This window comes from Ovis aries, chromosome 3 (assembly GCF_016772045.2).
Source record: "Ovis aries strain OAR_USU_Benz2616 breed Rambouillet chromosome 3, ARS-UI_Ramb_v3.0, whole genome shotgun sequence".
In the NCBI taxonomy this organism is placed as follows: domain Eukaryota; kingdom Metazoa; phylum Chordata; class Mammalia; order Artiodactyla; family Bovidae; genus Ovis; species Ovis aries.
In genome coordinates, this window is record NC_056056.1 from 171,476,194 (window position 1) to 171,620,372 (window position 144,179).

The 144,179-nt window shown below is 36.5% G+C and overlaps 3 protein-coding genes and 1 pseudogene across 5 annotated transcripts; 1 reads left to right on the plus strand and 3 right to left on the minus strand.

Moving 5' to 3' along the window:
- Positions 1-1,142: 1,142 nt before the first annotated feature.
- Positions 1,143-50,065, minus strand: NUP37 (nucleoporin 37). 2 transcript variants are annotated; one of them, XM_004006672.5, is made up of 10 exons: positions 49,995-50,065; positions 48,570-48,785; positions 38,162-38,286; positions 35,428-35,500; positions 33,052-33,146; positions 10,133-10,223; positions 4,765-4,946; positions 3,983-4,033; positions 1,890-1,983; positions 1,143-1,405 (listed from the first exon to the last, which is right to left on the minus strand). In XM_004006672.5, the coding sequence occupies exons 2-10, from the start codon at positions 48,723-48,725 to the stop codon at positions 1,292-1,294; spliced, it is 981 nt and encodes a 326-aa protein (XP_004006721.1). In that variant the 5' UTR covers positions 48,726-48,785; positions 49,995-50,065; the 3' UTR covers positions 1,143-1,291. The 2 variants fall into 2 exon arrangements, with proteins under 2 accessions (XP_004006721.1, XP_060269116.1); XM_060413133.1 differs by having other exon boundaries at positions 1,143-4,946.
- Positions 13,382-20,588, minus strand: LOC105612560 (protein farnesyltransferase/geranylgeranyltransferase type-1 subunit alpha-like; annotated as a pseudogene).
- An 84-nt stretch (positions 50,066-50,149) lies between the features above and the next one.
- On the plus strand, positions 50,150-111,698 carry PARPBP (PARP1 binding protein). Of its 2 annotated transcripts, XM_004006674.5 has the most exons (11): positions 50,150-50,220; positions 53,614-53,769; positions 62,340-62,573; positions 65,905-66,012; positions 76,549-76,719; positions 78,017-78,171; positions 89,301-89,484; positions 93,597-93,775; positions 95,881-95,962; positions 109,480-109,615; positions 110,084-111,698. In XM_004006674.5, exons 2-11 carry the CDS (start codon positions 53,617-53,619, stop codon positions 110,422-110,424), a joined length of 1,743 nt encoding a protein of 580 aa, XP_004006723.2. In that variant the 5' UTR covers positions 50,150-50,220; positions 53,614-53,616; the 3' UTR covers positions 110,425-111,698. The 2 variants fall into 2 exon arrangements, with proteins under 2 accessions (XP_004006723.2, XP_042103079.1); XM_042247145.1 differs by lacking the exons at positions 89,301-89,484; positions 95,881-95,962; positions 109,480-109,615; positions 110,084-111,698 and having other exon boundaries at positions 93,597-93,724.
- Positions 111,148-111,948, minus strand: PMCH (pro-melanin concentrating hormone). The gene is made up of 2 exons (XM_004006673.6): positions 111,700-111,948; positions 111,148-111,354 (listed from the first exon to the last, which is right to left on the minus strand). The coding sequence occupies exons 1-2, from the start codon at positions 111,946-111,948 to the stop codon at positions 111,148-111,150; spliced, it is 456 nt and encodes a 151-aa protein (XP_004006722.2).
- Positions 111,949-144,179: the final 32,231 nt, after the last annotated feature.

Consider the following 144,179-nt stretch of genomic DNA (forward strand, 5'->3'; position numbering starts at 1 on the left):
AATAAATCTCTAGTTCTTCAAAAATAAGAATTATTCATCTCTGAAATAAATTAATATTACCTACAAATCTGTGCTGGACATGTTAGGTATCTTCATTCACCTCACAGTGAATCCATGAGACAGTAACTCCTCCCAGTAACTCCATGAGACAGTAAGCCTCCCAGTAACTCCACGAGACAGTGATTCCCATCTCCATTTTATAGGTGGAAATGCAGTTTCAGGGAGGGCATTAACTTGTAGGAATGCAGAGTTTGTAGAAATTTATTTAGCTGTATTATACTCTTCTGACTAGATCACATGACATGGCTGCCTTAAACAATGTTTACTTCAATGACTGTGAAGAGGGTGCATGTAGTTCTATTGCCACCAGGTGCCATTTCAAAAACTTTGATAAGAATGGTGAAGATTTATAAAAGGTGGAGATTGTTAAAGTTATTAAATCATAAGTTATTTTCTAAGGTAAGCTTTACCCCATATACCAAATGTTCTGAGAATGATGAGATGCCCAATCAAAAGGAATTCGTATATAGTAAATAAACAGATTGATAACATAGTGATATAAGAAAATAATTTCTTATATCAAATTGAGTACTAATCCTTTATAATTACTGAGAAAGTTGTAATAAGACTCCTATATTTATGAGGTGAAAGTCGCTCAGCTGTGTCTGACTCTTTGTGACTCTATGGACTGTAGCCTGCCAGACTTCTCTGCCCATGGAATTTTCCAGACAAGAATACTGGAGTGGTTGTTATTTCCTCCTACAGGGGATTTTCCCTATCCAGGGACTGAACACACGTCTCTTATGTCTCCGGTTATATGTATATACTGCTAACAGAAAATGCATATGCATTTACCCACACATACATTTAATATGTTCAACCAATTTCCAGAATAATGGTGAAAGGAGAGGCCTTTTTTCCCTTTTGTAAATGACTGTGTCTTTGAGAATTAGGAAAATAATATATATTTAAGGTATAGAACATAAGATACCCTTTGGAAAATCCTGTGATAAAATCAAAAGCATTAAGCTTCCCTAATCATCTCTTTCCTAGAGCTGCTGAGTTAGTCATAGTCTTAAAACTTGACTTAGGAAAAAAAAAAAAAGGAAAACCACACACATACAGAGAATAGAACAGGGAAATGATTCAAACCATCAATATTTTATTTAACAAAAGCAACAACTGGAACATTTCTAGATCTTACAGTATATATTTGATATAAAAATAAGAAATTCTCCAAAATATGTACTAAGGTCCAGTTTTATGGATCTAAGTACACAGAAAATTTACTCTACATTTCAGTCACCCAAAACAACAGCTTGTGGTCACTTCCGATTGCACACAGTGGAAGAGTTCTATGCCAGGAAAGGCCAGATCCAACAGCTACAGAGCCAATGAGGATGGGCTATAAAACATGTGAAGGATTAAAGAAGTTCAATACATCACCAACATTAATAAATAAAAACTACCTTTCAAAAACAAGAAGTACATTGAAAAACTGTCTTTGTTTATAGTGGAAACAGAATTAAAAAATGTGCTCCCTCATAAGTGAAATACATAGTATTTGTTTGTAACTGACTGGAATGAAGTGTACAAATCAACTATGGATAACTGGTGCAGCCTAGACACAAACATTTTCACAGTCTAAACCAACCGGGCAAGCACAATTATATTTAAATGAAGAAGGAAATAGAAGAAATAAAATACTTCGTATGTGAATACTAGCAAAAAGTCTGTTACCACTGGTGATTTAAACATCAAAAAATGCTTTCTCTTTCATAAATCCTTTAGTTACTCACGTATTACAAATCTGGGGAGCTATAAGTGGAAAAGTAGAAAACACAAATTTAAAAACACATATGCCACGTTACCAAACATCACCACATTACCTGAGGATGTCCTAAATGATGAATCTGAAACTGACTCGTCATTTTGCCAGGATAACCAGTGGTTGCAAATAAGTTTTCATTAATCGTGGACCATCTAAGAAAGGACAAAGGATGAAAATAAGTACAGAATCCTACAGACAAACACAAGCTTTTCTAAAATTGGTTATTTCTCTTTGTACCAAAATGCTAATTTTATAAGTCTAAATTTGATAATATGGATTTACAATCAGACTGGGAATTTCAGGGAAGTTAGCTATAAATATTTTCTCATTTTGTGAATGTTTATTAATTGCTTATCATGGGCCACTTCATTAAATTTCAAAGTTACACAAAGCCAGCAGTTCCCAAAAGTCTGACAATATGGCAGGAGATACAAACAAGGAATCAGACAAAAAATATTTCACAGCACAATACATTAAAAACCCCAATACATTTAAAATTCTATTGACATTTGTTTTAAAATTAATGATAAACTCATGAGTTTAAACTCTTTTGTATAAACACCTAGAATACAGAAATGTTTAAGTATTCAAGTATTAAGGCAACATAGACATTGGAATACATTGAATCAATGAACCACCAAGTGTTAATGGACCTCCAGCAACAAGTGTGCCACAATAATAAGTGCAGTGGGGGAGCTATGAGGGGAAGAAAAAAAGATTCCTTGACCAAAAAAAGAAAAAAAGGCTATAAGTCTAGTTAATACTTTAATGTGTGGTAGATATGATTAGTTGCTGTCCAACAGGCATTCTGCCCTGTTTCTGAGCTAACTGAACCCCAGCTGGGGCCTGACACAGGGTGTCTGACCCCAAGGGGTAAGACAATTGGTATAAGGCAAAGATAGCAATCCCCAATAAAAGGGGAGTGGCTTCTTCCTCTCCTCTTATTTTGGACAACATGGTATGAGGCTATGGTGTCTGGAACACTGGAAGTCATCTTGCAGCTGGGAAGCACGAAGTCAAAGCCTTGCCAGTGAGCATAGCAGATGGAAAGACATGAATTCTTAATGATATAAACCAATCCTGAGATGACCTCCTTTAGACTTAAGTACCATAGTTTGCTGGTTTTATTTTTAGTAACTGGGAAAAAAAAATTAAAACTGAAGTATAGTTGATCTATAATATTATATTAGTTTCAGGTGTACAGCATGGTTATTCAGTTATATATATATTTTATATATACATATATATGTATTTCTTTTCAAATTCTTTTCCTTTATAGGTGATTACAAAATATCCCCTGTGCTATACAGCAAATCCTTTTTGGTAATCTATTTTATATATAATAGTGTGTATGTGTTAATCTCAAACTCCAAGTTTATCCCCTCCTCTCCCCCTCTTTCCCCTTTTGTAACCAAAATTTTTCTATGTCTGTGAGTCTATAGTTTGTTGATTTTAAAATGTGAATTTGCTCCATCTCTGAAATCAAGATTCACCTTATAATCTACGGCATGCTTACATTTAGTTGAATACATTTTTTTTCTTAGAATACATAAAATAATAGTGTCCTTAGGTTCTACAGTTTAATTGGGGGTATTTTAGATTTGATGAAATACAACATATAATAAATGTCCTACTGATTTTAGTCTCTGTTAGTAAATTTTCCAAGACTACACTATACAGTGCAATATTATGTAAAAATGAATGAAATGAAAAACAAGCACATTAATTTAAGTGGAAAAAAGGCCACACACAGATCTATAATATCCAGTGTGTTCTCACTTGAGGACAACAATGTATGTAGTTTTTACATGCATAGACATGGGCCCACGTACATTTCACATCTTTATCAGCAGAAAAATTATGAAAGCAAATGCTCTAAATTGTTGAGGTGGTATTAGTGGAGTAGTAACATTCTGTATTTTATAAACATTTTCAAAGAAAATATTGGAAAACAATCTCTCACCGAGACCAAAAAAAAAAAAAAAAAAACCAAAGCAAAACATCCATTTATAAAACAACCAGAAAAAAAGAAAAAAGTCAGTGCAAAGGAGAGGACTGGAAACATATTCTAGAAGTTGGCACAGCATGAACAAAGTAATCAAATACAAAAAATCAAACTATAACCACCCTCCCCCCAAAATGGTACATTACCTGAATAAGCAGGCTCGATCCATGTGGACAGGTCTCTTATCTTGAGGGTAACTAAAAGATATTATTTTGCATCTTATGAATTATGTGTTGGTCTCAGGTAGATGAACTTAAATTAAGGATTACAGTGTTATTTTCTCTTTAAAGGACACAATGCCCAAGGTACTTAAATTGTGACAGAATTCCAAATAAGCACTGAGTTAAAATGGCTGAAATATGATAAAGATATGAACATGATTTAGAACCATTATAGAACAACATCATTTAACAGGGTCAGTGTTCTTTTTTTAAACGTAAGTAAACGTTGCTTAATGGTTTCCCAGGTAGCTCAGTGGTAAAAGAATCCACCTGCCAATGCAGGAGATGCAAGTTGGATCCCTGGGTCAGGAAGATTCCCTGGAGTAGGAAATGGCAACTTGCTCCAGTATTCTTGCTTGGAAAATTCCATGGACAGGGGAGCCTGTTGGGCTACAGTCTCATGGGGTCACAAAGAGTCAGACATGACTGAGTGCACACACACACGTGCACATGCACGCACACACACACACACACACACACACCCCTCAATGAAAGATCTCCTCTGCATTATTCTTTCTGTTACTCTCAAAGTAAATCTGTAAAACCCATATCTGTTATGTAAAAGCCCATTAACTCTGGCCCTTTTGTAGGAGAGTCTTAATTTTGCTTTACAATGTGGCCCAGGTATACAAGAATAGGTCAATGGATCATTTAGCAATAGTGACTGATTCTTTGGTACATAATAGATAAATATACTAAGGAAGTACCTGGATCGAGTAATATCCCAAATTAACCAATCATTCCCTGCAACAGCTCCAACTTTGAAGGTGTTTTTTAAGCACCAATGTGCTGACATTAATGGCATCTGTTCTGATTCAAGGGATAAAATAGCCTGTTGAGCCAAAAGATCATAAAACCGAATTGTTCCATTCTTCTCTGCAACCATCAGCTGTAAGACAGAAAAACAAAGAGAATTCAACAGCCTAATTTACTAGTCAAATCTGAGGAGGAGACAGAGATTCAATGTCATATATACAGTAATACGTAAACATGTGCGTATATTACAAAAGGGAGGTAAAAATGCAAAGGAAATAAGGTAAGCCTAAGTAAAAAAAAAAATCAAATATTAAAAAACTTCACAAGAAACTGGCAAAAAGAAAGACACAAGGAAACTGGGTAGCATTTTAAATGACTACACATGGTCCCCAGGAAGAAGAGCGTAAGGATTCACTCCAAGTATATACATATATATACACATACACAGTTGAGTTATTCACAGTAGTTAAGGTTTTATAAAGTTGCTGCAAACACTGAGTTACTGAATATCAAACCACTGATCCTAAAGGAAATTAAAGGGCTGTGTTCCTGTGAGTCTCTGACCACAACATTTTTGTCAACTGATCAATACACAAGCTTATTTCTGTTTATAGACATCTTATTTAATACATATTGATTCATTAACATAGAAGTCACAGGCAACAGCACTACAACTCATGCCTGAACAAAGATTATCTAACACATATTTTCTCTGTAAGGCGTCTCACAGCCTTCCTGCGTTTAGGAATACTAAGTAGCTCTTCAGCAGTGTGCTTGGGGGTCATTTTACACATTAAAGAAACTGCCAACAAAAAGCATAAAAATGTGGCACTAAACAGACCACGAATAGGGTACTTGTTTACAGTATGAGGGCTTACACAAGAAGGCAGAGTACTGCCTCATTCAGCCCTAGCTGGGAATGTGCATATTAGTCAACTCAAAGTTTGTGTTGCTCCATGCATGTCTGTGACAGTCAGAGTGATGAGTAATAATTTTCGGGTTACAAATAAGTTTTAGTGAGTAGGTACACTTGCAAATGTAGGATCTGTGAATAATGAAGATCAACCACATAAACATTTGTATGTAAAACACCATGCTACGTTCAGTAAAGGTAAAAGACATGATCCTTGATCTTTAGAAACTTTCCATTGAGAGAGAATTATGAAAAAAAAAAAACAAACAAAAAACTGACTATAATTTAAGGGGAAATACAGTGGGATGCAAAGGAGGAGTAATTATTTAGGACACAGTCAGTCTTTAAAATTAGGGGATTCTTAATAGAAAAGGTGGAATTTAAAACTATTCTCAATAACATGAGGTCAGTGACAAATACACAACAAAAATAATTTGTTGTATATATACAATACATTATTAATATAATTTGTAATATATAAAAATATTTAGTCCTCATGACCACTATCTGAGGAAACTGCTATCATCAATCCCATTTTTCAGAAAGGAGACTGAGGTGCAGAGTGATTAAAGTAACTTGTGGAAGATCTCATCACTAAGCCTGTGGCAGAGCCTGGGTTTGAACCCAGGTCTAACTACAGCACCATATGTGTTCCTTACTACAAGACTAGGTTATGAAGATTGGTGAGTGATCTGGTGGGCTGTGTAAAGTCATGGGTCGGGAAGGATTGGAAATGGGAGAAGACCAAGGAAGATTTATTTTGGACCTAGTAAAAACACTTGAGATTTTGAACCTATCTCCAAAAGTCTTGAGAATTTCAGGTTTAACTTATGAGCTATGGAAGGGCCAAGTCTGTCTGGACCTCAGTTAGGACAGGCAATAAAGCATGGTGGGTTAATAGCACAGCTTCTTTAGTCATGTGGATTCTTATTCACTGTACCACCAGGGAAATCCTACTACTATCAACGGCTGTGCCATGTGGCCTGTGGGATCTCAGTTACTAGACCAGGGATCAAATTTGGGCGCTGAGAGGGAAAGCACTGAGTCCTAACCGTTGGACTGACAAGGAATTCCCTGTAACTTTATTATTAATTGCTGGCATTTGCTTGGTGCTTTCTAGATTACATGGCTCTCTTGTGTAATTTGTAACTGACTCATTCGAAAAGACCCTGATGCTGGGAATGATTGAAGGCAGGAGGAGAAGGAGATGACAGAGGATGAGATGGTTGGATGGCATCACCAACTCAATGGACATGAGTTTGGGTAAGCTCCGGGAGTTGGTGATGGACAGAGAGGGCTGGTGTGCTGCAGTCTATGGGGTCACAAAGAGGCGGACATGACTGAGCGACTGAACTGAACTGAAGACTTTCATAAGAATTTTAAGAGATAGGTGATCACAGACTTACCTTTCTTCTCTGGGTGCCTCATTTTTATCAAGATCAAGCAAAACAGAACAAAAATTTTGGGTTTGATCTGACAGACCAATGAGAACCACCACCTACCACATTTAGTAGTAACGATAGTATCAACAATGACAAGCAGCTGAAATTGACTGAGTGCTTATGATGCATCAGGTTTTCTTTTAAGGACTTTATAAGTGTTCACTCTTTTAATCTTTGTAAGCTTCCTTTTTATAAGATGAAGAAGTGATTGAGAAGAGATTTTGTGACTTGCCAAAGATCATTTAGCTAGTAAGTGGTAGAACTGGGCACTGACTCTAGGCAGTTAACTCAAGAGCCCATACTTTTAACTGCTATTGTACTGCCTTTCTATAATTATAGGTTTCTGAGTTAAGTAGTGACACAGTTAAATTGATATTTAAAGGTCAGTCTTAACTAAAGTAGGCAAGAAGAACCAGACTGAAAAGCCAAAGATTTTATAAACAAGCTAAGGATTGGCAGGGATTACTTGTGGGAATAGAAAGGTGAAGAATACACATTAATGACTAAGAGGAATGTATTCTAGAGACAGTGAAGAAAAACTTTAAAGATCTGGAAAAACTTGCATATAGGAAAGGAAGATATCAAAGATGATTTTAGGATATCGTTCAGTTCAATCGCTCGGTTGTGTCCGACTCTTTGCGATCCCATGAACGGCAGCACGCCAGGCCTCCCTGTCCATCACCAACTCCCGGAGTTCACCCAAACCCATGTCCATTGAGTCGGTGATGCTATCCAACTATCTCATCCTGTCATCCCCTTCTCCTCCTGCCCTCAATCGTTCCCAGCATCAGGGTCTTTTCAAATCAGTCAGCTCTTCGCATCAGGTAGCCAAAGTATTGGAGTTTCAGCTTCAATATCAGTCCTTCCACTGAACACCCTGGACTTATCTCCTTTAGGATACTGAGTTGATGCAATTTAGAGCAGGGACTCATGGAAACAAGAAAAACAAGGAGATGGGTAAGGTGAAATTTCAAAGACATAGAGAAGATTAATAGAAACTAACTTAAAGCATATGGAAGAAAGGAATCTTAAATAACCATGAATTAAGTATTAAGATATAAATTTTGGGATAGAGATTATGATAAACATCCTTATTTCTCACCTAGGTCACAGGTTTTTGTTTTTTTGGGTCACAGTTTTTAAAAAGTAGCCTATTACATTTATACATGGTAATATTAACATTCTGGTAGACTCTTTGATTATGCTTCATGTAAACTCACTGCTGCAAAGGAGAAATCTAGATGTAAAATAAAATTTAGAATCTGGATTCAGAAATAATATACACATGGAAATAATATACACATGGAAATAATATACACATGTAATATAAATAAATGATAAAATTTCACTGATCTTCACAAACAGAATATAATTCTACTGATAAAATATCCAATAGGCCTGAAACAAGATTTCATGGTATCCCAGGGTTCAGAGAACACACTAATGTAGTCTGGAGCATCTCAGCTCAGGATTACTTTGAAGGCTGTGAGCATATATGGTTGATCTTTCTTTATGTCATCAGTTTACTTAACTAGATGTTTGATTCTAACACTTAAAGTCTGTGTAACTGTATTTACATGTTTTTCTTACTTATAAGTCAGTGTGTAACTCAATGACAAGGACTTCATTCTTTCTTTTATCCTCTATTATAATAAAGGGTACAGCGTAGGTGAGAAATACTCTTTACAACAATTTATAAATACATAATGAAAGAATAGTTAGCAGAGGAGAAAGAGAAAGGAAATATACATGCATAGATGCTCAAGATGGCTAGAATAATGCAGCTTTAAAGATCAAGTGAGCAGGGTTTCGAGGCGGAAATGATCAACAGTATAAAAAGCTGCCTTGAGATTAAGAATGGAAGAAAAGCCCACTGGATTTGTTAAAAATAACACTCATGATTTTTGAGAGAGTAGAGGAGATTTAGATCATAGATAAAAAGATGGGTAAAAAGGTACTTAAGTTCAAAGATGTGATGGGTTCAAACATTCAGAAATAAAGATGCGAAGGTGATAGACTAAAATGGGGAAACAAGAATGCTAGGGTTAAGAGCGAGGCCTATGGATTACGCTGCTGGGGTACAAATGTCCATTTTTCCAGTTAGTAGCTATGTGAACCTGGGCAAGTAACTTTTCTGAGCTTTGGTTTCCCTATGTGTAAAATGAGATCATCACAGTACCCATCTCATAAGGCTGCCATGTGGATTAAATGAGCTAACTACATGAAATGCTGACCATGAGCCAAACATAAGTAGGTATTATTAATCTGCTGTGATAAGTCAAATTTATCTTTTTGTGGAAGTGTGAAGACAGAAAAGTCATGGGGAAGTATGAAGACCTTAGAGGGCTATGAAAAGCAGGGTGCCTACAAACTAACAGGAACTCTGGACAGCGTAAGAACTCACTTTAAGAAGATGAATGTGGCAACATTTTAGATTCAGGAATGTAGAGTAATGCCCAGGAGAAGATACTGGCAAATGACAGAACTCTTGTTGAATGGCTCCTATCTTCTCAATGGAATTTAGGTCAACTGATAATAACTCAGTGTATTTTTAGAATTTTAGAAAGCTTTAGTCTGAATAGAAATTGAATACCACTGCAGCTAGGTCAAATTTGTCTTATGCCACTGATGTTTTCTGTTTACACACTATGGCTCACAAGCATGGATGTAACATATATTTTTTAAAACAAATACTGCTTACTAGATAGTCCAGGCATTAGTGTAGATTATAACCTATCAAAAGGCATGAAAAGTATACTCTGAGTAAATAGATGATGGTTGTCAAATAAAAACTTGATTACAGAGAACTTATAAGGTTCTAGACTAACCTAAATGCATTTGTGACAATTAAGAGTCTCTGAGGTGAAAAACAAATCATTGATTTTTTTTTCTTCTCTGTGCAGGTATTTCACATCTGTATGTCTTTTCCGCTTGATAAAAGAAAGCTAAGTTATAAATAATAACCTTAAAAGTTTCTTCAGGATGCCAGCACACACTCATTCCAGGGGAATGAAGAACAAAATGAGCTGTCTGTATTCCTTCCAAGTTCCAAATCCTGAAATAACAGGAGTATAATGTTAAAAATTTTTGATATACTGCTAAAAAAAAAGAAATTCCCTACATTTATTCAAGGCTATCAACTAGAGATTATAGGGTAGATATCTGTATTTAAAGCATCTTTTATAGAAAATTATAACAATTATACTTATTTTAGAAAATGTAAAATCAGTATGAAGAATTTAAGTTTTACCACATTCAATAATGGAAAAATAGTCACATACATTTTCTAATTAATCTAATACAGCAATACCATAACACAGTAACTAAATTAAATTATTCATGAACTCTTTATTTTGTGGACAGAATCTTGAAGTTTCTAGGTCACTAATCAGGTTGTATTGCTACTTCAGTGAGTCAAAGTGAAGTTGCTCAGTTGTGTCTGACTCTTTGCAACCCCATGGACTGTATGTAGCCTACCAGGCTCCTCTGTCCATGGGATTTTCCAGGCAAGAGTACTGGAGTGGGTTGCCACTTCCTTCTCTAGGGGATCTGCCCAACCCAGGGATTGAACCCAGGTCTCCTGCATTGTAGGCATACCATCTGAATCACCAGGGAAGCCCCTTCAGTAGTCACTTCAATTAACAATAATTTCTACCAGGGGTACTTAAAACATACACCTGCACCCCTCTCTTCCACCCCAGTGCTCCCATTTTAAACATAAAGAAGCTAGTATGAGGTGATGTGAATTTAGGGAGATAGGAGTTGTTCACTCCTTCTGCCTTTGGGTTCCCAGGTCAAGGGCTATTTCCTATCATTTACCTTTTCTGATATGGCTCACTTCCTCAATTCTTCTCAAAAGGAGCCTTGACTAATAAAAAATTAAAGGATAGAATGGCTGAAGGAACAAGCATCTGGTTCCCTGTACTTTCCCTCTCTTCAACACTTACAACGAACCTACTCAATTTCCATCTCAATTTTCTTCCCATCCCCAGAGAAGAGATCAAGATTCAGAAGTCTCAATAATGACTCTTTTGTGAGAAGTCCTATTCTTCATCTAGACTAATGGTTTTTGAGCTCATTCTTCACATTCAATCATTGTTATATCTCACTGGTACAGAGTGTGGCATAGAATTAGGATGGCAAGAGACAGAAGGTAAAGGGTAGCTGGCAAAGTGTCCACAGAATCTGGTCCTTAAGAACTGACTGCATTTATTAGAATGCCTTGGACTTTTTCGTCTATATTATAGTTCATATCTCATTAGGGACCATAAAACAGTTTCAAGAAACTTAGGGAATGTTTTTAAAGTTGAGGCAAAATTTTATTTCAAAGAAAGCAGACATATTTAGTTTACAATGCCTCTACTATTCTGGGTCAAACCACAGGATTTAAATATTTTTCCTTTCTAGAGAAATTATAGGACCTCCAATCTTTAAATATCTTAGTTACATATAAACTAACATAAATATGCTTTAAAATGATTATCTACTTGATTAAATAGAAGAAGCACACACTTTTTTTTCCTCTCGCTAAATTAACACTTCATCTGTGTTTACATAGGGAGACAACTACAATTTAACTGAGGAGGTTGGAATCACATTTCCTATGGGTTTATTCAATTGTGTTTCCATTTTCCACAGTAAATAAGATTATTAGTCAAGGCAACTGAATATTTCTTTCTTCTTTATTACTGTTTATACAATAAAGTAGTGGGCTAGCATATATTTTACCACTATTGAAGTAGCAGAAATTTGTCTTGCATATTCAGTGAATCCCATGAGAGAATGGTTTAAAGGCTCCATTCTTTTGATTTTATTCTAACACATATTTGACTTTTGTTTGCTATTATATTGAATGAATACAGACCAGGATATTTTCATGACTTTTTAATTTCAAATGAAGGAAACCAAAGAGATTTAAAAAATGGATATTCTATAAAAACAAACCAACTAATGAAGTTTATTCTTGTCCACTGAACCAAATTTTAATCTCATTTTTAGACAGTATTTAGCCTGAACAGAATCTGATACATTTTGGGAAAAAACAAAACAAACAAAAAAACCAAACTGATTTAAAAAATGAGCAGAGTGATCCAGATTACTTTATGGGATTAGGGTAAAATGATTTATAGCTTATAATTATATGCTTATTAAATAATTCTCAGCAGTTGCATAATCCAAGTACTAAGCATGCAAAATACAACCAACTGGGCTGAAATGAGTTATCACAGCTAAATTAGCTACAGATGGTACACTTTAACTTGTTAGGTTTTATTTCCCATTTTGATAGATTCTATAATTAAGCTTCTCTTTGTGGAGCTCAACTTATTTTCCTGTGTCTTTACAACATATCTCATCTAGTTAACTTAGTCCCATCAGATGAAATCACATTTCTTTTTTTGCAGTATACCATAAATAATAAAAATACATAAATCTTAAGCATGCAGCTCAAAGAGAACACACCTGAAGCATCCAGATTAAGATAGCATTTCCAGAACTTCAAATGTCATCTGTGCTTCCTTATAGTCCCTATTTCCTTTGTTGTTGTTGTTGCTGTTCAGTTGCTAAGTCATGTCCAACTCTTTCTGACCCCATGGACTGTAGCCCGGCAGGCTCCTTTGTTCTTCACTATCTCCTGGAGTTTGCTCAGATTCACATCCATTGAGTCGGTGATGCTATCTAACCATTTCATTCTCTGCCACCCTCTTCTCCTGTTTTCTTGCCTTCTCACAAAAAGTACCCACCATCCTGACTTCTGCTGGTTTGGGATATCATAAAGATGGAATCCTATGGAAAATACTATCCAGTGTATTTTCTTGGTCTGGCATCTTTTATTCATTATTAAATCTTGTGAAAGTTCCAACATTGCTGCATGTTGTCCTTTGTTCATTCTCATTGCTGTACATAGTATTCCATTAATTAAGTACACTGCCAAGTATTTACCCATTCTACTGCTGACAAACATTTAGGTTGTTTCTAATTTATGGTCATTACTAATAATCCTTCTACAGATTTTCCTGTACATGTCTTTTAGTGAATATAGACATCCACACACCCATTCCTTTCTTACACAGACACATGCCCACATCTTTCCACCTCTACTTTCTGGATACTCACTGGATCATAGCTTACAAATACATTCAACTTTAGCAAGTATACTGTCAAATAGGTTTCAAGACTGGCTGTAACTCATTTATCTTTTTTCCCCCTTTCATCTTTCTTTGTAATCACCAACTGAAAATGCCTAAATTTTCTCTGACAAATTTTCTGACAAAACCATCTTAAAAGAATTATTTGTCTCAATAGCAAAAGGCACAACTTTTCAGTTGAGCTTATCTGTAAGGTTGATTTCTCAAATCATTCCCTTTCCACTTGCATTTTATGTTATTTTCATGTATTTGTAAATGAATAAATTTCCATCAGTTTTAAAATGTAGTGAACACAATATATAGTAAAAACTCTCTTAACTGACCTCCTTCTGAAAGATTACTTTTTCTCTCTCCAGAACTGACAAGAGTAAGATTATTTTCTAATAGCTCACATGTGCATCTATTGTAGGCTTACCTCACAGAAAAATGGGCATAGTGAACTGCTGCTTGTAAGTCATGTAAACCCATGCTTATTAGTCTATTGTAATTACATAATTATATAAGCTGGCAAAATATGAATGTGAAAGAACTGTTTCAATGGAACTAAGTTGATGGTAACTAAATGAAGGTAAGTTTCTAAATGAAAAAAATGCTCTTAAATTAGGCATGCATGACAGTTACAAAAGATTAAACAACTAAAACAAAAACCTAGCTATATTTGAATTATGACTGCTTGACAAATTTTGTTTTCATTGTAGTCACTGGATTATGGGTGTGTTTTAAGCAAAAAAGAAGTCCAAAGCAAATCAATGGGCACATAATTTAAGAAAAACAAAATCCTTGGTCTATACCAAAAAATTGGCAAATTTTCATATATACATTATTTATTAAAATAAGGTAAGACTTTCCTGGTGGTGCCCTGGATAAGAACCCACCTGCCCATGCATGGGATATGAGTTCAATTCCTGGTCCAAGAAGATTCCACATGCCGCAGAACAATTAAGCCTCTGGTGCTGTAACTATCGAGCCCGTGCTCTAGAGCCTGTGAGCTGCAACTACTGAGCCCATGTGCTGCAACTACTGAAACCAGCCGGCTTACAGCCTGTGCTCAGCACAAGAGTAGCCACAGCAATGGCAAGTCCACATACCACAACTGGACAGCAGCCCTGTTCTCTGCAACTAGCCCACGTGCAGCAACAAAGATCAAGTGCAAACAAAAATAAAAAAAAGTGAATTAAATAAGTTAGGTAGACATTGCTTTAAAATGATTTCCTAAGTTTGCTGACGTTTTGGTTATGTAAGGAACTGCAAGTTCAACCATGTTAGATAAGAGTTTCTACTATAACTGGAAAAAAAACCCCCATAAATTCATATTTTAATATTTCCAAATTTATTGCTGGTATATTTGTTTATAATATGTAAAATAACCTAAAAGTTCATTATAACTGAAGAAGCATACTTTTCAGGCAAGCGGTATAGCAAGAAAAAGAAAAGCTATAAGGGTTTATAACTTTCTTAATACACATAATAAAACATATTGAAAGATAATAGACTCTTTGTAAAAGTATAAAAATATAACATTATCAAGTTAAACTATTATGGTCAAAAATCAGGAGCTATATAAAACATAAATGTATACCTATTCAAATGTTTGCAAGGGAAATTTCAAAACAAAAGCTTTTAAGGTAACGCTGACATATTAAGAAATCAATACTATAGACTGAACCTAAGAGCACTGGATACAGACAGCATTACTCTTGAGGTAAATAAAATGACAGTTTTGATGCAATTTGACTATGACTATAACTTCCCCACCCCTCTCAACTCTGTGGTCTTAAGTAGAACTCTCAGATTTAGTTCTTTGATGTACAGGTGAAGAGGTATCCTGATCTAAGATTAGGAACTTATCTTACTTTTGGTAGTTCATTGTCAAAATTATTGCTTCATTTCAGGCTGAGTGCTTTTCAGTAGAATATTAAGTTTGGAAAACTCAGCAGTGGCCACAGGACTGGAAAAGGTCAGTTTTCATTCCAATCTCAAAGAAAGGCAATGCCAAAGAATGCTCAAACTACTGCACAATTGCACTCATCTCACATGCTAGTAAAGTAATGCTCAAAAATCTCCAAGCCAGGCTTCAGCAATACATGAACCGTGAACTTCCAGATATTCAAGCTGGTTTTAGAAAAGGCAGAGGAACCAGAGATCAAACTGCCAACATCCGCTGGATCATGGGAAAAGCAAGAGAGTTCCAGAAAAACACCTACTTCTGCTTTTTTGATTATGCCAAAGCCTTTGACTGTGTGGATCACAATAAACTGTGGAAAATTCTGAAAGAGATGGGAATACCAGACCACATGACCTCCCTCTTGAGAAACCTATGTGCAGGTCAGGAAGCAACAGAACTGAACATGGAACAACAGATTGGTTCCAAATCGGAAAAGGAGTACCTCAAGGCTGTATATTGTCACCCTGCTTATTTAACTTCTATGCAGAGTACATCATGAGAAACACTGGGCTGGAAGAAGCACAAGCACAAGCTGGAATCAAGATTGCCGGGAGAAATATCAATAACCTCAGATATGCAGATGACACCACCCTTATAACAGAAAGTGGAGAGGAACTAAAAAGCCTCTTGATGAAAGTGAAAAGTGGAGAGTGAAAAAGTTGGCTTAAAGCTCAACATTCAGAACACGAAGATGAAGTACTTTTATATTTCATTTCCAAGAGCACATGAGAGATCAAAGGGCTGAACACCACAGTGGTATTACCAGTACACGATCGTATGAAATTTCAGAAAATTCTTTCATCATTTTATAACTTTTCACTCTATTACATTCTTTTATTAACACACTATTTCATGGCCTTAACAGAGATCTGCAAAGGTGATCAAAAGATTTTACTATAATTTTTGGATGGTTCTTATAAAGACATTAAATCCTTACGTTTCACTTACTAGAGGTAAATTCAATACAAGCTGTCTCTTTTATCTCATTCTTAAAGCTCTTATTAGAACTATGAAATAATTAATCTTGATTCAAAATGTTATAAAAAACTAGAGGAAATTTTAGAAGACAAGCAGAAAACTTTATTTCTATAATTATTTAACCATACATTATAATGAATAGTATACATTCTCCTGATTTCACTTTGTATCTGTAATTATCAGGCATCATTTAACTGCTCCTAAATGCAGATTGATCTTCCAAGCAACGCTCTCTTGGCCTGTCTTCAGAAGGCTCAGTCTCCATTCTTCTCTGTTTCCCATAAGGACTAATTTTAAGTAAATCACTTATTTTGTGATCTTAGCTGGGGTGGGGTTCGGGGAGGAACACTGTCTTAACTGTGGATCTTAAAGATGCAAATATACATGAGCAGAAGTATTATGGGAAGAATTTAGCTAACATGGGATATATGGAAGACAGTTGATAAACATTCTATTTCTCTCATAATAATTTTCAAAAAACAGCATTATTGGCTTAGTGGATATCTAAGGTAATTCAGTATTCCCTTATCTAGCAATTTGGTTATATTTCTTAAAAAATCATTATTTTTTATGTCCCACCCTTCCTCCCATTCTAGTTAAATTGATGACCGCGAGAACATGACAACTACTATTCCATGTTTTATAGACAAAGTGAATGGGACATTGCACGCCTCTATTATTTTAGTCTTGAACTAAGAATTCCTTGGTTTTTGGAAGCTAATTTTCCTTCACCATAAATTTTATCTAATATTTTAAAAGATTACTGGGGAGGAGGAGGAAATGGATTTAGTTCTGACATCTTCTGTAGTTACAGTGAGTACTGCATCTTCTATTTCTTTTGTATCCCCCAAAGTACTAAATGTTGGCTATACTAAACATGTTTAATAAATACTTGTTGATCTGACTTGTTCTTACAGAACGGTACTGTTTTTAATATACAAGAACATCTGTTATTTGGCACTGACTAGGGATGAGATGTTCTGTATTAGTGAGTTTTTAAAATAATAAGCTTAACCCATTAAACACTTAAACACCATTTTTACCTTCTTTGAGAAGGAAGGGGATAATAAATCTTTCTAAATATGCATTTACTTACCTCTCAAAAATAATTTTAACTTTCTTCAGATGATGCTAGGTCATAATTTCAAGTACTAGTACTTATATTTTCCTGTACATAAATGTATGTATATGATAGATCTATAAATGGAGGACATGAAGAGGGACCATAAAAGAATGGTGTTCTAACATGAGGCCGAATGACTAGCAATCCTGTGATTTACTTGGGAATTCTTTTCTTAAACACATCTCTTGTCAGATGTTTGTTTGGTAATGGCATTTTTTTTTTTTTATAAAGACGTGGTGACAGATACAGGATTGTACTCATTCCTTCACTTACTCACTAAATACTTAAGAGCATACTCTTCTAGGGCTGGGATGACTCTAAGGTAGCCAAGCATGGCTGACCCTGCAAAATCCCTTAGTGAAAAGGGCAGTCTACTCTAGGGTCATTTTCCTTGTCCTCTGCCAAACTCCATTTCTCCTTTCTTGCTCCTCATCTGAAAGTTGGCCTAATGACACATGAATGAATATGACATCTTCGTTACAAGAATTGGCACTAGAATGTTTTAGCAAAAGTATCTTTCAAAAATGATAAATTCTTCCCAAGCAGAAGATGAAAACATGTCTGTAGATATTACACTAAGTATAATTCTATCAATTTTATTAAACCCTACATAATGCTTGACTTTGATCAGGGCATAGAAATAATATGAACATTTGCTTTTTCAATAATATAAAAAGATAAAAACTTCAATTGGAGAATCTACCAAACAGTATTTTTGAGGAGTAAATGAATTAATTTATATAGAACACTTAGTGTGGTCACTTACTATTAACTGAATCAAAATTTCTCGACAGGGTATGGTTCCAACACCTAGTTACAACATTTCTGATTGTCCTAATGAGTGGGGTGCTACAAGCATTTAGTGAAAGGGAACCAGGGATGCTAGCCATTCTACATGCCTTTTGAATGTCACAGTAAAATCGAGAAATACTAGATGGGGCTTAGTATTAGGTGGAGCCTAATAGGTGGGGCCATTTCAAGAGAGGAAATATGTTTTTTCAATCTTTGTTAGTGTTCCATCCTATGTTGTAACAGTGAATTACTCTGACACCATCCATATAAAAATTGGCTAATTTGCAAGATTATTATCCTTCCCTATTTTTTCAACTTGACATCCTATAATCTGTCTTGTCAGGTTATTTCTGTTTTGATTAGCCTTTATTTCCATACACTTTCACTTCCCATAGTATTAATTTTTTTTTTAAATTACTACTGACTTCAGTTTTTAGTCTAATACCAAGTTCTGCTCAAGGTTATGACATTGCAGAACTCCAGATGGCACTATTTACATTGTACTCTGTAAGCCATAGCCCTGGAATTGTGCAGCTTGGCAGCTTTGCCTCTGCCTTACATTTTCCTGTTATCTTATTTTTCCAATACGCAAATTTATTCCTTGTAAAGAGTGAAAAGACTACATTTTACTATATCTTCTTATGTGGTCATGTCTGAACATATATACACTGTACTGCTATTCTATAACTACTTGCTTTTTTATGGATATGTGTAATATAATTAAAACATTTTATTATATAATATTAAAATATTAATATTTTATAGAAATGTGGTACAATCAAAATATTTTTATCATTATATATTTTGATAGGTTATGTTTTCTATGAGGTTCATTCAAAATCGTACACTTTTTTCTCATTCTTTTTTCTTTTCTTTACAATATTGTATTGGTTTTGCCATACACTGACATGAATCCGCCACTGGTGTACATGCGTTCCCCATCCTGAACCCCCCTCCCACCTCCCTCCCTATACCATCCCTCTGGGTCATCCCAGTGCACCAGCCCTGAGCATCCTGTATCATGCATCGAACCTGGACTGGCGATTCATTTCACATATGATAATACAGAATGTATATTATGTTAGAATAATATAGAATGTATAGAATGTATAACATGTTTCAATGCCATCTTCCCAAATCATCCCACTCTCACCCTCTCCCCAGAGTCCAAAAGACTGTTCTATATATCTGTGTCTTTTTGCTGTCTCGCATACAGGGTTATCATTACTACCTTTCTAAATTCCATACATATGTGTTAGTATACTGTATTGGCGTTTCTCTTTCTGGCTTACTTCACTCTGTATAATAGGCTCCAGTTTCATCTACCTCATTAGAAGTGATTCAAATGTATTGTTTTAAATGGTTGAGTAATACTCCATTGTGTATATGTACCACAGCTTTTTTTTTTTTAACCTCAAATGCTTTATTAAGAATGTCGTCCTTGTTGTCACACTGGTTTTCTAGCATGTCTTCATAGATATCCACGAGAAAGACAATTAGGTAGGGAGAGCTGTGACTTGGTTGTAAATCAAGTAATTGATTTAACAGATTGGGATATTTGGAAAGACCACGATCCTGCAAAATCCCTTTCAAATAATTCCATGCACTTTCATTATGTGGGACTAGTTTGATCATTTCCAGAGTGTACTGGACTTCTCGCTCCAATATAGCACGATCATTATAGCCTGTAGTGTTAGAAATTACAAAATATCTTTGGTTCCAGACAGAGTTATTTCTCACATCCTCTTTAAGAAGTTGGTCTACATATTGCAGTTCATTATCTCAAAGTTTAAATTCCTGAATAACCCATTGTCGGTGTTGCCAGGCATGATAATTCTTTGCATCCTGAGTAAGAATATCTGCAATAAACAAGCTCCTGTGACGGGTCTCTCAGCCATTCCACCAGCACTCGCCTATGATGCCAAACTTGATTGTTTTTGGGCTGCTCCTCGATTATTGAGAAGATGTAGTTCATTTCCTCATGTAGATCCTTCTGAAGTGACTTTAGGAGTACTCTCCGGAAATGCCACACTGTGTAATTGGCTGCATTTAACTCAATAGCATCTCTGGTTAATTTAAAAGCCTGCTCACTTCTCTTGTCACGCTGCAGGACAGCCTGGAAATAATCATAGATGTCCTGAAATTTCTCACTATAAGTGATCGTGACCACTGGATTGGGGCCATCATTCTGCAGCACTGATCTATTTCAGCCCATTCTGCTCTGAACCTGTACAGGACATAGGTGGGCAAGTCCAGACTCAGGAACCAGTTGTCCATAGGGGACGTTGCTGCCACCACCTCTTCCTGCAGCGGCTGGGGAGGCGGCGGAGGAGGATGGGGCTGAGGAGGCTGCAGCAGCTCCAACTGACTGGGCTCCTTGCCCTGCTCAACCTCCCAACCCAGCTGGCAGCCGCCATCACTGCTCTGCCCCGAGCTGAGGAGGTGGAGGAGGCCCCGCCACCGGGGCTACCACAGCTTTCTTATCCATTCATCTGCTGATGGACATCTAGGTTGCTTCCATGTCCTGGCTATTATAAACAGTGCTGCGATGAACATTGGGGTACACGTGTCTCTTTCAATTCTAGTTTCCTCCGTGTGTATGCCCAGCAGTGGGATTACTGGGTAGTATGGCAGTTCTATTCCCAGTTTTTTAAGGAATCTCCACATCGTTCTCCATAGTGGCTATACTAGTTTGCATTCCCACCAACAGTGTAAGAGGGTTCCCTTTTCTCCACACCCTCTCCAGCATTTACTGCTTGTAGACTTTTGGATAGCAGCCATTCTGACTGGGGTGAAATGGTACCTCATTGTGGTTTTGATTTGCATTTCTGATAATGAGTGATGTTGAGCATCTTTTCATGTGTTTGTTAGCCATCTGTATGTCTTCTTTGGAGAAATGTCTGCTTAGTTCTTTGGCCCATTTTTTGATTGGGCTGTTTACTTTTCTGGAATTGAGCTGCAGGAATTGCTTGTATATTTCTGAGATTAATTTTTTGTCAGTTGCTTCATTGGCTATTATTTTCTCCCATTCTGAAGGCTGTCTTTTCACCTTGCTTATAGTTTCCTTTGGTGTGCAGAAGCTTTTAATTTTAATTAGGTCCTATTTATTTTTGCTTTTATTTCCAATATTCTGGGAGGTGTGTCATAGAGGATCCTGCTGTGATTTATGTCTGAGAGTGTTTTGCCTATGTTCTCCTCTAGGAGTTTTATAGTTTCTGGTCTTATGTTTAGAGCTTTAATCCATTTTGAGTTTATTTTTGTGTATGGCGTTAGAAAGTGTTCTCATTTCATTCTTTTGCAAGTGCTTGACCAGTTTTCCTAGCACCACTTGTTAAGGAGATTGACTTTTCTCCATTGTATATTCTTGCCTCCTTTGTCAAAGATAAGGTGTCCATAGGTGCGTGGATTTGTCTCTGGGCTTTCTATTTTGTTCCACTGATCTAGATTTCTGTCTTTGTGCCAGTATCATACTGTCTTGATGACTGTGGCTTTGTAGTAGAGCCAGAAGTCAGGCAGGTTGATTCCTCCAGTTCTATTCTTCCTTCTCAAGATTGCTTTGGCTATTTGAGGTTTTTTGTATTTCCATACAAATTGTGAAATTATTTGTTCTAGCTCTGTGAAAAATACCGTTGGTAGCTTGATAGGGATTGCACTGAATCTATAGATTGCTTTGGGTAGTATACTCATTTTTATTATATTGATTCTTCTGATCCATGAACATGGTATATTTCTCCAATTATTAGTATCCTCTTTGATTTCTTTCACCAGTGTTTTATAGTTTTCTATATATAGGTACTTTGTTTCTTTAAGTAGATATATTCCCAAGTATTTTATTCTTTTTGTTGCAATGGTGAATGGAATTGTCCTTAATTTCTCTATTTTCTCATTATTAGTGTACAGGAATGCAAGGGATTTCTGGGTGTTGATTTTATATCCTGCAACTTTACTATATTCATTGATTAGCTCTAGTAATTTTCTGGTGGAGTCTTTAGGGTATTCTACGTAGAGGATCATGTCATCTGCAAACAGTGAGAGTTTTACTTCTTCTTTTCAAATCTGGATTCCTTTTATCTCTTTTTCTGCTCTGATTGCTGTGGCCAAACTTCCATAAGTATGTTGAATAGTAGTGGTGAGAGTGGGCACCCCTGTCTTGTTCCTGACTTTAGGGGAAATGCTTTCAATTTTTCACCATTGAGGATAATGTTTGCTGTGGGTTTCTCATATATAGCTTTTATTATGTTGAGGTATGTTCCTTCTATTCCTGCTTTCTGGAGGGTTTTTTTTTTTTTTTTTACCATAAATGGATATTGAATTTTGTCAAGGGCTTTCTCTGCATCTATTGAGATAATCATATGGTTTTTATCTTTCAATTTGTTAATGCGGTGTATTACATTGATTGATTTACGGATACTGAAGAATCCTTGCATCCCTGGGATAAAGCCTACTTGGTCATGATGTAATATCTTTTTAATGTGTTGTTGGATTCTGATTGCTAGAATTTTGTTAAGGATTTTTGCATCTATGTTCATCAGTGATATTGGCCTGTAGTTTTCTTTTTTTTGTGGCATCTTTGTCAGATTTTGGTATGAGGGTGATGGTGGCCTCATGGAGTGAGTTTGGAAGTTTATCTTCCTCTGCAATTTTCTGGAAGTTAGAGTAGGATAGGTGTTAGCTCTTCTCTAAATTTCTGGTAGAATTCAGCTGTGAAGCCGTCTGGACCTGGGCTTTTGTTTGCTGGACGATTTCTGACTACAATTTCAATTTCTGTGCTTGTGATGGGTCGAAGATTTTCTATTTCTTCCTGGTTCAGTTTTGGAAAGTTATACTTTTCTAAGAATTTGTCCATTTCTTCCACATTGTCCATTTTATTGGCATACAACTGCTGATAGTAGTCTCTTATGATCCTTTGTATTTCTGTGTCATCTGTTGTGATCTCTCCATTTTCATTTCTAATTTTATTGATTCAGCTTTTCTCCCTTTGTTTTTTGATGAGTCTGGCTAATGGTTTGCCAATTTTACTTATCTTCTCAAAGAACCAGCTTTTGGCTTTGTTGATTTTTGCTATGGTCTCTTTTGTTTCTTTTGCATTTATTTCTGCCCTAATTTTCGGAGAAGGCGATGGCACCCCACTCCAGTACTCTTGCCTGGAGAATCCCAGGGATGAGGGGAGTCTGGTGGGCTGCAGTCTATGGGGTTGCACAGAGTTGGACACAACTGAAGCTACTCAGCAGCAGCAGCAGCAGCTGCCCTAATTTTTAAGATTTCTTTCCTTCTACTAACCCTGGGGTCCTTCATTTCTTCCTTTTCTAGTTGCTTTAGGTGTAGTTAGGTTATTTATTTTTTTCTTGTTTCTTGAGGTAAGCCTGCATTGCTATGAATCTTGCTCTTAGTACTGCTTTTACAGTGTCCCACAGGTTGTGGGTTGTTGTGTTTTCATTTTCATTCATTTCTATGCAGATTTTGATTTCTTCTGTGATTTGTTGGTTATCCAGCAGTGTGTTGTTCAGCCTCCATATGTTGGAATTTTTAATAGTTTTTCTCCTGTAATTGACATCTAATCTTATTGCACTGTGGTCAGAAAAGATGCTTGGAATGATTTTAATTTTTTTGAATTTACCAAGGCTGTATTTATAGCCCAGGATGTGATCTATTCTGGAGAAGGTTCTGTGTGTGCTGGAGAAAAAGGTGAAATTCATTGTTTTGGGGTGAAATGTCCTATAGATATGAATTAGGTCTAACTGGTCTATTGTATCATTTAAAGTTTGTGTTTCTTTAATTTTCTGTTTAGCTGATCTATCCATAGGTGTGAGTGCGGTATTAACGTCTCTCACTATTATTGTGTTATTGTTAATTTCCCCTTTCATAATTGTTAGCATTTGTCTTAAATATTGTGGTGCTCCTATGTTGGCTGCATATATATTTATAGTTGTTATATCTTATTGAATTGATCCTTTGATCATTATGTAGTGTCCTCCTTTGTCTCTTTTCACAGGCTTTGTTTTAAAGTCTATTTTATCTGAGTATTGCTACTCTGCTTTCTTTTGGTCTCTGTTTGCATGGAATATCTTTTTCCAGCCCTTCACTTTCAGTCAGTATGTGTCCCTTGTTTTGAGGTGGGTCTCTTGTAGACAATATATACATGGGTCTTGTTTTTGTATCCATTCAGCCAGTCTTTGTCTTTTGGTTGGGGCATTCAATACATTTACATTTAAGGTAATTATTGATGAGTTCGATCCCGGTGCCATTTACTTTGTTGTTTTGGGTTCGACTTTATACACCCTTTCTGTGTTTCCTGTCTAGAGAAGATCCTTTAGCATTTGTTGGAGAGCTGTTTTGGTGGTGCTGAATTCTCTCAGCTTTTGCTTGTCTGTAAAGCTTTTGATTTCTCCTTCATATTTGAGTGAGATCCTTGCTGGGTACAGTAATCTGGGCTGTAGGTTATTTTCATCACTTTAAGTATGTTCTGCCATTCCCTCCTGGCCTGAAGAGATTTTCTGTTGAAAGATCAGCTGTTATCCTTATGGGAATCCCCTTGTGTGTTATTTGTTGTTTTCCCTTGCTGCTTTTAATATTTGTTCTTTGTGTTTGATCTTTGTTAATTTGATTAATATGTGTCTTGGGGTGAATCGCCTTGGGTTTATCCTGTTTGAGACTCTCTGGGTTTCTTGGACTTGGGTGGCTATTTCCTTCCCTATTGTAGGGAAGTTTTCAACTATTATCTCCTCAAGTGTTGTCTCATGGTCTTTCTTTTGTCTTCTTCTTCTGGCACTCCTATGATTCGAATGTTGGGGTGTTTGACATATTGTCCCAGAGGTCTCTGAGATTGTCCTCATTTGTTTTAATTCGTTTTTCTTTTTTCCTCTCTGTTTCATTTATTTCTACCATTCTATCTTCTACCTCACTTATCCTATCTTCTGCCTCCATTATTCTGTTGGTTCCCTCCAGAGTGTTTTTGATCTCATTTATTGCATTATTCATTATTGATTGACTCTTTTTTATTTCTTTTAGGTCCTTGTTAAACCTTTCTTGCATCTTCTGAATCCTTGTCTCCAGGCTATTTATCTGTAACTCCATTTTGTTTTCAAGATTTTGGATCATTTTCACTATCATTATTTGGAGTTCTTTATCAGGTAGTTTCCCTATCTCTTTTCTCTTTTGTTTGGTTTGGTGGGCATTTATCCTGTTCCTTTACCTGCTGGGTATTTCTCTGCTTCTTCATCTTGTTTATATTGCTGTGTTTGGGGTGGCCTTTCCGTATTCTGGCAGTTTGTGGAATTCTCTTTATTGTGGAGTTTCCTCGCTGTGGGCGGGGTTGGACAGGTGGCTTGTCAAGGTTTCCTGGTTAGAGAAGCTTGTGTTGGTGTTCTGGTGGGTGGAGCTGGATTTCTTCTCTCTGGAGCGCAATGAAGTTTCCAGTACTGAGTTATGAAATGTCAGTGGATTTTGAGTGACTTTGGAAAGCCTGTAAATTGAAGCTCAGGGCTATGTTCCTGCGTTGCTGGAGTATTTGTGTGGTATGTCTTGCTCTGGAGCTTGTTGGCCCTTCGGTGGAGCTTGGTTTCAATGTAGGTATGGAGGCTTTTTGATGAGCTCTTGTGGATTAATGTTCCCTGGAGTCAGGAGTTCTCTGGTGTTCTCAGGATTTGGACTTAGGCTTCTGCCTCTGGTTTTCAGTATTATTCTTACAGTAGCCTCAAGACTTCTCCAACTGTCACTTCCAAGGCGGTTCCTTCTGTTTTAGTTTCTTCTGTTTGCTGGTCTCTTCAGTGTCTAAAGGGGGTGGTGGTGGACACTTTTTAGGCTCACTTGTTCAGTCATGCTGTGGGGAGGGAGGAACACTGCAAACAAATAACACTGGCGTCTGTGGGGAGTGCTCCCAGTGTCTCGGCTACACTGGGTTTGCCCCTGCTCACAGCATGTGTGTTTTCCTGTCTACACTGCTTAGGTTCTAGGTTTCTCTGCCGGGAACTGTCTGAGGCTGGTCCTGGGTTGTATGCATTTCCCAGGCCTAAGTCGCTTAGGTTCAGGCACTCGGGTACTCCACAAGGGCGCAGACTTGGTTGGGCCTGCGTTTTGTCCCCTTCCCAGGTCCAAGCAGCTCAGGTGACCAGGTGTTTGGTGAGTGCAGTCACTGTGACTTATCGCCTCCCCCATCTCTGCCGCTCGGTTTTCTGGGTGTATAGCTGGCGCACCTTCTCAGGCAGATGTCGACTGTCCAGAATCCAAGAAATCTTGGTTAGCAACGAAGCCTGCTTGCAGTTTGGTAGATGATGCCTCTCTGAGGCACGACTAACCCCTTCCGGCTCTGGCTGCCCTTGCCTGCCTGTCTCCAGTGGCGGATGGGTCTGTCTGCAGCCAGCTAACTCTAATCAGTCCTTGGTTTGGTGAGCGGGCCTGGCAGTGTTTTAGGTTAGGGCTTTTCACAGGGTAGCTATCCAGAAGTCTGGTCTGGTATCTCAAGTTAGTTCCTTCAGATTGCCCTTGGGGCATTCAGGCCAGGTCCTTCCTCTAAGCAATGCAGCCCGCACCTCTCTGCCCAGCCCCCGCTTGCTAGTGGAGGATGCAGGCATCTGCACTGCTTCTCTGCTGGGAGTTACTGTTGGGCACTTAATCTGTGGGTTTTTAAATTATTTATTTATTTTTTCTCCCCAGTTATGTTGCCCTCTGAGGTTCCAAGGCTCGCCACAGACTTGCCAGTGAGAGTGTTTCCTGGTGTTTGGAAACCTCTCTTTTTTAAGACTCCCTTCCCGGGATGGATCTCTGTCCCTACCTTTTTTGTCTCTCTATCTTTTATACTTTTTCCTACCTCCTTTCGAAGACAATGGGCTGCTTTTCTGCTGCCATTCAGAAGTTGTTTGTGGAATTTACTCAGCATTCAAATGTTCTTTTGATGAATTTGTGCGGGAGAAAGTGGTCTCCCTGTCCTATTCCTCTGCCATCTTAGGACCGCCCCCCCAAAATTGTATAGCACACTTTAGAAAATGTTTACAAAAAAGGTAGTATTGGGACAGATAAAGAACTGTTAAATGAGAACTCAATTTTCTTAAGAACTTGCAGATATTACAGAATATTAAAACTAGATGAAATCTTAAATAAAAAGTCATATTACAGAATGTACATTAGTAAGAAATATCTAAAATATTATATACAAATACTATCTTCTCACAGGATGAATCTGAAAATTGCCACTGAGAAGGGTGAATGAATTAAGAGTGCAGGTACTAGAGTCAGACTGCCTGATATTTGAGTTCCTCTCCTTAATAGTTATGTCCTTTTCCACAAATTATTAGCCTCTCTATGCCCTGTATCCCCATCTTATAAAAGGAGGGTAAAAACAGAACCTATCTCAGATGTGTTGTAAAAATTAAAATTACATAGGTAATTAAAAAAATAGTATTTAAAAAATTAAACTTACATAGGTAAGGCACTCAGTGTGGTTAGTATGCAGTAAAGTACTCCATAAAATATTTAGCAATATTATTTTTATTATAATTCATTTACAGGAAATAAAACACCTGTGTGAGGCTTAGAGAAGCTTAAAATGGTTCTGAAATGATTATTTACAGGTTTAAAAATATATCGGTCATTACCAAGAACCTAGCACAGTGCCTGGCACATAGTAGATACCTGACATTTGCTGTCTGGATGAACTAGTCTACAAACTTATTCTCTATACATTCATTCTCTGTATTAAGAGACAAACAAGTCAAAACTTTTAATGGATAGACTGAGACATTAGTACAAGTGAGACTATCTTCATTCTGAATCAGAATTGGGGAATTTTCAATAAAATAGGTTAAATTTTATGAACTTCTTGAAGGGATAGTGTGTTCTGAAATGGTGTCCCTAGGGACACAAATCTCTTACCTGATTATAATGTTGTGTCTCCTTGAAAACGCCAAAGTCAAACATCTGAAGATATGCATAGATCAACAGTGTATGTAAAAGAATTTTTTTTGAGTTGCAGAGAGAAACATTCTTTCTGCTCTTTATAGTACGAAATAAGAAGAATCTATCTTGTAGCACTGTTTCATACTGTAGGATTACATAATAAAGCTTAGTATTTAAAAATTTTTATTCACCATTTAAATCGTTTTAAAGTGTATAGTTCAGGAGCACTTTGCACATTCACAATGTTGTGCAACCACCACCACTATCTAGTTCTAGAACATTTTTATAATCCCAAAAGGAAACACTGTACCCATTAAGCAGTCACTCCTATGTCTGGTCCTCCAACTCCCGGCAACCACTAATCTGTTTTGTCTATCCATCTGCTGCTTCTGGAGAATTTACCTAATGGAAACACAGAGTATTTTATCTCTGGCTACTTTCACTTAACATAGTGTTTTCAAGTTTCATCTATGATGTACCATATATCTATATTCATTTTTGTTTACAGGTGAATAGTATTTCATTGTGTGGATATCTGTGCTTAGTCACTCAGTCGTGTCCAACTCTTTGTGACCCCATGGACTGTAGCCTGCCAGGCTCCTCTGTCCATGGGGATTCTCCAGACAAGAATATTGGAGTGGGTTGCCATACTCTCCTCCATGGGATCTTCCCAACCCAGGGGATCGAACCCAAGTCTCTTGCGTTACAGGTGGATTCTTTACCATCTGTGTCACCAGGGAAGCCCATGTATGGATATACATTTATTTGTCCATTCATTTACTGATGGACATCTGGGTTGCCTCCATCTTTTAGCTATTGTGAATAGTGCTGCTAGGAACATTCCTTTGTAAGTTTTCATTTGAATGAACACCTATTTTTAATTCTCTTGGGTCTATACCAAGGATTGGAAATGCTGGGTTAAATGTTTAACATTTTGAGGAACTGCCAAACTCTATTCCATGATGGCTACACCACTTTACATTCCTACCAGCAAAGTATGAGGGTTTCAGTTTCTTCACATTCTTGCCAACACTTGCTTTTTCCTTTGTGTTTACAGTTATCTTAGTGCTCAGTGGTAGTTTATTTTGATTTTCATTTCCCTAATAACATTTAGCATCTTTTCATGTGCTTGTCAGCAATTTATATATCTTCTCAGGAGAATCATCTATTCATGTATTTCGCATATATTTTTTTCTAAATTGGGTTGTTTATCTCTTTATAATTGAATTAGAAGAGTTTCTTGTATATCTTGGATGACACTCTTATCAGATATATAATTTGCACATACATTTTCCCATTCAGTGGAATATCTTTTCACTCCCTTAACAGGGTCCTCTGGTATTCAAAAGTTATAAATTCTGATGAAGCCCAATTTATTTATTTTTAATAGATGTGTTTTTTTGTGTCATAATTAAGAAACCATTACCAAATCCAAGACCCTAAAGCTTTGTCCCTGTTTTCTTCTTCTAAGAGTTTTCTAGTTTTAGCTGGATATTATTGAGGATTTTGCATCTATATTTGTAAGAAATACTGGTGTGCAGTTTTCTTTTTTGTGAAGTCTTTGTCTGGTTTTGGTTATCAGGATAATGATGGCCTCACAGAATGAGTCATAAAGTGTTTCCTCCTATTCTACTTTCTGTAAGCATTTGAGAGACAGGTGTTAATTCTTCCTTAAATGTTTGGCAGAATTTACCAGTGAAGAATCTTGTCCTGAGTTTTCTTAGTTGAGAAATTTTTGATTATTGATTCAGTTTCTTTATTTTTTATAGGTCTATTCAGATTTTCTATTTTTTTTCTTGAGTTTTGGCAGTTTTGTGTTTCTAAGAATTTGTCCATGACACCTAGGTTATCTGATTTGTTGGCATATAACTATTCATAGTATTCTCTTATAATCCTTTTTATTTCTGTAAGGTTAGTAGTAATGTTCCCACTTTTTCTGATTTTTACCACTTGTAGTATTCTCCCTTTGTCTAGCTAAAGGTTTGCTAATTTTGTTATATCTTTTCAAAGAACCTCTTTTGATGTCACTGATTCTATTATTTTCCATTCCCTATTTTGTTAATCTTTGTTCTAATCTTTCTTATTTCCTTACTTCTGTTAGTTTTGGGTTTCTTCTTTTTAAGCTTTGTAAGGTATCAATTTAGGTTATTTGAGTTCTTCTTTTTAATGTTAGTGTTCACAGCTATAAATTTCCCTCTGAGCACTGCTTTTACTTCATCCTATAAATTCTGGATGCTATGTTTTCATCTTCACTCATCTCAAAGTGAAATCTAATTTCCTTTGTGATTTCCTTTTTTACTTATTGGCTGTTTAACGAGAGTGTGTTGTTTACTTTCCATGTACCTGTAGCTTTTCCTTCTGTTAAAGGCTTTTAGTTCATTACACTGTGATTAAAGAAGATACTTTGTGTGATTAAAAAACTAACTTTGAGGACTAATAGATGGTTTATTTTAATGTGTTCCAGGTGCATTTGAGAAGAATGTACATTTGGCTGATGTTGGGAGTGTATAGATGTTTTATATAGGTCTGTTAGGTACAGCTGGTTTAAAATGTTAAAATCCTCTACTTCTTTATTGACCTAGTTATTCTATTTAGCATGTTCTTTAAAAGCATAGTATCACCGGCATACAATTCTAAATCCAAGAAGACACAGGTTTTGAATATGATTGCACAAGATTTCACTAAGGTACCTATATCACCAACATACACAGATCCAGACTCCAGTAGACATCACTTTAGTACAATGATAGGAATGATTCCTGGGATATATTTGGCTATATCTTCTACCCAAATTGCAGAGCTGTCATTTGGCTGGTGTCTTTATTTGTAACTCGGTAATTGTATACTTTGAGTTAATGAAGACAGTTGTACTGAAACATTTTCTGATTGCAGTTTGTCCCCTCAGAATTCCTAATTTCTCTGTTACTTTGAGAGTGTATGTTACTACTCTTTCTTAAACTTGATTTAGCTACATCTTCTGTTTCTTTTAAAGATCTTATCTGTATTGTTTAGCTTTTAGTCCAAGAGGTTTGACTTTGAAAGCCAATCAGAATTGTCCCTCTGGTTGGCAAATTAAGCTGATAAATACTAAAGTTAGCTCCCTAGCCACTGCTGCAATGATATTATCAACCTCAAGTATCTCAGACCTAAAAAAATAGGCATGTATTTCTTGCTTACGGGTCTGGGGACGCTCTATTTCATAATGCCAGATGGGTCCATCTCTGCTTAATGTATTTCTCACTTTGGGGCCAGTAGCTATCCAGGACATGTTTATCTTAGAGTAGAAGACAGAGGACAGCAGGTCAAGACAAACTAGGTAAAACGTTTAAAGTGTCCGCTTGAGTCACATCTGCTAACATTACACTGGCTTCAACAAATCTCATGGCTAAGGTCAACAGAGCAAGCAAAGTCTCTGTCCACAGGAGTATGGACGGGAGAGTATTTACTGAACAGTAACACCATCAACCACAGGCTAGCAAAGTAAGACAATTAGGAGCAACATAATAAATTTTAAATTAAATTGATTTAAATTACAGGACTGATTTTGAAGTAAAGTCCTTTCTCCTATTTAGAGTAATAATGATTTTTTTTAAAATAAAATGATAATAATAGAAGGCAGTAGACTTTTAAAAAATTCTTATCACTTGACAAAATAAAAAAGCGGCAACCCTCTGCTACTCCCCCAAATTTTAGGACAATTTTACAATTCTACAAAAATCCCAAAGTCGCCTATAAGAAATAAAAAAATCACAGACCTCTGAATGTCATCCGAGGTCTCTGGGGGGTATTCACTATTCACAGGATATTCCTTGGCCTGCAAAGACACTCATTTTCCCCCTCAAAGATTTGATTATTCCAAAAGCTGTGATTAGGAAACTCCATGTGTTAGAGAACTAAAGTGTCATTATTTCTTTCTAGTGATTTAAGTTTTATATTAAAAAATGGTCCCACTAACTCTTCAGTCTCTATACAAACTCGGTTTTTTAACACTTGGGACTCTACTATCTTAATGTCATGTAAATCTTTTATGTCTCTAACATGAAAATCTTAACAGGCAGTACATAAAAAATAATGGCTTATGACTATAACTTTAAAAAGAGCTACTGAGAAGATTAAAATTGAAAAAGAAGTTAGTGGCTTTACTTCCAATGTGAAAGGTCACATACTTAGTAGTTTTATATTTGTACAACTATTTATAAATACTAGCAATTTTGTCATAGCTTTATCAAACATTAAAACTATGCAAAATAGCAGAGCAGTGGTTTTTGGTGTGTGTGTGTGTGTGTGTGTGGGGGGGGGTTCAGTTTGCTCACAGCACTGTTAAAGCAAACGAGGCAACTGGCATTCCTCTAATGACTGCTTTACTTCTGATTCCTTAGCTTATCTCTACCTCCTACACTTGGTCTTCATCTTGTTCTTTACTTGTGATATTCTCCAGCTTTAGGTACTAGTAAAATGTTATAGCTACCTCATCTGTTCAATCTAGGCGGGGTTGAGGGGTGGGGGTGGTAAGGTGGAAGAATATAATATTGAAATGTACTATATTGAGTATCTACAGAAAAGCTTTAGAAAGACTTTTGACTTTGTCGAAACACTAATTTCTCCCTGAGTCTTGCTTTAGCAAATGAGATTCTCAGTTCATTATTAAACATTAACTTACCAGATAGAATCTGTGAAATAACTTCACAGAATGGCAAATGCCTTTTATTATCCTACTGATTCTGTTCAATGTTTGACCTGATATATACTTAGATTTCATAAACGCGCAAACCTAAAATAAGACGGAGAGAGGCACCCAAGAGCTAGTTAGGGAATTTTTCATTAACTGAGATGAGAATTCAACTTACTGGTTTTGAAACTCCTGTTGGTGCCATACTTACACTTTAAATAAAGTATGCTTCTTTTATAACATTTTGTGGAATATATGTAGAAATTTACATTTTCTAATGTAATTCTCATTAACATAAGATGAAAATTCAAAACTTTTATTGTAACGTAAGCAACATACCTGCATGTATGATCATCACTCACACTTGCAATTTCTTGGCCTTCTCTGGGATCAAATACCAAACCATTAATGAAATCTGAATGGCCCTCTAAAACCTGACATCAGGGGAAAAGTTAGTAAGAACACAATAATCTACAATATTCCGACCTAATATTTTTACTTCACTGCATGCTTCTCTTTTCTATAAATATTTCCTAAGTAATCTGCAATTTTTACAGCATGACTTATACACCCATTTTTTTGGAAGGTTTATTTTGGAAAGAAGCTGATCATTCAACACACTGTTATTAGCTTGATCTTTCTTTTCTAGTATGCATTTCTTGCAAAAACACACTTTGTTTTTATTTTTTTAACTGTACCTGTCCTCAAATCACCTCATTTCTCACTTATTACATAAAGCTTATACAAAAGTTAAAGCCAGGAGAACTTCCTAGGAGCCCTGAAATAAAAGTCCCCTTTTGATTTTCTATCTCATACCTGCTGCTCTGTACACTGGCTGCTACCTAATAAACATACAGCAGGGACTTCACCTTCTACTGTTTTTATTTATTTGTTCAATGTGACTGCCAGCACTTTAGACAGCTAGAATTATAAGTCCATTATAACAAGAACCCAGAAACCCTCTTTTGGCCACAGAAGGAGCAAACGGGAAGTTGTAAGTTAGAGGACTATGCATGCAGGTTAAGGTCCAATTAGTCTAAATCTTTAAAACTGAAATCCTGAACAGGCCTGTCAGATAGCAGATATTTAAATAATTTAATGGATATTGTTTTTGCTTCCTACTTACCTTCTAGACACTTGAATTTGATCTCAGTTCTAAGATTAATACAGTAATTCTATTTGGTACTACTTACTATTTGGAAATGAGGGAGGAAAAAAAAGGCTTTCATTCAAACATTCTGGTGTAAGTTTAACAAGTCCAGGTCCTTCTTCAGACCTTATGTCACAGTTTTTATAAGCCACATCACATTAACTATTTAATGTCTTTTTTAACTGGCAATAATAGTTAGTAACTATTGACTCTTGATGGGTCAAAATTCTATGTGTCACTGTACACTCAGATGTTCATTGATATGGCTTTAAATAAACTAATATATACAGTGCATTTATTATGGTAAAATTGTATATAGCCCATTGTATATAACTTAGAGCATAACTTTTACTGTTTTCTAAATGATTAGGTTTATAGTTTACCTTTGTTTTATAATATTATTCATAGGTTTTATTTACTAGAAAATCAGGAAGGCAATACTATTCTTATAAAAAAACATGACTCAATTTCAATCCAAACTGAGAGGTATTTAATGAATTTCTCCTCACTTTATTGAGAAATGTAACACTATGTAAGTTTAAGGTGTATAACATGATGATTAGTACACAATGATACACATATACATTGTGAAATGATTACCATAACAGGGTTAGTTAAATGACTACCATGATAGGGTTAGTTAATACTTCTATCACCTCACAAAACTATCGTTTTTGTTTTGTGGTGAGAATACTTAAAATCTAGTCTTTTAGCAACTAGCAAGATATAATACAGTATTGTTAACTATAATCATCATGACATACAGGAGGCCCCCCCCCCCCCCCCCCCCCGCTGAACTTACTCCTCTTAAAACTGGAGGTCGGTACCCTTCCATCATCGTCTCCCCATTTCCTACACCCTCCAAGCCATTGACAACCACCATTCTATTTTCTGTTTCTATGAGTTCAGCTTTAATAAGAGCTCCTCACATAAGTGCAATCATATAGTATTTGTCTTTCTCTATCTGACTTATCTTACAGGGTTATTTATCATACCAACAGAAGACTCACATACAGGGCTTACTATGTAAAAAGCACTGTTCTAAGTGTTTTACATGAATTAGCTCAGCCAATGCTCATAATCCCATGAAGCAGATGCTATGATCATCCCATTTTACAGGTAAGGAAAGAGAACAAGAGATTGGGAATTTGACCAAACTCATACTGTAACTAAGGTGGCACAGCTGGGCTTCAAACCAGATGTTCTGGCTCCTGTGTCTGTGCCTTTAATCACTTTGTAGTCCTGCCTTGCACTGCGTTGTACTGAGCTTGTTCCCTTCAAGTTCACCTCTATGTGTGTTCATGTCTATTATACCAAGTTTCTAATTCCCTCTCATTTCTGTGCTTACCTACTGTTTTAATTTAATAAGTGATATTAGATTTATAATTCGCAGTCCTTACTATGATCCTAGTTCCTTACTATAGCCTAAAATAGAGTAAATGAGACTCTAAACTACATATTTCAAAGACAACCATAAAGTCATTTTAAATTGGGATAAATTCAATAAAAAAGCAAAAATAATAAGTGTTTTGAAATAGATTTACAAATTAAACCTGTCAACATACCTTGTATTCATTTTTATCTTGAAGATCTGAAGTAAATAATCTAATTTTCATATCAGCAGCAGAAGTACAAAATCTGGAAGTAAGAAAACAAAAATAAGGCCATTTTTAGTCTAGGTAAGTGAAAGTTCTTCCCATCTTTACCCACCAAAGCCATCTTCATAACTCATACTCATGCTGTTGTTTGGGCAGAAGGGGAATGCTATTGCTCCGTTGTAAAATCTGTTATACAACTATGGGTGAAAGTAGGGGACACAAATTTTTATTGGAAAACATACAAATATTAGTATATTGGATTTGTCTCTTTAATTATAAAACCATACAATTTTATTATAAATCACCACATGAATTTAACACTTAACTTTTCTTAAAGGCTTAAAATGATGGGTTTAAAAAAGTATCTTCTTTTAGCCAGGTCAATATAAGGTATAAAAATATAGTTATACATCTATCTTAGCCTTTGCCTCCTTCAGTTATCTATAAACTTTCTTACTTTAAGATACATTAAATTCACTAAATTAGATGAAATATAATAATCTTTTTATACCTATAAATGCTGGTGTATTTATTACTAAAAGTTGGAGTATTATCATACTGACCCTATTATTTAAGGTTCTTGTTTAGATGTACATCAATGTATACTACAAAACAAACTAGTAATAACTATTTTTTAACTAGTTTGCCTTTAATCCTAAAATTCTTAGATTCTTAGCATGTCAGATTATGGCTGAGGAAGAAAGAACTTATATATCTGTATGTACGCATATGCGCTCAGTCTCTCAGTCGTGTCCGACTCTTTGCGACCCCATGGATTATAGCCTGCCAGGCAGCTCTGTTTATGGGATTTTTCAGGCAAGAACACTGGCTGCTGCTGCTAAGTCACTTCAGTTGTGTCCGATTCTATGCGACCCCATAGATGGCAGCCCACCAGGCTCCTCCGTCCCTGGGATTCTCCAGGCAAGAATACTGGAGTGGGTTGCCATTTCCTTCTCCAATGCATGCATGCATGCTAAGTCGCTTCAGTCATGTCCAACTCTATGTGACCCTATGGACAGCAGCCCACCAGGCTCCTCTGTCCACAGGATTCTCTAGGCAAGAATACTGGAGTGAGTTGCCATTTCCACCAGAGCAGTTGCCATTTCCTCCTCCAGGAGATCTTCCCCCTAGGTATCAAACCCATGTCTCCTGCATTGGAAGGTGGATTCTTTACCACTGAGCCAGGTGGGAACCCTTTGTATGCCTGAATTAAAAAATAGAGCTTATTTCCAATTGTCTTTAAGTAAATGAGTATCATATAGATCTAAACTTCTCAAGTTTTGACTGCATTAAAGCTAATATTTTTTTCTCACCTAAAACATTTAGTTTATTTAATTTAAATAAAGCTTAATTTAAAACAAGTCTCCTAATCTAGAGATCCAGATATGTTGATAAGTCTCTGGTACCATGCCTTTTCAATGATTTAATTAAGAGTCATTGGAAGAAATAGGTTAATTAGGCAAAACTAATTTCTGATAACAGAAATTGATCAATAGTTGCTTAGACAGAGGATGGGGTACAGGGATTAACCACAAGGAGCACAAAAAATCTTTTGGGGGTCACAGAAATGCTATGTATTACTAGCATCTAGGTTATAAAAGTACATGCATTTGTCAACACTGATTAAACTGTTCCGTTAAGAGTTGAGTTCACTGTATATAAATTATCCCTTAATTAAAAAAAATTAGGTTAGCTCAGTAAGAGCTAAATTATGATTGTTAAATACTGTTTACTAAACGAAGACATACATTTTAGAATTGACATTTATGGAAATAAGGTTAGTGTTTTGTAACAGACCTTAAATAACCTGACATATCATTGCCTTTGTGAAGAAGGCCTCAGCAAGTATGTTAATTTTTTTTCTCAAAAAGTAGTCATTCTTTTCAAACGTTTTCAACAAAACTGAAGCCCAAAGATTAGAAGTACAGTTGGTGGCTCAGATGGTAAAGCATCTGCCTATAATGCAGGAGTGAAAGTGAAAGTGAAGTCACTCAGTCGTGTCTGACTCTTTGCGACCTTGTGGATTGTAGCCTACCAGGCTTCTCTATCCATGGGATTCTCCAGGCAAGAATACTGGAGTGGGTTACCATTTCCTTCTTCAGGGGATCTTCCTGACCCAGGGATCGAACCCAGGTCTCCCTCATTGTAGGCAGTCGCTTTAACCTCTGAGCCATCAGGGAAACCTGGGTTCAATCCCTGGGTTGGGAAGATCTTCTGGAGAAGGAAATGGCAACCCACTCCAGGATTCTTGCCTGGAAAATCCCATGAATGGAGGAGCCTGGTAAGTTACAGTCCATGGGGTCGCAAAGAGTTGGACATGACTGAGAGACTTCACTTTCCTTTCCTCACTTTATGTATGGGGCAGTAAGGCTGATTAACGACTCAACCACATTTAGTTATTTTAACAAAGTTGCACTTTCAATAAGTGGTAAATTCAGTGAAGAATTTATGATTCATAGGAATCTCACATAAACAGCTTTGTAGTCAGGCTCAAACACATGCTTCAAGGCATCTCTGCTATATTTGCATATAAGTCACAAATTTAAACAATAAGCCTAAATTATGAAATAATAGCAAATATTAAAATACCTAGTACCTGAAGTTGGGGAAATGGAGGAAAAATGTCCCCATGATCAGAGGCTTCAGATCACTTAACACAAAGGATATTAATAAACGCTGCATTTAATAATTTTCAACTTACTTGATTACTGGAGGCAATGAATCAAGTCTAGTCTCTGGGCTCCAAGCTATGCCATCAACTCTGACTCCATGGTGGAATGTTCGTAGTGTTTTATACTGAATTCCTTCAACGTCTGCTTCTTCCTCCTAAGCATACACAGTACATGTTTAAATAAGTCATGAGAACAAACAATATAAAACTGAGTATTTTATTATAAGGAAGAATTTATCAGGGGGCCATGAATATTCTTTTGGGAAGTTCAAAAAGCAGATCAGATATTAGGCTATAATCCATAGGGTTGCAAAGAGTGAGACACGGCTTCACTTTCACTTTCTTTCAACCAGTTTACTGAACGACAACAAAAATATTCAAAGTTGTCTGTTACAAAATAACTCTCTAAGATAATTAAAAACAATATACTTGTTATACTTTATCTCAAGAGACATTTTCTTCCTAATAGTAAATATATTTCACATCAAACACAACGAAAATACAATGCTCTAAGAATCAGAATGTTCTAGTAAATGAAGTAACATGCATGGATTATCAAATAACAGTATCAAAAATATATACTGAACGCAGTTTTGATTATGTATAAGATACCTTGTACCTTATGATGCCTCAAAGTAATTATAAAGAGTATCAGTGATTTACATGGAAATAGTTGGACATAACTCAGCAACTCACACTTTCACTTTCATACATGTGTGGGATTGAACAAACTGTTGTTCACCTATACCATTACTATGAGCAGTGGATGTGCAAATTAGTGATCAGTCTTTTAGATATTTGATTCTGGGTAAGATGTTTAATAAAGTCAGCTTATCTATTTAATTCAGTACTACTAAAATGATTTCAGTTTATTCTCATAGGAAGACAAGAATGAATTTTGAAAAGTCAAGTCATCTTTGTCTGGCAATATGGACAATAACCTGAAAAGCTTTCTGACTACAAAAATAATGCAAAAATCCAAATCCAGAGAAGCAACTTAGCACAGAAGCACAAAGCTATCTTAAGGACATCTGCCCATATCCAATAATTAGTAATGTTTGTTGGTAGGAGACAGAAGACAAAACTTAGTGCCTACACAAAGAAGGATGCAGATCAGGGACCTTTGAATAGATCCAGGACCTTTAAAGTGTAAGTAGGGAAAACAAAAACCCCAAATCAAAAGTGCCATGCAAAATATATACCCTGGCTCAAGGTCAAGAAAAAGAAAAAAGTAACTTGTGAGAAATCTCAACCACTGGCTGGCCTTAACATAAGTTTGGGGCTTGAATTCACATTAACTATGTGCCCCAGAAAATGAAAACTTATTTCAAAATGTCCATATGTTGTTAGTGGCCCTAAGCACTTGACGACTAAAGGCAAATTCATTTTGGATTAACTTCCTCTACCCAGGTCTCAAAATTCTCACAGATATAGTTCAATCAGATATGATCTTACATGCATGCACTGCTACATATGAAAACAAAATACCACAAACACAAACAGAAGAATCAACCTGGAGACATTAAAAAAATCAGATTAAAAAAATGTATTTTTGAGGATGTAGACAAAAGAATCAAAAAATTTGACTAAGCAACATGAGATTACCCAAAATGACCAGACAGGTATTAAAGAACTAAATGAAAAAGTATAGATGAAAATACTATCATAAGAAAAAAATAAACAAGGCTCAGAGAAGCTGGAAGACAGATTTGAAAAACTTATTCAGAATGTAGTTAAGACAAAAAGCCTGGCTTGGAGAATTTTGAGCATTACTTTACTAGCATGTGAGATGAGTGCAACTGTGCGGTAGTTTGAGCATTCTTTGGCATTGCCTTTCTTTGGGATTGGAATGAAAACTGACCTTTTCTAGTCCCGTGGCCATTGCTGAGTTTTCCAAATTTGCTGGCATATTGAATGCAGCACTTTCACAGCATCATCTTTCAGAATTGAAATAGCTCCACTGGAATTCCATTACCTCCACTAGCTTTGTTTGTAGTGATGCTTTCTAAGGCCCACTTGACTTGGTTTTAGAAAAGGCAGAGGAACCAGAGATCAAATTGCCAACATCTGCTGGATCATCGAAAAAGCAAGAGAGTTCCAGAAAAACATCTACTTCTGCTTTACTGACTATGCTAAAGCCTCTGACTGTGTGGATCACAATAAACTGTGGAAAATTCTGAAAGAGATGGGAATACAGACCACCTGACCTGCCTCTTGAGAAACCTATATGCAGGTCAGGAAGCAACAGAACTGGACATGGAACAACAGACTGGTTCCAAATAGGAAAAGGAGTACGTCAAGGCTGTGTATTGTCACCCTGCTTATTTAACTTCTATGCAGAGTACCTCATGAGAAACGCTGGGCTGGAAGAAGCACAAGCTGGAATCAAGATTGCCGGGAGAAATATCAATAGCCTCAGATATGCAGATGACACCACCCTTATGGCAGAAAGTGAAGAGGAACTAAAAAGCCTCTTGATGAGAGTGAAATAGAGTGAAAAAGTTGGCTTAAAGCTCAACATTCAGAAAACGAAGATCATGGCATCTGGTCCCATCACTTCATGGCAAATAGATGGGGAAACAGTGTCAGACTTTATTTTTTGGGCTCCAAAATCACTGCAGATGGTGACTGTAGCCATGAAATTAAAAGACGTTTACTCCTTGGAAGGAAAGTTATGACCAACCTAGATAGCATATTCAAAAGCAGAGACATTACTTTGCCAACAAAGTTCCGTCTAGTCAAGTCTATGGTTTTTCCAGTGGTCATGTATGGATGTGAGAGTTGGACTGTGAAGAAAGCTGAGCGCCGAAGAATTGATGCTTTTGAACTGTGGTGTTGGAGAAGACTCTTGAGAGTCCCTTGGACTGCAAGGAGATCCAACCAGTCCATCCTAAAGGAGACCAGCCCTGGGTGTTCTTTGGAAGGACTGATGTTGATGCTGAAACTCCAATACTTTGGCCACCTGATGCAAAGAGCCGACTCATTTGAAAAGATCCTGATGCTGGGAAAGATTGAGGACAGGAGAAGGGGACGACAGAGGATGAGATGGCTGGATGGCATCACTGACTCGATGGACGTGAGTCTGAGTGAACTCCGGGAGTTGGTGATGGACAGGGAGGCCTGGCGTGCTGCGATTCATGGGGTCACAAAGAGTCGGACATGACTGAGTGACTGAACTGAACTGAACTGAAGACAAAAAGAGATGTTAAGAGGGATTCAGTGAGCAGTTCCACCATATAGCTAATTTGGGTTGTAGGAGAAAGCGGTCAAGGGAATGGGGGAAGAGGCAAGATTTGAAGAGATAACAGCAAAGGATTCTTCATACTTGATTACAAGCACCAATCTGTATATTCAGAAAGAACAATAAATCCCAGGCAGCTTAAAAAGAAATCTGCAGCTAGACACTATACAGTAAAACTCCAGAACACACAAACTCTCACATATGTGTGTGCATATATGTGAGAAGAGGGGAATGAGGGAGAAGGAGCAAGAGTGAGATAAGAGTCTTAGCAATAGCAATCAGAAAGAAAAGATAGGTATCCTATAAAAGAGTAATAATTAGAACAACCATCAGCTTCATAGCAGAAACACATGCAGGAAGTCAGTGAAATATCTTCAAAATGATACGAAAAACTGTTGAACTATAGCCACAACAAACTAGTGTGTCAAGAATGAAGCTGTTTTAAAGGTATTTTCATAAAAACCAAAACCAACGATTGGCATCAATAAAGCAGGGGCTGGCAAACTATGACCAAAGAGCCAGATCTGGCCTATGGTCTGCTTTGGTATGGCTCACAAGCTGAGAATCATTTTTATATTTTTAAGGAGTTGTTAAAAAACAAATAATAACTTGCAACAGACACCTTAAATGGCTGGTAAAGCTTAAAATATTTACTATTCCACAGAAGAAGTTTAAGCTTTTTCTTATAATAAAGAATATCTTTCAGGGAAAAAAATGACCCCAGAAAGCAGACCTGAGATGTAAGGAACAGTGAATGAAAAATCAAAGGCAAACATGTGGGTTAAACAAATACTAGACACATAAAACAATGCTGAATTTGTGGGTTGCAATGAAAAGAAAAATGATAGAGAACTAAAATATAATAATAATATAAGTCTGCCGTGGGTGATAACAGTTCAAGTGTCAAAGGTTCTTGCTCTATTCATGAAGTAAAGATATGAATTTTAGCTTTGTCTAATTAAGAATACGTATTAAATACCTTTGGTAACCATTAAAAGAGAAATAACATGTAAACTTCCAAACTATCAAGGAGGAAAAAGATGAAAGGAGAAGGTAACAAAACACATGGAATATGCATACTACACTTTCAATAGCAAAATACTTCCTAATGAGGAATAGATTAATTGTGGTATTTTCATATTATAAAATATCATACTACAATGAAGATATATGAACTTTGACAAGGGAGAATCTAATAGTTAATTTGGTGGTGGTGGTGCTCAGTTGTGTCTGACTCTTCACAACCCTATGGACTGTAGCCCACCAAGATCCTCTGTCCATGGAATTTTTCAGGCAAGAATATAAGTGGGTTGCCATTTCCTACTCCAGGGGATCTTCCCGTCCCAAGGATCAAGCCCATGTCTCTTGTGTCTCCTGCACTGGCAAGTGGATTCTTTACCACTGGGCCACTTGGGAAGCCCTTTAATAACAAAGAGAAAAATACAGAATGATTTCACTGATACAAAGTTTAAAACATGAAAAACAATATATTGATTTGCAACACCAAGACATGGAAACTGAAGAAAAACGAAATTTCACACATGGTTACGTCCTGGGGCTGAGAAGAAAAGGGGGTAAGGAAAGAAAACCCAGGGGGCTTCAAAAGAGTTGCTGTTCCCTTTCTGAAGCTAGGTAGTAAGTATACAGGGATCTACTATTATTATTCTTTATACTTTTTATCAGTAATATATATTTTAAAACGCACTGTATAAGCTTAAAATATTGTCATTTAAAAAATAAATCATCTTCTTGTTATTTAAATCAAAACCCTACACGGATCTAGAGACTAAAGCAAAAATTTTCATGACAAAGTTGCCCAAGGGATCTTCTGTGTTAAGTGACTACAGTTATCCTTTATAAAAGTTTTTTAGATTATAAAATAGGATCTGGAGGAAAATTCAGGTGAAACTTGATATTTAATTGAATATATATGTCTACATAGATAGAAGTTATGTGAAGGATTGTTCTAAGAATTCCATTCATCCTGAATCTAAATCCAAAGATTTACAATGTGTACTTTAATTGAATCCTAGTGGATGTGTTGATTTTTCCAGGATAGCCTTTGGAATCCTAGCACAATCATTTCACAAACATTACACATACCTTTCTCTACATAATTCAGAAACCCCTTGAAAATAACTTTACATTTCAGGTGAACTTAACAGAAAAAACATAAAAAGGGAAACAAATGTATTTATCAAGGAAAAAAAACCAGTCAAATTTTATTACTTCATAATTTGTCTGTATAATAACTGTATAATGAACAGTTAGATATGCTGAGGCAGCAATCACTAAGGAACTTAAAAATAAGTTAGGAGCCTAATCACAGCTGACTTTATAGACTGGGTTATAACTATTTTTCCACATTGACAAACTAATCTTTAAAAATGAACTTTTTACCATCAAAACACACTATTTTTGCTAATGTTAACAACAGTATTGACAATTAGGTCCTATAGTTTGTTATTAAAGTAAATACGGAGTTATTGGGTGGTCATGGGGATAAAGACATCCCAGTGACTATATAGTCTGCATTTTATGTATCACCAGTGAAATCTTTTTTCCTGGCAGCAACGTCTACCACTGAGCCAACTAAAAGGCCAGGGTGTGTGCATGTGGTATAGGCAGAGATGAATGCTATTTTGGGTTTAGCTTGAGGTGTAGGCAGTATTGTATGGGCAGGAAATTAAGATACTTTGGAAAACTTGCTATAATGCACATCATTATACAAGTCTCCAGCATATTTGAGGTTGGGGCAAAGCCAGGTTGATGAAAGGGCTATTCTAAGGGTTTGAAATTGGCTGTTCTTCCCACCACACCCATTTAAGGCCAAATACAGAATTTTAGTTGGATGAGACTGTAAAGTTTACCTAGTCTACTTCTTTCATCTAATGCTTAAATCTCTATTAGAACATTTGAAAAAAAGTTTACATAACCCTTCCCTGAACATTTCCAAGTGAGAGAGAACTAGCTACTTTTGTGGCGAATTTATTCAGTTTGGGGGTAGTTTTAACTATTACAACAGTTCTCTTTAACATTAAACCAAAATCTGTTTCCATGTAAATTCTATTCATTGCTCCAAATTCTGCTCTCTGGAACCATCACTGAGGTAGTTTAACTCAGTGACAACACATGTCTGGTCATTAACTGATCTCCACTAGGTGAACACACTCAAAGAGGCAGTTTCAGCCTTAGTCCTAAAGCACCGTAAGTAACAACTCCACTCAAACAGAACTGATGACATAAAAGTTACCATTCTGAGTCTAATCCCTCTTTCACATGATGGTTTTAAACTTTTTAATGCCACTTTGAAATCTGTCTTCAAATACATTATCTCCTTTGAATCATAATACACTGCTAAGAACTGAAGTAAACACTAGATATTACTGTCAATTTACAGCACAGGATATAGAGCTGTGGTGCCAAATCTGGTGGCCATTAGCCCCATGGGGCTATTTAGCACTGGAAAAACGTGGCTGGTCCAAGATGCACACTTTATAAAGTGCAAAATCCACACCAGATTTCACAGACTTAGTATAAAAGGAATATGTAAGGATCTCATTAATAATTTTTATGTTCGTTACACACATAAAATATATTGGATATGCTGGGTAAAAATACATTATTAAAATTCATTTCACCTGCTTTTTACTTTTCATAATGTGGTTACTACGACATTGAAATTTATATTTGTGGCTTACATTCTATTTCTATTGGACAGCACTGAATTAAGTTCCTTTGGCAGCTTAATCCAATTTTGGATTGGATCTATTAAAACAATATTCGGATTCTGAGCAGAGTTTCTGGCATATAACAGGTGCTCAATAAAAATTTGCTAAATTAAGTCTGTCACCCAAAGCATTAGGTAGCCTTTTCAACTTCATGTTCTATATAAATTCAATGTGCTTGTCCTAGTCTTCTCATCCAAGTCCCAGCAGAGGTTGCAATTCATTATTTTTTTTTTAAATTTTTATTAGAGTCTAGCTGATTTACAACAGATTTACAACGTTGTATTAGTTTCAGGTGTATGCAATTTATTACTGACCACCCTTTAAACAGAATTAGAAACCTTCATGCTCCCTCTCCTCTTTACTTTTTTAGTGTTATCTTATTGCATTGCATTACATTTAAACATCTCCTTGAGGGCAGGGTCCTTGCTTTTTTAAAATATGTATTGTTAGTTCCCAGCACCTGATCTGCAATTAATGAGTATTTGACAAATATATGACACCAACCAATAGTACTGTCACTTGGCTCAAATTTCCAACATAGTCAAAACAATATCATGAAATTCTGAAAAATGCTTTGTTGAAATTCAAATTTACTGTACCAGCAGTGTTTTCCTAATAGTCTTAGAGTGAGGATTGCCTTTCTGACAGAAATGTGAACTCTTTCAATTCAGTTTTTCCTAGTTTTTTCCTCAAGATAAGAAACTGAGTGCTAGAGAACTTGAAAGTTCTAACATGAGAGACTAAGAACAATGTTCAACAGTGCTTAATTAAATAAGAAAATAATTTCAGAAGCAGCAATCTGAATCCCTGCTGGCAAATTACTGGAACTCATTCTCTAGAACTGTTTGAACTATGGCTTCAACCTCTCTGAACAGCAGCACAGGAGGAAAAGAACAGGGACTTAAAAATCTGGTATAGAGTTTGTTTTTTCAGTTATTAGTCAGATAAATCCTTGCATTCCTTTAAAGTAGAATGGAAACTCCATGAGGACAGAGACAGTTGTTTAACTGTATCCCCAATACCTGGCACAGAAGATAATTTGTGTTCACTGCTTGAAAAATTAATAGAAATCTAATTCTTTCCTTAGGTTATTTGGGGTTAAGACCCACATTGCCAGCCTCACAGTCTAAGGGTCCACAGGGATAATGCCTATGACCGCAAACAGTAACAGAGCAATACAAATGTTTTTGCTTTTTTTCTTTCTCATTTTGTCACTTTCCACCTTTTGCTCCCTTTTTCTCTCTGCTACCCATCACTTCTTTGCCTTCTTTTTCCTCTCTTTCTTGACTTTCTCCCTCAGAATTTCTTAGGTGAACATAAAGCAAAGCTTATTTTTTCAGTACTTTTGAATACAATTGGCTATTAATTTCAAAAGCACTGAAACAAAATTCAATTTCATCTGTAGGGGGCTGCTTTTTTCTTTTGCAGATTAGTAGTGTGCTTTAGGAAACTAGTTTCCCTTCGGTTTTTTTCAAGAGTGTATTGTATTATTTCTCCAAACTATGTGACTTTTTATGATCCTAACCTGATGAGATCTTAACCTGGTCCAGCTGAGATCAGGCTGAAGGTCATATTCAGCATAAAAGCTAGAAACTCCTACCCCAACCCTAAGAGGCAATGTGGGATAATGTAAGAACCCCTGTGTTCTACTCAGACACCAACCAACAGAAGCTTTTAATTCATACTTTCTCTTTAGGATAAACATACATGCAGTCTAGTTGTGTATAACCTAATACATTTATGCCACTGTAAAATGTCAAATTGCATTTATGATGTTAAAATACTGTAAGATACTGAACTGCCTCCTCAGTAAAAGAGGAAATAATGTTTACAATGTTTATAATATCACTTTGGTGATAAAGTTATTTAAAATCTTTGAAAATTTGTCACTGCCAAATTACCTCACTGATTAACCTTAATCTACGAAACAGTGTTACATAGATAACATTCTGATAAACAAAGGATTAACCAGAGATTCCTGAGGGTTTACCTCTTATTGTTCAAATTCTGACACATAGAACTAGCTTTCCTGTGAGAAAATGTGATGTGTGCCACACCATTAAATATGGGGCTGTGCTGGAGTGTGCCTGACCAAATCGATGAGTCATATGTATTAAATGTTTCAGACACTATGTAGGAACTCTACACGCTAACTTATGACATTCAGTACAGTTAAGTACAGTTCACTCTTGAAAATCATGATTTTGAACTGTGTTGACTTATATACAGATTTTTTTTCAAAACATATCTACTAGAGGACTATATGATTTGCTGTTGATTGAATCCATGGATGAGGAATCAGGGAACTATAGCTACACCTGGATGTTGACTGCATCCATTGTCCCTTACCTCCACAATGTCCAAGAGTCAAGTGTATAATTGTTCTCATTTTTATAGCAGAGAGGTTAAGTACCTGCTCAAGGTCACCTAGCTATTAAGAGGTAAAGCCGGGCAGGAACAAAAACCCAGGCATTTTGGCTCGAGAGTTCACGGTCTTAATGACTATGCTGAATTGCCTGTTCAATTCATAGAGCTCATACTCTGTATACTCTAGATATATAAAAAGCATGAAAGTGACTAGGAAAGCTGATATCATCACAGCTATAAAATCTCCTGGAAGATCATTTTTAAGCTCTCAATACTACTAGCTTGTTTTTTTTTTTCCTATGTCAAAGTGGAATACAGAAAAGCTGGATTTAGTAATTAACCAGATCTAATTGGTATTTTTCCTGCACATAACAAGGTATAGTTAATCATAACCTTCAATTACTAGAATATTCCATTTCTAATCATAAAGCATAAAGCATACATAGGCCTTATATACGTATATATGTATATAGCCTTGCCCCTGAATAGTGGGGTTTAGGGGAATGACTCCACACAGTTGAAAATCCTGGTTTAACTTGCAGTAAGTCTCCCTGGTGGCTCAGATAGTAAAAAATCTGCCGACAATGCGAGAGATTCAGTTCGATCCCTGGGTCAGGAAGATCTTCTGGAGAAGGGAATGGCAACCTACTCCAGTACCCTTGCCTGGAGAATTCCATGGACAGAGGAAGAGCTTGGCAGGCTATAGTCCATGGTGTTGCAAAGAGTCTGACAGCCCTAAGAGACTAATACTCTCATTTTTCTCCCTGTGGGCAATTCCTCGGCATCTGCAGATTCAACTAACTGTAGATTCTACAGTATCCTAGTATTTACTACTGAAAAAAAAATCCATGTATAAGTGAACTACACAGTTCAAATCTGTGTTGTTTAAGGGTCAACTGTATTCTTCCTTTTCAATACTTATTCAATGTTTGCACAAATATTAGGCATATATTCCTAGGAATGTCTTTCTCAGTAGTTCTTCATCTCATGCTTTCAAAGTTTAGTGAAAATTACCAAAGTTTGTGTAAGTTTTCTTTTCAGTGAAACATCTTCACTGTCACTCAGTGCACTAACCTGAAATGTTCAGGTTCACACTAACCTGAAATGTACAGGTGCCAATGAACACAAAATTATTGCCACCATATGCAATTAGGTTTCCTGAATCCCCACTCTCAAAGGGATTGAATTCTACCACGTGCACATAATCTTCACAATCCACAGTGTAGGCAGCATTTCTTGTGGCATCTTGCTTCATCTTGTATGGCAAAACTTGTGCAGCTGCAAAAACAGCCTTCTATTGGACAAGGTCACAGAACTGTGGATTACAGCACAGAAACAGAAACCATCAAAGTGTTAGGATGTGATGACAGGCAGCTCAAAAAAAAATTATTCAACTACTTTGTGAACGGTACTTGCAGAGAAAGTCACTACAAAATTCTGTCTAGATTATTTTAAGGACAGGGAGTACTTATAGATGGAATTACACTACTAGGAAATATACTCATAAAAAATTAATGATCATTAACATTATGGAGCTGTACCTGCAAGCGCCACCATTAAGTATTTTACTAACATTACCATGCCTGATACTTGCACAAACCTAAGAGGGAGGTACTATGGTCCCCTTTTTACAGATGAAGAAATCGGGACTTCAGATTAACTTGCTTGCCAATCTCATAAGAGGAGCCAGAATGTGAGACTTTCTAAATGTTGGACACCAGTACAAGAAAGAGAAACACAAAAGCCTGTTTTGAAAAAGCTCACAATCCAGGGTTATTTATGATTCAGTGTGAACAATACTATAAAATAAGCAGATACAAAATATACAATCTGGAGGAAGGAATGCCAAAATGGGATACAAAATAGTATTCATAAAACCAGGAACAAAACTTCAGCTAACGTTTCATGGCCTGGTGTGCATTCTGAAAGTAGCATTCCCAGATGAGACATAGATTCTGAAGAGGTCACTTTTTTGTTTTTGTTTTTAATAGGACGGTAGGGGTTGTCCTGAAAACAGCTGGGTTTGATAGCAAACACATCAAATATCTTGTGAGTATCTACTAAGAAATCATATGAGTTCCACCTCGGGAAGTCTATAACCTAGTAACCTTAAGAGTGGGCATCTGGGACTAAACAGTTGTAAAAAGTGACCAACAGGTAAGGCAGCAGTGTGGAAGTGCAAAAGATTCCAGATTAGGAAACTCCGTTTCTAACTGTTCATTAAAGCAGTGTCCAGTCTAATTACAGTCTCAGGGTCTCACTGTACAAAGCGGGCTGGACTTGCCCCTCTAAAATTGCGAAAACAGCGGAGAGAGGGAACAAGAAAAGTCCCCGCATAGCCCTGACACCTCTTCCAGAGCCACGCAAATACCGCGATACCCCGCCACTACCTCCCGGAGCCCGAGGTCGAAAGGAAGAGGGGTGGGGAACGGCCCGAGGAGAGGAGGAACTCCCAGGGATAGATTGAAGGCGCGTGGCGACCGGCAGCCGAGCCATGCCCCTTGGGCTGACGCGCGATACGCACCGGAGGGCGCCTGGAAGCAGATAGAGCCGAGCTGCTGTTCACCTTGGGCTGCTGCGGCGCGCGCCGGCTCTGCTTCCGGGTCAGAGGGCGGGAGCTGCGATTGGCTGGCGGGCCCTCCCGCGAGATTTAAAATGTAAACCTGCGCTCTCTCGAACAGTCACCCTTGTGCAGCCGGCTGGAGTTTTCTTCAGGCGAGTCTGCACCTCCTGGGTTCTCCCCGAGCCAGGTGAGTGTCATCTTTTTCTCTCCCGTCTGCAGGCTTTAAGCTGCGACTTGTGAGGGTTTTTCGGTAACAGTAGAGCGCCATGTGATTGCCTAGAGTAATATTTGTGGAGTGTTTTTGTTTTGGTCTGGGGATATTGAACAGAGTTCTTATGTTCCATTGATGGAGCTGGAAGGTGCTGAGGGATCATCTGCTGACTGGAAGAATAAGGCACAGAGCCCTACTTAGATGAGTTAATTAGGCAGGAAACCAGGATTAGGTAGACTCCACTTTCGCCCTCACCGTTTTACTTCCGCCCAAGGACCTGCATACCATGAGCAGCAACGGTGCCCTTTTTTATTGAGCACCTCCATTTACTGTCTCACTAACGTGTCCTAATTTTATGAACTAGGAGATAATCATTTCCGTTTTACAGATGAAGAAATTTATGCTCATCCGAGGTTTTAAATACTGAAGGACATACAGCCAGTAAATGAGGACCCTAGTATGTCTCTTATCCATCTCATACTGGCTCCCCAGTGACATTTTCCTGCCTTACAATTTTTGCTGCAGTGCAGCTTGGAATCCAAATGCTAAAAACAAGTGTTTAATATCGCTGCTATCTTCTACTACTCTTTGTATGTTGCAGCCTGACGTTCAGAATACTTGTATAATCATTGTCTCCTTGATTTCTGGAAGTATTCTACCTCTTCCTAGGCAGTCAGGGCTTATTCCTTGGGCTCACGCAGCCAGCTAGCTACTGAAAGAGTCAAGGCTAGAGGCTTGGTGAACTCGTGGTACTGCCTGTTTTTGTGCAGCCAGTTCGTGAGCTAAGAATGGATTTTACATGTTTGGTTGGTTGAAAAAAAAAAAAAAGTCCAGCAGAATAATATTTTATAATATGTGAAAATTTTATGATCTTTAAATTTCTGTAAAATTTTGCTAAAGCCGAGCTGTGCTCATTTGTTTATGTATTGTCTGTGGCTAGTTTCACCCACCAAGATGAAGTTTGAATAGTTGTAAGAGACCTTATGTGCTGCATGCCTCAATGTTTACTGTTGGAACCTTCCCGAAAGTGTTCTAACTCCTGAATGAGATGGACTTTTATATGTGCCAGGCGTTGTTCTAAAAACTTATCTTGTACTTACATCATTTACTTTTCACAAAACCCTCTGAGATAGTACTATTATTATTTTTGTTTTCAGTACAAGGAAGCTGAGGCAGAGAGAGGTGACATAACTTGGAATTCTCAGTTTGTAAGTGGTGGAGCCAGAATTCAGAACAGTCTAATTCCAGATTAGTTTTCATTCTTAGCAATCCGAACTCATAGTATGTTTAAATAATGCCAGTAAATAATTTACTACTAAATATTGATTCTAGACAAACTGATCATGTTACTGAAACTTTATTTCTTTACTTTATATTTTTTTCTTATAAGAGATTAAGGTGATATTTTGAAGACAATTTTACTGTTTACTTGGATTTGTATTTTTGTAGGTACTTTGTAGTCTTCTACCTGTATCTTTAAATTGCATCCCTGATTATGTCTGCAAATTATTGTTTTGTAAATGGCACATACCCATTTTTTTTTTTTTTAATCATTCAAACCCAAGATACCTAGTAAACATCCTGGATTCTGTTTATGTCATATAAAAAAAAGAAGAAAAAGATAACAGGAGTAAATTGATTGAATGTGAATAGTAAAATACCCCAAATTAAATAATGGCATGTGACTATGTTGGAGACTAGGGTACTTAAAAGAAAGTATGGAAAAAATGTTGTAGTGGTATAAAAGCGCACCACTTTTGGAGTTAGGCATCTTGAATTTAGGTTTGTTTGGCCATTTGCTAGCTCAGCAGTATAGGGTATCACTTTCTTTAGGTGTGAAATGAGGATAATAACAGACCTTCCTCAGGACTCTTGTGAAGATTAAATGAGGTAATAAATATTAAGCTTTTGAAAAGTACCTGGCACCAAGAAACCTTCTATGTATTAGCTATTATTGTTTTGATTGTCTATTGCTGTGTAACAAACCACTCTGAAGTTTTAAGTGGTGTTAAACAACAGCCATTTTAAATGTTTATGATTCTGAGGATCAACGATTTGGGCTGTACTCAGATATGTGGTTCTGCTGGTCTTGTCTAGGATTACTTAGGGTGCTGTATGTCGTCTCACAGGTTGATTGGGTCTAGATAATCTGTGATAGCCTCACTCACATGTCTGTTCATAGTATTGGTTATCAGCTGGAGTGCCTATCAGCTGGTTTTCCGCCACGCAGCCTTTCCAGCAGGCTAATTTGCAGTTCTTCATATGGCATTCTGAGAATAGCGAGAGAGTAAGAGCTAAAACTGTAGGCTTATGTCAGGAGGCCCCTAAGATTACCCCAGGTTAGATAATTTGCTAAGAGGACTCATAGGACTCAGCATATAGTTGTACTCTTGCAGTAATATGTTACAGCAAAAAGATGCCAAGCAAAATCAGCAAAGGGAGAAGTTACATGGGGGTGAACTCCAGGAGAAATCAAGCACAAACTTCCAAAAGTCTTCTCTTAGGGGAGTCACATAGGATATAGTTACTTCTCCCAGCAACAAGTTATGACAGCACATGAAATGTTGTCTGTCAGGGTAGCTCTTTAGAGATTCAGTGCCCAGGCTTTTTACTGGGGTTTGAACGTGTAGATATCTTCTATGTTCCCAAATTCTAGACTAAAAAGAAAAGCCTATCAGCATAAGCTATATTGTTTGTACAAATAGTTTAAGTGCAGTGAACCATTCTTACTGAAAATCTTCCTGAAATCTGAAGTTTCCAGATGCCAACCAATGGCCAACCCTGTAAACATGCTTTTTAAAAGATAGTAGTCGGGTCTGCCATATTAACTGTTTCTGTATGGGCCTTTGGGAACTAGGTCTAGGCTTGGAACTCCTGTGATGTCATTCTTGTCACATTCTATTGATCAAATCAAGTTACAAGGCTAACCCAGATTCAAAGGGGTGGAAAATAGACCACCTCTTTTGGGATAATACAGGGATGAGAGGAAATTGACTTTCTTTGTTTTGTCTTCTGCCATAGATGTTACCATCTATTTCAAAATAAATATTTTTAAAAATACAGCTCACTATGTTTGTGTCTATAATCATGTTTGCAGAATTTGCCTTTATCTGTTTCGTATTAATTTTCAGATCAATGGTTGGATTTCATTATTTTACAAGATTTACAAGAAAACTAACGGAGAGGGAAATATGATTGGGTGGAAACTGTATTACTCTGTTTTTCTAAATTTAATTAAAAACAGTCATAGTAAATATGAAATGACCTCTTGTTCACTATTTTTCTCTTACTCTGCTTCCTTACACATGTTAAATATTAATTCCCAATTAAAATGTGGCTTTTTAACATTGCATTCTGTCCTACATTAAGAGAATGGCTGGGCTTAATCAGAAGTCTATCTTGGATATGATTAAAGAGTTCAGAAGGAACTGGCACACTCTTTGTAACTCTGAGAGAACTACTGTGTGTGGTGCAGACTCCATGCTCTTGGCATTGCAGCTTTCCATGGCAGAGAACAACAAACAGGTTAGTAGACTGTATTTAGGTTAACTTTTTTTTAAAAGTGAATTTTGGTTGGTGCCCATTTGAATAAGCTTAATTGCATTAATTTCTGGGCAATATGTGCCCTTCTATGATAATGTCATTAAACTATATTCACAAATGCCTCTGCATGTCTGTGTCAAAATATTGCAATTGGATTTGAAATGATTGGTTAATTTGTCAAAAGTGAAGCTTTTATATGTATAATTTAATGTGTAACATGCACATTTGATGTTTATAATTTTAAGGTAAACATACAACTATTATGATTATTATGGTTAAAAATTATTTTTATAAGACTTCTGCAAAAAGTTCTAGAAGCCACACAGAAATACTGTTTATTTAAATGTAATCAAGTATTGTATGACTAATTTCAGACTCTGTGGTATAGATTAATTATTCCTAAGCCAGGCTGTGAAGCAGAATCACTTGGGAGGGCTTTTAAAAAGTACTGGCTCCTGTGCCCTAATCTTGGACACTGATTTTCCTTATCTTCACTGAGACTCTGGAAATTATCTTATTTTTAAAGCAGACTTAATCTTTATAACCTGAAGTGATTTTTGCACAGTTGGCTTGGGATAAGAGTGTTTGGAATGAGTTCTACTTAAGGGTTGAGAGATGTTCAGATGAAAGAAGGATGAACCTAGGCTGAAGTGGTAAGGAAAGTCTTCTTGGACTTTACATAATATACTTAAAAGAAGGAAGTCTTCAGATGGGAAGAATTTGAAGTGGTGAAGGACGAGATAATCAGTTCAGAGGAAGCAATCCAGGGGGATTAAAATCATGATGGTCTGAAAATGGTCAGGAGACGACATTATCTTGACTAGAGAAGAAAATTTTTGAAGGGTAAAATGTTTTCAATGAGTCTGTTGGGCTAGATAGTGAAATGACATTCTGATGAATTATTTTAATTCTATATGTCAGTAGTTCCCAGACTTTTAAATTTCATATACTAGTGAAATTTCCCTCTCAAATTAGACATTGACAGATTTGAACATTTCTCATGTTAGCACATAAAGCCATTGAGAAAAAATAGTGACTAGAACCATCATTTTGAAATAGAAAGAATAATTTAACACCTAAAAATCAGGAATTTTAAATGGTGCTTAAGTACACCTTTAAAAGGATATCTTTTGAGGTATCTTTTTCCTAAACTGTCTATTCGTATCCTATGCTTATTTTGTTGTTGAATCGCTAAGTTGTGTCCATCTCTTTGGGACCCTGTGCCAGGCTTCCTTGCTTACTTTACTGTTGACTTATTTTTGCCTCTTTCTTACTCTTTGAAAGAGTTCTGCATGTATTTTAGATGCCCTCTTGTACACTTTGTCAGTATCTTTCAGTGTGCTCCATTTACCCATGTTCACTGGATATACTTCCCTTATACTTCAGTTCAGTTCAGTTGCTCAGTCATGTCCGACTCTTTGGGACCCATGGACTGCAGCACGCCGGGCCTCCCTGTCCATCACCAAATCCTGGAGTTTACTCAAACCCATGTCCATTGAGTCGGTGATGCCATCCAACCATTTCATCTTCTGTCGTCCCCTTTTCCTCCTGCCTTCAATCTTTCCCAGCATCAGGGTCTTTTGAAATGAGTCAATTCTTTGAATCAGGTGGCCAAAGTATTGCAGTTTTAGCTTCAAAATCAGTCCGTCCAATGAATATTCAGGACTGATTTCCTTTAGGATAGACTGGTTGGATATCCTTACAATCCAAGGGACTCTTAAGAGTCTTCTCCAAAACCATAGTTCAAAAGCATAAATTCTTTGGTGCTCAGCTTTCTTTACAGTCCAACTCTCAAATCCGTACATGACTACTGGAAAACCATAGCCTTGACTAGACGGACCTTTGTTGGCAAAGTAATGTCTCTGCTTTTTGATATACCATCTAGATTGGTCATAACTTTTCTTCCAAGGAGAAAGTGTCTTTTTATTTCATGGATGCAGTCGCTATCTGCAGTGATTTTGTAGTCCAAAAATATAAAGTCTGTCACTGTTTCCACTGTTTCCCTTTCTATTTGCCATGAAGTGATGGGCCCGGATGCCATGATCTTCGTTTTCTGAATGTTGAGCTTTAAGCCAACTTTTTCACTCTCCTCTTTCACTTTCATCAGGAGGCTCTTTAGTTCTTCACTTTCTGCCATAAGGGTGGTGCCATCTCTCTGTATATCTGAGGTTATTGATGTTTCTCCCAGCAATCTTGATTCCAGCTTGTGTTTCATCCAACCCAGCATTTCTCACGATGTACTCTTGTCAGACCTCTCTACTGAGTCTTACTCTGATATGGTCAGATACTCGCTGAACATTTCTGTCCACATCAGTTTTTAAAAGTAGATTACATTGTTTGCTCCCTGAACTTCTCAACCTAACCTTCCATTGTTTACTCAGTCACTGAAGCTGGACACCCAAGGAATATCATAGGGTCTCTTTCCTTTGTTCCCCTTTGCAGTTGATTTCCAAATCTTACCAAATTTACTGCCTGAGTATTTAAAAAGGAATATGTCCTTCTTTAGTAATCTGGAGAAATGGTGCTAAGGTAAATAACAGAGTATGAGGATATTGTAATATTGTAATGGAATGGGCTAGCTGAAGGTTAAACCTTGGTCACCATGCACTAGAAAATAAGAGAGAGAAAATGAAATTATTAAGAATCACTATTGTATAGTGATTGAGGAGGGGTGTTCTGGAATCAAACAGATCATATTCAAATTACCTCTTTTGCTGGTTTATGAATAATTTAAAAATATATCCACAAGCTAAGTGATATATACCCTGAAGAAAATTTAGTTCTCATTGTGAAAATTTTGACATATTAAAATATTCAATCCAAGTCATTTTTTCTTTAGGATTTGCCTGTGTAGAGTTCACTCAAGATCTCTTTCTCTTTGTTAATTTTCTACTTGCTAATTCTCTTAATTTACTGAAAATGCAGGCTCTGGGTGGGAAAGAAGAGGAAAGATGAAATATAACTGAACTTTTCGCAGTTCGTGTGTATATATGCACGTTTGCAGTGGAGATGGTGGGTTGTGGATGAGTTTTGCTTTACTCTTCATGGGCAGTTTCAGCTCAAGCATTCCATCTGTGCCTAGACTTTCTCACTTGGCAATGTGCAGCATACACCTGCCTGCAGCTGTGTTCACAAGTAGCGGGTAGTAAGGTGGACTTGGTTGTACATATCCTTCATCTATATTTTCCATCCTGTGCTTTGAGCTTTAGGTTTTTAATTCTCTGAAGTTTAAGAATAGAAGTCCCTAAAGTATAGTCTTTACAACTGAATTTGACGACAGTAAAGCCTTTGAATACCTGGTTGTTAGTCTGTTTATTGGTGTGTTTGCATTCTTAACCGCTTTGGTGGGGAGAAATAAAATAACCTTTGAGTTTCAGGGTTTTGGCATATTTTCTGAGGAGGAGAAATATTTTAGCTTAAATAATGTAACATATCTCTAGCAGTTTTATACCACTAAAGATTTAACCTATAATAGATTCACTGAGGAGTTTTGACTTCATTATATGGCAGACATATATAACTTCATTGTTGTTGTTTAGTCCCTCAGTTGTGTCCAGCTCTTTGCGACCCCATGGACGGTAGCCTGCCAGGCTTCTCTGTCCATGGGATTCTCCAGACAAGAATGCTGGAGTGGATTGCCTTTCCTTCTCAATAACTTCATTCAGTTCAGTTCAGTCACTCAGTCATGTCCGACTCTTTGTTACCCCATGAACCACAGCACGCCAGGCCTCCCTGTCCATCACCAACTCCCAGAGTTCACCTAAACCCATGTCCATCGAGTCGGTTATGTCATCCAGCCATCTCATCCTGTGTTGTCCCCTTCTCCTACCCTCAATCTTTCCCAGCATCAGGATCTTTTCAAATGAGTTAGCTCTTTGTATCAGGTGGCCAAAGTATTGGAGTTTCAGCTTCAACATCAGTCCTTCCAATGAATACCCAGGACTGATCTCCTTTAGGATGAACTGGTTGGATCTCCTTGCAGTCCAAAGGACTCTCAAGAGTCTTCTCCAACACCACAGTTCAAAAGCATCAATTCACATCCATACATGACCACGGGAAAACCATAGCCTTGACTAGACGGATCTTTGTTGGCAAAGTAACGTCTCTGCTTTTGAATATGCTGTCTCAGTTGGTCATAACTTTCCTTCCAAGGAGTAAGCATCCTTTAATTTCATGGCTGCAGTCACCATCTGCAGTAATTTTGGAGCCCAGAACAATAAAGTCAGCCACTGTTTCAATGTTTCCCATCTATTAGCCATGAAGTGATGGGACCAGATGCCATGATCTTAGTTTTCTGAACGTTGAGCTTTAAGCCAAATTTTTCACTCTCTCTTTCACTTTCATCAAGAGGTTTTTTAGTTCCTCTTCACTTTCTGCCATAAGGGTGGTGTCATCTGCATATCTGAGGTTATTGATATTTCTCCCGGCAATCTTGATTCTAGCATGTGCTTCTTCCAGCCCAGCGTTTCTCATGATGTACTCCGCGTAGAAGTTAAATAAGCAGGGTGACAATATACAGCCTTGACGGACTCCTTTTCCTATTTGGAACCAGTTTGTTGTTCCATGTCCAGTTCTAACTGTTGCTTCCTGACCTGCATATAGGTTTTGCAAGAGGGAGGTCAGGTGCTCTGGTATTCCCATCTCTTTCAGACCTTTCCACAGTTTATTGTGATCTTCATAGTCAAAGGCTTTGACATAGTCAATAAAGCAGAAATAGATGTTTTTCTGGAACTCTCTTGCTTTTTCCATGATCCAGCGGATATTGGCAGTTTGATCTCTGGTTCCTCTGCCTTTTCCAAATCCAGCTTGAACATCTGAAAGTTCATGGTTCACGTACTGCTGAAGCTTGGCTTAGAAAATTTTGAGCATTACTTTAGTAGCATGTGAGATGAGTGCAATTGTGTGGTAGTTTGAGCATTCTTTGGCATTGCCTTTCTTTGGGATTGGAATGAAAACTGACCTTTTCCAGTCCTGTGGCCATTGCTGAGTTTTCCAAATTTGCTGGCATAGTGAGTGCAGCACTTTTACAGCATCATCTTCCAGGATTTGAAACAGCTCAACTGGAATTCCGTCACCTCCACTAGCTTTGTTCTTAGTGATGCTTTCTAAGACCCGCTTGACTTCACATTCTGGCTCTAGGATATCTGGCTCTAGGTGAGTGATCACACCATCGTAATTATCTGGGTTATGTAGATCTTTTTTGTACAGTTCTTCTGTGTATTCTTGCCACGTCTTAATATCTTTTGCTTCTGTTAGGTCCATGCCATTTCTGTCCTTTATCGAATCCATCTTTGCATGAAATGTTCCCTTGGTATCTCTGATTTTCATGAAGAGATCTCTAGTCTTTCCCATTCTGTTGTTTTCCTCTATTTCTTTGCACCGGTTATCAGATTCGAAAATGATCCAATAGTGACATAACAAATAAGAAACAGTTTTAAAAATTGTATTCTATTTATCTACCACCCTTCCCGCAACAAACTGTTATTTTACATTGAATGAGAAAAGAGAAAGGAAACTGACAGTTTTGGTTGGTTACAGTTTATCAGGTGTTATTTAATATGTACAGTCTTACTTTATAACCGAGGAAGCTGACTCAGGGATTTCAGTATCTTATTCAAGGTCATACATCCAATTAATGCTCTTAAGTAAACTTACTATCTTTTCTCTTTCAATAACAAGAATTCCAGTTAGTGAAAAAATAAAATTTATTTAAAATTTTGAATAATTATACAAGTATACATTCGGTAAAATGTAAAAAGTACAAGTACTCTGATAAGTGTAACTCATTTTTTCTCATTTTATTCTTGTGAAATGCAATCCTTCTTATGTCCATCAGAGAACTAAAGGATTGAACGTTTTGAACTTCCTTCAGATATTTGCCAGCTGGCATGTTTTCTTAGCAAAACATTTTCTGATTTGACTGCAAACTCTCTCAATCAGTTGTTACTGGTTTGAATAATAGAATATGCTGTCATGATGGACACCTGATCATGAAAACTGATATTTGGAGTGCATTTTTATTTGGATTTAAAATGTTTTTACAATCCCAGTATAAACACTGTTAATGTAGTCAAAACCTTTTCTCACAAGATTAAGAACTTGTATAGTTTCCTTTAGTTATAGTCATTCGGATAGGACTTCCCAGGTGGTGCAGTGGTAAAGATTCCGCCTGCCAATGCAGGAGACACAAGAGATGTGGGTTCAGTCCCTGCGTTGTGAAGATCCCCTGGAGTTGGAAACGGCAACCTTCTCTAGCATTCTTGCCTGGAAAATTCCATGGACAGAGGAGCCTGGCAGGCTACAGTCCATGGGGTTGCAAAGAGTCGGACATGACTGAGAACAGCACAGAGTCATTAGGATGAAATCTGTACATTTATATTAGGCAAAATCTTAAGTTATTTTTAACATGAAGGTTGTTATTCCAAAATGGTTTTTAGGAATTTTTGAGATATAACAGTGTAGTTTTGAAACTCTAAATAATTGAATTAGTTTAACTAACTAATTAATTAATTAAATTAGTTAAACTTACATACCATTTGGAAATTCTTTGGTGTGTAAGTAACCTTTGTGGTATTGGGAAGTAAAGTATACAATTTTGATGCAATGCTGAGAAATTACAAATCTGTCTTACATCTGGGTTATGGGTCCAGTGTTTGAGAGTTACTGATTTTTTTTTTTGATTGTGCATTGAACTAATTTCATGAATTCAAATTAATTTTAATAATTTTTATATAACGGATCCTTACTTTAAAGACAATAAAGATAATTTTCTTAGTTGCTGCCATATGGATAAATAAAAAGTTACTTACTTTAAGGCAGTTTGGGCATCTTGTCTTAAATTTGGATATTAGTTAGAAAATATGGCTACTTTTTATAAAAGATACAGAGATTTGAAAGAATCAGATATGTAGAAAATAACATTATTTGGCTTCCTTTTATTTCTTTCTATTAATCTTCATTGGCTTCAGATGGTGTTATAATTTAGTTCTAATGAATAGTGCTATGTAAATACCCACCCATTTTTAAATGCTATTAATGGAAAGATATTAGTGTTAGCAAAAATGCTAACATATTAAACTTAACTGTGGAAGAGGGCAGCAAAATATATTTCTCAAAACCACATACAGATACTTAAAAATATTTGTTACTCATCCTGCACTGGAAAGCAGTACTTAGATTTTTTTTTTTTTAACTAAATAAGGTCTAGCATGTTTTGGAGGGCATCATTGTTAATATCTTGGATACTTAAATGGAACAGAATACAATCAATTAAAAAAAAATCTTCCACATGACCACTGAGATAATTTATCATGAAGATATTGAATAAGAGGGAAAAATGAACAATTTTGCCTAGTTAGTAACATCTGACACTTATAGGAGAAACCTGAACTGTTGCTTTTTAGCATTTGTTTGTGATAGTTAAGTGTGATGGTAAGCAGGGAAGGTTCAAAATTCTTCACTGACCCTAAATTTTAGCAGATATTTTAGCTTCCCTGGAAATAGTAATAAAACATAATTTTTTAAAATTTAAGTTTTATGATCATGTTTTAAGACTAACATTTGGGATAATGTAGTGTGTAGGATGACATACTGGATGGCATCACAGACTCGATGGACGTGAGTCTGAGTGAACTCCAGGAGATGGTGATGAACAGGGAGGCCTGGCGTGCTGCGATTCATGGGGTCGCAAAGAGTCGGACACGACTGAGCGACTGAACTGAACTGAGTATGTGGGAATCCAGTGTGGCATTGAATTTTTAAATAAGAGACTAAAAATACCTTAGCAAAAAGAACTAAAAGGAATTAATGTTTCCTTAATCAATGGCACTTAAGTACAACTCACTACTCACCCATCCTCTCCCATTTTTGGTAGAGTAAATATAGTAAAGTTCAGGAAATAAGATGACTATATATGTTAAGGGTTTCCTTTGTGGCTTTGATGTTAAAGAATCTGCCTGCAATGCAGGAGACCTGGGTTCGATCCCTTGGTGGGGAAGATCCCCTGGAGAAGGGAATGGCAACCCACTCCAGTATTCCTGCCTGGGAAACTCCATGAACAGAGGAACTTAATGGGCTACAGACCATGGAGTTTCAAAGGACTGGACATGATTAAGCGACTAACACTTTGACTTTCTTTCGTATTTGTTAACTTTATCAAGTGCAAACTTTTTATAGTTGATAGTATTTTTAAAAATCGTCAAAATCTTTTTCTTTTATATCAGGTATTAATATTATTCTTTAGTTCAACTTGGCTGTTCTTTTAAAATCCGGTGGAATTCAATGTAGAGTTTTCTATGACAAAACTCAATTTGTAACATTCAGAAAACAAAGATCATGGCTCACCGACTCAATAGACATGAGTTTGAGTAAACTCCGGGAGTTGGTGATGGACAGGGAGGCCTGGCATGCTGCAATTCATGGGGTTGCAGAGAGTTGGACATGACTGAGTGACTGAACTGAACTGAACTGATCTTAATTGTAAGTTAATGAGTAACTAGCATCCAACTTAATCATTTTATTTTGGGTAATTTTTAATTTTTATTCTCTTTCAGCATAGTGGAGACTTTACAGTCTCTCTCAGTGATATCATATTGACCTGGAAATACTTTCTACATGAGAAATTAAACTTACCAGTTGAAAATATAAAAATGATTGACCATTATGAAGACATCAGGAAGATTTATGATGATTTCTTAAAGAATAGTAACATGTTAGATCTGATTGATGTTTATAAAAAATATAGTGATTTGACTTCTAATTGTGAAAATTATGCGAACATATCCCCGGTAAGCATTTTTTTAAATAATTCTGTCTTAGTTGAATTAAAATTTGGCTAGATTTATTTTTATTTTAAGTGATGGTATTAGCATTTATAGTAACTTGATGATGCTTTTGCTTTTTGGATCATGTTAAGAGTGGAAAATTTTGCTACCTGAAAGCTAGTCGTTACTTGAGAGAAATATTTTGGTGGTAAATTTTGTTGAACTTGTGTTATTAATATTTTGTTAAATTATAAGGACAGCTAATTATTAGATTAAAACATTGTTAGTAAATCAATACCAAATGTGTGATTTCTTTTTGAATAATGTCAAGGATTGCTTTTGTATTTTACTTTCTTGGTTTAGGGTGCATCTGTTCATTTGGCATATATAGTATAAATAATTGCTATGACTATGGATTAATAGTTTTTTACTAAGGTGGAGTATGATTTAATGAGAATGTTCAGTATGATACACTCTGTATGAGGTAATATTCTATTCCTTTTTTGCAGACATATTCATTGCTTTATTTTTTTTTATAGAGTATGAATTTTAAAGTTAATGGAGTATCATCCTTCATAGCTTGGTTGATATACTATTCTAGAATATATTTGAATATATCTAGTATGTTTTAACATATTGAAATATATTTCTTTATCTTAATATTTACCAAGTGCCACTAAAGTAGTAATTAAACAGTGGTAAAAAATAATAATAATTGTAGCCATAATTAGAAGAAAATGTTTCCTGGAATTTCTAAGATAATAAAATATTTTACAAATATTTCTTTTCAATAACTTGGCAGTAATGTTTTGGCTTCTTAGAATAGAAAACTCCACAATAACAGTTATTTAAGATAATGGAAGTTTGTTTCATTCCTTTGTAAAAGATGTCTAAAGGTGAGTAAGCATCTAGGACTTGTATGATTGGTTCATGGTTATCAGATACGTAGGGGTTTTCGGTCATTCTGCCCTCTCTCCCATCTTAGTTCTTCACTTCTACTCTCAAGATCACTTGTGGTTCAAGGTAGTTGTTGGAGCTCCAGATGTTGTATCAGCATTTCTTGCAGCAGGAAGTGGTAAGAGAGGACAGTCTCTTTTCCTTTCAAGTGGTGTACCTCTTTGGCTTCCATCTCACTAACCAAAGCTTAGTCACATGGCCACACCAAGATGCTAGCCAGGATGGAGAATATAGTTTTTATTCTGTGTAGTAACATGCCAGAAACAAAAAGAAAGCTCAGATACTAAGGAAGAAGGGGAGAATGGATACTGGCAGCTGGTTTGTTGTCCTTGCCTCATTGGGCCATCATGAAAATCCTTGCCCATTTGTAACTTCTCAAAATACATTCAGGTACATGCATACCCTGGCATACACACCCCCACCATAATAAGGATACTTGTGATTGAAGACAGTTTTTTTTAATAATTCCCCTCTAGTTATATTTTATGTGCTTACTTTTAGAGATGATTTTTAACTATTTTTCACAAAGCTAATTTAGAGAGACTAATGAAACACAAGTTTTTAAAAGCCAGTGAGAGTATTATCTGCCTGAGGTCTTTGTTTTCATTTTATCCTTTGCCTCTAAGTTCTCTAACAAGTTTCTTCATTTAAGTGAATTAACTAATAGTGTGCGATATATAAGGTTCTACATTTGAAGATGTTCTGCCTCCAGATATCAGTATGTCTCCTCTGCAGAACATCAGGAAAGAAGCGGGAACTGCTGAGATAGTAATATATGAAGTAGAACATTTTCTGCGTTTAAATCTTAGAAGACTAACAACTTGGTCGATACTTACATTACTCAAAGGAAACTTGGAGTGAGGAAAAAATGAGCAGGAAAATATCCTTAGATTGATTTTTTAAAAAATATGCTAAATATCTTAAAGTATCTTTAAAGATATGTATCAGAAAGTTTTAAAGATTTCTGAATTTAAAGATCCTGAAATTTCATGATCCTGATAAGCATTCTTTGTTTTTGATTTATTGTAGCCTAAATAAGGTAAGAATTATAAGGAGTTAAGATAAAGGTAATGCAGGGAAGTTCTGGGAACATAATTTGAATGATACCCCTCTCCCTTTTATTTCCTACTTTTATAATTCTGCTGCTGAGGGATATGGATGCAGGGCCCCATGGGCATATAGGAGCATAAAGTGAAGTTGCTCAGTTGTGTCTGACTCTGTGGCCCCATGGACTATAGCCTACCAGGCTTTTCTGACCATGGGATTTTCCAGGCAGGAGTACTGGAGTGGGTTGCCATTTCCTTCTCCATGGGATCTTTCTGACCCAGGGGTTGATCCCTGGTCTTCTGCACTGCAGGCAGACGCTTTACCCTCTGAGCTATAAGGGAAGCCCCATCTAGGAGCATAGAAGTCTTTCTTCTAACTCAACTCTAGGGAGAACTGGTACAGTGATTGCTTTCATAAACTGAACAATTATCTGGAGGACAAAATCCTCCAGGAGACCTAGGCTGAGGAGCAAATATGGTGAATCTTGAGAAGAGCTTGGTGGTGGTAGTGGTGGTTTAGGCACTAAGTCATGTCCAACTTTTATGATGCCATGGACTGTAGCCCTCCAGGCTTCTCTGTCCATGGGATTTCCCAGGTAAGAATGCTGGAGTGGGTTGCCATTTCCTTTTCCAGGGGATCTTCCCAACCCAGGAATTGAACCCCAGTCTCTTGCATTGCAGGCAAACTCCTTCACTGCAGGCAGACTCCTGCGCTGCAGGCCGATTCTTTACCAGCTGAGCTACGAGAAAAGTCCTGAGAAGAGCTTAGCAGTCCTTAGAGATCTCGGGAACGTCAATACATGCCTTCTATGAGTGTGCCAGGGTTCCCTGACTCTCAGGAAGCCATTAAGTAGCCCAACAGATGGTTTTACTGTTGGTGAGGCTTGAGAGACCACAAGAAGACTTTCTCAGCCTAAGCAGGTGACTGGCAGCCTGTTTATTTCTCTACAGTCAGCTGAGCCTCAAAGAACTAGTGAAAAAAAGGTCTTTGGGATTCAGTTGACTGTTTAGGTATATTAAATGATGACAGTACTATGAATAATGGAAGTTGAAACGATCTCTACTCCTTATGGGGGCTTCCCAGGTGATGCTAGTGATAAAGAACCTGCCTGCCAATGCAGGAGATGCAGATTCCATCCCTGGGTCAGGAAGATCCCTGGAGGAGGGCATGGCAACCTACTCCAGTATTCTTGCCAGGAGAATCCCATGGACAGAGGAGCCTGGCAGGCTACAGTCCATGGGGTTGCACAGAGTCAAACACAACTGAAGTGACTTAGCACACATGTACTACTCCTTATGGAGCAGCAGTGGAATTCTCAGCTGATTGTAGTAATATTGTGTAATTCTTACAGAGTCGCCTATTGGATTTTCTGTCTGGCAGAGAGTATGCAGTAGATGATGAGACTGATTTTTCTGAACCAGCATCACCAATGAGTAAACACAACCAGGAAAATGAAAAGGTATGGGTAAACTGAGTAAATTAAAGCTGGATATGATCCTCTTCAAATCGCTATGAATTTGATTGTATATTACAGTTTTTTTTTTGTTACTTTTTACAAGTTTTTAATTTGTTGAGTAAAAATATATTTGCAAAGAGCAGTACATTAGAGACTGGCAAGAGCATGATATCAGTAATAATCAGTTTATTGTTTTGTACATGGTAACAGGCACTGTGCAAAATAGGTATCTCTCTAAGTATCTAAAGATACTTAGAAAAGTAGCTAAAGATACGGGTGGCCAGAGTTCTTTGAATTTTTGTATTTGGTATACTTCCCAGTTAGCCTTTTAAATGGTTGATTCTTAGGAGGATATGTACAATTGAAAAATCTATTCTCTACTCTTGGCAGCAGAATAAATGATGTATCATGAGTTCTGATAACAGGATTTGTTGTGCAAACAAACCATAGAAAAGTAATACAGGCTTGGTCTACTGTAATTTGCCTTCAGTTGAACAGTTTGCTGGATTCCTAATAACAGTAGTAATCCCTCAACTTTTTTTTTTTTAACTGCTCCTCAAAGCTTGTGGAATCTTAGTTCTCAGACTAGGGATTGAACCCTGGCCCTCAGCAGTGAAAGTACAGAGTCTTAACCACTGGACTACCAGGATATTTTCCAGATTGCAGTTTCAAAAATATATTTTATCACTATGGGATTCCCTGGTAGCTCAGATAGTAAAAAACTTTACTGTAATATGGAAGACCTGGGTTTGATCCCTGGTTTTGGAAGTTACTCTGAAGAAGGGAATGGAACCCCACTCCAGTATTCTTGCCTGGAGAATCCCATGGACAGAGGAGCCTGGTGGGCAACAGTCCATGTGGTCGCTAAGAGTTGGACATGTCTGAGTGACTAAGCCTCAGGTAAATACCTGTATGCCTACTTTTTAAACTGAATAATGTACTTTATGGTCTTCCCAGGTGGCTCAGTGGTAATGAATCCGCCTGCCAAGCAGGAGATGTGAGTTTGATCCCTGGGTGGGGAGTATCCCTGGAGGAGGAAATGGCAACCCACTCCAGTATTCTTGCCTGGGAAATCCCATGGACAGAGGAGCCTGGTGGGCTACAGTCCATGTGGTTGCAAAAGAGTTGAACACAGCATGGTGACTAAACAGTAGCAACAATGTGGTGTATATCTGCATCTAATATTTTTTCTGTCCTATTTGAAAGTTAAATTGCTGACATCATGACGATTAAGCCCTAAAATTTTTCAGCATATTATTTCCTGAAAATGAGGGCAGAACTACAATACCATTATCATATACAAGAAAACTGAAGTAGTCCCTAATATCATCCATTTACTAAATTTCCAGTTCAAATTTCTCCGTTTGTCCCCATAATGAGTTTTATGTCTCCGTAGATTCTTAGCATTCCATTCTTTTTTTTTTTTCCCTTGTTAATTTTTCTGTTGAGTTCCTCCTGGTATTATTTAACTTGTTCCTCTATTTCCAATAAACTGGAAACACCTAACTGCTTGCTTAGGTTGAGGTTTAACATTTCCTGATAAATACTTCATAACCAATGCTGAGTATTTCATTTGGTATCATACCAGTAGACTTCCCTGATAGTTCAAAAGGTAAATAATTCACCTGCCAATGCAGCAGACCTGGGTTTGATCCCTGGTTTGGGACGATCCCCTGGAGAAGGGAATGGCAACCCACTCCAGTATTCTTGCCTGGAGAATTCCATGGACAGAGGAGCCTGGTGCACTCCAGTCCACGGGGTCTCAAAGAGTCTGACACAACTAAGCAACCAATACACAAGAGACACAAACTCAAGTTGTCCTGAATTTGTGAGTTCTTCCCAATATAAAGATGTAGTTTTTCTTTTGCTGTCAAAAAAGGTCTAGTGATAGTCTGACACTATAAATATCCTGTTTCCCAGTAACCTTTCACCAAATGGTTTTGAGCATGCATTGATAATCCTGGTATGAATCAGTTATTTTTTTAGAACTTGCAGAATGGTTAGTTTCCAAGTCTGTCATGTCTTTGCACTAATTTTCTGTCATTTCTCAGTGAAGAAGAGCTTTATCTCATTAACTGGGATGAAGTACAGTTCCCTAAAAATGGCAGGATCACTATTCCCTTTAATTACCAGTTTAGGAGTTAGCGTAATAGTTACTTATAGGAAGCAAATTAGATTTTTTTTTCTGTTTTCTTTCTCTTTTTATGTGTGTTTATATTACTATGTACTTACAAATTTTTATTTATTCAGAATTTTAAAATCAATTAGTCATTAATCTTTGGTGCTAAAATGTAGGGGTCCACTTCAATTTGGGTCCTCTTAGACTTTTGAGTACTTCCTTCTTTTCTGGTACAAGAAAATATCCAAGCCTACCTTTGACTGTTTCCTGCTTAGGCATAGGTTCTTTCAGTGATTCTAACTGTTTTCTCTTGCTTGCTTGTTTTTTCCTCCTACCTTGACAAAATGCTTACCAAGTTGCCTCATCTTTTCTTGTGATACTTAAGGAGTACTTTCATACCTCAAGAGGGTAGATCACTTATAGGTCTTTTTGATCTATCTTAAAGACTACAGGGAGGAAGCAATAATTGTTATTGTGCCTTTTATTTAGAAGGAGTGAACTAATTTATACATGTAAAATGACCTAAATGACCAGCAATGAGGTCCAGCCTATTCCAATGGAATATCCTAATAAGGAGCCTCTTAAAAAATTATATCTTCTGTGGAAAATGGGTAGATTATAAGAATGTACAGCTTTTATCCCAGTTTATTTCTCTATTTACTAGATGAATTTATGGAAGGGATATAATAGGTCTTTGTTAGAAGAAACAAAAAGAAATTATAAAAATGATTAAGAGAGCCCAAATAATGGGGTTTATGCCAGCTGCATATAAGGATCCAGCATAACTCAAAGATCCTAATATTTGTAGCTTCAAATACTAGGTGTGAATTATATAAAGTTATCACCACTAAACTTATTTTACAATAAAAAATTATCTTAAAGGGATAACCATGAAAAAGGATTTTATTAACAGCCCACAGGATAACTGGAATGAACTTTTTATGTACTTGGTACATAGAAACTGAAGGCCTTCATTGTAAGCCTTTAGTTTTTTATTTAAAACAATGGGAACCCTCTTACACTGTTGGTGGGAATGCAAACTAGTACAGCTACTATGGAGAACAGTGTGGAGATTTCTTAAAAAACTGGAAATAGAACTGCCATACAACCCAGCAATCCCACTGCTGGGTATACACACCGAGGAAACCAGAATTGAAAGAGACAGGTGTACCCCAATGTTCATCACAGCACTGTTTACAATAGCCAGGACGTGGAACAACCTAGATGTCCATTGGCAGATGAATGGCTAAGAAAGCTGTGGTACATATACACAATGGAGTATTACTCAGCTATTAAAAAGAATGCATTTGAATCAGTTCTAATGAGGTGGATGAAACTCGAGCCTATTATACAAAGTGAAGTAAGTCAAAGAAAAACACCAATACAGTATATTAACGCATATATGGAATTTAGAAAGATGGTAACGATGACCCTATATGCGAGACAGCAAAGTAGACACAGATGTAAGGAATAGACTTTTGGGCTCTGTGGGAGAAGGCGAAGAGAATAGCATTGAGAGAATAGCATTGAAACATGTATATTACCATATGTGAAATAGATCGCCAGTCCAGGTTCGATGCATGAGACAGGGCGCTCAGGGCTGGTGCACTGGCATGACCCAGAGGGATGGGATGGGGAGAGGGTGGGAGAGAGGTTCAGGATGGGGAACACATGTACACCCATGGCTGATTCATGTCAATTTATGGCAAAAACCACTACAATATTGTAAAGTAATTAGCCTCCAGTTAAAATAAATTTTAAAAAACAACAATGGTAGTTTCTTAGTTTCAATCTTTTACTTTTTATCTTTTGCCTTCTTGGATTATATTTTCTGAGAGATTTTTATCCACCAGTTAGCTGATGGATTTGATTTTATGAGGACTATTAAAGTAACAGCCATCCTCTCAACCATTTTTCTGTTACTTGCAGAACTCTAATTTTTCTTTTGCAGAGTATTTTTGGAAGGCAATATATTTCTATTAAAATTCCAAAATAAGTTTTTGGGCTGTAGTCTTGCGAAGATATATTTTGATCACCAAGTGTGCCTACTAATGCCATACCAGTTCCTCAAGTAGATGAATGGAATGAGTTGGAGAAACAATGTTTTTGTTGCCTTATTTTATTTTACTTCATTTTGTTTTTCCCTGAAGTATTAAACTATTGCTTTAGAAATTCTGAAGTAATGAAGGGAAAAATAGAATAAAGGCCACACACAAAAAAAATCAGCTAAATAAAAAATTCTATGAGTATATTAGTTCTGGTCTAATTTTTTTGTTCATTAAGTGTAAGAATTTATGTATTGACAAAGAAATAAAAAAATACTTGTATAAATTTTAATCTCAAGTTAGAAAAACTGACTTTCTTCAAATTAAGATTGAGTATATATGCATTTCAATAATAGTTAAGGGATAGGAAAAGAAACTTGAAGTTCTCAGAAAGTTTAAATAAAATTGTTCAACTCCTAAACAAACATTGCAAGTATTTTGTGGTATGGATAGAATCAGTTTATTAAACAAATAAATGGAACAGTATCTTTATTTTTGGTATCTTGGTAAAAGCTTCAATCTTGTGGATTTTTTCAATTTAGGCCCTTGCTTCTGGATAGCATAACTGTATTTATGTGGAATGCTTTTCCAGAGAGCCACTTTAAAACCTACTTGCAAATACAAGAGCAGGGAAACCATAACTGCCATGTTATCTGACCATAATGATAGGGATAGATTTCCAATTGTAGCCATGAGTTAAAAGAAACACTCTGTGAGGACTCCAAGATGTTTTTGCCTGATGTTTTCCTAACATCACAAAAGGACAGAATTTTCTAACCCTAAAGAAAATCTCCTATAGCTGGAGACGTGGGAGTTTAAGCCCTGATTTTATACCCAGTGAGGATCACAATTATACATATTGGTAAACTCTCATTGTTTTTGGACAGGAGAAGCACAGTGAAATAGAGATTGCATGAAATTAAATGTAGAAAGAGTAAAAAAGTTTCTGACTACAACGTCTCTTTTCTCTGCTTTGATTTTTGGGAATTTGTGTCACCCTTTCTGTGTGTTTTAGACTGTGCACTGTGAGGTTAAAATGGAAACTTTTGCGTTATAGATTCACATGATGTATTATGATTTACTGTGAAAGTAGAGATGAAAGACTTTTGAAATAAAGCAGAGAACTATGTTATACCTTTTATTACAATAAAATTTTAGATCTTAATGACAATTTTAGTTCAGTTTTACCTCAGTACTTTTCTTTGTAAGCCAATGTAATAAAAAATATGTAATCACTAATTTGATCCCAGATAAGGGCTTCCCAGGTGATGGTAGTGGTAAAGAACCCACCTGCCAATGCAGGAGACATAAGAGACATGGGTTTGATCCCTGGGTCCGGAAGATCCCTTGGAAGAGTGCATTGCAAACCATTCCAGTATTCTTGCCTGGAGAATCCCATAGACAGAGAAGCCTGGTGAGCTATGGTGCATTGGGTCACAAAGAGTCAGACACAACTGAAGTGACTTAGCACACAAGTTTTTGTTAATAATTTCAATTTTGAAATAATCTAAAAGGGCCAGCTACATGTATTAGTTTTTCCTTCATTTACCATTGAATAAAAGCAGATTGAGAACCTATTAATAAAAATGGATTAATTACCTGCTATAATGCCAGTCATTCTTTTAAGCCCTGAGGATACATCATTTGCTCTCACAGAACCCATAAAGTAGTAGAAAGACTTAAGAAAACAAAGTATTAGAAAGTATTGATACTTATGTAGAGAATTATAATTGACTGATATGCAGAGTTATAACAGGTGATAAGAAGGAAAATATGTGAATTGCTACTTTATACTGGAAAATCAGAGATCCTCTCTGCAAAGGTAACGTTTAGTATCTTTATTACTTAAGAAAAATAATTTCATAGAGTTAATATTCAAACTGTTTGTTTTAATCAGGTTTGCTTAAATTATATTTTGAGTCCATATTTAAGGTAACCTTTTCCTGTCCGTTGAGATTTTTTTAATTGACCTTGACTGCCTCCCATGTTTCAAGAATTGTTTTTTTTTTTAACGTGAAATTTAAGTAATCCTAAAGCATGTTATCTTTAAAATTGCTTTTAAGATATATATGAACTTGAAGCTTCCTTAATAATTGTCTAAGAAACTTTCTATTGATTTGTAAGTTTTAATTTCTACCTTTTAACTCTTTTATGCTTCTTAATTTTAATGAGATTAGACAGAATATGAAGAAATCTTAATTTTAATAAGGAAAATATTTTCTTAGAGTTTACAGATGATAAATTATTGTGTCTTTAGCTAAGTTATCAGTCACTGCATAGTTTATGAATTTTATAAGTTTTGAACATAAGTTGAGGTTAGCCTTTCTGAATCTATTTTCTTAAGATAATAGCCAAGGGGAAGATTTCAAGTGAAGATTCTAAGAGAAACATCTAAGAATTTAAAAAAAGAAAGTAAAAACAGGATTCTAGAGCAGGGTGAAAGTAGTTGAAAGGGAGAGAATAAGAAGAGAGTGCATACAGGTAATTTAATTTTGATGAAATCCAATTTATCAATTTTTTTTCATATTATGGATTGTACCTTTGGTCTCATATGTAATAACTTCCTAATTCAAATTCATGAAGATATTCTCCTGTTTTCTTCTGGTACATTTAGGTCTGTGGTCTATTTTGAGTTAATTTTTATAAAAGATGTGAGGTATAGGTGAAGTTCATTTGTTTTATATGTAGATGACCAATTGCCCCCACTCTCTGAGATAAATGAAACAGAATAGTCCAGAAAGACACCCAACTCAGAGAGTGTAAATACTGTGCTATCTTTTTTTTTTTTAACAATTTTTATTTACTTATTAAAAAGAAATATTTATAATCTCAAGGTTGAGAAGGCTTCTTAAGACCCAGAAAACAAAAAAGATTAGGGAAAAGATTAATGAATTTAATCATTATAAAGCGTAAAATTTCTTGACCTGTTCTGTTAACAGTAGTAAAAAGTAAGCAACAGACTGAGAGGAGATCTTTGCTGGGGTATAAAAAGAACTACTGTTAATAATAAGAAAGCAAACAAATTACACAATAGAAAGTTATGCAAAAGAATGAGCAGTCAATTAATAAAAAAAAAAAAAGATGGCCACCACAATTTTAAAAAGATGCCTAGTCTTTCAGGTAATCAGAGGAAATCATTAAAAATTTTAGTTTTATAACACTAAGCATTGTCCAGGGTATAGGAAAATGGGAACTCTCCTACACTATTGGTGAGGGTATAAGTAGGTACAAGTGAACGACACTTGGCAGTATGTATTAAAATAATAAAGTAGTACAGTAAAAACACAACATGTATACTGGGAGATCAATATCAGAATATACAGGCAGCAATGTTTATAATAAAACTTTGGAGGAATCTAAATGATCCTCGTTAGGGGAATGACTAAATTGTAATGTTTTTATATTAGAAGGCTTATATTAGTGTTTATATGAAGACAGGTTAAGTCCATCTTTATAGGCCTGAAAACTTCCTGATATTCATTATGTAATATTTTTTCCTTTTTTTCACAGTAGGTGGAATTAAATTGTAACATATTAGCAATTTGCAATAAAATTTGTATATTTTCCAGGAATATATATACTCCTGTGAGAAGTCTTTTCATTAAAACATATTTTCTACTCTATTTAAAGTATCTGTTAAAAAATAAGAGGGGGAGCACCCCTTAGTGCCTCAAAGGAAATAGGAAAATTAAGACTGAGTATCTCTTGGGTTCCAAAGTTTCTGCCATGGGAAGGAAATCAATACTATGCCATCTTGACTACTGTAATTATGAAGTAATTTTTAAGATCATGTCTCAGCATATTTAATATGTTGTTTCTGTTTCTTCTCGCTTACTTTTTTTGATGATCTGTTCACCTTATCTTGCATACTTAATGTGTCATTTTGCTCTGGCTGCTCTTAAGATTTTTCATCTTTGGATGTCAGAGTTCAATTGTAAGTTACAGGAGTGAGTTTCTTTGTGTTTTCCTACTTGAGTAGCTTCTTAGGTCAATAAATTAATGTTTTCCACCAAATCGGGGTTGCTTTTGTCTATAATTTCAGCAAATATATTTTCTCTTTAACTCCTCCACAGAGATTTCAGTTATAGATATGTTGGTTTTTTCTTCTTTTTTTTTTTTTTTCCTTCTCTTTTGTTTTTCAGATTTGGTAATTTCTATTGATACATCTGTATGTTTGCATAGTTTCTTTTACTTTCTCCAAATTGCTGTTGAGCACACCTAGCAAATATTGTGTATCAGTTACTGTACTTTTTGTCTGTAGAATTTTCTTCCATTAGAGTGTCCACTTTTCTGTTGTCATTTCCTCTAAGTCACCAATAACATACTTTCCTTTAATTCACTGAACACATTTTATTTTAGTTCTTTGACTCCAGCAGTTTCTTTGATCTCTGTCAGCTAAATTCTAATAACTCTAATAACTCTAAGGTCCACTTGGTGACATTTTCTATTGACTGCTTTTTATCTTGAAAAGAAGTCACACTTTCCTTTTTCTTGGACTGTCTAGTAATTTTTGGATGAAACCAAGACATTTCAGGTAATATTTTATAGCAACTCTAGTTTTTTCTTGTGTTCAGAACATTGGTTTTTTGTTCTGGTATGCAGGTGACTTGCCTGGATTCCAACTTTATATTTTGTCTCCTTGGTGGCGTGCAGCTTTTTGGATATCTCTCTTATGATTTCCCTTTACTGTTTTTTTTTTTTTTTAAGCTTGGCTTTTGTAGCCCTTCCCTCTGCCTGCCAAATTTGGCAGGTAGCCAAGTATTTGGGGACGATATGGAGCTTATTCTTTCCATGGATTCCTTTTTCCTAGGGATTTTCCTGAATTTTCCAGTTGTTCTGACAGGTGTTGGCTTTGTATATTGAATATTTCAAGCCTGTCCAGCTTCAGCTTTCTGTCACTTAAGCTATCCACAGTTGTGGAGTGCACTTGGTTTAAGAAACCTTCAGACCCATAGCTCCAGTTCTTTATAACTCAATCTTTCTAGTATATATTTCTTTCTGATTGCTGTCTGTGTTTTAGATGGAGCCTTTGAAATCTTCCCTATGCTTGCATAATTTCGCTGTCAGCTAGGGATTTTGGCTATTTATGATCTCAGTTGTTTCCAGAATTTCCTCTTTTAAATTTCTAGCTGTTTTCCCAGCTCTGAATTCTAATCTCTGGCACCTTCAGTCACGTCTATTTTCCACAGCCATAGTCATGAAACTTGGGCCAGTAAACCTCAAACTTAATTCATACCCTTCTTATTGGAATTCTTTTAAAACTAAATGTTTCTCCAGCTTCTATTTTTTGGATACTTCCCAGTATCTTTTAGTAGTATTTAAATTTTTTAATTTACTATTTAATGTTTGTTATTTAAAGGGTTCACATGATCAGTCACTGTTACTGGAAATCACAATTCCCTAGTATTGAATAACCACAAACTTGAAATTCTTACCCTTTTTGTTGCAGTTCTTCTAAAATTAAGTTCTTCTCCAGCTTGTATCTGCTCCTGGATGCCATCCAGTGTCTTTACATAGTTAAGTTTTAAAAAATTTACCTAATATTTTGTAGTTGTTACCTGTGGGAATTAATATTATTAATTCTGTAGTAGTAGAAGTTGCAAGGCCTTGAAAAGCTATAGTTAACTAATTTGAAGAAAAAGATCATTGAATGCCCCAGTTTATCATTTGACTGTGAAGGATTATTCATATATGAAAGAACTGATGTCAGGTTATTCATATATGAAAGGTTATATATATCAGGTTATGCATATATGAAAGAACCTGATATCAGGTTCTCCCAAATATTATTTTTATCTTGTGCTTCAACAGTCTCTAGTTCTGTGTTTTAGGGTAGTTAATGTCAGCAACAACTACTTTTATTTGCTAACATTTGGTTGAATCTCTTTTAATACTCAGTTGGTTTCTTGGTATTAAGTCAGTATCTTGTAATACTTAAGAAATTTAGCAATTTAACTTCAGCCCTTATATCTTGCCCTGTAAAGAGACATGGGTATAGTACCAAATAGTGCCCATAGGCCCATCCCTTATGCTTCAGGGGAGTTCATTATTGGCTATTATTTAGTGGCAAATATATGTAGGGGAATGAGATCAGGTCTCATCAGAAACGCAGCTGTACCTTTTATATAATTTCTTAGAAGACATTTTCCAGCAATTATGATAGTTGTTATTTACAGATTTTCATTGATGGCAGGTTAGTTTCATGAGCAAGGATATGTTCTTTGTTCAAACCAAATTTTTCGTTTATACGGCAATTCTCATTTCCCAAAGAGCTGAGTGAGCATTTGTCATTGAATGATCATAAGTATTTTACTGTATATTTAAAAGATTTGTGAATTTAGAAATATTCAATAAAGGAAATATTTTATTGTACAGGTACGGTTACTAGCAAAGAAAATTATCTACTCATATTTAAACCTGCTAGTGAATTCGAAGAATGACTTGGCTCTGGCTCATATTCTCAATATTCCTGATAGAGGACTTGGAAGAGAAGCCTTCACTGATTTGAAACATGCTGCTCGAGAGAAACAGATGTCTATCTTTTTGGTATGGACATGTTACATTTTCAAGATTTTCTAGAGATTCTGAACTGTGGATCCATGTACCTTAATGTAGAATTCTTGTAGCTATGATAGTACAACTTTTAAATTGTGAATATGTGTTCTACCTCATGTATTTGAAAGTCTTCGGTATTTTTTTTCTTACTATATCCTTCAAAGTTAATAAGGGAATATTTTCTAAAGCAGTGTTTGCCTGCATGTGTTCTGTAGAATGCTAGTGCAGTTAAATTTTCCTGAAATAAATAATTTCAAGAGGCAGAAGTTCCTATTCAGGGCTCCTTGAATAAATATTTCCAAGGGCAAAAAGTTGGAAATCATGTATACCCTTTTTGGATATACAGAATTCATGAGTTTATATCAAAAGCTCTGAGAAGTCCTGCCATAAGGAACTCTGCTTAAGTTAACTTTGCTATTTAATTTGTTGTTTCCTAAATAATTTAACTATGGAACTTTTTTCAGATTATTTAAATTTCAGAGATTTTTCTTTTTCTTTCTTTGGATATACTTTGGAAAATGCAGCTTTAGAACATTCTGTTTTTGATGGAGATGGTCTAATGTATAACCATCAAGCGTGTATTTTTTATCATGGTAAAAGCAAGGCCTTTTGAACTACACGTGGTCAAATAATCCTAAAATGTGAAAGCTAGATGGGGCTTAGTAATTATCTCATCTAAATCTTTATTTTACAAATAAAGAAGCTAAGATTTAGAAGAGTTGAATTAATTGTCCAACCTTGAAGAACTCAACACAGTTAGCACTGAAAATTCCCTTTGTTCCATATAACAATTCCAGTAGCCAGTAGTTAATCTATTGAAGAATATATTTATTCTTTATAGAATATCACTGTCTAATTCTTTATAGACAGGGATATACTTTCTTTTATTTTTTTGCTGCTGCTGCACTGTAAAGCTCCCAGACCAGGGACTGAACCTGTCCCTTCTATAGTACAAGTATGGAGTCCTACCACTGGACCACCAGGGAATTCTCAACAGTGATTTACTCTTGGGAACATATTCTTATGCCCTTAATTTGTCCCTAACTCAACTCTTCAGTCTCAGTTTCCATCTGTATGTTGCCATCACTCTGGCTGGCACACCTTCTGCAGGACACCTGTTTGTTTGTTTGTTTGTTTTTGCTTCTGAATGAAAATGTAGCATGAATCATAAAAAAATGCATCACCTTACCTATATACATAGAAATATGTAAATGTGCTTAATTCATAAAATAAGATGTAGTTTTAACTTACTAAGTCATTAAACATAACCGTCTGTTTTAATTCATAGGTGGCCACATCGTTTATTAGAACAATAGAGCTTGGAGGGAAAGGATATGCACCATCACCATCTGATCCTTTAAGGGCACATATAAAAGGATTGTCTAATTTTATTAATTTCATTGACAAATTAGATGAAATTCTTGGAGAAATATCAAATCCAAGGTATGACAAATATGTGTTATTAGTCTGTCTTTAAAATTCACAGAATCAAGCGGATAGAAAAATAGGAGCTATTGAGATGATCAAACATCAAACCAAACTAGGAATGAGAAACAAAATATCCAGATAAGGAGGGCGGCAGAATTTAGGAAGGAGAGATAATTTGGGAGTTTTGGATTAGCAGATACAAACTATTGAATACTATATATGAAACAGGTAAACTACAAGGTCCTCTTGTTTAGTACAGGGAACTATATATCCTGTGACAAACTGTATTGGAAAAGAATATGAAAAAGAATATGTATATTATAACTGAATCCCTTTACTGTACACCAGAAATGAATACATTATAAATCAACTGTACTTCAATTTTAAAAATCTAGATTAATAAATTATAATCACATGACTATTCCACCTAAATTCTAGATAAATACTCAATTTAGAGAGGAAAAAACTGAATTTAGTCACATCGTTGTTAAGTAGCACAGTTGGGACCTGAATTCAGTTCTAACCCTGGAACCCATTCTCTTAATCACTGTTTCTTATTCTGTGAAACTTCTTTCCATTTTAAGATTCCAGGAAGAATTATTCTCAGGATTTTGTTCTGAATTGTTTCCTTCTATCATCTTATGCTTGTGCTCAGTCGCTCAGTTGTGTCGGACTCTTTGTGACCCTATGGACTATAGCCAGGCTCCTCGGTCCATGGGGTTTTCCCAGAAGGAGTACTGGAGTGGGTTGCCATTTCCTCCTCCAAGGAGTCTTCCTGACCCACGGATCAAACCCACGTCTCCCGTGTCTCCTGCATTGGTGGATTCTTTGCTGCTGAGCCACCAGGGAAATCCCTATTTTCTTATATGGATATCTATTACAGTGAAGTGAATTTGGAAGAGGATTTGAATATGACTTATAGTCAATATCAGTGACATCTTCTGCACTTCCAAATAATATATTGACTGGTCATTTCTTCACAGCAGATAATTAATTTTAAAGAATATTTTATTTTTAGTAAAACAAAATAGGTATATTTTTGTTAAAATCAAATGGTACTACAGACTTACAGTAATAAAGTCCTCAGAGGAATCAACTTTTAATATTTTTTGTGTTTGTTTCTATATTCACCTCACTTAAATGGAATTTATATACAGCTGTTTTTTTATTGGAATGTAATTGCTGTACATCATTTTGTTAGTTTCTGCTATACAGTACAGTGAATCAGCTATATGTATACATATATCTTCTCCCTCTTTGACCTCCTTCCCACCCTCATCTCAACCATCTAGGTCATCACAGACTACCGAACTGAGCTTCCTGTATTCTATAGTGGGTTCCTGCTGCTGCTGCTGCTAAGTCGCTTCAGTCGTGTCCGACTCTGTGCGGCCCCATAGACGGCAGCTCACCAGGCTCCCCTGTCCCTGGGATTCTCCAGGCAAGAACACTGCAGTGGGTTGCCATTTCCTGCTCCAATGCATGAAAGTGAAAAGTGAAAGGGAAGTCGTTCAGTCGTGTCTGACTTTTAGCGACCCCATGGACTGCAGCCTACCAGGCTCCTCCGTCCATGGGATTTTCCAGGCAAGAGTACTGGACTGGGGTGCCATTGCCTTCTCTGTAGTAGGTTCCTGCTGCTGCTGCTGCTGCTGCTAAGTCGCTTCAGTTGTGTCCGACTCTGTGCGACCCCATAGATGGCAGCCCACTACTAGCTACTTATTTTACATGTGGTAGTGTGTGTATGTCAATCCTAATCTCCCAATTCATCCCATTCTTCCCATCCCCCCTGCATCCACATGTCTTTTCTCTACATGTGCATCTCTATCCCTGCCCTGGAAATAGGTTCATATGTACCATTTTTCTGGATTCCAAATATGTGTTCAATTCAGTTCAGTCGCTCAGTTGTGTCCGACTCTTTGTGACCCCATGAATCGCAGCATGCCAGGCCTCCCTGTCCATCACCAATTCTCGGAGTTCACTCAGACTCAACATTCATCGAGTCAGTGATGCCGTCCAGCCATCTCATCCTTGGTCGTCCCCTTCTCCTCCTGCCCCCAATCCCTCCCAGCATCAAAGTCTTTTCCAATGAGTCAACTCTTCGCATGAGGTGGCCAAAGTACTGGAGTTTCAGCTTTAGCATCATTCCTTCCAAAGAAATCCCAGGGCTGATCTCCTTCAGAATGGACTGGTTGGATCTCCTTGCAGTCGAAGGGACTCTCAAGAGTCTTCTCCAACATCACAGTTCAAAAGCGTCACCTCTTCGGTGCTCAGCCTTCTTCACAGTCCAACTCTCACATCCATACATGACTAATAGAAAAACCATAGCCTTGACTAGACGGACCTTAGATGTGTTAATATATGATATTTGTTTTCCTCTTCCTGACGTACTTCACTTTGTGTGACAGACTCTTTAAGTCTATCCACGTCTCTACATAGCTAAAGCTAAAGTAACTAAAGTGAAAGTCGCTCAGTTGTGTCCAACTCTTTGCAACCCCATGGACTATACAGTCCATGGAATTCTCCAGGCCAGAATACTGGAGTGGGTAGCTGTTCCCTTCTCCAGGGGATCTTCCCAACCCAAGGATCAAACCCAGGTCTCCCACACTGCAGGCTGATTCTTTACCAGCTGAGCCACCAGGGAAGCCCAAGAATACTGGAGTGGGTAGCCTATCACTTCAGCGGATCTTCCTGACCCAAGGATCAAACCAGGGTCTCCTGCGATAGTTGATTTACAGTGTTATGTTAGTTCAAGTACAAAGCATTCAGTATTTTTGCAGTTTATATTCCATCATAGGTTATTATAAGATAGTGTGTATATTCCCTGTGCTATACAGTAAATAAGTCTTGCTTATCTATTTTATGTATAGTAGCATCTGTTAATCCTATATTCCTAATTTATTCCCTACCCACTGTGGTAACCATAAGTTTGTTTTTATGTCTGTGAGTCTCCTTCTGTTTTGTATATACGTTCATTTTTAGATTCCAGATGTGAGGGCTATCATTTAGTATCTCTGACTTTACCAGGCATGATATTCTCTAGGTCCATCCACATTGCTGCTAATGGCAAGATTTCATTCTGTTTGTATGGCTTAGTAATATTCCATTGTGAATATAGACCACATTTTCTTAATCCAATTACCTGTTGTTAGGCACTAGGGTTGCTTCCATGTCTTGGCTGTGCTAATAAAGCTGCTGTGAATATTAGGGTACTTATATCTTTTCAAATTAGTGTTTTCAATTTTTCCAGATATGTACCCAGGAGTAGAATTGCTGGGTAATAATGGTAGTTCTATTTTTAAGTTTTTAAGGCACCTTCATACTGTCTTCCATAGTGACTGCACCTGGTTATATTCCCTCTAACAGTGTTTGAGGATTCCCTTTTCTCTGCATCCTCTCCAGCACTTGTTATTTGTAGACTTTTTGATGATGACCATTCTAACAGGTGTGAGGTGATATCTTATTGTGGTTTTGATTTGCATTTCTCTAATAATTAGCGATGTTGAACATCTTTTCATGTGTCAGCCATCTCTATGTCTTATTTGGAAAAGTGTCTATTCAAGTCTGCCCAGTTTTTGATTGGATTATTTGGGTTTTGATAGTGAGTTCTATGAGCTGTTTGTATATTTTGGGTATTAAACCCTTGTCAGTCTATGCAGCTATACTTAAGTTCCAAGTTTAGACATTACCTGTTAATTTCCTACCATGGCAGATGAGGATTTGCCACCTACTCACTAACCTCCCAACACTCCTCTTTTCCTCTCCCCCTCCTTCCACACACATAGACACATATGCACACTTGTTATAGCTCTGTAATTACTGCTTGCAGCTAAACTATATTATATACTATTATTATACTTCCTATCTTGTGTACATTTTTGTTTTTTCTGAAGTCAATGATTATCTACTTTTTTCTTCTGCTTTGCTTTTTATACATTTATCATTAATTCTTTATCAAGTTTGCTGATGAAACTATACAATTTCTTCTTTTTATTAGGTCATCTATCAGTTCTGGTTTTTGCCCTTGCAGACATTTTTCTCTGGAAAGTCATCTGTCTTCTTCATTTAGTCTATGTACTTTTGCTTGCCAGGCCTGTTTCAGAGTGTCACCCATGAAGCCTTATCACCTTGTGAATTTTCTTTGCCTCTGCTTTGTTTCCTGGATTTCATGACTTTGTTTTTTTTATTGGTTAGACCTTTTATTTTGCTCAAGTAGTTTCCTGAGAAAGAGTAAATGGAAGATAAGTATCATTATTCTCCCATGTGATTGTATGCGGTCTTATGTTTTATTTATCTCTTTAAGATTATTTAATTTTATGATAATTTTTATCTGCTTCCTGGATAGTCTTTGTTTTATCTAAGCTGAGTGCTTTTGTTTCTTTTGCCCTCTTTCAAGTTAAAGGTGCTCCTAAAATGTGGTGTGATTCTAGACTGTTGTTTCATATTTAAGAATGAGGCCTGATTAGACAGCATAGTCACACCAGTTGGCTTGTTTATTGGGAATTCTCCAAATGTGAATAACTACAGGTCTTTCCTTTGGAACTTATCCCCAAATTTGCACAATGGCATCCTTTAGTCTCCTTCTGAATATAGTCCATCTGGCTAGCAATATTCTGGGATTTGAAGTAGTGTAACTTGATTTTGAGTCGCCCAATTGAACATGCAGACTTTTACTCAGTGTCTCTTTTCAGTTGTTGGTGCCTCTAGGTCTGGAGCCTCCCTGGCTTAGTTACTTCAGCATGATCCTGCTTTCCATTCTGAAATTCACTAGTCCTGACTGCTCAGAATAAGACAGGAGATTTAGGGGTCTAAGTGTTCCTTGTTAATCAGCTTTCTTATTTGCAATGACACCTTCACCATAGCCTTCAGTTTCTGAGATGACTACTTCTTGGTGTTTCTCTGAGCAGTTACTTGGCTTGTAGCTTTCTCTGTTCTGGGTAGTCAGTTACTACTTTTCCATCTGCTCTTCTTCTTTCTGTAGTTTCATAACATGCCTCTGCTCTTGACTATTGTCTCCTCTCTCACACTCTTTTCCCTTATGGATTTAAAATCTTTGCCTTTTTTTGTTGCTTTAGTGGTACTTTAGAAGAGAGCAGATATAAGTGCGTATATTTAATCCATTTGTTGTAATTACATTCTTTTTTGGAGGAATTTCTGGTTGGCGTAAGTAACAGGGTAAAAGTACATTTGTACATACGCTTTTGTACAACAGGGTAGAAGTATGTTTTAGAGAAGACATCTCTTGGATAAGAGAACAGCCTTCAGTTCTTCAGTTTAGCAGCTGATTATTTTGAATATCCTATTTGGTCATCAGTTCAGTTCAGTTGCTCAGTTGTGTCCGACTGTTTGCAACCCCATGGATTGCAGCATGCCAGGATTCCCTGTCCATCACTAACTCCTGGAGCTTGCTCAGACTCATATCCAACGAGTTGGTGATGCCATCAAAGCGTCTCATCCTCTGTTGTCCCCTTCTCCTGCCTTCAGTCTTTCCCAGCATCAGGGTCTTTTCTAAGGAGTCCGTTCTTCATATCAGGTGGCCAAAGTATTGGGAGTTTGAGCTTCAGCATCAATCCTTTCAATGAATATTCAGGACTGATTTCCTGTGGGATTATTTGGTCATAATGAGTAATTATTAATATTCTATATTCTAGAGAAGATACTGAAGAAGTGGGTGTCTAAATAATAGTTGATTGAGTACTCCTTATTTTCTTCTGTAACGTGATGTTTTCATGTGTTAAATATATATTCATTTCATGATTTTAAATAGTAAAGTTATTACAAACCAAAGACGTATATTCTGTTTATATAATAATAGAAGGATGTACAGAGGAAAGGACAATTGACCTAGTTTGTGGGAGCCAGGGATAAGATTGTCAGGAGAGTTTACCTGAGTGGTTGTTAAAATTGAGCTTAATCTTGAAAGGATTGAAGGATCTTGAAATCTTGAAGGATGAACTTGAAAGAGTTAAACATACATGGAGAATGGGGGTGACATGAAGTTCAGATGGGGAGAAGGGAGGATATTTCCTATGGTGAGTATAATTAATATAGGTAACCTGTTGGGACAGGGGTTCATTGATTATTCATTTTGTTTCGTAATTTCAGCTTCTGCCAGTCCTTCTGTTGTTTAGTCGCTTGGTCGTGTCTGACTCTCTTGTGGCCCCATGGGTTGTAGTCCGCCAGGGTATCTATCCATGGGATTTCTCAGGCAAGAATATTGAAGTGGGTTGCCATTTCCTTCCCCAACTAGTCCTGTAGCCCCAGTCTATCAACATTATAAGAAAAAACAAGTCATTTTCTCTGTTTTTGTCAGTTCCTTTCTTTTATAGCTCAAATTCTTGAAAAAAAAATGCTGTCTTTTATTCCAATTCCCAATTATTTTCCCTCCCAAGTGCTAATAGTTTGAAATATGTTTCTCGTGAGGCTGTAAACTCTGAGGGCTTTATTGGTTTTCTTCACCAATATTCCCTAGCCCTGGCACAGTTTCTGGCATAGAGTAGGCATTCAATATTTATTTATCTGTGTTTAACTGACTCACACTCATTCACTTTTCCGTTCCTCTGAAGCTATTCTACCAAAAATCTTTTATGATCTTCTAGCTGTCATAGTTTCTGGTCTCTTTTGAGTCCTCAAATTTGATCGTTTTCTTTCATAGAACTCTTTCCCCATTAACTTCTGAGGTGTCATCCTCTTATTTTCCATCTGCCTCCCTGACTTATATGTGCAAATTCTAACCCATATTTCAGTGAAATTCAAACTCTTTTCCTAGCTTCAAAAATACGAAATTCAAACTCTTTTCCTAGCTTCAAAAATACATTCCTTAACTTCCCGTATATTGTTACCTCAAAGGGACCTCAGACTTAGCGTCTCCCAAACTAAATCTTTGTCTTTCCTGGCGAGCCTGCTTATCCTCCTAAAGTACCTAGCTTGATGAAGCCTCTTTCCCTCTAGCCATCCAAACAGAATTTGGAACACATCTTAAACTACTTTTTTCCCCTTTTACTATCCCTTCAGTTGCGAAGATCCAATAGTTCTTCTTACTTAGCATTTTTGATACTCTCTCTCTTTTTTTAAATCTCTATTCCTATTGCTACTATCATATTCCCCTTTTTCATCGAAAGTCTGTTTTCAGTCTTTCATCCTTTTTTGCCTGGATTTTTTGGTTTACTTATCTCTGAGTTGTTCATTCTGCCTCCAGTCTTGAGTTGCTCCATCCTGTCATCCTCACTGCTGCCAGGGTTTTTAAAACAACAGATGTTACCCCCTTAATTAAAACCCTTCAATGATTCAATATTAGGTACAGGATGAAACTTCAGAAGTGTCAGTGTGATGGACACATTCTACACTCTCCACCCGCTGCTTGTATCTTACCCTGGCCTCTGTCTCTCAACCTTAAAACTCAGAGAGAAAAATATGTTTAACCCTTGTAGCTTGTCTTATAATAGGATGGTGGTGGTGGGGAATCACAGTAATCTTTGAGTTCAAGGAAAGGTGGACGATAGACAGACAGGGAAGGAATCAAGATCACGCTTGCCTCCCCGCTGCTAGCTGTTGATCAGACCTTCTAAGCTATAGTATGGCTGCATTTCTATACTTTGCCAGTAGGTGCCACCATAAAATGCACTCTATACTTTCACCTGAAAAACATCTTAAATTAGGGGTTTCAGGTTACATAGATTAGTTAGTTCCCTGTTGTTCAAATGTTTAAAATTCTGTGTTTCCATTTTATTACACAACTTTTCAGTGCACACCTGCATTATATTTATTGGACTAAATATTGTGCATTTATAGAATGTTAAGTCTGATTGAAATTAGCCAGTCCAGAATCCTAATGTTACATTTCTCATTTCAAAATAGTTCAGAAGCATTTTTGATATATTTCATATAGCACCTTTAATCACATTTAATTTTTAAAGATATAATTTACTATGGCAAATAGTTACCAAATTCTTAAAGATGTTAGGGAAAAGGCAAGTCATTCTATATAGTAAGTGAAAGAAAGTGAAGTCACTCAGTCATGTCCAGCTCTTTGCGACCCCATGGACTGTAGCCTACCAGGTTCCTCCGTCCATGGGATTTTCCAGGCAAGAATACTGGAGTGGGTTGCCATTTCCTTCTCCATTCTATATAGTAAAGATAGTCAATAATTATAGTAAAATGTTGCCAATTATTTGTATTATTGCTTATTATCCTCTTTCAGTCACTATGTTTTGATTAGTCTTCAGTCTAAGGATTTAGTTGTGTTTTTCCTCACTTGCTTCATTTTTCTATTTCTGCCTCAGGGCTTTAATGGGATGCATTTATTAGTTAGGAACTTTAGTTTATGTCTTCCTCATCCACATTCTTCCAGAGTAGTAATTTCTTCTGAGTGCTTTCCTGAAGACCCCCTTCTTTCTTACCTCCCCACTTAAATTACTGCTATACCTTCCATATCTCATTGTATCAAATGATCAACTGTGACCTTTTAAAAAGAAATATTCATTTTGTATCTCTAGTGCTTAGCACAAATGTCCTGGCATCATTTGGGTTAAAACTTCAGGAGTTTCTTAGACTCTAGAAGTAAGAATTTGAATTATGTTATTGTGTTGCTGAGCAGATATTTGAAGAGCTAATATTGGCTCTTGTCATGAATGTATAGCAATAGAAGTCATAGCACCAGTGTTTGCGGATTTTGTTAAGGGTCAAAATGCTGAGCTTGACAAGCATGTGAAATACAAATCTTACAAATTTTTCCTAAGTACAGTTCATCCAGGGGATTATATCATCTTTAAAATTTAGAATATTTGGTCTTATAGAAGGAATGAGAAAAGAAGGCAAAGGTGACTTTTACCTTTAATATTATTGAAAGCTTTTTCTTTTGTTCTTATAACTGACACTGTGATGCTCTTTCATATTTGATTATGCTTTTGAATCTTTTCCAGAACTCTTCCATTAGAGATTAATTCCCAGAAAAAGCACACAGTGTTTAACTATATTTTCATTTTGACTACATTTCATCTAATTATTTTCTATGGTTTTAATTGAAAATTAAGAAGAAAAACCAGTTGTAAAATGAATGTTTGTTTACATAAAAGAATTCTTAGAGTTTGTTCAGACTTCTGATTACAGATATGTAGCAGACTAGGTCACCTGATTGACCATTCCATTGAAAATAATATTGTTGGATAACATATTTATAAACTAATTCTTAGATGTATTGATTAGGAGGTGAATGTAATGAAAATACAGGCCAAAAATAATGGGAAGGAAGAAAGCCAGAGAGGAAAGTCAAGAAGGGAAGCCAGCTTTTATTTTGAAAGTACTTACTGAATTTGGTGATTTGGACGGTCTGTTTTTTATAGCCACTAAAGTCTAAAGGGGCAGGGGGACAAGCCCAGGGATTACTCAAGGTGGGATGTCTATTGGGATATACCCAGCTTATAGGGCTACTACCCTTTCAGTGTAAAATGAACTAAGAATAAGGACTTTAACTTGATAAAGGGTTTTTTTGAAAACCTACCTAATGATAAAATGTTTTAGCATATTATTTAAGATTTAGAACATTTCTTTTCAGCATAGCATTGGATGTCCAGTTCAGTGTACCAAGGTAAGAAAAAGAAACAGGAGATACAACAATTGAGAAGAAATAAATGTCTATTTAGTGATAATATGAATATGATTGTATGTGTAGAGAACTCCAGGAATCGAAATGCAAATTACTAAAATTAATGGTAGAGTTTAACAGTGTTGCTAGACACATATCAATATAAAAAATTGTATATCTATGCGATAACCAAATAGAAAATACAATTTTTTTTAAAGCTTCAAAAATACAAAATATTGTAGAATAAATATAAATAAAACTGATACTAGTTCCTACCCACTTGGAAGGTTCAGACTCTGGAAATTTTTCACACGTAGGGTTTGGGTCCTGATCACATTGCTACTAGAGCTTTTTGTCCTCACCAAAACCTTCATTCATCCTGCTTACCACTCACAGCTTCCAGCTTTCCACTCCAACTTTTGTTTGTCACTTTTTAGGGATGAAATTGGGTTGTACTTGGACATTTTCCCTGATTCCTACCAAGCCTAGTGGAATGTTCCCCTAGAGTAACTAGTCTGCCATAGTGTAAGTTGAAACTAAGTGCTTTTCTACCACAAATAATAATATAAAAATAGTAAAACATATGTCTTTTGTCTTACAAGTAAAAACTTCAGACTGTTGCTTGTGATTGTTGTTGTTTAGTCTCTCAGTCATGTCTGACTCTTTATGACTCCGTGGACTGCTGCCTGCCAGGCTTCTCTGCCCATGCGGTTTTCCAGGCAAGAATATTGGAGCGGGTTGCCATTTCTTTCTCCAAGGGGTCTTCCCATAGCTCTTGTCACAGCTTCTGCATCGCAGGTGATTCTTTATCACTGAGCCACTAAAGAAGCCCCGTTGCACGTGATGCTATTCTGCTTAGTTGCCCAGTCATGTCCAACTCTTTGCGACCCCATGGCCTGTGGGCCACCAGGCTCCTCTGTCCATGGGATTCTCCAGGCAAGAATATTGGAGTGGGTTGTCATGCCCTCGTCCAGGTGATCTTCCCAACCCAGGGATCCAACCCAGGTCTCCTGCCTTGCAGGTGGATTCTTTACTGTCTGAGCCACCAGAGAAGCCTGTTGCATGTGATAGTGGTCATTTATTCAATAGAAATATCAATTATTTCTTCTGTTTGCCAAGTTAGTGTGAAGATTAGTAAAATATGGTTCCTTTCTCAAGGAGCTAATTTTTTCATGAAAATTTTCCCAAGCTTGTCTAGTCATAAGAAACACCTGTGGTAACTGCAAAATAAATGCAGCTCTTTAGTACCCTTTTTTGAAAATTGTGATTCTGTAGGGTAGGCTCTGGAGTTGATCAGATATCATATATAACTAAATTATTTCCTTCAGCTTTCAAATCAAGGAAGAAGTAACTTACCTTATTGAAATAACTTGCTTTTAGAAAAACTTTAAAATTTTGTTTCTAATGGTTCTTATGCTTTTCTTAAATGTGTTACTGTTTGATTCATAAGATCAAAGCCATATTCTCTGAAAAGTGTTGATTAGCTCTGAGCATTATATTTTCAAGCTTATAAACATATTGTCATCTCAAAATGTTATTATAAAAGTGATCTTATTTCTATTTTCAGCATTGCGGGGGGTCGGATACTCTCAGTGATAAAGATGCAGCTGACTAAAGGCCAGAACAGCAGGGATCCTTTTTATAAAGCAGTAGAGGAAGTTGCTCAAGATTTGGATTTGAGGATTAAAAATATTATCAATTCTCAACAAGGAGATGTAGCTTTTAGTACCACTGACATCAGTCCTGCACGGGTAATGAGGTTTTTATTTTATCCTTCTATACAAAACATTATCTTTTCTAGTGGCTGTAGAAATGATTTACTATTGCTACTTAAATCAGAAGATTGTTTCCTCTGTTATAAGATGATGTTGAAAATGTGAGTTTCTCAATAGGATTATACAGGATTATGTTCAACTTGGGGAAATCATAACATCTATGGGACAAATTATCTCTGTTTATCAAAGGAAGGCACTGGATAATCTTCAGCATCCCTTGTAGCACTAGAAATTTATAGTTCTTGAGGGATATTAAGGTGTTTTGTCATATTTTTCAATAATTATTTTTACAGAACAATTATTTCCTCATGTACTCAGATGTGAAAGAAGAGTGGTTTCTCTGGTTATGATCCCAGGGCTAGGCACTCCATAGAAAAACCACAGAAATGGTTTTTATTCAGCAGTTTATTTTTCTTCTATAGAATTTTTCTATTTCCATGATCTCTTATTTTCTACCTCCGTTGCCAATTTACTGCTAATATTAGGAATTTTTCCTATACTTAGTAATCTTTTAATTATATGTTCCAGAAAATTTACCTCTTTCTTTCTTTTTTTTTTTTTTTTCACATAGATAGTCAAACATTATAAGGTTTTGTAAGTATAGTTTTATAGGGGAAATTGACTACCACTCTTTTAATTCTAAAACAGAATTTTGGAGTATGTGTTACAATAATTCATTTGTTGCAATTTAACTCTTCAGGTAACAAAATCCTCTTTTCCTTAGGTGTAATTGTGATAGCCTGTGGATGAAAGAAGACTTTCACTTAATTTTTGTAATTCATTTGTTTATTTCCAGTCTTTGTGCACTATTTTTAGCTGTTTTCTGTACCAGTGCATGCTTTTAGCTTAATTTGAAGGCAGGAGAGATTCTGGGTTGTTTTCACATGTATTTTGTGTGTGTTAACACTTCCTTTGGCTAACTTGGCTCAAATGACCACCAGGTTTTATTATGTCAGGAACTATCACAGTGCAGATATATAAGAGCATCGATCTCTGCCATTTCCTATCACAAGAAATGAAGTTGTAGACAACTTGGTTCTTCATTTCATGTTTTCATCCAAACCGAAAATCTTTGAAAAATATAATCCTATAATTCTCAATGAAATTAGTATTAAACAGTATGGACTTATTCGGTACCAATGATAAATGTGTTTTAAGCACCAGTTTTTGATAGGCAGTTTGTTAAAATTCTGGTGTAGCTAGAGTCAGGCTACCAATTCTTGGTAGCCTGAGTCAGCCAAGTAGAGAAAGGAGGCCAAGACCATGTTGATGAAACTTGAAGAAAATGGTACATCAATAACAGATGACCCCAAAAGGGCAACTCTTGCTATTTAAGCACAATGTCCAGCAACCCTCTAGTTAGGCACTATCATTATCCCTATTTTACCTGTGATTTAACTGAAGCACAATGAGGCTGAGCAACTTTTCCAGAGGTTTACAGCACACACAACTAGTTAATTGGTATGAACCCAGCCAGAAATGCCATCAAAGTTCTTAATGTGTATCTATGTATAGTATTATCATATATTTTCCCTATTCTTCTGTCTTGTTACTAAGTTTTTCCAGCTCTCCCCTTTTAATCTACTATTTCTTTATTTCCACTGCTACCGTTTTAGTTCACTGCTACTACCTTCTTCATTTCTGAGCTGGACTATTACAGTCTCCTAATTTGTGGTCCTGTGTCCCAGGTCGCTCAGTGGTAAAGAAACTGCCTGCCAAGCAGGAGATGTGGGTTTGATCGCTGGGTCAGGAAGATCTCCTGGAGAAGGAAATGGCAACCCACTCCAGTATTCTTGCCTGGAAAATCCCATGGACAGAGGAGCTTGGCAGGCTACAGTCCCCGGGGTCACAAAGAGTCAGACACAAACTCAGGGACTGAGCACACACATATGCTCCATGTTTAATAACAGTCTTACCCTGGAATATATTTTATACATTTCCATTATTGCTTTTTTCTAAAATGTAAAAGGTATCATTTTATTTCCTTTTTTTTAATAAAGTAAGAGGTTTTAACTTTGTAATAGACTGACTTGTAACTTCTTTGTGTAATATACAAAGCTTTCCCAGCCTCATCTCACATGACTCCCTCTATGTTGCCCTTTGCTACCTGGTCCCTGAAAATACCGAATTCTTTCTTACCCCTGTGTGTCTCCTCTGTGAAACCATCCCTGATACCAGGGTAAATTGGTGTGCTTCCTTTGGTGTGCTCCCACTGCATAAGGTATACATGGTCTTCAAAATAGCTTTTAGCACTCTGTAATGCCTTTATTGGTTACTTGCTTGTTTTGTCAAAGAGACTACGGGTCCCTTGAGGTATTGGTTATTGCCTTTCAAACACAGTTCTTGGGACTTAGGATGTACTTACGGGTGATTACTGAAAGAATGAAGATCAACTAGTCTTTTTATTTTTGCATTTGAGTAGATCTTTACAGCCATCTGTGGGGTTGGTATTCAGATCACCAGAATCCCACTTCTGGTATAAGAGAGAAAAAATAAACAGAGATTAAGTCATGCGGCTGAGGTCTCATTTGTTGTTGTTCTGTCGATCAGTCGTGTCTGACTCTTTGCGACCCCATGGACTGTAGCTCCCCCAGGCTTCCCTGTCTTTTACTGTCTCCCACAGTTTGCTCAAACTTATGTCCATTGAGTCGGTGATGCCATCCAACCATCTCATCCTCTGCAGCTCCCTTCTCCTCCTGCCTCAATCTTTCCCAGCATCAGGGTCTTTTCAAGTGAGTTGACTGTTCACATCAGGTGGTCAAAGTATTGGAGCTTCAGCTTCTACATCAGTCCTTCCAGTGAATACCCAGGGTTGATTTCCTTTAGGATTGACTGCTTTGATCTCCATGCTGTCCAAGGGCCTCTCAAGAGTCTTCTTCAGGACCACAATTCGAAAAAGTCAGTTCTTCAGTGCTCAGCCTTCTTTCTGGTCTAGCTCTCACATCCATACAAGACTACTGGAAAAACCATAGCTTTGACTATATGGACCTTTGTCAGCAAAGTGATGTCTCTGTTTTTTAATATGCTGCCTAGGTTCATCATAGCTTTTCTTCCAAAGAGTAAGCTTCTTTTAATTTCGTGGCTGCAGTCAACGTCTGTGACTTTCTTTGAAGCCCAAGAAAATAAAATCTGTCACTATTTCCATTTTTTCCCTATCTGTTTGCTATGAAGTGATGGAACCAGATGCTGTGATCTTAGTTTTTTGAATGTTGAGTTTTAAGCCAACTTTTTCACTCTCCTCCTTCACCTTTATCAAAAGGCTCTTTAGTTCCTTTTCGCTTTCTGTCATTAGGGTGGTGTCATCTGCATATCTGAGGTTATTAATACTTCTGACAATCTTGAGTCCAGATTTTGATTCATCCAGTGCAGCATTTCGAGTGGTGTACTCTGCATATGTTAAATAAGCAGGTTGACAATATATATAGTCTTGACATAATCCTTTCCCAATTTTTCAACCAGTCCGTTGTTCCGTGTCCTGTTCTAACTGTCCTGTTCTTGACCTGCATAAAGTTTCTCAGGAGGCAGGTAAAGTGGCCTGGTATTCCCATCTCTTTAAGAATTTTCCACTGTTTGTTGTGATCCACACAGTCAAAGGCTTTAGCGTAGTCAGTGAAGAAGAATTAGATGTTTTTCTGGGATTCTTTTGCTTTTTCTATGATCCAGCAGATGTTGGCAATTTGATCTCTGGTTACTCTGCCTTTTCTAAATCCAGCTTGTGCATCTGAAAGTTCTCGGTTCACATATTTTAAAGCATAGCTTGAAAGATTTTGGACATTACCTTGCTCGGTCACATAAATTGTAGTTAAACTTTTTGACGTAAAGCTTAGTGTTATTTTGTCCAAAATCTAATGTCTTCATTTGATAATATTATTTTCTATATTTTTTGGTGCTTCTGGGAGCTCGTAAGGTAGATTTTAATATGGCTCGAGGGAGAAATATTCACAAGCCTTAAAGCCACTTCTCGTGGCTGATTTTTTATAGCTTAATAGAAGAGGAGGGATAACAATAGCACATGAAATGGAAAAGAATGGTTGATTGACCCAGCTGGAGTGATTATTACATTTACTTGAAATTATTTCTTGTTCTAGCCAAAATATCATACCATAAACCATGGCACTGCATACTGTGGCAGAGATACTGTGAAAGCTTTGCTAGTTCTTTTGGATGAAGAAGCAGCCAGTGCTCCTACCAAAAACAAAGCAGAGCTTTTGTATGATGATGAAAACACAATTCATCCTAATGGAACTTCTGTTCTTACACTTTTTCGGTAAGTAATGTGGAAGTTATATGTATGTGAATGTTAGGTCTATAAAGAAAATTTTTGAAAAAGCACCTCATTGGTTATAAAAGAAGTATATATTATGGTAGGAAACTTGGGAACTACAGGAAAAGTGTGAAGAGAAAAAACAAAAGTTAGTTAAAGGGAGATGGAACATTTGAATGTGAGGAAGTCATATATAAAATGGTATTTTGTGAGATTATGGCCAATAATTTTTGTTTCTTCGTTCTTGTTTTTTGTTTTGGAAATATTTGTTTGCTAAGATATTTGTGTCAAAAACATTGCTGAATGCTTCACTTGTTTCAGCCTTCACAAGAGTCTCTTTTAGTAGTATCCCCACTTTATAAGTAAAGAATTAGATTTGAGAAAGATGGTAAGCAATTTGTCCAAGTTAGCAAGTGGCAGAGTTGTACTTCTCCAGAACCTGAGGTCTCTGGGTTGTGCTCTTTTGCCTGGGAATAGGAGAGTTGCTATACTCCAGACTTGCCCTGGAATTGACAGTTACTTGTTCTTCCTCACATTAGAAAGAAAATACTAAATTACCTTTGGTATTCTGTACAAGACATTATGATACTCTCCAGTTTTAACAATTTAGTCAAAACATTGAGTAAGTTGGTGATATTTTAATTAATGAATATTTATTTAGAGAAACATTTAAAATTTTAGAACAACCATTTAAAATTGTATTTAGTACATTGTGAAGGATTTTTAAAAATTAACCTGTTTGATCTTTTCTATTTTCTGCTTGAACTACCTTTTAGAAATCTGACTTTGATCTAAAATTGTTCAGATCCATCCATGATTGCTTTATGCTCTTTCTCCTGTGCTTCACTGTCTTTTCTCTTGAAAGACTAACTTCATGATTCTCTATCATTCAGTGTTGTCTTCTAATTCCTTTACAATAAAGGTTTATTTTATCAGTGATTTACTCATACCCTGGGTTGGAATCCCAGAGAACAGTATAAAGAAGATGAACCTTGTTTTTTTTCCCCCTCCTGTTAATTTACTTCTGTTTAATAAAGCTTGCTTTTAGGTAGAAATATTAATGGTTTAAGTTTTCTCTTAGATTGAATTATGTAATTTTCTAAGAAAAAGTTATTTTGTGTTTATAGGATTTTCTAAACAAAATTAATCCCCATATCCATTTTAAAGAGATACTTTTCTTTACTCAGTCATGTGCCCAAACACATGTTTATAGTTACCTTAGCATTTTCGGTTGTCATTGTGCAGACAAGTACCAGTCCATGGTGTGTGTGTGTGTGTTAGTTGCTCAAGTGCGTCCGACTCTTTACGACCCCATGGACTGTAGCCCACCAGGCTCCTCTGTCCATGGAGTTCTCCAGGCCAGAATACTTAAGTGGGTTGCCATTCCCTTCTCCAGAGGATCTTCCCGACCCAGGGAACAAACCCAGGTCTCCTGCATTGCAGGCAGATTCTTTGCCATTTGAGCCACTAGGAAATAATGGTCTGCATTGAAATGTTAAAATTAAGGACAGTGTATATGAATGTAAGTCAATGTAGTGTTATAAACTAGTCTTTCTTATAATAGACTATCCTTTATTCTTATATAATGGTCTTTTGACTCTAAGAGGTTATGACTCTGGCTCTATTAAGCTAAAAATGGATTTATTGAGGAGTCCAGGTTTGACTGGCTCCAAAGTGCCAGTGTCTACTTCTCTATTGTGTCTTCCCTGACCCTCCTATTTCTAAACTATGTTTTTCTCTTTTGAATTTCCCTGCTATGGCATCTGTCCTCTTTTACTTTGAATTTTAGTTATGTGTTTATCTTATTTCACTTAGATCAAGATTCCTGAATTCAGAGTCAGTGAATGAGTGAACTTTCTGTTCTTCACAACATCTTATACAGTGCCTTACATATAGTAGAAGCTCAAGTGTTTAGTTACTGAACTAATTAATTAAGCAAATTATTAGTATTTAGAACTCTGAGAATAGGAATATGAACACTTTTATATAGTACTGTAAACCACTAGGTTCAGAATAAACTTTTATTCTCCAACTGTAAGGTCGAGGAGAGGTGAAAACAAATTTAAAAGCTACTTTGGTTTGTAAATTTTTACTTTTTTTGGATGTAGATCTCCCACACAAGTGGATAATTCATCGATGAAACCCTTAAGAGAACGCATCCATAAGTCAATGGAAGAGAAAAAAATCAAGGTACAATTCAATGTACTATCATGAAAATGATAAAAATTTGTTTTGCTTTTAGAAGAAATAAATATATAAAGCTGAGCTGGGTATTATAAATATACATTATACATGGAACTATAGGGATTAAATGGAAAATACATTATGACAGTTGATATATAGAAACTTTCCTTTTAATACAATCTTGGCTAATCTGTCTCTGATGTATTCAATACCCTGGACCTAAAAGAAGGAAAGGAATAAGTACCTGATATGGTAAGTGGTCAATAAATATCTGTTCAGTGAATGAAGGGGAAATTAAAGAGAACATGGTTTTCTCATTTACATTTCTGGTATCTTACACTGAGTCTTGAGAGTCTGTGTAGTTTCAGTTTTGTTCCTGTCTGAAGACATAATGGCAGAATGTAATTGATTGTAGATTGAGACAAGGAGAACATTTCACATTGTTCATTCACTAAAGCTATTCTTTATATTTTCATTTAGCATCCCTGTTCACATATGAAACGTTGCACCTATATGTAGTTAATAACATGTTTTTAGGCATTTAAATTTTTCTTAATCTTTTTCTCAAAAAGAAGCTTATTTTTAACTCACTTATTCATTTAATATATATATTTATTGAGTATCTGCTATATGCCAGACACTGTTCTATGGTTGGGAATTCATTCATTTAACAAAATTTTCACGTAAAATTTACAATTATCCTTAAATTATCAAATAATTATTCATCTCTTAATAAAACTTGAGAACTCTAATTTGTTCTTTATATTCATATTTGGCAAGTTAGTCCTAGTTAGTAAAACTTATAGTTATCTGTTTCATCTACATACTGTAAATCCATTTAGTTTATTTAGATTAATAAGCCTGATCTTTCTATTGATTATTAGTAGCTATTAGTAATTAACATCTATGGAATACATCATTGAGTTTTGCATAATTTTTCTTTGGAAAAACTTTTCCAATTCTTTGTTAACCCAAGTACTTATAGCCAAGGCATAAGATTTTTGAAAAACAATCTCTCCTTTGGACTTGATTAGAAACAGAAATGTAACAAATTCTTTCATTTTTCCCTTCTATGGATAATGACAAACTTTAATATTTTCATTTAAAGATCATTGGGGTATTTTGTTAAACTAAGTAAATCAAAATAAGACGATCTATCTGAAGAAAGAGAAGGTCTTTTTAGAAATTGATGAGTCAACTAATTGCTATAAAATTTATTAACCAGTTTGTAAAGTTTGGGAAGTAGAAAACAGCTTATCTGATCCAGTCTTATTTATAGATGAGGAAATCAAAATCCTTGAGAAAGCACCTTATCCAAGATATCATAACTACCAGGACATATTTTATGCCATTGTGGGAAGCTATGGATAAGTACTAGTGAGACTGTAATTACATTGCTTTTGTTACTTAATAGTGGAGCTGGCTTAGTCTACGTAGCTCTGAAACTAAATGGCAATAGAGAAAGGAAGGAATTGATGTTTATGGTTATATTTTATAGTACAGTACTCTTTATGAAAGCAAAGTGTGAAAATAATTGGTTTAGCCAGGTATATAGCTGAACCATGGCCAGGTTGAATACTTGCTGGAATAACAAAAAAATGCTGCTAATATTTACTACTGAGTAACTATGGAAAAGTAGTTTAACAACTTTTATTACTTTATTATCCTGTTACTTTTTCTCTTTTGGTATTTAGTTCTTTTCTTTTAGTCATGGAAAGAATATATGATCTATGCTTGAAATACTGTCTTGGAAAGACAACAGTAGATAATATTAAAGAACTTAGAATTTTGATGTAAATCATACTTGATTGTGAAATATCCATGTCATTACTATTTGGGGCAAATTAACTTTTCTTGGATTTTCATTTCCTCATAAATAGAAGTGGGCACTCTTGATCACAAAATCCTATGAAACCACTTTGGAAAGTGTTCATTAGCTCATTTTAAGTGCTCAAGTTTTATTTCCTACTGTACCTTATTTGAAAAATTGTCTATGATGGTCAAATAAAATCCCCCGTGAAGGAAATTAGAAGGTTCTTCCTGAACCTTCATGGTTCTGGTAGGAACCTTTAGGGAATGCTTTCTCTCCATTCTTACTGCCAGTTTCCAAGTGGTTTATACAAGTACCTTCATACTTTTTTATTACAGTATATTTTAGAGATATTTACCTTCTTAGATTCTTGTAAATTAATTAGTTTTGTTCCTTCCAGCTTGATTTAGCAGCATTTTGCTTATCAGATGCAACTGAAAAGTTGTCTATACATCTCTTTTCCTTATTCTGAGTCTAGTATTTTCCTTCATATTATATGTATGTCAGAATAATTATGAGTGTTAACTAAATAGCTTAAGTCAACAGATCAGAAAAACACTGGATCCTTAAAGCTTGGCATAGTTGGGACAGTAAAAACTAGCATAGGTAGTGTGAAAAATAGGCTGGATCTAACTCTAGTACCTTTATAAGCAGCCAGGCAATAGAATGCTCATGGCATTAGAAAATTAGACTCCGTGTTTAACCTTTAGGATACTTGAAAACTGAGTATATCCAAATTAAAATGGTGGATTGAGTTCAAGTCATAGAATTTCCCTCCTCAATACTTAAAATGATTACAGAATAGCAAAACCTAGTAAAAATATTCACCAGAAGCAAACAACAGAAAATAATGTAATTGGATACTGTAAACTTCAAAAATGATAGCTAAGCAAGGAAACTGATTTCAGAGGGAAAAGGCACAACATGATTTAGCAGCTTAATCTAGCTCCAGTGTCCATATAGTGTGCTAGTGAGTTGACAAAGTCCTGAGAATTATTACTGAAATATTTCCAAAACTGAGAAGCCAGCTAAGTGTGTGGTGTGTGTGTGTGTGTGTGTGTGTGTGTGTGTGTTTTTCCTTTTTAGAGAAATAATAGAAGTGGCAACTGCATAGTAATGTGGAAAATGAACTCTGGAGTTCACACATTGACTCTTTGGAGGCTCTAGTGCTGCATACTGAATTGTGGCAATTATCCAAATGATCACCTTCCATTTGAGTGAAATACAGACTCTAAGTAGAGGGACTTTTTCTAGTACATATGATACATAATAAATTCTTAGAAGAAAGTACAGAACCAACCCAGACATTTTTTCAGATGATCTGTCTCCTCTATTGAGCATTACTTCTACCTCCATCATTCTTCAGGCTACAGAAAAATGGGGGATAACAGAAAATATGCAGCCTTCAAAATGTTATTGAAGAGAAAGTAAAATGCCCTCAAGGAGGGAATAGAATCAAGAAATGACTCAGATTTGGAGGCTTCTGTTTCTAACTAGGATATAGTAGATCATCGCAAAATACCATTTCTGTTGCAGTAACAAAATAAAAGGCAGACAAGTTGGGGAAAATATATTTGAAAGACATAGGAAAGCTGTGTAAGCAAAGCAGTTTAAATAAACAAAAAATCTGGAGAGGGTAAAGTTCTGAGGTGAACAGTCTATTATCAGAGTTTTCTTCTCTGGGATTATTTTTCCACTTTTGGGTATGAGCCGGGGATTGCTCTTGGCCCATATAAAGGAACTTCAGTGAAGCAAAGAGGAACTGATAAATATTTTGGTGTCTTGAGGGGCTGGCAACAATTTGGAAACACTGGATGCACACTTATTTTTACCTAGGATACCTATGCTGAATTTTAGAACTGAGTAGGAAGTTAAGGAGTCTCAGTCCAGTAGACTAAAATCACCTGCAGTCTTGCAGTTGCTCAGAAGACACGGCTCCACTTGAGGAGTGGGACCTGCCTCAAACACATGGTTGTTGCTTCTCAAGATATTTCCCACATTTGGAAATGAAGTGGGTTGGGAGACCAAAGAACACGATGTTTAACAACCTTTGAAAGACAGAGTCCTTCAACACTTAAAAGTAATTAAAGGGATAGAAGGGCAAATTGGATGTAAAATTGGGAAATTCCAACAGAGAATCTTTTTTTTTTTTGACTATGCCATGCGGCCTGTGGGATCTCAGTTCCCCGACCAGGATTTGAACTCAGGCCACGGCAGTTAAAACGCCAAATCCTAATTCCTAGACCACCTGAAACTCCTGAGAACCAAACATTTTAAATCAAAACCAAATAGAATTTCCAGAACTGTAAAAACATTATCTAAAATTAATAATTAGGTAAATTTAATAGTAAACTAGACATAGCATTAGGTAGTACAAGTAGACATGAACATAGGTCATTAGAATAATATACAAACTAAAGCAAGGAGAGAATAAGGAATGCAAAAACAAAAGAGAAGATAAGAACACAGAATATGCGTAACATATGCCTAATTGGATCCCCAGAATGAGAGGAGAAAATAGGATTGAGATAGTATTTGAAGCTATACGATTATAATGTTTTCTGAAGTTTAACTGGCCCTTTCACATCAGGTAGTAGTTAAAGATGGGAGGAACAGATGCATGGTTTCCTTTAATAATGTAAAGCTACGTCTTGGTTCCAATATTATGGACCCAGAAAACTAAAAAATGTCCCTGAGTCTTTGAAAATCCATCTGCCCTTCGTGTGTGTACCATGGGAAATAGATTGTAAAGCTTTGTTACATAGTAGTGTCCAACAGAACTCTCTGTGGGAATGTTCTGTAGTCTTTGCTGTCCAATATTGTGGGTGTTAGCCACATGTCTCATGAGCACTTGAAATGTGCTACTGCTACTGAGGAACTCCATTTTTAATACTGTATAATTAAGAAGAGGTGGCAAGAATACACAGAAGAAATGTATAAAAAAGATCGTCACGACCAAGATAATCACGATGGTGTGATCACCCATCTAGAGCCAGACATCCTGGGATGTGAAATCAAGTGGGCCTTAGAAAGCATCACTACTAACAAAGCTAGTGGAAGTGATGGAATTCCAGTTGAGCTATTTCAAATCCTGGAAGATGATGCTGTGAAAGTGCTTCACTCAATATGCCAGCAAATTTGGAAAACTCAGCAATGGCCACAGGACTGGAAAAGTTCAGTTTTCATTCCAATCCCAAAGAAAGGCAATGCCAGAGAATGCTCAAACTACCGCACAGGTACACTTATCTCACACACTAGTAAAGTAATGTTCAAAATTCTCCAAGCCAAGCTTCAGCAGTACATGAACCGTGAACTTCCAGATGTTCAAGCCAGTTTTAGAAAAGGCAGAGGAACCAGAGATCAAATTGCCAACATCTGCTGGATCATGGAAAAAGCTAGAGAGTTCCAGAAAAACATCTAGTTCTTCTTTATTGAGTATGCTAAAGCCTTTGACTGTGTGGATCACAATAAACTGGAAAATTCCTGCCTCTTGAGAAACCTATATGCAAGTCAGGAAGCAACAGTTAGAACTGGACATGGAACAACAGACTGGTTCCAAATCGGAAAAGGAATACGTCAAGGCTGTATATTGTCACCCTGCTTATTTAACTTATATGCAGAGTACATCAGGAGAAACACTGGGCTGGAAGAAACACAAGCTGGAATCAAGATTGCTGGGAGAAATATCAAATAACCTCAGATATGCAGATGACACCACCCTTATGGCAGAAAGTGAAAAGGAACTAAAAAGCCTCTTGATGAAAGTGAAAGTGGAGAGTGAAAAAGTTGGCTTAAAGCTCAACATTGAGAAAACGAAGATCATGGCATCTGGTCCCATCACTTCATGAGAAACAGATGGGGAAGCAGTGTCAGACTTTATTTTGGGGGGCTCCAAAATCACTGCAGATGGTGATTGCAGCCATGAAATTAAAAGACGCTTACTCCTTGAAAGGAAAGTTATGACCAACCTAGATAGCATGTTCTAAAGCAGAAACATTACTTTGCCAACAAATGTCCATCTAGTCAAGGCTATGGTTTTTCCAGTGGTCATGTATGGATGTGAGAGTTGGACTGTGAAGAAAGCTGAGTGCTGAAGAATTGATGCTTATGACCTGTGGTATTGGAGAAGACTCTTGAGAGTCCCTTCGACTGCAAGGAGATCCAACCAGTCCATTCTAAAGGAGATCAGTCCTGGGTGTTCTTTGGAAGGACTGATGCTAAAGCTGAAACTCCAGTACTTTGCCCACCTCATGCGAAGAGTTGACTCATTGGAAAAGTCTGTGATGCTGGGAGGGATTGGGGGCAGGAGGAGAAGGGGACGACAGAGGATGAGATGGCTGGATGGCATCACCAACTCGATGGACATGAGTCTGAGTGAACTCCGGGAGTTGGTGATGGACAGGGAGGCCTCCTGGCGTGCTGCGATTCATGGGGTCACAAAGAGTCAGGCACAACTGAGCGACTGAACTGAACTGAACTGAATTTTAATTAATTTTCTCCAGCATATTCAATAGTTTCAGTTCTAGTAGATTAAAGATACACACAAATGCGATAAATAGAAACCCTTTATAAGACTAAGAAATGGTGCTCTGACCATGAGAGACTAGAATAAATAGGATCTAAATAGGAAGAGAGAATAGAGGAGAGCATTTCAGGCTGAGCAAGCAACCCGATGAAACTATTAGATTTCTTTTCTAGTTTAAAGAAACTGTGCTTTCAGTAGTATACAAAAAGAGTGAATAAAATATGGGGCAAGATTAAGGAAGGTGTGGCTTTTGTGATTTTAAGGAACAGTTATTTTTTGTAGGGCTTATTTTAAGGATGTGTACATGAGAACCTAAGAAAGGCGGAATATTTAAAAACGAAAGGAATGGTGGATACAGTGGGGCTTAAGGACTTTAGCTGCATGGTTCACTCCACTTGAATGTGATATAGCTCTTCTGTGCATGTATATCTCTCTCTTGTTTCTGTACCAAATGGTTTTCTTACTATACTGAACAGAGTAGAGTTTACTCTGTACCTGTTTTTCTATTTCAGAGCTTTTGTCCTTAGGGTAATTTAGCTGTTCTTCACCAATCTACTTCTCTCATTTCTGAACCCTGTGGTTTCTTTACTCTCTGTACATATTTTTTCCTACCTCCAAGCTTTTGCTTCCTCTTGGTTTCTGTTACCTCATACCTTCTGCTCACATACACCTGTTAGAATCTGTTATAATTTTACTTAATTCACTCAACAAACATGTATTAAATGCCTGCTGAGTATCAGGCTCTGTCCTAAGCATTGGAAATACATCTGCAAACACACACACTCCCTGCCCTGCCCTGATGGACAAGTCTTCCCCCAGTATTTACGGGACTGGGGTGCAAGAATATAAATGGAAACCTCTGGTCTGCCCCTGTTGCTGCTGCTTAGTCACTTCAGTCGTGTCCGACTCTGTGCGACCCCATAGACGGCACCCCAGCAGGCTTCCCCGTCCCTGGGATTCTCCAGGCAAGAACACTGGAGTGGGTTCTGGTCTGCCCCTACAATTCCTTTAATCCTGGTTCTGTTCCTTGCTCTTAGAAACCCGCCACCCAGAAACATACACATCCCATTCCCCAATACCCGTGTCATAAGCAGTAAGCCCTTGCAAGAGGAAGAGGCCAGTGCTGGCCCAGCACCTTGGCAGTTTGTGCAAGGAATTCTGGGGCCCTTAGATACTTGGAACAGGATCTAAAAAGAGAGGTCATAGTCTCTTACTCCTCACCCTGTGGGAATGAAGAGCACCGTAAGAGGACCAGAGGACACCATCGGTTGGCAAACTAAGGTTTTGTTCATGGAGCGTACCTTTTAGTTGGGAGAGGGAGAAAATAAATAAGATAATTATATTGTATCAGTGTATTAGATGGTTATCAGTGCTATGGAGGGAAATAAAGCTGGGAAGGGTTATAAGGAGAGTATATTCTTTGTGTGTGTTTTGGTTTTAAAGAGAATGATCAGTACCAGTCTCTTTAAGAAGGTGACTGAAGAGTATTTTTCATTAGAATGGATATGGAATGTTTATATTAGTTTGAACTAAAATTTGAACTCATTTTGACTGACAGAATGAGGGTGGGATTTATTGCATACCTTCTAAGTGTTATACTAGATATTTTATATACCTCCTTCCAATTAATCCTTGCTGAAGTCTAAAAGGCATTATTTTCCAGTCCATATACCTAGTAAGTATCAGAGTAAGGATTGTGTTTAGATGTAAGACTTCTAGTAGTCATGTATGGATGTGAGAACTGGACCATAAAGAAGGCAGAGTGCTGAAGAATTGATGCTTTTGAACTGTGGTGCTGGAAAAGACTTGAGAGTCCTTTGGACAGCAAGGAAATCAAACCAGTCAATCTTAAAGGAAATCAATCTTGAATACTCGCTGGAAGGACTGATGCTGAAGCTTCAATACTTTGGCCACCTGATGCTAAAAGCCAACTCATTGGAAAAGACACTGATGCTGGGAAAGATTGAAGGCAGAAGGAGAAGAGAGCAATAGAGGGTAAGATGGTTGGATGGCATCACTGGTTCAATAGACGTGAACTTGGGCAAACTCCTGGAGATGGTGAGGGACAGGGAAGCCTGGCATGCTGCAGTCCATGGGGTTGCAGAGTTGGATAGGACTTGGTGACTGAACAATAACAACTTCATAGTTTGTGCTGTTTCTAAAGAGTAAATAAAGGCATAGTAATTATAATAAGGAGTCATAAAAATATCATGCTATTACCTAGGTCATAATATTATCTTTCCGTTATTTAGCAAAGTTATATGAAATTTTATTGATGAAGAAATGGATCATTTGATATACTCACAAGTTCATATTTCACTAAGGACAGCAAATCTCAGGCTTTCCTGGTAGCTCAGTGGTAAAGCATCTGCCTGCCAGTGCAGGAGACACAGGTGTGATCCCTTATCTGGGAGAATCCCACATGCCATGGAGCAGCTAAGTCCATGTGCCACAACTATTAAGCCTGTGCTTGAGAGCCCAGGAGCCCTATAGAGCCTGTCCTCCTCACCAAGAGAAGCCACTGCAATGAGAAGCCCTCTCATTGCTACTAGAGAGTAGCCCCGATCACCACAACTAGAGGCAAGCCTGCAGCAACAAACACCCAGCACAATCAAAAATAAATAAAGAAAATTATAAAAAAAATCATAGCAGATCTCTTTTCTTTGGAAAATGTGGTATTGTAAGAGTGAAAAGATAAATTCTGAGTAGTTATATGTCAAATAGGTATGTTGAGTAATTTCCAAACTTGTTAATAAAATATATCAGTATAGTGGGGGCTTAGAAATTTCATTCCCTTATTAATACAGGTAACTGGAAGTTTCTATGATGTTTTAATATTCTGGCTCATTAGTCTTAATTTAACTGGAGTCAGGCTTTCCTTTGTGAAGTACTATTTTCCTTAAACTGGGAACCTACTACTAATTTCAGTTTTAAAAAAAGTTGTGGCAAAAGGACTTTTCCAATTCTTGGCAGGTTTGAAGTTCATTGCAATTTTACTGTGGATAGAAATCTTTCCAAAGTGGGGAAATCACTCTACAAAGGAAAACTTTGAATCCTTTTCTCTCATGTGACTTGAACATAAAATGATTTTAACAGCCATGTATGAATCTGAACATTATTCTTAGTTGTTTAGTACTTCAAAAGCATTTTCAGAAGGGAATTGTTTTGCTTATTTGTGATTCCAAATCAAATACACAGAGAGATTTGGAAAATTTGCAACAGGAAGTAATCTCAGTTCTATGTAGCCACTAATCTGGTGCAGAAAAATTCAACTTTTATGAACAAAGGAAAAGCAATCTCTTTTAAGTTATAAATACAAGTCAGTATAGCTTGTATTGTTTTAATAACTAAAATGAAGAAGCTGACTGTAAGTTCATTGTTTGAACTACATTCCTAGAATCATTTTCGAGTTGACTGTGTCCTGAGAAACCTAATTCAACGGATTTCCTACTCTATAGGAATATTCTCTTTATGTGTTACTACACTAATGAGTATCTGCATATATCTTTAGAGTTATATATAACTCTTCCATATTTTTCACTTCACTTAATCTTGACAACTCTATGAGGCAAATATTCCCATTTATGTGTGGATAAGAGAGATTTTGAGGTTTACCCAAGATCATCTAGTTAGTAAGTGATAGGACCAGTATAAGAAGCCAGGTCCTTTGATGGCAAATCTGATGCCTTTTGCATCATATCATCTTGTCTTTTTATGTGCATTTCTTAGTTTGATATCACAGTGTTGGCTCCAGTCAAGTTCATGATCAATTAAAATCTGTAAATCTTTTTCATATGTTTTTAAGTCAGATTCTCATCCTGTACATCTGTAATTGGTATTTTGAACTTAAATATAGGACTTTGTTTATCCTCATTCATTTTCATTTTGTTATTTTCTACTTACTGTTCTAGCCTTTTGAGATCTTTTCAGTCTTGATTCTATTATCCAATTTTATAAGTAGAGTGTCTTTGTGATTATAGAAGCCATCCTAGTAGTCTAGTATTCTGTGTTCCTGTTACATAGTTGGAACTTAATAAGTGATAATTGGTTTAAAAAGATATTTGTACAGGGCAGAGAAAAAACTCACATAGAATCTCTTACCAAAAAAAAAAAAATCCTCAATATAACTACTTTCAGTTTTGTATATAAATGTTGCAGTGTTACCATAGCACCATTATGGTTCTCTCTTATATTTTGTTATGTTTATAAATAATGTTTTTCATGGTAAATATAGTGGCTAACTAATTTCCTTTCTCATATCAACTTGTTATCAGTATTTTAAGAATCCATTGCCTTATAACTCTAGTTTCCTGAAACTGGCCTACTCTGGCTGAGGACTAGAGAATTTCTACTGGGGCCCTGGAGAGAAGAAATCTAGTTGTCAAGAGGGCTATTGAACTTATTTTACAACTGTATTTATATAGCAAAGAGAGGTTTTTACTCAGATGTAAGTTCCCTGGTGGCTCAGAGGTTAAAGCGTCTGCCTGGAATGCAGGAGACCCGGGTTCGATCCCTGAGTTGGGAAGATCCCCTGGAGAAGGAAATGGCAGCCTACTCCAGTACTCTTGCTTGGAGAATCCCATGGGGGAGGAGCCTGGTGGGCTACAGTCCATGGGGTCATGAAGAGTCGGACACAACTGAGCAACTTCACTCACTCACTCAAGTTTAAAATTAGCACAAATAACTTCTAAAGAAATTTTTATTCATATGAGGTATAAAATTGAGACAATGTCAGTTGTCTGTGTTCAATAATATAATTATTGTCTTTTTATGTAGAGTGTTTTATGAGTGTTACTAGGGCTTCCCTGGTGGCTCAGACGGTAAAGAATCTGTCTCCAGATTTTAGGTTTGCCTGCAGGATACTTGGATTTGATCTCTGGGTCAGGAAGATCTCCTGGAGAAGGGAATGGCTACCCACTCCAGTATTCTTGCCTGGAGAATCTCATAAACAGAAGAGCCTGGAGGGCTACAGTCCATGGGGTCACAAAGAATCGGACACTTCTGAGTGACTAAGCACGCACACATAAGTGGTACTGATGAAGGTATTTTGGTGGGAGGTTGAAGTCCCTCAAGCCACCTGTAGGTGCCATCACTGTTTGGGTGTTATGGGAGTGCTGCTTACCAGTCACTTAGCATCCGTTTGCTTTCATGGTCTTATTATACTCTTTATAACTCTTTGCAAGCAGTAAATTTATAATTTTCTATATAGGCAGTCACCTTGGTGAAATGAAAGAAACATTGTGTAAAAATATATTAACAGTTAGTATTGGAAGTAAAAGTTTTTGGATAATTTGCTACAGTAATGATATGATATAATATAAAATTTATTTCATTAACTATTTTAATAGCTTTATTAATGGTTTTAATTCTCTACTTATGAAATTAATACAATCCAGAAAGGGATTAAAGTTAAATCCCTAGTTAAAGCCTTCAGTTGTATTTTAGGGCATCTCATGGTAGAACCTATTTAATAATAGTTGCATTCTTGTGGATTCATGAAGATCTTGGGCTATAGCTCCATCCATTGTCAAAGCCTACTGTATTTCACTTTAAAAAAAAATATTTTTGATCTTTTACATTTTCACATTTTTTCAGTTTTGTGTATTTTTGTGCTTAAATGGAAGATAAATTCTAATTGTCTGAATCTTCAAGCAAATTAAACATAATTTTTAGTGTTCTGGGAGTTAGAGGCTCTCATAAATACCATTACTCAAAAAGATATAAAATTTGTCATCCTGAGAAAACTTGCTTTTATCAAGCAGCTGGACTGGGGACTATTCTAATTTCTTCTAAATTATAGTCAGTGGGTTTCACTGCCATTATCTCTGCAAACCTCTGAGGGGGTTAATGCAGTTATCTCTCTGAATATAAAACACAATATATAATTACTGAATATATAATATAAAATCTTGCTGTTTTAGACTTCGTGAAATGTATCAATATATGCTCTGTGAGCTTTGTTCAGCATGATGTAGTTATACTTTGAAGTATTAATTTTTGAATTGTTGAAGTCCTCTTTATTTAATCATGTATTTGAAATTTAAACTTGTCTATTTCTGAAAAGGATTTGAGATGATTTCTAATTATTTGGAGAAATCTCACTATTATAATAACTAAATGGCATTATACAGCAGCTGCAATTGTTGAAATTTGCCTTATCTGTGTGGATTACTTTGTTTTGAAATTAATTCCTGTTCTTAAAACAGCCGCTGGTTTTATGTTTACAGAATGCATTTCCAAAAGTGTTTTCTTGACATCCTTTTCAGTGCTTAAGAATTAAATTTAGCCTTCTAATTTTCTCCTATTTCTCATGTTTTAAGATAATTACAGGAGTATATTTTGAATACTCAACTATTAAATCACTTGGTCAAATCTTATTTGTTGTTGTTTAATCACTAAGTCCTGTCTGACTCTTTTGCAATCCTATGGACTGTAGCCTGCAGGCTTCTTTGTCCATGGCGTTTCCCAGGACAGAATACTGGAGTGGGCAGCCATTTCCTTCTCCATGGGATCTTCCCAGCCCAGGGATCGATTCCACGTCTCCTGCATTGCAGGCAGATTCTTTACTACTGAGCCACCAGAGAAGCCCATCTTATTTCTTAATTTTCTGAATATTCAAGTTTTTAATTAAGAAATAAAGCCTTTCATTCAGTACTGTTTTATCTTGTTTCTTTCTTAGTTGCCTATTTTTGCTTCTTTTACCTTCTCCTATTTCTCTATTTCATCCTAGTATCTCTCCCTTCCTTAGTTTCTCTAATTTCATTTTTTTCCTAAAAGAGTTTGCTCTGTATTTTAAGATTAAAAGCTTCTATTTTTCTAGGATTATGTATATCATGTATATCATTATTAAACTTATAATAAAACCCACTTTCTAAGGCAACTCGGACATAGGAATGTGTAACAAAGGCCTTTGTAGAGTTTATAATTGATTTGGTAAGCTTTTACAAAAATTATCAAAAACATACACAAAACTGATATTACTGGGAAAAGAAAAGCTAATTGTAGCAGTGAATGAGTTTGCAAACTATGGAATATTAAGGATTAAACGTTCCCAATAGATAATGAAATTTTTAAGGGAAATTTTTATGGTACCTCAATTACTACAGAGTATATTTCTATATAGATGAAAAAGTAAGTCAAAATAAAGGGAAAATTGCATATTTTCTTCTTCTTTCTTCTTGTTACCAGACGAAGCAAACCTTAATTAGATCTCAGTTTGCCTGTACTTATAAAGATGACTGCATGATAAGCAAGGATAAATGGAATAATGTTAATTCAGCATCAAAGCCTTTGTGTGTTCTTCACATGGAAAATGACCTTTCTGGTAATTGACCTAATTGAACAATTTAATAACAATTTAATTCTAGTGTACTGGTTGGTTTTAACTTAAGTAAAACTAGATTTTTTTTTTTGTAATGTAAAAGTTTATATTTTTAAAGACTTGAGTTTATTTTAAAAGTTATATCTAAGTACAACTTGGTGTATAGAATTAGGACTTAGTTTCACTTAGCTAAATGTATTTAAGAAATAACTTGTAGTAGCATTTAAGGATTGTGTTGTGCATTCAAACAAAGCAAATTTATTGTTTGTAGGGATGAAAAGTGATATGGTAAAATGAAATGAAATGTGATAGTAATATTGCTGTATCTGTTAGTAATGTAATTTATAGCATTATTTGATTGTAAATCATAAATTTTAAAATATTCTATGTATTTTAAAAGTTTATAAAATCTCATGTGTAATAATTTCAAGTATTATATAATTTCTTTCCTCTTTTCATCTTGCATAACAGAAGGTGTAAATTCTTCTGTTGGAAGACCAACAATTGGAACAAGTTCTGGAAATGTTCATCTGGGCAGAAATGAAAAAGAAAAAGTAGCAAGAAAATCAAGTAGTCTGACAGGAAATACAAGCTCAAAAAGGAGACAGGTGGATTTGGATGATGAAAATATTCTCTGTGATAATGGAAATGAACCACTTCAATACAAAATTGTTAAGATACCTAAGACATCAAAAGATTTGCAGAATAAATTGGATGGCAAACTACTCAGAGTTGCAAAAAGCAATAGATGTACCACCAAGGACAAATTGATTACTGGCCAGACGAAGTTGACTCAGTTTTTTAGACTATGAAATTATCTTTTATGTTCTTTAGGTTTGTGTGTGTGTATATATATATGTATATATATATATATATATATATATATATATAAAACCATTTACCAAATTCTACTTAATTTTTAAGAAATGAAGGTGTAAGTTATAGTGCTTTATTATTTTGGTCTGCAGTGTATGTATGGTTAGCATGTTAAGCATTTAAAAAAATACTAGTAAGTCATAATTATGCAGAAAATTCATAAAGTTTAATGCACAAGTAAAGCAATCATTTAGGTATAACTTAATACCACTTTCTTTTAAAACAGACATTTAAAATAATACAAGTTATAGTAACATTAAGGGCTTTTTTCCCGAGAGGCAATTAAATGATTTTGCTTTCTTTTTAAACGATGATGTAGACCAGCAGGCATCAGACTTGCCAACAAGGTCGATAGACTCTTCCCAGCATACACCTGAGCACTGAAGGAAAAAAAAAGTTAAATTGTTTAAAGGACTAGTATCACTCAAAGTTGATTAAAAATAAAAGAATGGGTTTGGTATAGCTAAATCTGAGTAAATTACAATTATAATAACTAATTAAATGCTTTTTAATTTCACATCTTTTGCAGGAGTCACTTAATATCCAGTACAAGTTGAACCATGGTCTGAATTGATTTTGTTATGAGTGGACCCAAATTCCATTAAATTCAAAGTTCTATTTTATGATATTAAGGTATAAGAATTCAATTTTTAAAAAAACTACTCACTGTCAAAATCTCTCCTTCCTATAGGAAATTTAGCTGAGTTTTCTTCATCCCCAATTTCTCTCTTTTCTTGTGTTGATTCAGTATTTTGAACTTCATTCTCAGCTGGAAAAGCTACAGATCCTTTTAGTGCAAGATAAGGTTTTATAGCCAGATTCAGTGGCAGGCCATGATTTAAGAAATTATGTTTGGAACCTGCATTCTGTAAAGAAAAGGTTGATATGTGTTTTAACTTCTATTGTAAATGGAACTATAATATAATTGTGTAATATTCTTATTGATCAATTTAAAGATGCCCTGCACTGTTTTGACTCTTTAAGAAATACTTTAGATACAAGATTTTCGGGGAATAAAAACTTTTTGAATAAGAGATATTTCCCAGAATGGAAGAACAACCTGGTATGTATGAAATTTGCTTAATTGTTCTAATGCATACTGTGACTTGTTTTTACATGCTTCTGCTTATAAAAGTATCAACTTTACTTTCAAATGATTCATAAAGATCATTCAAATTTCCATTGAAATAAAGGACAAGTCACACACTTACCTTTGAATTTTTGTTTTCTTCATCATTCATGAAACTGCTCTCATCATTTTTATATTGCTCCAGGGAAGGAACAACAATTGATTTTTCTGCAGTATCTTCCTTCTGAAAGGCTTTCCCCAGCCTCAACGTTTTAAATACCATGTCATCTTCTAAATTTCTTATCGACTTGGATGCTGAAAGTGAAATGCCTTGAGAAAGCAAAGAAAAAGTTAGTATTAATATGTAGGAAGAGAAATTCATTTTTGCCATCCTTAGTTTGATGTTTGCATAGAGTCAAACAAGGATGTATAAAATGAAGTGAAATTTCTCAGTCATCCTGCTTTATAAATGATTCTTGCCTTTATATATTTTCCAGCTTGAATAAAAAGCACTTGAAAAACTTTCATCATTTTAGAAATGACTCATCAGATAGAAACCAAGCTTTTGTATAGCTGGTAATACCCACATTGTTTTGGTTTTAGTGGCATATTGTTTAAGTGTGAATTTTCTCAGAATCTTATTAAGATCCTTGGTAGAAAGCTTAGTGTTGAGGAGATTATACTCTCTTGAAAGTGAGTTCTTATTAAGGAAAACCACAGGACATCAGACTCTCCATATTCTTTTCTTGTTTATTTATATTGTTTCCTTCTGTATATTTTCAATTAAGTACAATATTAAAACTAAAGTTACTTCTTTTACTTAGGATGTGTGTGTGTGTGTGTGTGCTCATGCTCAGTCATGCCCAACTCTTTGTGACCTCATGGACTGTAGCCCACCAGCTTCCTCTGTCCTGGAATTTTCCAAGCAAGGATACTGGAGAGGGTTGCCATTTCCTACTCCAGGGGACCGTCCCAACCCAGGGATAGAACCTGTGACTCTTGCATTGGCAGGTGGGTTCATTACCACTGTTGACACCTGGAAAGCCCTTCACTCAGGATTATAAGGGTCAAAGTTTAAATACTTTCAATCCTGATTAAATTGAAATAATTTTCAAAAAGATTTTTTTTTTTCCATAAATGCTTGGGAGTAGTCTTTGGTGTTTAAAGTATATATGCCTGTCAGTGTGAAAAAAAGGTCACATGTGCTATATTGACTTATCAGATGTGTTTCTATCTTTGTATTTACAGAAGATTATTACTAATATTTATTAGTGAATTTAGCAGATCCACAAAGAGAATATTTATATTATCCATAAACCTTAATTTTAGATAATGAGTGTGTTGTATTTAGTAAGAATTGAATCGCCAGTCTATGTCTGACGCAGGATGCAGCATGCTTGGGGCTGGTGCATGGGGATGACCCAGAGAGATGTTATGGGGAGGGAGGTGGGAGGGGGGTTCATGTTTGGGAACACATGTAAGAATTAAAGATTTTAAAATTTAAAAAATAAAAAACTAAAAAAAAAATAAAATAAAATTGGGAAGGGATGTAAAAGTATAAAAAAAATAAATAAAATAAAAACAAAAAAAAATTTTTAATTAAACATTTCAGAGTTAATTTCTAATGGTGACCCTGCCAACTAAGAGAATACATTCTTGTATGTATTCTTCTGGTATGCATGTGCCATAGTTTTTCTAGGGTATATTTCTAGTTTTGGCATTGCTGGGTCATATAGTATGTGCGTTTCAGCTTTATTAATGCTGAAATGGTTACAGAATAGTAGTAGCCAGTTTAAGCCCCTACCTGCAAGGTATGAGAGTTCTTACTGCTGTAGGTTCTAGTTAACACTTGGCTATCTTATTGTCATTTAATGTTTATTTCTCTAATTACCAAGGAGGTTGGATGTCTTTTCATATGCTTATACCATTTAAAGAAAAAAATTTTCATTATTGGGTTGATGATTTTTTCTTGTTGATTTATGGAAGTTTAATATATGTTAGATATTAATTCTTTGTTATGTGTTTTGATATTTTTTTATTACAGTGTGTCTTATCTTTTGAATCCCTTCATGATGTCGTTTGGTGAACCAAGCTCCTTAATTTTAATGTTTTAATTATTTTTGTGCTTTTTGTGGTTAATATTTTTAATATGCTGTTATTGGAAGTCCTTCCAAACCCTGAGATCATTAACATATTTCTATATTTTCTAAAAGTTTAAATGTTTTGACTTTCAGATTTAAATTCTTAATTCATCTAGAATCTTCTGTTTAAGAACTAAATTTTAACTTTCTCCAGACGTCCTTAACTTCTTAAATAACTCATCTTCTTCCCACCAATCTGCAATGCCATCTCTGCAGTGTATTAGGTTCCTATGTATGTGTAGGTCTCTTTCTGAACTCTCTATTCTACTGCCAGATCTACAGTATTAATTGTTATAACTTTGAAATAACTTCTGATATCTGGTAGGTCAAATTTCTCAGCCCTCTACTCAGTGACCAGTTTTTCTTCCGTAGAAGTTTCTTGGCTGATTTTGTCTGTTTCTTTTCCATATAAATCTTGGAATTTTGAAGGGAATTGCATCCGTTCTAGAGATTAATTTTGGAGGTGAATTGATACTCTTAAGATAATTTACTTATTCATGAATATGGTACTTTTCCATATTTATTAATATCTTCCTTAATCTTTTAATGATATTTTATTGTTTCCTTCATATCTTTTTCTTATATATCTTTGTTGTAAGAATTATAATTGTTTATAATCTTCCCAGGTCGCACTAGTGGTAAAGAGCCCATCTGACAATGTAGGAGACTTGGGTTCGATCCCTGGGTCGGGAAGATCCCCTGGAGGAGGAAATGGCAACCCACTCCAGTATTCTTGCCTGGACAATCCCAGGGTTAGAGGAGCCTGGCGGGCTATAGTCCATAGCCTTGCAAAGATTCGGACTCAACTGAGCAATTAATTACAGAATTTAATTAAGCTCTTAATTTTTAGTTATTATAAGTGGTATCTTTTAAAAATTTACCTTTTCTAAGATTATTGCTGTTTTGAACACATGCAGTTGGCTTTTCTCTAGTGTTCTTATATACAAAACACTTGTTAAAATCTTGAATTCAATAGTAACAATAATTCTTTAATTCAGTAGTTTATATTAATTCTTTGGGATTTCCCATGAAGACAGTTGATATAAATAATAATGATATGTTATTTCCTTCTTGCAAGTGTGTGTGTTTGTGTATGTTTATCTCTGTGTCTGTCCATGTATGCAAACAGACTGACTCAAACCTGTGGATGTTGGATATGGAAATAATTCTGTGCAGTATTACTGATTTTACAGAGAATGCTTTTAACTTTTCACCATTGAACATGATGTTTGCTCTAGATTTTTTTGTAGGTTCCCTTTATAACTTGCAGGATGTTCTTTTCTATTTTTAGCTTATAAATAATTTTTATCGTGAATTATTGAATGTTATTGAATGCTTTCTCTGCATCTCTTGAGATGATTATATTTTTTCTCTGCCAGTCTTTCATTTAGAAAGTGAACAGATTCTCCCCATATTAAACCAACCATGTATTTATGAAACAAACCTTTTGAAATATTGAATTCAATTTGGTAATATTTGACTTATACATTTTGCATTTATTATCATGAGTGAGACTAATCTGTAATTTTCCTTTCTTTTATTGCCAACATGATAATATGTTGTTCAAATCTTGTTTGTCTTACTGATTTTTTGTCTGCATGAATTATGTTATAAAGAAGTATTTGCAAATCTTTCATTATGATAATGGGTTTATCTAATTCTATTTCTGGTTTGCAATTTTTGCCTCATTTATTTTGAGTTTATGTTATTAGGACATTACAAGTAGAAATTGTTCTGCCTTTCCCATAAACTAAACCGTGTATCGTGACTCTCTAGCTTTAATAATGTGTCTTTTACTATCACTTTTCCTGTATCTGTATGTTTTATATGTGTCTGTTGTAAATATCATATAGCTGAATTTGGAATATTTTGTCTTTGTCATCTTTGTCTTTTGCTTGGATAGTTTAGTCCATTTATGTTTATTTTATTTATTGAATTACTAATATTCAGTGCTACTTTCTTTTGTGATTTTTATTGGTTCTAATTGCTTTCTCCTTCCCCTTATTGCCTTCTGATTTAAATTTAATATATTTTTTGTTCTTTTCAGGGAGAATTGATCTTAACTAATTTTTGTTATTGTTGTAGTTGGGTTTTTTTATTTTTGTTTTTTTTTTTTAAAGCCAACTTTGTAAAGAAGGATTTTCTATAGCACAAGCAACTGTATTCAATATCTTGTAATTTTCTGGAAGAGTTTGAGGAGGATAGGTGTTAGCTCTTCTCTAAATTTTTGGTCTTCCAAACTCATTCTATGAGGCCACCATCACCCTAATACCAAAACCTGACAAAGATGTCACAAAAAAAGGAAACTACAGGCCAATATCACTGATGAACATAGATGCAAAAATCCTCAACAAAATTCTAGCAATCAGAATCCAACAACACATTAAAAAGATCATACACCATGACCAAGTGGGCTTTATCCCAGGGATGCAAGGATTCTTCAATATCCGCAAATCAATCAATGTAATTCACCACATTAACAAATTGAAAAATAAAAACCATATGATTATCTCAATAGATGCAGAGAAGGCCTTTGACAAAATTCAACATCCATTTATGATAAAAACTCTCCAGAAAGCAGGAATAGAAGGAACATACCTCAACATAATAAAAGCTATCTATGACAAACCCACAGCAAACATTATCCTCAATGGTGAAAAATTGAAAGCATTTCCCCTAAAGTCAGGAATAAGACAAGGGTGTCCACTTTCACCGCTACTATTCAACATAGTTCTGGAAGTTTTGGCCACAGCAATCAGAGCAGAAAAAGAAATAAAAGGAATCCAAATTGGAAAAGAAGAAGTAAAACTCTCACTGTTTGCAGATGACATGATCCTCTACGTGGAAAACCCTAAAGACTCCACCAGAAAATTACTAGAGCTCATCAATGAATATAGTAAAGTTGCAGGATATAAAATCAACACACAGAAATCCCTTGCATTCCTATACACTAATAATGAGAAAGTAGAAAAAGAAATTAAGGAAACAATTCCATTCACCATTGCAACGAAAAGAATAAAATACTTAGGAATATATCTACCTAAAGAAACTAAAGACCTATATATAGAAAACTATAAAACACTGATGAAAGAAATCAAAGAGGACACTAATAGATGGAGAAATATACCATGTTCATGGATTGGAAGAATCAATATAGTGAAAATGAGTATACTACCCAAAGCAATTTACAAATTCAATGCAATCCCTATCAAGCTACCAGCCACATTTTTTACAGAACTAGAACAAATAATTTCAAGATTTGTATGGAAATACAAAAACCTCGAATTGCCAAAGCAATCTTGAGAAAGAAGAATGGAACTGGAGGAATCAACTTGCCTGACTTCAGGCTCTACTACAAAGCCACAGTCATCAAGACAGTATGGTACTGGCACAAAGACAGACATATAGATCAATGGAACAAAATAGAAAGCCCAGAGATAAATCCACACACATATGGACACCTTATCTTTGACAAAGGAGGCAAGAATATACAATGGAGTAAAGACAATCTCTTTAACAAGTGGTGCTGGGAAAACTGGTCAACCACTTGTAAAAGAATGAAACTAGATCACTTTCTAACACCGCACACAAAAATAAACTCAAAATGGATTAAAGATCTAAATGTAAGATCAGAAACTATAAAACTCCTAGAGGAGAACATAGGCAAAACACTCTCAGACATAAATCACAGCAGGATCCTCTATGATCCACCTCCCAGAATTCTGGAAATAAAAGCAAAAATAAACAAATGGGATCTAATTAAAATTAAAAGCTTCTGCACAACAAAGGAAAATATAAGCAAGGTGAAAAGACAGCCTTCGGAATGGGAGAAAATAATAGCAAATGAAGCAACTGACAAACAACTAATCTCAAAAATATACAAGCAACTTCTGCAGCTCAATTCCAGAAAAATAAATGACCCAATCAAAAAATGGGCCAAAGAACTAAATAGACATTTCTCCAAAGAAGACATACGGATGGCTAACAAACACATGAAAAGATGCTCAACATCACTCATTATTAGAGAAATGCAAATCAAAACCACAATGAGGTACCACTTCACACCAGTCAGAATGGCTGCGATCCAAAAATCTGCAAGCAATAAATGCTGGAGAGGCTGTGGAGAAAAGGGAACCCTCCTACACTGTTGGTGGGAATGCAAACTAGTACAGCCACTATGGAGAACAGTGTGGAGATTCCTTAAAAAATTGCAAATAGATCTACCTTATGACCCAGCAATCCCACTTCTGGGCATACACACCGAGGAAACCAGAATTGAAAGAGACACATGTACCCCAATGTTCATCGCAGCACTGTTTATAATAGCCAGGACATGGAAACAACCTAGATGTCCATCAGCAGATGAATGGATAAGAAAGCAGTGGTACATATACACAATGGAGTATTACTCAGCCGTTGAAAAGAATTCATTTGAATCAGTTCTGATGAGATGGATGAAACTGGAGCCGATTATACAGAGTGAAGTAAGCCAGAAAGAAAAACACCAATACAGTATACTAACACATATATATGGAATTTAGGAAGATGGCAATGACGACCCTGTATGCAAGACAGGGAAAGAGACACAGATGTGTATAATGGATCTTTGGACTCAGAGGGAGAGGGAGAGGGTGGGATGATTTGGGAGAATGACATTCTAACATGTATACTATCATGTAAGAATTGAATCGCCAGTCTATGTCTGACGCAGGATGCAGCATGCTTGGGGCTGGTGCATGGGGATGACCCAGAGAGATGTTATGGGGAGGGAGGTGGGAGGGGGGTTCATGTTTGGGAACACATGTAAGAATTAAAGATATTAAAATTTAAAAAATAAACTAAAAAAAAATATCGTAATAACTAAAATGGAAAAAATTTTTAAAAGGATATAGTTATATACATATATGGGTGTATAACAGAATCATTTTGCTGTACACCTGACATTAACACAATGTTGTAACTCAATGATACTCCCGTATATATACATTCTTTTAAGGACTACCCTAGTGAATAACACTTTCACTAACACTTCACTAGACATTTTAGTGTAATCTTCAGTTATTTACATTTATTTAAAGTTATCAGTATTTTTGTCCTCCCAAATAATGTAAAGACCTTAAAATCTTTAAATCTGGTCACCACTATTCCTAATTTGTATGCAATTATTTTCAAAGATTTAAGTTCTATCTTGATTTTTTAATGAAACAAATTAGGGATTATTTTATGGGCTCTCCTGATGGCTCAGTTCGTAAAGAATCCGCCTGCGATGCAGGAAACCCCGGTTCAATTCCTGGGTTGGGAAGATCTGCTGGTGAAGGGATAGGCTACCCACTCCAGTATTCTTGGGCTTCCCTGTGGCTCAGCTGGTAAAGAATCCCCCTGCAATGTGGGAGACCTGGGTTCGGGGTTGGGAAGATCCCCTGGGGAAGAGAAAGGCTATCCACTTCAGTATTCTGGCCTAGAGAATTCCACGACAGTCCATGGCGTCGCAAAGAGTCAGACACGACTGAGCGATTTTCACTTATTATTTTATACATTTAACATTGGTTTAGATTTACCTACAGGTTTACTATAATTTCCCCACCATTTCCTTTTATAGCTGAGATCTTCTTTGGATAACCATTTTTCTTCTTTTTGATGTACATGTTTTTAAAGTATACTAAGTTAGATGCTAACTTAGTGAAGTTCTGTTAGCAATAAACAAAATAAAAAAAGTTTTGTTTGAATGTCTTTTGCTGTTCTTGAAAAATACTTTCTTGACTATACAATTACTCATTTGATGATTGTTTTCACTTAGTACTTTATTTTATTTCAGTTCTTCTGGTTTTCATTGTTGCTGCAGAAAATTTAGCTATTGGTTTTAATCACGATTCCTTTATAGGTAATCTCTGTACTCTATCTAGCTGCTTTTAAAATCTGCTCTTTGGCTTCAGTGTTCTGCAGTTTCATATGATGTGTCTGGGCATGAGTTCCTTATAATTTATCCCGGCTTAAATTCTTGAATCTGAGGGTTGATGTTTTTCATGAGTTCTAGAAAAGTATTACTTAATATTTCTTTGTTTTTCTTTCTTTCTTTTTTTTTTTGGCTGCACTGCACTGCATGCAGGATCTTCGCTCCCTGACCAGGGATTGAACCCACCCATGCACACTGCAGTAGAAGGGCAGAGTCTTTTCACCTGTACACTTTCACTTGTAGTTAATCTGCTATTTAAACTGTGTATGGAGCTTTTAATTTAACATATTTTCTTAAAGTTCTAGTTGGTTCCTTTTCAGATCTGCCTGGTTCAGTTAGGTTTTCTATTTTTATTCATATTTTCAACCTATTTTATTGCTTTAAATCTGTTAAACATTAATATTTATTTTTAAACATTTTATATTTGTATCTAGTTATCCAATGTCTGCTGTCTTTGCTTGTTTGATTCTACAGTTTGTTATTTCTGCTGATCCTAGCTCATGGTATCTTCTTCATGTATTCATTGAATTTTCCTTTTGTGCATATATTCATTGAACTGTATCCCAAGGAATTTTTGAAATTCCTGTATTTTCTTCTGCCTGGCACCTGGAACAGTATACAGGGCCACTTCAAACCAAAATTTCTTCTTGAAGCTTTTTAGGCCCCAGAGTCAGTGCAAATCCTAAACTAAGCGAATATTCTTTTGTCATTAGGAATTCTTTGGGATGTAGGGGTGTGTGTGTGTGTATGTGTATGTATGTATGTGTGTGTGTGTATATATATACGTATATATGTATACATGTATATATACACACACATATATATGTATACATATACATATATATAACTTTATCCCTCTTTTCTCAGAACCACTCCTGACACAGACACATTTCCTTCTACTAGCTGATTTTCTTTCTAGTGTACTTCCTTAGGCGGGTTCTGAGCTTTAAGAGGGAGTTTCTTATCTGCTCTCTCATTTTACATGATTCCTACGTTTTGTCCTCTGTTCAGCCTGTGTGGGCTATTAACACCAAGTGCTAGGACACCAGGGATTCACAGAATCTCTCAGAGACAATGCAGACTCTAGTCCTTGTTAACTCCTGTGAAATATTGTACTTCCTTTTTTCTGGTCCTCTGTTGCTCTCCTTATTTTACCACCAATCTAGCCATACTTAGCGTTTTAAGGTGTTTTTGACTGAGAGGTGTTCTCTACACAAGTAGTCTGCCATATTGCTAGAAATGGATGTCTTAGTTCATTCTTCAGTGGAAAATTCTCTCTGCAAGTGAGTTTGAATCCATTTACATAAAATGTATGTATATATTGTGTATTAAATTATTTCCTTTTAAACTCATGCTATGGGGCTATATTTCAAGTTCTTAAATGGTAGTGTTTAATATTCTAATTCCTTTATATTGGATCAGAGATGAGTATAGTTAGCTGCTAATTCTCTTGGAGACTATTTAAATCTAATTAGGCACATATTTCCTGAGACTGTATTTATAAATAAAAGATTTCAAAGTCCTCTGACTTCTTTGCTCTTAGGGCTTCTTTATTTTTTTAATGTAGCTAATTGTGCCTTGGTTTGTTTCCCAGGGTATGAACCTGCTTTTGAGGTGGTTGTTTAATCTACAAAAGTCCTTATTAATGGTAACTTTTTTTCTTAGCTGTTGTTCTGGAAGTGTAATAAATATTAGCAATTATGTATTTTGTTTTAAATTTCCACCAGATGAATTGGTTTGGCTGATCTTCACCCAAAATTGGGACCAAATCCAAACCATTTTGACAGTTTAGAAAAGTTAGTTAATGTTTTCCTCTATTTTGCTTAAATTGTCATAGTCTCTGAACATTATGAGGTTTTCCCATAACCATTTAATTATGGAGATAGTTTCCAATTTTTTTTAATGATAATTTTTTTAAACATTGGTTACTCTGATGTGCAATGGAGCATAGTAGATTTCTTTTCCATTGATGCTGAAAATTAAGTGTCCCCAAGTGGTAGAGAGGAACTTTGAAGAAGAAAAACTACTGCCAGATGGGCTTGGGTGGTTCAGAAAACCTTGGAAAGGCAAAAAGTTTATATCAAATGAAATCTTAATTTTTTAAAGAACTACTACTAACACTATATATTTGTAAATAACTTTTTCAAAATTCTCTTTCCTTCAATTAACATATCTTTGCCATGTAATGCCAATAAATTCAGTGCACCCCAAATTAGAGATTGGTCATTGTTTTACTGAGAACCCTGAATTTCTTAATGGCTAATTTTATAAGTCCCAAAGCAAAGATTGCTCACTTACATTATCAAAAAATATAAGTAAACTTAGAATTCCTTCTCAGATTTATACAGTGCAAAACCCATTCACCTTCATGTAGTTTTATGAAAAAGATCACATTTCATGATGAGGTAAAGTTTATTTCAGCAATGTAAAATGGTTTAACTTTTTAAAAAATTCAGTGAAATTCAGCACATTAAATGAATAAAGGAGAAAAAGCATGATTGTCTTAGTCAGTGAGGAAAAGCACAGTGGCATCAGTTATGCCAAATGCTGCTGAGTGTATAAGATAATAACTGAGAATTTATCTTTGATTTGGGCATGTGGTAGCCATTGGTGACCTTAATGAAGTTTCTCAATGCTGGTAGTGATCAAATACCAATAAAAGAGGATTTAAGAAAGAATGGGAAGAGAAAAAGTGGTGATGGTGAATACAGACAGCATGCCAGTAATTTACACTGAGTAATGCAGAAAAATTAGGCTGTGGATCCAGAAAAGGGGTGTAACACCAAGGGAGGATTTCTATTTAAAGATGGAAGATAGAGCATGATGATAAGGAAGAGAAAGAAGTGGCATTGCTGAATTTGTGGGATTGAACTAACAAGGTTTTACAAGCTACTGACAGTGTGAAATAAAAAAGGACATTAATCCTCATTCCCAACAATTAAGTATGTGTGGTGGTAAAAAGGTCAGTGAAATGGAGGCCATAGAGTGTTCATTACCAAGGAGGCATAGTGCAAAGACTGGAGAAGGAGGAGAGGGGAAGCACAGAGCTGTTTGGAGGTGAGAGTATGGGGGAGATAGATGGCTGGAGTGGGTCACATTTAGATGGAGAGAAAGGACACTGGTATATGGAGTGGTAGATTGGGTTGGCAAGAGAATTACTCCTGGCATCTCCTTAGAAGAGGGGTTCACTCTCTCTGATGTTTATGTAGTTGGCAGAGAAAGGTATCTCTGGGTGGGCATTTATGCCACTCAGAATTCTGCAGTGGAATTAGGAGGTTACACTTCTGAAAGAGTTTGAATCTGGTTACTTTCTTGTCTCCCTTTCCAGAAAGAATCAGTTTGAGTCTGTCTTTAATTTGAGGGTTCAGAGAAGAGATTGAAGGCTTCTAGAACCCAGCCTTGGCAGGGAGTGTTTAGAGACTCTTCATGTACATGGGGCCCAGCTGAGAGTTGTGGAGGCCATAAAACACTTCAATTTTGCTCCAACAGTGGAGATAGGTAGGGGTTCTTCCCATCACGCAGGGGATTTGTGGTATGGTAGATGGGAGATGTGGAGAGAGTTGGTGATGTTCTATCAGAATTAGTTCAGGGACTATGAGCCCAGGTGAGTAGGAATATTGGTATCCTCAAGCTTTGTTCTACTGTTGCAACTGCTAAATGTGAGTTGATCTAAATATTTATATTGCAAATATATATTTGAATTACGGTCCTGCCTTGCATGCATTTCCCTCTTAGTTAATTATATAAAAATTTGAATTCATGTTTGTCTGTGAAGGCTAGTGGACTGGCATTTCTCCGAGTCTCATAATGAGATGAGATGTTGCTATTAGTGTCGTACAAGCAGAATTAATAGCATGTTTAAAGAGCCAAATGAAGAGCCGGAACTAGTGAATTACACATTACCAGATTTTAGAGATTAGACTGGTATCTTGATAATTGACTTAAAACCTTAATGCCACAAATCAAGATACAACTAACATCAAGAGTTATATGAACATACTTGAGATTAGGTTTCTGGATAAATTTTTCAATTTCTTTCAAAGTTGATCCTTGGATATTGTTTTGATTCTTGGCAATTTTGGAGACATATGATAGCATCCTTCCAAAATAACAATCTGATTATAGCTTTTAACATTGGGTTACCAAAAAAAAATTATTGTATATGTTTATTCATAATTTTAGGTTTCTTCATCATTTCAGTGAATACTGCATTGAATCTTCATTGTCACACATATTAGGAATCCTAATGTTTGTACTCTTCATGGCTGTCTCTAGCCCTCAGACATACCTGGTTATCACATTGAGAACTCTGTACTCATAACATTTTAAAAGCAGTGGTTTCTACTATGTAGGATGAATATGAGATTAAATTGCTTTACTTCATTTTCTTCTGTTTGTGACAGAGATTAGACAAGATAGAAGCATCTTGATATACATGACATTCTTTTCTTTCTGTTTAGGTACAGCACTCTCTTCTGCTTTCATAAATTTGTTCATGTCATTCTCCACTCTTAGAATTCCCCCATTTTGTCCCTCCACCCATCTGAAAGTGAAAGTCACTCAGTCATGTCTGACTCTTTGAGATCCCATGGACTGTCCATGGAATTCTCCAGGCCGGAATATTGGAGTAGGTAGCCTTTCCCTTCTCCAAGGGATCTTCCCAACCCTGGGATCCAACCCAGGTTTCCTGCTTTGCAGGCAGATTCCTTACCAGCTGAGCCACAAGGGAAGCCCAAGAATACTGGAGTGGGTAGCCTGTCCCTTCGCCAGTGGATCTTCCCCACCCAGGAATCAAACCGGGGTCTTCTGCATTACAGGCAGGTTCTTTACCAACTGAGCTATCAGGGAAGCCCTGATTCATGCATCTAAATCTCAAATATTCTTCAAGACCCTTCTCTTTTTCTTAAGTCCTATATTTGTAATGCAATAACATCCCATTTAGAAAATAGTTGTTTATATTCATAAGTTTATCAAGACCCTACATACCTGCAGAAACTTGCATTAATAGCTTCAGTTGTTCATTGTTTCCTATATCTGTACCATGTAATTTTGCTTTCCCAACTTGGGCAGGATCACCTGCCCACTCCTTGACTCTGGCCTTGGGCGGATGACTTCCTTTAACTAATGAAGCAGTTGTACACTGGAGGATTCCCTCTTGAACCTCTGCCATCACCATGAGGTCATTCCCCTGCCAGCCTGCAGAAGAGAGGGCCACATGGAACAAAGCACCAGTTGTCACACTGAGGCCATCCTCAGCAGTCATCCATTCAAACACCAGACAGTAGAGCAAGTCAGTCACTTGAGGTCAGAAGTGCTGCCTAGCAGACTCCCAGCTCACCTCAGAAGCACAGGCTATAAGGATGAAGTTTTGTGTGTGTTCACAGCATTACTATAGCAGTAGATAATTGATACAAATATCCTACATAGTGTGACCCACGCCTTGCTAAACTTATTTCTTACTCTTGTCTACTTTCATCACTCTGCAGCCATATTGGCCTTCTTTTATTTCCTCTTTTATACCAAGATAATTTTTGGCTTCAGATCTTTGCCCTGTTCCCTCTGTCAGGAGCATCTTCCTTCTCTTATTTGTGGGGGCATCATCATGAGTTTTTTAATGTCTTACTTTGAGATTGCTCCCTTGACCCCACTGCCTAAAGGAGCCTTCTTCCCAGCTATTCCCTATTCCTTTTCACTGTGTTTTCTTCACTTTGTTTATTATTTTCTCAACTTATTTATTTACATGTTTATTGTCCATCTTCCCCAATGTTCCTGAGGTAGGGAGTTTATTTTTTTTTATCCCTAGTATCAAGAATAAGGAGCTTCCCAGGTGACTCTAGTAGTAAAGAACATGCCTGGTAATGCAGGAAACATAAGAGAAGTGAGTTTGATCCCTGGGTTGGGGAGATTTCCTGGAGGAGGTCATGACAACCCACTCCAGGAGAATCCCATAGACAGAGATGCTGGCGGGCTACAGTCCATGGAGTCACAAATTTGAACACGACTGAAACGGCTTAGCACATCAAGAATAGAGTCTGGCACCTAACAGACTTTCAATAAATGAGATAAGTCTATGAATAAATTTTTATTAAGAGGACAGATGGGACAAGGTATATAGGTTCTAGAATGTGATAGAGTATTATATTAATTTCCTAGGGCTGCTGAAACAAATTTCCATAAATGCAATGGCTTGAAACAACAGAAATTTACTTTTCACAGTTCTGCAGGCCAGAAGTCTGAAGTCAATCTGTAGTCAGGGCCACACTCCCTCCACAGGCTCTGACATGGTCTTCTACCTGTATCTGTCCTCTGTGTGTCTGTCCCTAATATCCCTCTGCCCCTCTTTTATTCATGTGATGGCATTTAGAGCCCACCAGGATAATCTAGGATTATCTCTTTATCTCCAGATTCTTAAGTTAGTCACATCTGCAAAGATGGTTTTTGATATGAATACATTTACATGAGTGAGGGGGCCATTTTTTGGCCTATAGTAAGCATAGATATGGGGCTTTACAGAAGGCTCAGTGGTAAAAGAATCCACCTGCCAATGTAGGAGACGCAGGTTCAATCCCTGGGTTAGGAAACCCCCTAGGAAAAGAAATGGCAACCCACTCCAGTATTGCCGGGAAAATTCCATGAACAGAGGATGCTGGCATGCTGCAGGCCATGGGATCACTAAAAGAGTCAGACACAATGACTAAACCAGAAAATATGGACATGATCAACTCAAGCACGTGGGAGGCAGAACAACATAGTTTAAGATCCTGTGCTGTGGAGCCAGAGTGTCTGGGTTTGAATCTCAATTTTGCCACTTACTGTATGCATGTGGCCATGTTACTTAATCTCTCTGCTTAGTTCCTCTCCTGCAAAATCCAGATGACAATGGTTGCTGCTGCTGCTGCTGCTAAGTCGCTGCAGTCGTGTCCAACTCTGTGCAACCCCATAGATGGCAGCCCACCAGGCTCCCCCTTCCCTGGGTTTTTCCAGGCAAGAACACTGGAGTGGGTTGCCATTTCCTTCTCCAGTGCATGAAAGTGAAAAGTGAAAGTGAAGTCATTCAGTCGTGTCCGACTCTTCGCAACCCCATGGACTGCAGCCTACCAGGCTCCTCCATCCATGGGGTTTTCCAGGCAGTACTGGAGTGGGGTGCCATCGCCTTCTCTGGATGACAATGGTAGCCTCTTCAAAAGATTGTTGTGAGAATTGATGGGACATGGTATGTGTTTGATGCTTATCATTACAGTTGTAAAGCAACACCTACTGAGCATTTCTGATATGCTAAGCTCTGTGTTAAACACATTTTTTATTTTAGCTAATTTAATCCTCACAACAACCCTATGAGGTAGAGACTAAGCCACTCGCTCAAGATCACACATCTAAAAAGTGGTAGAGGTAAGAGTCAAGCTCATAGTCTGTGCTCTTAGCCACTTCATACATAGCTTCTCTGCTGGTGCTGCTATTATTTTACAGTAATTGCTGTGAGATTTCTTTTGGCGATTAATATTTCCAGGAAAACCAGAGATTTATGGAGGATGTGACTTGGAATCGAAACCATGAATCTGTATAGCCTTTTGTAAAAACCATTTAAAAAATTGAAACAACATTTTAGTTTCAAGTGTACAACAGAGTGATTCATACATACATACACATAAGTGAAAGAGAAGTCACTCAGTCGTGTCCAACTCTTTGTGGCCCTATGGACTGTAGCCCATCAGGCTCCTTTGTCCATGGGATTTTCCAGGCAAGCATACTGAAGTCGGTTGCCATTTTCTTCTCCAGGGGATCTTCCTGACCCAGGGATCGAACTCAGGTCTCTCGCATTGCAGGCATACTCTTTACCCTCTCCAGGGAATCCCATATATAAAATACTATATATAAAATGTATATATTCTTATATAATATATATATTCTTTTTCAGATTCTTTTCAATTATAGGTTATTACAAGATACTGAATATAGTTTCCTATGCTATACACTAGGTTCTTATTGTTTACCTGTTTTATATATAGTAGTGTGTAGTTGTGAATCCCCAGCTCCTAATTTATCTCTCCCCCCATCTCCCTGATATCCCTTTGGTAACCATAAGTTTTTTTGTCTGTGAATCTGTTTCTGTTTTGTAAATAAGTTCATTTGTATCTTTTTTTTTTTTTTTAGATTCCACATATAAGTGATGTGATACTTGTCTGACTTCATTTAATATGATACCTGTAGGTCCATCCATGTTGCTTTCTTCAATTTAAGCCTCAATTTTGAAATAAGGAGCTGATAACTTGAGCCAGTCAGGTCCAGGTTTTGTTTTTGCTGACTATAGAGCGTCTCTGTCTTCAGCTGTAAAGAATGTAATCAATCTGATTTCAGTATTGACATTTTGGTGATGTCCATGTGTAGAGTCATCTCTTGTGTTGTTAGAAAAGGGTGTTTGCTATGACCAGTGTGTTCCCTTGACAGAACTCTGTTAGCCTTGGCCCTGCTTCATTTTGTACTCCAAGGCCAAACTTGCCTGTTACTCCAGGTATCTCTTGACTTCTAACTTTTGCATTCCAGTGAAATGCAAAAGGACATATTTTTTTTGGTGTTGATGAAAAAGACATTTTTGATGAAAAATGAAGAAAAGGACATATGTCTTTGGTGTTAGTTCAAGAAGGCCATAGAACCGTTCAGCTTTTCTGGCATCATTGTTTGGGGTATAGACTTGGATTACTGTGATGATGAATGGTTTACTTGGAAATGAACGAAGATCATTGTGTCGTTTTTGTGATTGCACCCAAGTACCACACGCATTTCAGACTGTTTTGTTGACTATGAGGGCTACTCCATTTCTTTTAAGGGATTCTTGCCCACAGTGGTAGATATAATGGTCATCTGAGTTAAATTCTCCCATTCCCATCCATTTTAGTTCACTGATTCCTAAGATGGCGATGTTCACTCTTGCCAGCTCCTGCTTAACTGCATCCAGTTTACCTTCATTCATGGACCTAACATTCGAGGTTCCTATTTAATATTGTTCTTTACTTTCACCACCAGACACGTCCACAGCTGAGCATTATCTCTGCTTTGGCACAGCCTCTTCTTTCTTCCTGGAGCTATTAGTAGTCTCCCTCTGCTCTTCCCCAGTAGCATACCGGACACCTTATGATCTGGAGAGCTCACCTTCTGGTGTCATATCTTCATGGAGTTCTTGTAGCAAGTATACTGGAGTGATTTGCCATTCCCTCCTCAGGTGGACCACATTTTGTCAGAACTCTCCACTATGATCTGTCCTTCTTGGGTGACCCTGCATGCCATAGCTCATAGCTTCATTGAATTATACAAGCCTCTTCACCACCCCAAGGCCGTGATCCATGAAGGATTTACTGCCTTAGACAGTGGAAACTGAAGACTAGTCTAGATATTAAGATATTATTTTATGTTTAATCTCTTTAGTGAGGAAGTATAAGTATTGTATCTTGTAATTCACTTGCACATTTATTCATTCAACAAGTAGTTATTATGGATCTAATAATATATGCCAGGCACTGTGCTAGGCACTGAGAATTCAATAGTGGACAAGATAGCCTCAGACCCTTCTATGTGAAGTTTATATTCTATTGGGAGAGATCATAATTAAACAGTCATATAAATAACTATAATCTGCATAGTGCTGGGTGCATAGTAGCTGTTTAAATGAGTGCTGATTAATTAAGGTACCCAGTCTTACTTGCTTCTTAGATCCTGACAAATTGTAGTCAAAAAAAGCAATGTAGTAATTCATATTTGAGGTCTACAGACAACATAAAAAATTTCAGTGCAGTCAATAAGTTTAGTAATAGTCAGGCTGTTTTCTGTATTTTTCTTATTTCTGACATAGAGCAAAGATTATGTCAGTTGCCCTGTGGTTTAAAGCCACAGTTATTCTGGGAGTACACAGTGGCCATCACTGAGCAGTAACTGATCCAAAAGAATTCCAGCCAAAGTCTTGCCAATGATGGAAAGAAGTGATGTGCCCTGGAAGTTGCCAAAAAGTATGTTTTTCTTGTTCATGGCAATCATTGTGTCTTTGAAATTCTTCATATGTTGTGACGTGTGCATATATGAATGTTCCCTGTGAGGCAGAGATGGTGCTGTCAAATTCATTCAAGCAGTACTTAACTCTGTATAATTTGTAGCTAATCAGATGCCTAATAAATGTTTTGATGCTGCTGCTGAATCATGTTGCCAATGACATTCAAGAAAGTTCTAGAAGATAAACCATCAAGACTGGCACTTTAACATCGTTGATTATTTAAATTCCATTTCCCCCTTCAAATTATCAAGGCTTGTTTATGCTATTCAGTTCTAGTACCTCTTCTTTAATATGAAAGGAAATATGAAATGCAATTTCCACCTCTGAGGGTTCTTTTCCTTTTTTTGCAACTTCATTTCAGCTTCTCTAAAGTGGTGGATCTGTGTGTAGTTTTTATTGTTAGATACTGACCCTGCTGATATTCAGAATATTGCTTCATTATTCTCTTTTATTTACAGTGTTGAAAACAATGAGTTGGTTCCCTTTCATCCCTCAAAAGGTGATTATTTACTTTCTTTTCGCTGTTTCAATATGAATTCATAGATTTAAACATATTTTCTGTGTTTCATTCAATCCATTGAGATTACTATCCAATTTGTAACTCAAATTGTCCCTTTTTTTTTTTTTTTTTTTGCCAATGGGAGCTTTTTTTATGTGAATCTTGAGTCTTTGACAGCTTTTTTTGCTATCTAATGTGACATTCTATTCCAGGTTCATCTTGTACAGGTTTTTCCCCCGACCTGGAATTTGTCATTTCTTCAAGAAGTCTTGAAGTTAGAATTGGAATTTCAGTGCCACAATCTGGAGAGCAGAGATGCTCATTGCTTATGGGCTGATCATTTCTTCTAAAACTCTTCAGTGGATAGAACAAATAAAAACAGTATGTTAAATAAAATATCTGATGCATTCATACTGATGCTTCCTGTTAAAATTCAGCTATAAGGATTTTAAATTTACCTCTTCTATATTTATCTGTGTCTCCTTTTTTCTTTCTGCTAAAAATCCTAGTTCTTAAGGATACAAAGGATATTAGACTATCTCATAATTACTTATTTATTTTAAATTATATATAGCAATCTCAAAATATTAATCTATAACTAATATTTCTACTACCAGTATAATTAGAGAGAAGAGTTTTAAAGGTGTATGATTTTTTCCATATGCTCACTCCATTTTTTAATCATTTGTACCTCTTATCATTGAAGATCAGTTTTACTGGGTATAAAATTCTTAGGTCACATTTTATTTCCTTGAGCATGTTAGTTATGATTATCTTGACTGATACTCTGTAAACATTTGATGAAACTTCACAGATGTTCATTAAAAAATTTTTTTTTCAGCCTCACCACAAAGCTTGTGAAACTTAGTTTCTTGACCAGGGATTGAACTCAGTCCCCAGCAATGAAAACTCCAAATCCTAATCACTAGACTGCCATGGACTTCCTCCCCTCAAAATTCTTTTTAATAAATTAGAAATGACATGACAAAGAACATAAGCCAGAAACCAACATCAATATGATAATTAACTTAGAAACATTTCCAGAATTGATGAGAACAAGACTTGATGCCCATGTTACTGCTATTATTCATCATTGTTCTGGAAATGCTTTAATAAGAAACAGTATATTCTGGTATTTATCAGAATTCAGGAGACAAAATTGCTGTGGTTCACTGATGATATGAATGTCTAGCTAGAAAGACTACAAAAACCAACAAAAAAGAAACAAATATGTTCAGTATGCTGCTGCTGCTGCTAAGTTGCTTCAGTTGTGTCTGGCTCTGTGCGACTCCAGAGATGGCAGCCCATCAGGCTCCCCCATCCCTGGGATTCTCCAGGCAAGAACACTGGAGTGGTTGCCATTTCCTTCTCCAATGCATGAAAGTGAAAAGTGAAAGTGAAGTCGCTCAGTTGTGTCCAACTCCTAGTGACCCCATGGACTGCAGCCCACCAGGCCCCTCCGTCCATGGGATTTTCCAGGCAAGAGTACTGGAGTGGGTTGCCATTGCCTTCTCTGAAATATGTTCAGTATAATACCTGGCTAATGTCAATATATAAAAATCATTAGTGCTCCTATTATATAGGAAAGGGTTAACTCAAAAGGCTGGGTTGCTCAAACCCTGTACTTTCCCAAGAAAGGCCCATTTTCAGGACTGGCCTTTAGTTGGCTCCTGGGAGCTGAGATCTTGGAATGTTCTGTCTAATAATATTTTTCCATGCTCAAGGCCTTGAGCCTTGCTATACCTGTTTGTTCAAATAACTGATGCTAACAATGTGATTTAGGATGAACACCTGCTTTCTTTATGGGGTCTGGAACTTGGGTAACAAATCTGTGAGGCAATGCTATATGTCTACATGAATGATCCCAGTAAAGAATTCAAGCATTCAAGCCTGCTTAGGATAACTTCCCTGACTGGCAACACTTTGCGTATGGTTGTCACACATTGTTACTGGAGGAATTAAGTAGGTTCAGTGTGGCTCCACTGGGAGAGGATATCTAAAACTTTGAGCCTGGTTTCCTCTGAAAATGCCCCATATGATCTTTCCTTTTCCTACTTTTACTCTCTATTCTTTCACTGAAATAAACCATAACCATGGGTATAACAACTTCTGGATCCTATATAGGAGTCCTAGTGAACCATTGAGCTTGAGGATGATCTTGGGGACTCCTCACATCTCTGTATATTGGGAATACCTTTATAAAAAATAAGATCCCATTTATCAGAGTGATAAAACAGTGCTTCGCTCAGTCGTGTCTGACTCTGCCACCCCATGGACTGTAGCCTACCAGGCTCCTCTGTCCATGGGATTTTCTAGGCAAGGGTACTGGAGTGGGTTGTCATTTCCTTCTCCAGGGGATCTTCCCAACCAAGGATTGAACCCGGGTCTCCCTCATTGCAGACAGACGCTTTACCATCTGAACCACCGGGGAAGCCCCTTTAGAATATATATTCCACTTATAAAACACTAAAAATTTTTAAGTAGGATAAAACAAAAGGTAAAAATTTTTCTGAGAAATTTAAGAGAAGACTTGAATAAGGGGAGAGCACTTATGAAAATATCAATTCTCCTGAGAGTATTAAAAATTGTAACACAGTCCCAACTAAAACTATAATTTTTAAAAAATTTGATCACCTGAGAAAATAGCCTATACATTTTGAAAGAAAGAGTTCCGGGCAAGGCCTTTTCTCTAGATAATAAAACTTGGTTTTTAAAAAGCTATAATAATTAAAGTAGTATAGTACCGAGAAAGCCAGGAATAGATATATACATGAATTATATGGAAAGCTCAGAAATATACCCAGATATTTATTAGAATTTAGTATAAGCTGAAGATTGCATTCAAGTCAATGAGGAAAAGTTGTTTTATTTGATGACTGGTGTTAAGAAAACCGGCTAATCTTTTTAGGAAAAGTCAAATTAGAAACCTATTAGTCCATTTAGGAAAATCCAGCCCAGGTATAAATATTTAAATTAGGAAAAACTAAAGTATAAAAGGACTTGAATAAAACATAAAATGGTTAGATGATCTCATGGTAGGAAAAGACCTATATATAATCCCAAAGTTGTTATACTATTAGAGAAAATATTTATACCTTGTAAATATTCAAATCTGATTCCTATGGCAGATCTACAAAACTGAAAAGAAGCCATCCCTCCAATAAAGAAATGCAAGTTAAACTCCAATAAGTTCCTAGATTTTTCCTACTAGATTGGCAGTGATTTAGAATAATGATAAAGGCTAGGATTAGTGAAGATGTGGGTAAATATGAATTTTCATATGCCGTCAGTGGAAACATACTGATACAGGATTTCTGGGAGTAATTTGAAAATCTGTATCAAATACCAATGTGTATTTTTTACTATTCCACATCTAGAAATCCTTTCTAAGGGTATCATCAGATATGCCACGAGATATATACAAAATCTGTTTGACAACCTAAAGGTCCATTGAGATGAATGGATAAAGAAGATGGGGTATATATATATACACATGATGGAATATTACTCAGCCATAAGAAAGAATGAAACAATGCCATTTGCAGCTACATGGATGGACCTACGGATTATCACACTAAGTAACGTAAGTCAGAAAAAAAAAAAGACACGTTCCATATGATGTCATTTATATGTGGAATCTAAAATATGATAAAATGAACTTATCTGCAAAACAGAAGCAGACTCACAAACAGAAAACAGATTGTGGTTGCCCAGGGGAGGGGGGGAGTGGGGGTGGGTTAGACTGAAAATTCAGGGTTAGCAGGTGCAAACTATTATACCTAGAATGGAAAAACAACAAGGTCCTGTTATATAGCACAGGGAACTGTATTCAATATTCTGCAATAAACCATAAAGGAAAAGAATATGAAATCAAATTGTAGTACAATATACATATAACATGGACTTTCCTGGTGGCTCAGATGGTAAAGAATCTGCAATGTGGGGGACCTGGGTTTGATCCCTGGGTTGGGAAGATCCTCTGGAGAAGAAAATGGTAGTTCACTCCAATATTCTTGCCTGGAGAACTCCATTGACAGAGGAGCCTGCAGTCCATGGGGTTGCAAAGAGTCAGATAAGACTGAGTGACTTCACTTTTATTTTTCACCTCTGAAAAAAATGTGTTTTGAAAACTTATAAACTGTTTCAAATGATTATAAATAGGAAATCGGCTAAGCAAAGTATGATACAATATTGTCACCAAGAATAATGTTGTAGGTATGTATTTGTATACATAGAAAGATGTTTTTAGTATATTATTTAATGGAAAAATGATAAAACCATTATAAGACAGCTTTTAAAAACTATAAGCATATATTTATTTGTGTGTGTGTCTAAAATATTATACACTAAAATATTCAGTGTTATTTCTGGGTAGTAGGATTATATTTATAGATATTTGTGCTTATCTGTATTTTAAATTTTCTATAGTAAATCTTTTACATAAAAACAATAAACTGTAAACAAACCAGCTCTCCTCTCTTCACTTTAATCGTATCAGGATTCATATAAGGATGTGCTTTAATGTAGAGATTCCTGGCCATCCTGTTACTGATTCTCAGTGATTCCACAGTTCTAGATTGAGACTGCCCTCCTCCTGTACTGATGCATAGTTTGATCTGCTCCCTAGACTGTCAACATTCCTGATTTGTCAGTGACCCTTTCATCATGATGCTAGAATTCCCCACATCTGATGATTGCCCTATGGTCAGTTTTGTTTGGACATTCTCTTCTTCAGAGAGCAGTTATAGATAGTTATGACTGCTCATGATAATATTTACAAAGATTTGAATGAAAGACATTTTTATCTCTTCAATATTGGTGGTAAGGGGAGATTAAGAATCTGAATCTAATGCACCAGACTTGCCCTCGTTATGCTCTTTGGAGAAACATCTAGGTTATATTGGTTATGGGGTTTCTATCAGATGATATAAGGCGACCTGGGTCCCAGTATTTCCACAATAAAGATGTTCAGCAGGACTTGAGGAGCATCTCATTCTGAATTTGGCTTGCTTGCAAATGACTCCCTTTACAATTCCTAAGAGAGAGTGTCTGGCTGGGTCAGTATGATGTTTGTTTATTAAACAAAAGTTCATGGCAACTTCAAATGCATTTGATTTTGTATTTAGCCACACTGTGGATTTCTGTATGAGCAACTTATCATCATAGTGATGAAAAATGAGACAGTGCTAGTGATGTTGTGGTTACAATTGCCCTTTTCATCCTTGATTTTCTGGGGAGTCGGTCTTCCTTGAAACTCTCTCTTGACCGTCAATATGAAACTCTGAGCTCTCACTGATGGAGCGGATCCCTGAGCTGGCGTGCACCCAAGCCAGGAATAGACTGGAGTACGCTTATTGAGAATGACACAGTTCTTGATTGCATGTCTGATCCATGGATTACATTGTCTTCACCACAGCAAATGGTTCTGCCATGAAATCTTATTTCTCCTTCCTTTACTCTCTCTGCTTCTTTCCCTCATACACAACTACTCTGTCCTCAGGGGTCTGTAGATTTCAGTGAGTCTTCCAAGTCCAAAGGCTTAAATCTGGGCACCTCTCTCTTTTCTATCCAGTTATTTTTCCGAGGTGGCATTGAGGATGTTACCATGTTTGTTTAATTCTTAGTCGTGATTGTTATGATGGGTAATAGCTATTTTATTTCAAGTCTGAACTAAAATTACTGGCTTGCTTTTTTCATTATGCTATGGTTTTTAGAAACATTGCACTCCAGCTTTGCCACTGGATGTTTTAATCATGTGGTAGATATTAGGAGAATAGAATATAAGAGAAGCCTTCAGAGAAAATTTAAAAAAAAATTAGTTCCAGAGTTGACCGCCTTGCTATTCCTATCGAGGCCTACCTTCTCTCCCTGCAGTTAGTCACCACACTTGGAGGGCTGCTTCTCACACTGGCACCAAGGAGGTCAGTTTTTCCACTCTCTCCCCCAGAAAAGATCAGGAAGTGCCATAAGGTTCATGAAAATTTAAGCTTGAAGTTTAGAAAACTCAAAACAACCCAAACCCTCAAACATTCAGTTTGGTTTGAATCTTGGACAAAGGTTTGCTATGCAGCCAGTGGAGTCATTCCAGTTTAAGGGCTGTAGTAACTTCATTTCAGGGCTAGTGACGGGGAAATTATGAAACCATAACTTGGATCTTATTTTAACAAAACCAAGAAACAAAAACACTTACTGGGGAATCTGCATGGGAAAAGGGGCCTACCTAACCCGAACTGGTGCTATTTCACTGTGGCAGCTCCTCTTACTATAGGAATTATGAAACCGTTCTTTCCAATTCCTTCAGAGAAAGCTGACTTTTGAAAGCAATTGAGTTGCCTGCATCCAATTTATAAGCCTCTTGTGCCCAACAGGGAGAGATCTTTCATAGGTGATTAAATCCAGCAGGGTTAGGGCCTGTCATAGTGATCTCCCATCGTGGTCAGTTTTCATTTCAAAAGTCATCCCAGGAGAACAACTGTAGTTCTTTACCTAGCCGACTTCTGAAACAAATTTTCCACTTTAAAGAGAGCCCAATAATTTAGACCCTATCCTCCTTGGATACCACTTATTTATTCCAGGGATAAGAATGCAATTTAATGACTGTTTCTTTAGTGGCTTTATTATATCCAGCACAGGAGAATGTATTTCAGGCAAGGGTATGTAACATAGAAAAAATATATATATATGATTCTCAAATATCTAATGGACCAGTCTATAATCAGCAATGAAGACCTCTTAGAACAAAAACAAATACAAAAAAGGATTCATTCTGCAATAATTTAGAAAGCTTAAGTTGATTTCTAAACATACCCAATAGAGTATCTCACCTTGTTTATAGCTGTTCACTTAACAAATACGGCAAAGCAAAAATGAGGTCAAGCCTCGGGCTGTGCAGGTGTAGAAGACAGCCTGGAGGGGCAAAGAGTCAAGAGGGGCCTGCTGAATTTCTGAAGTACACAATCTCAAAGGATTTTAGGAAGATTTGGGGCCTCAGTGTGCTCAGAGATACCAAGAATTTAATAAAGTATGCCTTTTCTTATTTAGGTAGAGACTTTGACTTGGCCCATTAAATGACTAAGTTGACAAAGTTCCAGTTAGCAAATAACATAAATATTCCCCAAAGTATCCATATTCTTATCAAACTGGATGGTTCTCTTAATTGGGAATGTATTTCGTTAGCAATTTTGGTTGGATTATATTAGGCATTCCCCATCCTTTTAAGTGATTGTTTCTGCTATTACATGGAATCATGTTACTGTGAAATTTGAACTAATTCACATGAAATCGGATATGCATCACAAGCTGATGAGCTGTGGTTAATAATATTTGTTGTAACTTGAAAATTTTCTATTAGTGTTTCTGTTACACTCTGTAATGACATCAATAATGAACTCCTTTTCTTCTTCATATTTGAACTTTAGAACTACAGGAAGCAAGTCTGCTTCTCAGAATGTAAATGCTGCTGCTGCTGCTGCTAAGTCACGTCAGTTGTGTCCGACTCTGTGTGACCCCATAGACAGCAGCCCACCAGGCTCCGTTTCCTAATACTGGAGTGGGTTGCCATTTCCTTTTCCAGTGCATGAAAGTGAAAAGTTAAAGTGAAGTCGCTCAGTGTGTCTGACTCTTTGCGACCCCATGGACTGTAGCCTACCAGGCTCCTTCGTCCATGGGATTTCCCAGGCAAGAGTACTGGAGTGGGTTGCCATTGCCTTCTCCGAATGTAAATACATCTAGTTAAATTTTCAAAATTTGGAGATTCCCTAGAACTATTTTCCGAACAAATAGTGATACTTTAATGTTTACAGTTTAACAGTGGAAATATAGGAGCATAACATTCTTTAATAATTGAGGATTTAAATTTTTGGTACTGAATATTTATCAAAGCTATTAATAGGCAATCAATAAATAAGTAGAGCCTTGTGCTCAAAGAGTGAACTGATGGTTGAGAAAATGAAATAAATATAAGTGTTAAATGCCTACTAAGTGTCAGGGACAGTCAGTTCTGAACAAGGAAATAATCATTTCCAGATGGAGATGGTCAGAGGATTCATGGAAAATACGAGATTTGTGTTGGCCTTTGTGGTTGTGGTTTAGTCACTAGGTCATGTCTGACTCTTTTTGTGACCCAGTGGACTGTAGCCCGCCAGGCTCCTCTGTCCATGGAATTCTCCAGGCAAGAATACTGGAGTCGGTAGCCATTCCCTTCTCCAAGGGATCTTCCCCACCCAGGGATGGAACCTGGGTGTCCTGCACTGCAGGTGAATTCTTTACTGACTTTGAAGGTTATACAAATTTGGAGTAAAGTAAACAGGTTGTTTCAGATGTGAGGAATCAGAGCATCAGAGACTTGAAAATACAGTATAGAAGGGGAGAATTAATGTAAGAGAATAGTGGGAATTAGAGCTTGAAAGAAAGGGTAAAATCAGATTTTGGAAGGCTAGCCAAGGACTCTGGGTTTTATCCAATTGATACAAGGAGTTATTCTATATTTTTGAAATGGAAAATGAAATAGTGAAGTAATGTTTTAGGAAGATAATGCTGGTAATAATAGGTTGAATAGATGGAAAAGGAAGTGGTTGAAGGCAGAACATTTGATTAGAAAACTCTTTCACTGGCCTAAAAAAATGATAAAAGTCTGGTGTACAGTAGTGGAAAGGAAAATGGAGAGGAAAAACATCATTAGGAAGAGAAAGAGAAATCAATACAGCTGTGAGATTATATGATGTGGAAAGTAAGGGACAATTTACGATGTCATCTTTTGGTTTAATGTGTGATTTTAGACCTGGGTATCAGAATGGTTGCAAAACATTTCTCATGTTCATAAATGAGAAATGTGAAAAGTAGCTTAGGTTGGGGTTGGAGGAGAAAAATAGGTTTTGTTTTAGGTTTGTTGCTTTTGAGGTGATGGCATACTCTTTAGTAAGCAGTTGGAAATGCGGGGCTCAATTTTGTGAGAGACAGATAGACAAAGGTTGGGACTAGTAATAAAGATTTTGATATTGTCTGTATGTAAGTAACAGTTGAAATTGGGGAGATATATTTTAGAGGAGGATCTGCACAAGCAGTGCAAGGTGAGGAATTGTCTCCTGGAACACTGATTTGGAGTAGGTTTATGTGCAGAGCCTACTATTTGCCCCTGGAATGATATTTTCTTCTGTGATGTCAAACTCAGAAGAGTGTATTCTTTCTAACATACATAACATGTCTAGGAGATAACTTTATCAATTTGTGTCCTGGTCAAATAGGATTAAAAATTCAACTCAATGAAAATATTTTTATAAATGTTTCTCCATGTTTCTGCCTCTGATAAGTTTTCTGAACTTGTTCAAGTCATATAGCTAGTTTGGGGCCAAAAATTTCTCATTTGTAAAATAAGGGTGTTGACTAGAATTCTCAGATGATCTCTAAGGTCCCTTCCAGTTCCTCAATCCTAGTGTCAATTTCTAGGATATTTCTCTAGTGTCGGTTTCTAGGGTATTTAGCTGATTGACTTGAGTCTTACCAGCAGGGAGCAGACTATTCCACAATTTCTTGAGGGCATAGCTATCTCTTTGGATGACTGATGGTCTAGGGGGTGTTCTTAGCAGTGTTCCTAAATCCAAATTATCTTGGAAAATGTCTTATATTTATAATCCTTTTAGAGGCCTTTTTCAATCTCCAGTAGCTGGATATCAAGCAAAAATCTTTGAGTTAATGAAAGCTGTTTGTGACGAATTAGTTATTCAGGAGACATAAGAGATGTGAATTTGATCCCTGGGTTGAGAAGATCCCCTGGAGGAGGGCATGGCAACCCACTCCAGTATTCTTGCCTGGAGAATCCCGTGGACAAAGGAGCCTGGTGGGCTATGGTCCATATGGTTTCAAAGAGTCGGACACAACTGAAATGATTTATCTGCAGCAGCAGCTACATGACATGTTCTCTTCTCTACCTAAGGCTTCTCTACTAGGAGAAACTTAAAGGTAGATTCAGTGTTGAGTCCTTCTAGAATTTCAGTTTCAAGAACTTGGTGTAGACTAATGAGTGTATATATATATCTTGAAGTAGAGTTGATCCTTGAACAACACAAGTTTGAATTGTGTTGGTCCACTTACACACATATCTTTCAGTAAGTATATTGAAAAAAACTTGGAAATTCACAACAATTTGAAAAATTCACAGGTAAGCCATGTAGCCTAGAAATATTTTTAAAAATAAGGAAAACGTATCTCACAAATGAATAAAATATATGTAGGTGCTAGTCTATCCTTACATAAGCATAAGGTGAATGGTATTTAATATAAACTTAATAATGTGTTTGTTTTCTTATAGTTTTATGACTTTTAAATAATTATGTCACTGTGTTGTATGCCTCTGGAGAGGCTTATTAGCCTATTAGCCTATTTAGCCTATTAGCACAGGTAACTGTTGTTTTTTATTTTAAATAAGTTTCTAAAACTGTATTATGAATATAGTCATACAATAGTACTGTATCACATAAATTTATAATGATACATCCATTAGCATATAAGATACACTCTGTAAAACAGTCATATCAATTATGGGCTACCATAAGAATAAAAGCCATAAAGTAGTCATATTGTTGCTTCCTCATTATCAATTCATGAATTCAGTTATACTTGTAAGCATATATGAATTTATCTTGCATATTATGTTTTTATTTTTGATGTTTAGTGTTAGTGATATGTATGATATCTATAGTATTTTATATTATATAAGACAATATTAATGGAGGTGCTGACAGACAAATGGTTTCATCTGATAAACAGATGAAGTAAACCTATAGTATCGATGAGGTATAGTACAGTACTGTAAATGCATTTTATTTTTCTTATGGTTTTCTTTTTTTTTTAATTTTTATTTTTACTTTATTTTACTTTACAATACTGTATTGGTTTTGCCATACATTGACATGAATCCACCACAGGTGTACATGCGTTTTAGCACCCTTAACCCCTGCATTGTACAAGGGTCCATGTACAGTCATTTTTAGAAGGTTGAGTTCAGCTTACTCACTCATTCGTGTCCAACTCTTTGTGACCCCATGGACTGCAGCACGCCAGGCCTCCCTGTCCACCACCAGCTCCCAAAGCTTGCTCAAATTCACGTCCAAGTCAGTGATGCCATCCAGCCATCTCATTCTCTGTCGTCCCCTTCTCCTCCTGCCTTCAATCTTTCCCAGTATCAGGGTCTTTTCCAAGGAGACAGTTCTTCACATCACGTGGACAAAATATTGGAGTTTCAGTGTCAGCATCAGTCCTTCCAATGAATATTCAGGACTGATTTCCTTTAAAATTGGCTGGTTGGATCTCCTTGCAGAACAAGGGACCCTCAAGAGTCTTCTCCAACTCCATACTTCAAAAGCATCAATTCTTCAATGCTCAGCTTTTTTATAGTCCAACTTTCACATCCAAACTGGGAAAACCATACGTTTGACTAGATGGACCTTTGTTGGCAAAGTAATTTCTCTGCTTTTTAATATGCTGTCTAGGTTGGTCATAGCTTTTCTTCCAAGGAGCAAGCATCTTTTAATTTCATGGCTACAGTCACCATCTGCAGTGATTTTGGAGCCCAAACAAATAAAGTCTGTCACTGTTTCCATTGTTTCCCCATCTATTTGCCATGAAGAGATGTGAAGTGGAAGTGCTGCACTCAATATGCTAGCAAATTTGGAAAACTCAGCAGTGGCCGCAGGACTGGAAAAAGTCAGTTTCATTCCAATCCCAAAGAAAAGCAATGCCAAAGAATGCTCAAACTACTGCACAATTGCACTCATCTCACACACTATAAAGTAATGCTCAAAATTCTCCAAGCCAGGCTTCAACAGTATGTGAACCATGATCTTCCAGATGTTCAAGCTGGATTTAGAAAAGGCAGAGGAACCAGAGATCAAATTGCCAACATCTGCTGGATCATGGAAAAAGCAAGAGAGTTCCAGAAAAACATCTATTTCTGCTTTATTGACTATGCCAAAGCCTTTGACTGTGGACCACAACAAACTGTGGAAAATTCTGAAAGAGATGGTCAGACCACCTGACCTGCCTCTTGAGAAATCTGTATGTGGGTCAGAATGCAACAGTTAGAACTGGACATGGAACAACAGACTGGTTCCAAATCGGGAAAGGAGTACATCAAGGCTGTATATTGTCAACCTGCTTATTTAACTTATATGCAGAGTACATCATGAGAAACGCTGGGCTGGATGAAGCACAAGCTGGAATCAAGATTGCTGGGAGAGGCCTTCTCTGCATCTATTGAGATAATCATATGGTTTTTATTTTTCAATTTGTTAATGTGGTGAATTACATTGATTGATTTGCGGATATTGAAGAATCCTTGCATCCCTGGGATAAAGCCCACTTGGTCATGGTGTATGATCTTTTTAATGTGTTGTTGGATTCTGATTGCTAGAATTTTGTTGAGGATTTTTGCATCTATGTTCATCAGAGATATTGGCCTGTAGTTTTCTTTTTTTGTGACATCTTTGTCAGGTTTTGGTATTAGGGTGATGGTGGCCTCATAGAATGAGTTTGGAAGTTTACCTTCCTCTGCAATTTTCTGGAAGAGTTTGAGTAGGATAGGTGTTAGCTCTTCTCGAAATTTTTGGTAGAATTCAGCTGTGAAGCCATCTGGACCTGGGCTTTTGTTTGCTGGAAGATTTCTGATTACAGTTTCAATTTCCGTGCTTGTGATGGGTCTGTTAAGATTTTCGATTTCTTCCTGGTTCAGTTTTGGAAAATTGTACTTTTCTAAGAATTTGTCCATTTCTTCCACGTTGTTCATTTTATTGGCATACAACTGCTGATAGTAGTCTCTTATGATCCTTTGTATTTCTGTGGAACAAAATAGAAAGCCCAGAGATAAATCCACACACATATGGACACCTTATCTTTGACAAAGGAGGCAAGAATATACAATGGAGTAAAGACAATCTCTTTAACAAGTGGTGCTGGGAAAACTGGTCAACCACTTGTAAAAGAATGAAACTAGATCACTTTCTAACACCGCACACAAAAATAAACTCAAAATGGATTAAAGATCTAAATGTAAGATCAGAAACTATAAAACTCCTAGAGGAGAACATAGGCAAAACACTCTCAGACATAAATCACAGCAGGATCCTCTATGATCCACCTCCCAGAATGCTGGAAATAAAAGCAAAAATAAACAAATGGGATCTAATTAAAATTAAAAGCTTCTGCACAACAAAGGAAAATATAAGCAAGGTGAAAAGACAGCCTTCTGAATGGGAGAAAATAATAGCAAATGAAGCAACTGACAAACAACTCATCTCAAAAATATACAAGCAACTTATGCAGCTCAATTCCAGAAAAATAAAAGACCCAATCAAAAAATGGGCCAAAGAACTAAATAGACATTTCTCCAAAGAAGACATATGGATGGCTAACAAACACATGAAAAGATGCTCAACATCACTCATTATTAGAGAAATGCAAATCAAAACCACAATGAGGTACCACTTCACACCAGTCAGAATGGCTGCGATCCAAAAATCTACAAGCAATAAATGCTGGAGAGGGCTGTGGAGAAAAGGGAACCCTCCTACACTGTTGGTGGGAATGCAAACTAGTACAGCCACTATGGAGAACAGTGTGGAGATTCCTTAAAAATTGCAAATAGAACTACCTTATGACCCAGCAATCCCACTTCTGGGCATACACACTGAGGAAACCAGAATTGAAAGAGACACATGTACCCCAATGTTCATCGCAGCACTGTTTATAATAGCCAGGACATGGAAACAACCTAGATGTCCATCAGCAGATGAATGGATAAGAAAGCAGTGGTACATATACACAATGGAGTATTACTCAGCCGTTAAAAAGAATTCATTTGAATCAGTTCTGATGAGATGGATGAAACTGGAGCCGATTATACAGAGTGAAGTAAGCCAGAAAGAAAAACACCAATACAGTATACTAACACATATATATGGAATTTAGGAAGATGGCAATGACGACCCTGTATGCAAGA

Coding starts and splice junctions, on each gene's coding strand:
- NUP37 (XM_060413133.1), bottom strand. CDS start 48,725: ATGAAGCAAGATGCCACAAGAAATGCTGCCTACACTGTGGATTGTGAA. Junction 38,287..48,569: donor TTGGCACCTGTACATTTCAG/GTTAGTGTGAAC, acceptor GTGTATGCTTAG/GAGGAAGAAGCAGACGTTGA. Junction 4,947..10,132: donor ATCCTGAAGAAACTTTTAAG/GTTATTATTTAT, acceptor TCTGTCTTACAG/CTGATGGTTGCAGAGAAGAA.
- PARPBP (XM_004006674.5), top strand. CDS start 53,617: ATGGCTGGGCTTAATCAGAAGTCTATCTTGGATATGATTAAAGAGTTC. Junction 66,013..76,548: donor ACAACCAGGAAAATGAAAAG/GTATGGGTAAAC, acceptor TTTATTGTACAG/GTACGGTTACTAGCAAAGAA. Junction 95,963..109,479: donor TGGAAGAGAAAAAAATCAAG/GTACAATTCAAT, acceptor TCTTGTTACCAG/ACGAAGCAAACCTTAATTAG.
- PMCH (XM_004006673.6), bottom strand. CDS start 111,948: ATGGCAAAAATGAATTTCTCTTCCTACATATTAATACTAACTTTTTCT. Junction 111,355..111,699: donor AAGAAAACAAAAATTCAAAG/GTAAGTGTGTGA, acceptor TTTTCTTTACAG/AATGCAGGTTCCAAACATAA.